This window comes from Rhinolophus ferrumequinum, chromosome 24, assembly GCF_004115265.2.
Source record: "Rhinolophus ferrumequinum isolate MPI-CBG mRhiFer1 chromosome 24, mRhiFer1_v1.p, whole genome shotgun sequence".
Taxonomy (NCBI): domain Eukaryota; kingdom Metazoa; phylum Chordata; class Mammalia; order Chiroptera; family Rhinolophidae; genus Rhinolophus; species Rhinolophus ferrumequinum.
Window position 1 is genome coordinate 21909821 of NC_046307.1, and position 144179 is coordinate 22053999.

Here is a 144179-nt window from a genome sequence, read left to right on the forward strand (position 1 = left end):
AGTTGCCTGTTTATTGAACCCACTTTTGGCTATAACTGAAGACAGAAATTTCATAATTGAATTCCAGGGGTGCCCAGAAAAGTCAGTGTGCAACGCCCTGTAGAAAACCTCCAAGCACATCCTCTGCAACTACAAGTTACGATGGAAAAAAAAAATAGATGTCAACTGAAAAGTGTGCAAAGGGATGCACCATTTTTCAAATTTCTTGTAAGGGACGTGTGAGCTGAGCTAAAGAGTGTGAAGACAAAAATCTAAACCAGCAGTGGCGAGCAACAAGAGAACCATCCACATTTCGCTTTTCTCAAGAAATTCTTACCGGTTAGATGCATTACGTCAACTGGTTTGTAGTGCCTATTTTGATGACAAAATAAAAAACTTACAGACCAAAAAAAAAGAAATTCTTACTGAATTTCCAGCCCCTCATCTTGGGAGAAATAAGAACCATTTCCTCTCTCTGCTTTCTGATCTAAACCCAATTCACAAGAGAACAATGGTAGAGTGCAGAAAGAGATCAGGCTTAAGAATGAAGAAATCACTGGGCACTAACTTGTTTTGTGGCCTCCATGTGGTCAGTTCCCCTTTTCTGGGCCTCAGTTTCCTCAACTACAAAGAGTACTGGATCATATTTTTAAAAATAAACCTTAAAAGGCACAATCTCGTCCTAAGGGTTTGTGATCTCGAATGTCCCTTTGATCAGTAACATTTGTAGACTCCGCTTTTTCAATGCTTGAACCTTGTTCTCTATCCCTCTCCCACTTATGCCCCTCCTGGAGAGAAATGAACACATATTAGCGTGAAATGTATGCTCAGTTTGAGACCCCGTGTCCTATAAATCCGTTTCTTTCTGATTGTAAGTCCCTCACCCCTACCCTCAAGATTGTCTTATCTTAGCTCTGAGCTGGTGTTGTCCGAGTCCATCAGTAAATAAATATTCACTAAGCATCTACTGCCCATGCCATTCCGCCAGCAGTAAGAACACAGACAGATATAAGAGTTCTAGCCCTTGAGATCTCAGTCTGGTGAGGGAGAAATGCGTGTCTGAGTAATTGCAGAAATACAATTGTAAATACAGTTAGGAAAGTGAAGGCACAGAGAAGGAAGTGACCTGCCTCTGGCTGTTCTGGTGGAGTTGGTGAAGCTTCCTAGAGATGTTTGAATTGAACAAGCAGGCAGATTGGAGGAGAAAGTGGAAGGCATTTCTAACACAGAGAAGTCTATGAAGGCGTGATGATGGTACAATGAGACCTTGGAACTGCAAGTGTATCTGGAGTGTATGGTGTTGGGATGGTGACTACGGCTGGGGACAAAGGCCGAGACATGTTGGATAGGCTGTACACAGGGGACAGATCATGCAGTTTGGTCATTACCCGGAAAGCAAAGCAGGGAGAGGGATGGCACCTTCAGGAAGAACGAAGCCGAGAATGGACTGGAGATGTTAAGACTCAAGGCAAGGACTTGATGAAAGGCTCCTGCAAGAGTTCAGAGATGATACAGGCTATAACCTAAGGCAGGACCAGCGAGGACAGTGAGACATGACAGAGGAGTCAAGGGTGGCTCCCGCGTGTCCTTCTTGGGCGTGCCCATTCATCAAGAGAATTATATAGGAGGAAGAGCAGGCTTAACGAGGCCAAATAGTAGGCTCATGTGTAGATTATAGTGAGGCACTTAGCCATTGCAACGCATGGATCTCGGCGCTCAGGTTGCACAAAAGCCAGAAGTAGGAGTTTATCACACAATGTATGTAGGGTACATGAAGGAAACAAAGCCAACAGGCCACCTTAAGTATAGGCTCTGGAGCCAGCTATGAAACAGATCCAAATAAGTTTCCAGGTCATCTTCCACGGTCTTTTGCAAAGCAGAAGGGGTGGCAGATTCTGAGCAATAGGTAAGCACAAGAAAACACTTCAGTTTTAAAGTCAGCCTGAAGGGTCAGCACGGTTTGAAGAGCAAGAATGAGTTGTGAGATTTAGGCCTGAAACACACTGACCTTTTGAAAAACGTACTTAAAATCCTTCTACCCCACTCCCACGCACACCCTGAGTCACATATTGATAAAATTGCTTTTACAGGTAGGGAGACAATTGCAATTCTATTTTCTAGGAGCTGAATCTGGAGAGCTTTTGCTGATCTCTTTTTGGGGGAGCACTGATTAATGGTGGAGCCATTTAAAAGCTTTGAATCTAAAATAAGCACATAGGATTTTTTTTTTTTTTGCTCGTAGGTCCAAGATGGATATGGCCTGGCAATAGACCTTGAAAAAGAGATAATACAGAGTTTTAACTGACCACAAATCCAATGCATCAGTAGTACACTGGTGCTGAAATAAAGCTAATACTATCCTGGTCTGTATTAATATTCAACAGTGGTTTTACCAGTCACCTTTTTGTACTAGACTATGAATACAAGGAAAAAGTTATAGCTTCTGCCCTAAAAGAAATTCCTCTTCTAGCAGGGGAGATAGTCTTTTCTTCCTAATTTCTACGCGAAAATGGAGCTATAGCCCCAGCAAAGGTCAAACAGCTGTTGGTCATTTATGGGAAAGTTGTGAGGCTAAATCCTCAGATAGCCAGATTATTTCTTGCTGTGTTTATACATTTCCTAGCAACAGGGATGGCATGGCTTGTTTTCCTGTGTGACAAGCCCTGACAGAGTGAGGAGTTTATGCCAGAGAGCCACTACGGTTTAGCTGCTCCGGGCTCTGCCTTCCTGCAGATCTTGCCTGGATACCCGAGAGTTCCAACAGCCAGAGAGGCAGGTCTCTGACACACCCAACTTTCTCTACAACAGAACTGGCGAACAATCAGTGACCAAGAAAATTAGAAATTCCTAAATGCTTGTCCTCCCCCCTACATTTTTAAGCTGCCTTTGCAGATAGATTTTGGGCCTGATTAGCATTGTGACCAATGGTCTGTGAAAAACTGTGACACGTCAGTCTTGCGGAGCCAACAGTATCTTTCTAAGCAGAAATACATTTTGCATAAAGCCACTATTCTAGTTTGTCTGTTCCAGCAATTAGCTAAATACCTAGACTAATGCAGCTTCCTCGACATCTCCCTATGTGGTACTGCTGACTTTCTAGATGCCCTGACTACTGCCCATTCTTCTTCAGCAATTCTTTCTTTATCCTTGTATGCCCCAGTTGTTTCAACCTTCTTCACACTTAGTCCTGGAGTTTCAGCTGCCGCCCGTGTACTGACAATTTCCCAGTCTACACCTCTTGCCTGGGGCACTTCTGACCCCAATGTCCTAAATTATTCAATGTAGGGCCTTCATGGATTCACTGATCCTGGCTTGCGTAGAAAATGAAGTCTTAAGATTTAGTATAAATCAGGCTTTTCTCCTAATTTTTTTTTTAAAGTTCGCAACTTAAAAGGATTCTAATAGTTAATCATTTAAAAAGTAATTTCAACTGAAGTTCTCAGTTACAAACCAGGACAAAGAAACCTGATGAGCTTTGTAATATGGACTAGGGGTGTGCTGATAACCCCACGGGGTGGGAGGAAAACCCTGGTTAAGCAGGGCTTTGCAACTTCCTACTGTGGCTAATTTTGAGTTAAAACCATGTCACCAGACGAGGAGTTGGGAAGAGATGCAGTTTTTCATGAACTAAGAGGATGCGTGCTTTCCATTATCTGGAGCAATTTTTTTGTTTACCTATGGGGTTTTTGAACATTCTGTATTCACAACCACCAGCAGGGTGACAACCTAGTGATTATTCCGTTTTATAGTTGAGGAAACTGAAACCATAGGTCTTACACTCAGGTCCCTTCCCAATTCTCTCTTGGCAGTGTTTCTCAAACTCTATTGTGCGTGAGAATCACTGGAGGGGTCTTCTTAAAACAGATTGCTGGGCTCCAGCCCGTTCTGGAGCAGCACATGAGAATTTCGGACAAGTCCCCAGCTGCAGCTGGTCCTGGAACTACACTTAGAAGAATCACTGCCTTGTGCCTAGTTCGCTGACAAAAGGGCTCCAGCTGGGTTCTAAGCCCTGCCACTAATCAGCTCTGTGACCTTGAACAGGGTATTATTTCAAAGGATGATCAGCTTCAAAATTCGATGATCTTTACTTTCCACGCATTCCAACTTGTTTATCCTTCTTAGCCTGTTATCACTCCATATATAGTATCTGGAGACAAAAGCAGCACAGGGTTGGGTATCTCCAGATTTTGCAAGCAGCAAAATCCCCTTAATCAGGTTCTTCTCCTGGTGACAGTGCACTTGGAGTAAAATTAATGCCCGGAATTTTCCTTCCTGATGTCCAGTTAAAACTATAGCACATTTCCCTCTAAAGGTAGAAATTGGAGACAAGTGGCACTAAAAGAGGTAATTAGAATATATTTAGCCCATAGGGGCAGATTATCAGCCTTAAAATCCTACAATGACTTGCTTCAGTAACTAAGCCCAAGGAATCCTCACCAGCGCTAATCTGAGGTTGGACTCGGTGTAAGGGGATGAGGAAGGTACCGTATTGTTGGCACTGCTGTCTGCTCTGAAAACCACCCCCCGCCCTCCCGAGGCATTTCCCAAGTTGTTTATGCTTGTTGCTTGGATTTTCTACCACTATCATTCTCTGCCCCTACCATTTACCTCATCATTCAAGTCTCGTATCTTACAGACCAATAAAACTGTCTTTGGATAGACATGGCTGGATGGGACTTCTCTAAATTTATGTATGACTTATATATTACTCAGGGCACTCTCATCTGATAGATGGGAAGCTCGAGCACTCACCACCTGTATCACTCATCTGGCTCTATGCAAAAAGAATGGATACTCGGCTGGATTCTATTACTCATGTGGCTGAGGACAGTCTTCTTTGCCTGGTAAACTTACTCATCTTTCAAGATGTAATTCCAAGATTATCTTCTCTGACCTTCATCTGCTCTAGTATTACATCCACCTCGGTAACATCCCTATTGCATATCCTCACATGAACGACCCCCTCTGAATTCCCAGGGAATAGCACGGTGCCTGGAACTTAAGAGACTCAGTAAATGCTTCAATTAGCAGCTAATCTATTTATAAAATTAATCCCCATTACTATTTGTGCAGAACTTGCACTTTTGTACATAGGCTAAAAAAATGCATCCATTATATAAAATCCAAGGTAAAGAGGCAGTAACACATCCCTCACCATTTCACAGGGGGTAGGCTGGTAAAAAATGTTAACAATTATCCAGTGTATTTATTATCATGTTTTTTGGTGGACACAAAACCTAGAGGCTAATTATTCATTTTTGTGTCTAAATCTAGACTAAAACATTCCTCCTAATGGAGCCGCATGTTAGCACAGTGCAAACCAGTTTTGCAATTAAAATATTTACTTAGCAACGGTTGAGAGCAGCTTCTAAAAATACCCACCTCCCCTTTCTTCCAATCCTAAATATCTAATGCAGCACTTAATCACCACTATTTGCGCCCCTGTCCACTGGCAGAGTACCAAGGGATGGCTGCCTGACATCCCAGAATTTGTTTCCAATGGTTGTTCAAACTACTTTACTTCTCTGGATAACTAACATTGCAGACTTAATAATGTTGAGAAAGAGTACGTTTTTCTACCTAGACATTCTACTCCATAAATGACATTACCAGGCTTGGATTTTAATTCCTAGGCTGCCATCTTATTTGATAAAAGTACTCTCAAGGGGAGGTGGGGGGGAGAGAAAACGCTTGCAGTGACTATACCAGTGTATTACAACCATCTATGTAATCCTGGTTACATGGAAATGCTCCGAAACTGTAAATGACATTCACAACCACAAGCAAAAACAATTTGATCAAATTTTTTTATCTAGCAGAATGCAAATTAATGCACCCTGCTTTTGAATATTAGGTATGGACAACATATTTTTAATCCAGCACTAACAATTTATTTTAATCAAGTTTTAAGCTGATTTAAAAAAAAAACCCTAATTTCAATTTTAATGACTTTTTAGTAGCAAAGCTGGCTGACTTTTTAAAAATCAACACAGATGAGGTGCTTGGTGGTAACTAGGTAAAAGGCTGGCTGACAAATGCAAAACATGAAAGAATTCCTCTGGCTTAAGGGCCAGTGCCACTAGGAAATTGTTTACTGTGATCAGCATTATCTGGCCGGGATTCCAGTCTCGGTTGTGGGAACTTGGAACACATCCATACATCTTTTTGGGCTTCCCTTTCACCAACTGATCTCCAAGAGACCAAAGAAAACAAGGTCTAGTCTTTGGTCCTAAATGTGGACTGTACTAACAGCCAATCAGTTGAGTGTGTACATCATATGTGAAAACCCTATCACACTATTTCGGATTTTAACTCCTAGGCTTCCATCTTACTTGATACTTAAGATACAGACATTATAAATTATTTTAAAAGAGGAAAAGTTCTCACTTGAGAAATCGAGAACTTAAGTACCTCCTCCAACCCTGTGCTTCTGTATCCTCTAATGTAAAACTGAGACAAGATTTACCTCTTGGGAAGCTCCTGGATAAGGCAAATAAACACACGTAAAGCATTGAGAAAAGTACCTGGCCATAACACTCAATAAGTGAGTTAATAGCAATTTCCGAGTTTAAAACGGTGATAAAAATTAAAAGGGATGGACACCGTGCTCGCTTCGGCAGCACATATACTAAAAGGGATGGACACCATGCTTTAACTGCATGAAAACTAAAAACTGAAAAAAAATAAAATCAGGCCTAGGTCCCAGCTTTAAAAAATTTACCAACCTCTCATACCTTTAGTCCCCTCACGCTTCTGTTATCTAATGGGAGTAACAGTAACTGTTTCATGTAATTATGGGGATTAAGAGATGTACATAATTTTGCAAACCTTCAAGTTCTATGTGGACTCAAATTCCTTAATTCTGCAAGACAGTCTATGAAACTTAGTATTGTAATCTTTAAAATGCGGACAGTCATACCTTTCTGAGAATGAGGATCAAAAATGTGTCTTTTTAAGTGTTCAGGCCAAGTATTTTTAAGAAAGTCCCCAGATTAGTAATGTGTAAAGACAACGTAAATGTTCTGCTCATCAAACTTGCACTGGCCACTTTTAGCAAAGTGATTTTCTAATACATGACTTTTACCTTTATTAGCTGATATCCTACTTTGGCACTTTCCCTTCTCACCATTTTTTGTATCAATGGAAATCAAGGATTCTCAGTGAGTGATGTTGTGAGCACCATTTTGGTAATATATGCTACAGACTTGACTGGTAAGAACCCTTCAAGTGGCTCCCTGTCCTGACATGTACCCATCATTTTTTGAGATTTCCTTTCTTCCTAGTAATGACAGAATGTCACAGATTTACCTTGTACTTTCTCTGCCCAGCCCTGAAGTCAGACATTTCTCCAAGGAGCATAGTTCCTTTCAGTATTTAGAAGTCAATATCTGGGTGCTAGGTGTACTCACTGCTATTGCAGTATTACGGTTGTGGGCCCTCAGTGAACACAGCTGGGAAATAAAACATTACACATACAATATTAAAGTCATGAAAGACTAAGGGTAAAGAACTGTTCCACATCAAAGGACACTACATAGACCCAACAACTAAACACAATAATGATCCTTGTGTTGGATCCTGGACAGTTTGAAAAAAATGTTATTTAAGACACTGGGGTAATTGATGAAACTGAAGACTGGACTACGTCTGTGACAACATTAACATATTGATTTTAATAACTGTACAATTGTACTATGGTTAAGAGTATGTCTTTGTGCTTAGAAAACCTGCACAAAAATTTTCAGATGTGATTCTAATCTACTCTCGAATGGTTAAAAAGTACATGTTTACAGAGCAAATGTGCAAACAGTAGAGTAAATGGGGCAAAACATTAACAATTATTCAATCTGTGTAGAGCTTAAGGGGAAATCATTGTACTATTCTTGCAATTTTTTTTTGTTTTAAATAGCAAAATAAAAGGTTACAAAAATAAAAAGCTTAAAAGCATCTTATAAACTGAAGACCTATATAAAACATGTTATTTCTAAGGGTACTGACTCGGGTCACTGAGATGACCTAGTATTAAGCTCTTGGTTGTCTTGTTCAAGTTGAACCATGATCATATTCATTATTCAACAGATAAATGGGCGATTTATTGTTTCATCAATGAAAAGACAAGTTTTTATCTTAACTCTAGGAATAAAGTTAAAACAATCTATATGAACAATTTAAATGGCATCAAAGAAATGTAGATAGAAACATCTAAATTTTGCTATAGTTTTTGAGGGTAACTGAAAGTAGTTTCATACAGCTGTTCAATTTCACTTTAATATGGACAGAATGATCTCTTACAACTTCCTCCAAATAAGATAATCAAAGCACAGTTCTCATCACCTTCAGTAAATAAGATGCTCCAGTATATTTCACGATTGACACAATATATGGCAAAATCTGCAGATTTCACCCCGTTCTGTTTACTACCACTGGGTGATCCTGTCCTCCCACAGCTTTGGCCTATATTCAAATGGGTTTCCCGTCTCCAATTTACTCCTTAATGCTTTATGATCCTTCCAAAGGGAACTTTCAAGTTTATCTGTCTTTTTAATGGCTCTGCAGCTATTTTCTACCTGCCATACTCAGTGCTATCCTTACTTCAAGATTTTTCATTTGCTGCTCCCTGTCTAATACATCTCCTCCAACATTTGTTTAGATTTCTAACCTGTTCTTCCCAAAAGCCTTAAACAACTTCAAGACCGAATTGGCCATCCCTGCTAAGTGCTCCCATAACACCCAAATGCTCCCTCTTTAGCAAAAGTTACAGCGTGGTATAAAATTGTTCTTCTACGACACTGTAAACTGTTGTCTTGGTCACTTTCAAATTCCCTCTAGCTGGCACAGCTCCAGACAGTCTAACATCAATTTGGAAGGTACACTGTGATGCCAAAACAGCTCAGTCCACTTCTTCAAACTCTTCTGCATGCCTGGAGTGATAAATGACTAGGTAAAATATAAAATCTTGAATTTAAATATCAGATAAATAACTATGATTTATACACTCTGGCTGCCCCACTATGAAGGACTTGGATGTACTGGTCTCTAAAAGACTTGCACCCCCTCTTGATTCTTCTCCTCATGCAGAAATCATCCAATGAGGCAGGTGTTTTGTCTCAGGTGTTGGGTAGTACTGACACCAATTAACTCAACAATGCTCCCAATACTTATTCACCCCACCAGGCTAAAAAAAAAAAACAGAGACCAAAAAGAGGTGTGAAATCCCCAGGTCTCTCAAACCTGCTGAGTGTGGTCTCACTACAGAACTGTAGCCACTGTGGGTCCACAGCCTCAGCAACAGACCCAACGCATTTGACCAACAACTTGAAACATGTCTTGAACAGCTAGTTACTCGAATATTGCTCAACATTTTCATCACACTTCTGCATCTATATTCAAAACTGGTCTAACAAGTCAATTCAGAAAACGAATCATTTTTCTTTTAACTCTATACTGGTTGATTAAATACAGAATGCATAGCCTAACTACATCTACTTGATTCACCACCATCTTTGGCTGTTTCAGAAGATGAGAAGTATACTCAAGTTTGTCATTATTAAATGTATACCAGAGGAGTGGAAAAGACTTTGGGGGGGGGAGGGGATTCCCCAAAATGTTGTGAGCAATAGTAACATGATTAAAGGAAGTATAGTCTCACAGTCTCATTTTAAAGGGGACAGCACATCTGAGATACATAAATTCTTCTGGTAACGCATCACAGAGACCTATACTCACATCTTCGTCAGTTGGTGTTTAAAAACAAAGAAAAACCTAAAATACTGCTACATATCAGTTTGGCTCAGCAAGTCACACACCTCAGACTACTGCTGAATTTGTAGAGCTGAGCTACAAATGTCTAGGCCACCCCTTCTTAGAATTCCCACGGTACCTTCTAGTCAACTTAAAAGAACCTAGTCTCGACAACTACTTCAGCAAATGTTAGGGAAAACGAGCTTGTTGGCTTGGGTTCTAAAAATCCTTGTTTGGTATTTTTATTATAATTAACTTTATAATTATTACAGTATACTCTGCTTGAAACATTTAATAGTACTGCAAGGACTAGTAGAAATAGGAAAGTCTCTTAATATTTGTTGATGAATAATAGTAAAAGCAAACCTCCAAAATTCCATTTATAGGCCATAGGAGCATGAGTACAACCATATGGGAGGAGATAACGAGTCTCTCCCTTCATAATATTCTTTTTTATTTTGTTATACCTTCCCAAAACAGAGACATTCAACAGTAGTTAGAATGGCCATCTCCCAACATTTAAAAAAACTGCACCCCCAAGTGGGTAAACAAAGTAAAGAGTAGTAACCTAGAGTTCAGCTGAATAAGCCACTGTGGAGCCTTAAGTGGTGAGGTCTTCCAATTTCAGAGTGATGTGTCTTCGACTTGTATCATCATTTTAGTGGAAAAACATAATTTAATTTTGGTGAAATGAGATTCATCTCCCGACAGGATTAGTAACAGCATTCACTGAATTTCACACTCTTCTTTTGTGAACTGTGAAGAAAATGAATGGTAGCTAGAAGATCAATGGGATTCCAGCTCCAGCTGCAGATGGAATGAAGATAGACCAGGACACAAACACCTATATTTTGATTTACAAAGCTAACAGCAGTTATAAACCTGCAACTTAATTACAGACCAACTACACCACAACCTTTTCAAATGGCAAAAATACAAAAAAGTTAAGTGTTACAAAAATATTTCAGAAAAAGTGCATAGTCTAAGTGCATAGTAAATAAAAGCACTGAAAAATATCTTGCTAGAGGGAGTTCAGCTCGGAAGTTATTACCAAAGCTAAACATTTTTATTTTACACAAACTATACTTAAAAATAGCTTTATGAGACTGATTTCTGGCTAAAAGTATCAAAGGGTTTATTAGTCAAGAAACAAATACCTTAACTGACATGGGTGGATAGAAAAGAAACAAAGCTGCCTACCCAAAGTTCATACTCATTAAGATTTCTGCAGTATGATGGTGCTAACATATCCTTTAATGGCAGAATGTGGCAATCATGGAATTAATTATTGCTAAAGTAGTTTTCAAATGAAAAAGAGAATTAAGCTTGACACAATCTGACCAAACGCGTGTCAATTTACCGTTTCATGGTTATTTTACAAAATACCTACATTTATACAATAGGCTCCTGGCAGCATTTTCAGACGAAAGTTCTTTTAATTTATCCTGACATGCTATGAATGAATAAATTATACTATTTTAAAAAGTACTGTCAATAAGTCTTTCCTTCTGTTGGGTCAGAAAGAAAAAAGTGGCAAATAAGACTGAGAATAGAGCAGGTAATCACAGAAATGGGTGGGTCAGAGAAGGTCAGCAATCCCAGGAACCTCACTGATGTGATGTTCTCCAAGGTTAAGAGTCAATCTGCTCCAAGCCAATGAACAAACACGGGATTTAAAAAAAAACTTCACCTTGTAGTTAAACCCTTTAACGCTTTCATTCTTATTCAAAATCAGTCCAGCTGTTAGTCTGAGGCTGCAGGAATTACAATACCAAGTCCTGGCAGTTGCAGCACTAGGTATTTGTGCCTGCAAGTCATAAAAAAAAAAAAAAAGAAAAAAGGAAACAATGCCTTTCCCCTTCAAACAAAAAAAACAAAAAAGTTTTTAATAAAAAATTTGAGGAAAAGTTAGAACACTAAACCTAAAATGATTTGCAAAGGAGTATTATGTAACAAATGGCTTGAAGTAGTCTATTAAAAAATTGGGGAGATTTGATTTCATAGTGAGTCAGCAAGGCATTTTTTGTTGTTTAAAAAAAATCTCATTTCCTTACAGAAACAGTTTTTAGTTTTTAATGAACTTGTAAACAAAAAAGCTCCCATTTCAAAATAAAAACGAAATCCCAGATCATATAGATGTTTACAGTGATTACATTTATCTAAGCAACATACATACATGTTCAGTTTTAAGATGTTAACTAAATTTCCGTGACAAATGTTTTTTTTTTTTTAATACCAAGAACATTATAGAGTTAATGCAGAGTCCTAAGGATAATCTAGTAGTCACTAAGTTTTTCTTAAGTCTTCACTTTAGATGCTGTTATTTCTAGCACAGGTAAGCAGGCAGTCTTTCATATGCTCAAACACTGGAATCTTTGGTTGCTACCATATCAGGTGGCTTGCAAACAAGAAGCCAACCATTTTAAGAATGTTTTAAGTGAACAACTTGCAAACCCCAGGATGGATAAACCCTAAGAACGCACAATTGTGAGCATTTACAACCATCACAACTGTGGCTGAAGACTGTTCATGCCGTTCTTCTGAAATGAGATCTCAAAGCAGTATAGTTCAAAATAAAAGATTTTAACAAAAAATTGGCATATGCACAATTTCTCCACCAATTTGTGTGTGTCAACCATTTAGTTAACTTCTCCACTTGAAAAAATGCAATAGAAAACTGGACACCATGTTTCACTATCTCAGTTAATATTCACAATTACAGCGGCTACAACTCGGGACACAGCATCAGCCATGCTGCCCAGAGCCAGTTTATACTGAAATTAAGTTCTTTACACCAAGTAAATGGTTGTCCAAAACCACTGGCTAGTGTACATATGAACTAAAATTTCTAGATTTGGGGAGAAACAAATGCTGCTCCGATCATCTGCACTGCTTCTTCTGTTCCTCGATTCATGCTTAGAAACCTGTTTTAAAAAAAATCAAAACAGAAAAAAAGGTTAAAATTCCAAGTTAAAAAAAAAATTTTTTTTAAAACTACACCCATTGCACGGACTCTTGTGATTTTCATCTACTTGAAAATCACTAGCTCAATTTTTTAAAACAGAAGAACAAGAAACTTTTCTGTTCTGGATACTTCTAGGTAGCAGTAGTACACAGTGAATCAAAGCCTCCCAATCAGCATACAATTCTCAAGCTAGAGAATTACTATTAATTCCAGTAAGCCTGTTTTGTTTACTTTTGCATTTCTAGTACCTAGAACATATATGTTCAATTATAAGTCAAATGAATGAAAACTGCACTGCTTTAACTAGAAAGTATAGTTTTAACCATACTAGGAGCAGGAACTTTTCTGTACATTGTTTCTGATACAAATAAGGAATAAGTTTTCATAAATGTATTCAAGGCATAATTATTTGAGCTATTCCACTGAACACAAAACTGGTATGTTTTTTATACAGAAACCTCAGACCTTAATTCTTTACCTCCAACAATTAAATTAAAAAGGTTAGGTTTTGTCACTCGTTTCAAAACATAAATGAGTTGCTTTTTGGCTTTCTTTACTTCTCAAGCCTCCCCACCCTGTAAACACTCCTGTCCTCGGACACAATTGGACTAGGGCTTCCTCAGAAAGGCTATCTATGGCTACAAGCAACCAAAGGAAATGTGCCTATCTATCCCCTACAAACTTAATCTGTGGCTACAAGGCAGAGAGGAAGTCTGTCTGTCTCTCAGGAATAACCTGAAAATCTCATCACGACCTTCTCCTTCCCTTTAAGGAATCAATGCCCCTTGGCCCACCCACTTTCAATTATAGCCAACCTAATTATAGCTTATTCTAGTCCACTCTTTTCTCTCTCTTCTTTAGCACAAACCATGGTCTTGTCAATCAAAAAGTGCCCCTTTTTGGGGGCGCGGGCAGGGATGGGTAGTTGGTTAGTGCGGTGCTAACAACACCAAGGTTGCGGGTTTGATCCCTGCAAGGGCCACTGTGAGCTATGCCCTCCTTAGAAAAAACAAACAACACTCTTTTTTTGGTACTTCTCTTTTTGTTGGATCATCTTCAATGGGTTTGGGGGGGGGGATAAAATACTTCCATAATTTATTTTCATGCATATATGCCTTTTTTCAAAGATAATACCAAACATTTACATATCATTTCTTGGTAAATATTCCTCCACTTGTTAACTAGGAGTTTTTTCCCTTGAGGGCAGGAATCATTTCCATTTATTTAATAAACACACTGTGCTAAGCCCTGAGGACTAGATGTAAGCGCAGTACTTCTTGTGACTCCACAGTGCCTCTCACCAGAGTAGGGACAGAATAGACCTTTGTTGCCTCTCCCAAGTGTTATGTTCGTAAAGCAAATGCCAAAAAATGAAAGATAATAAAACTTTTTGAAAGTGTACTTCACCCAAGGAATATTATCTATTTGATATATATTATTATATAGGACTATCAAGGCAATAATCAAAGAAAAAAATCAAACTGAATTTTTAAAATCTGACCATCTGCAATCTAGTCCCAATTTTAGGTTTTCTTTTACCATAGCTTGTTTATGCAATTACATTATATTGAATAATTACTATGTTGAATATCCAACAGCTTTAAAATGGAAACCACTGTCACTAACACACTGAAATGGAAATGTAAGTTACACTGGTATTCAAAATATTAGAAAATTGTCGTGTCTTTAATAGGGATAAGAATTATACCTAGGTAAGAATTTTATTTGTTCATCTTTTATCTGATATTTGAGAAATTGCTGGGTCAACTAATGATTGTAATTATTTAACAGATTGGTTAAAGGCTAGCCTAACAATATTCCTGGTAGAAAACACAGCAGTCAAATCCAGGTTTAACTCTTCAGATTGGCCAGTCGTAGGACACTCCACTCAGGGATCAATGCTTCTCCAGTGTATTGTCCTATGATGTTAGTAAAGTTTGTTTAGGAAAAAATCTCAATAGGAACATTCCGCAGGTATTCAACATTCAGTCTTCAAGTGCTAAACATGCTTTTTCCCAGTATGCATTAGTCCTCGGTTTTAATCTTGTAGTTTGGGTGGGGTCTCCTGGCTTCTAGAAGTCCAAAAAGTCATCTTCAATGCAACAGTAGTTAAAATAAAAAATGGATCCCTGTGTTCCTAAAAAAAGAGGGAAAAAAAAGTTAAAACGGGGTTGGAAGATTAATGTGAGATTCAGGAGTTGTTAGCTACATTTAACTTTCTTTTCAAATCTGCAAGAGAAAAAAATGTTTATTTTTATGTAACTAACCAGGAGATTCTGCCCCTGGATCTGAAAAGTTAATGTATCTGCTCCGATTTGTGAATTACCTTCAGATGACCCTGATTTTTTTTGATAGAACTACAAGCTAGTTCAAAAGGATATTTATATAATAATAGTAAGGTCTGAATGTTTCTGATGGGCTTTTGAAATGTAGAATCCTTTCATAGTATAAGACATAACTCTTAAATGTAAATATAGTATTTATATTTGTCACTATGCAATGCTATTTATATAAATTAATTTTTCCTATAACATGCTTATCTGTTTTTTTGGCTGCACAGAATCAGAATCAAGCTTAAGAGAATTTTGAATCAGACTGGCAGTACAAAAATGAAAGAAGAAAAATAACCAATACCTCTCTGCACAATAACTCTTCCTCCTCCACAATATCAAATTAGACAAAGGAAATAGATTTTATCACTACAAATAAGATAAATGACAACTTAAGTATAGCAGGTACACATCATCCCTAAACTGCATTAAAAGAAAAAGAAACCAGACAGAGGATCTGATTTCCTTCATCTCTCCTATTACAGAATTCATTCTGCTACAGAGTTGAAGTTGTTGAATTTTAAAATACCTGTTACAAGTGATTCCTTCCCCAACGGGTAGACAGTCTGCATTTTACACCAGAGTCACAGCGACACTGAACTCTTCTAGGTCTTCTGGACTGTCGTATCATCCAGACAATCTGACAAGTTAAAAAGTTTGCTAGGTCCAGCAAGCCTTGGAGATCTGGACTTCAGATCATCACAGATCAACTCTTGCACACTCATCTTCATTTCCTGTTGAGTTATTTAGTTCTTTTCTCTCCAGCTTTATTGTCTGTCCACAGTGAAAAAAGCTGACAAAAATTTCAGCAAGCAGGTGCAGCTCCCTGGCTCTTCTTTGAACTGTGTGTATTCAGAGTAGATCAGTCTCTCCAGGTACTTCAAGGTCTTCCCCTGTGATTTGGGTTACGTTGCTGAGTGACCAGCCACGTTCCTAGCAGCAATTGGTGAAGTCAGAAAAAGTTAAGCTACACATAAATGGTAGGTGAAGCCCAGTAAACACTGGAAGGTAATTCAAGGAAGACCATGGATATGGAAGAATAATGGGATGGAAAATTATTTCTCATCTCTTGAATGTCAACAGTTGGACATCCAGGTACCTATTATGATAATATGATGCTTAGTATTGATGACTGGAGCAGTGAACAAATGGGTTAAGATGATGAGAATAGTAGACCTATGTGAGGATCCACGTTTGGTTTCTCTACCTTCTGAAATTCTCCCCATCTCTGCCCTTAACTAAAGAAATGATGGACTTAATTGGATTGTGAAAGTCCTAAAAATGTTTTCTTTTCCTTTACTACTACTTATGTCTTGACAAGTACTTTTCTGATAATCCCCCATAGTTGAAGAAAAGGGAGTGAAATGTATTTGGAAGTGTATCAAACGTGAATCTATTTTTCTCTTTATCACGTATAAAAACAATTATAACCGTGTAACAGCGGAGCACTGAAAATTAGTACAGATCACGGTGGGCATTAAGAGAAACTCCCTGTTTCTTATTCTTAGTTTTTTGATGGGCTTTGGAATGAACATTTTAAAAGACCTTTTCTTTAGAAAAGTATTTATTAGGATAGAAGCCTACTACATATAATTAGCCCGTCTTAGCCGAATTAAGTCAGACTTTAAAGTTTTTGGACATTTTTAGTGAACTGCTAAAAACAACTTATAGCTGTCCATGAACATTCATTATAGATTTTTTTTTCAAAAATAAAAAAAATCATAAAATATACTAGTGAATGCCACCATTTGGGGGATTTTTCTAGAAACGGATATTCCTGCAATATAGATTTACTTGCTAAAGATTCATTAAAGAAACCAAATTCTGTGATGTGGAAACCTCTGAAAGTATAACTCTGTGAATAACAACTAATATCATGCATTTTAAAAGCACTTTTTAAAATTTTAATTAGGAAAGTGAAATATGGTGTTTTCACCATCACTGAAAGGATTTCTTAGAATCAAATCATTGAGCTGCTCTTCCTTGAATAAAAAACCGTAGTGGACCCTAAGATAGGATGCTTTTAAACACCCTTACTTCGAGGTTGACCCAGAAAATGGGGTTGGAGGTAGAGGTTAGGATAATTGGCTCCCCAGACCTATTTCATGCCACCTGCTCAAAACCTGCTAAAACTTCCATGGCTTTATATACTTGTATAGGGGGTTTTGTGTAAAATTTGTTTGGGGCACTAAGTTCTATATCCAAAATAAGTATGTTTTCAAGAAATCAAAGATCAAAAAGAATTTTGTTGTTTGTATTTTGTGGAGTGGCACATTTTAGTTGCAAGCAATATTTTGCTTGGAGTCAAATTACAGTGTCTGGATATGCATCTCTGAAAGTAGTCAATGAAATGTGATGTGTTTTATGAAAAGTCCAATTTTTCAAAACTTTACAAGTCCATGTTTATGTAATAATTTGTATAACCTCTGTGTCTAATAATGCTATAAGATTTTAAGTTGCTTTTATGAAAAATAGCTACAATACAAAGTAAGGATTAAACTTAAGTTTAATTACAATTCCCCCCCACCCCAAGGAAACATACTAACTCAGTGGGTCCAACTTCTCATCTTTAAGACCTGGATAAGGTAGGACAAAAATTCTGCTTGTTTTATCGAGTAAGAGATACACAGCCAACTAACAATGGAACTAGCTCAAAATAAGGTAGAATTCTTTCTGAAGGCTGCTGAATGCCTGAAGTGAAATGTTCTAGGTCAGCTGAGATTTCAATCTAATTTTAGTTCTAGAAACTGCAACTCATGATGATCCTATTATCCCAGCTAGCTTTAAGCAAAAATTGGTTTCGTTTTGTGAGAAAAAGCAAATATACTATAGGTGTCAGGTGTAACAAGTCCTCTGTTTAGAGATTCTACGTCATTTTACCTAAACAGTAAGACCATTTCTCCTACCTTGGCACTATGATTAGTTATACAATGATTAAAACACTCAAAAGGGGCAGTTAAGTCCCAACTGAGATGCACAGGCAGAGTACTGGGCAAGCATTAGTGTTTGCTACCCTGAGCTGAAATTTCATCATTTAAGGACCTTCATTAGATTAAATCTTCAACCGTGAATCCTTCCCAAATACAGAAACATGGAAGTATCTCAACTTCATTCCTAATAGATAAGCTGCTGGGATGAGGATGACATCAATTAATTATAGTTTGTGAAAAGTATCCTCAGATTAGAATCTATTTTTAAATTATAAAATAGTTTAAATACAACACTAAAGATATGGACCAAAGACCAAGTTCAGACTAGAGCAGTCATTCAGAAATTAAATAATTAGAAACCAAAACCAAACCTTACCTGCCCACCACTTCCAGAAAGTAGGCAGGTATCAGGAGTAAAGCCCCACAAAGGGGAAAAGAAAACAAACAAACAACATGAAACACAGGAGTCGAACTGTATGGCACCAGGGATAAGAAATGGAGCTGTGCTCTAACAGTTCTACTCCTCACAGCACCAAGAGTGCCAGAGAAAGGAAACAGACTAGCAGTTCAATGGCATTTGCCCCAATTTTTTTTAATTTGCAAGGCCTAACTGCAGAATTCAATTCCACGTCGGAGCCATAGACCCTGAATATTAGAAATATTTTAAAAAATAAAGACAATTAACAAAAGAATCATTTTGAAATTAAGAACATATGTAGTCAAATAGCAACTAAAAGAGAAATTTATTTTTTGGACTAGGAAAGATGTGTTGAGCTTTTCAGTTATTTGAGCATTTAAGAACTTAAAAACAAGGTGCTCTCTAACTGAGAAGATAAACACTTTGGGGGCAATGCCAGATTCACCTCTTGAAATTAGATCATGTTCACAAGTTTTCATTTTTAAACACTAAAGCATTACCATGCAGAAAAAATTCTTTAACACTGTTAGTCTGAAAGAAAGTCAAGACATCATGGCTAACCAAATTCATTATTAAAAATCAACAAGTGTTAGGTCTAGGATTTTGGATTGATTGATTATACCATATTCCCAACACCAAATATTTATTTTGGAAAGGGTTAATGAATGAGTAAAAAAGATGCAGTTGTTAAAAATGACCCAAAATCCCAAGAGAAATGATATAATATATACACACATATATGTATATACAAATACATATACATATATATGAACAAGGACATTTGGGTTTAAAGTTAGTAGTCAAATTTTCCAAGGACGTCTTTTTTTAAAAACATAGAGCCAAATTTTTATGTATTTTAAAACCACCTCCTTGATCTAACACTGTTAGAAATGAATGAATTACCCAATTTTGTGATCAATTTTTTTCCCTCTAACGTCACTTGGTTCTTGGCTACTAACCTTTCATGTTACTCTTGGTTTTGTCAGTTTGCTTGCCTGTGGGGGTTTGGGCCTGCTGACCCTGCCCACTTGAAGAGGCTGCCTGCTGTGCTGCTTTTTGCTTTAACATTGTCCAATCGAATGTGTAGTCATATTGGTGGTTCAGGGTCCTGGAAGATAGAAAATTATATGTTAATCCTTTGGTAAGACTAGTTTAATACACTACTGAACTTTCAAGACAGTGAGGGAACTTTTTAAGGAAATGATTATTTTCTCCAAGTGTGGTAGCTTTCCCTCCAGATGATTTCTAATTTTCACTATTCAGAGTTTTAATTAATTCTATTTTTTTACACGTCATTAGAGGAAAATGTCAGCACTTTGGTCTGCCGTATTCAGTTAAGAATAAATCCTCTCCCTTTTCAAAAAGAAGCTGCCTTTAAACTGTCTTAAAGGGGGAAGGAGGGTGGGAATGGAAGGCAGCAGGAACAAAACACTGTCAGTTATGTGTTGGGGGTAATACCATAGGAGGTACCTTCTAAAAACAAATCAGAGTAGGAATGGGACTACAGATTTGTGAGGTGGGTATTTATGCTGGTGGCTTGGGAAGACTGTTCTGGGGTTAGAGGATTACCTCCAATTCACATTCACTTCCCACTAGTTTTTGAACTATGTTGTACTCTCTTCCCCCCCATTTTCAAGACCAATTCTGGGCTGCATCTAGGGAAACCTAGAGCTTGGGACTGCCTCCACACTATCCAGGATTTCATGACTGCTTGATACATTGACTGCTTTTCATTTTGCTTCTGCACCAAAGTTGGAGAGTTCCCAGGGCCACTGACAATCACTTAGGTCTAATGTGAAATACAATTATGGTGGAAAAGTTCGATTTTTACTTTGAGTTTGATTCAACTGCTTCTCCAATCCAAACTAATTTCAAGCACATTTGCACTAATGGAAAAGAGCCAAAAACTCAGCTTTTTAAAATTTTATTCATATTGGCTAGACCCACTTTAATTTGCCACTTTTCAGAATAAATGTGTTGGGTGGATTTAACTAATTACCCTCACTGGAGTTGATAGTGTTAAAATACCTTAAAAACTGACCTGAAAAGAATGCGGAATAGCTGCCTCAGATACATATAGTCGGGAGCTTCCTCAAAGCGCAGCCCACGACAATAGTTTAAGTACATGGCAAATTCTGCAGGAAACCCCTACAAGTTCAAGAGTTAAAACACAAAGTAAAAAAAACCAAAAAAACTTATTTCAAGGTAGAAAAATAAATGTATTTACATACAAGCAAAAAACGTTATTTGAGGAGTGTTTACTACTTTATCGGAAGATCTGAGAATTAAAATAACTGACTTGGTTCCCTCATAAATTTAACAAAATTTTGTCTTGAGCACCTTATTATGTACAGTATTAATATTGGTAGGAAAAATACCTATCTTCTTACTATGGTATTATGTTCTTAATTTAAATACCCCACTTGTTAATTTATTATTTTATTAATGTCTAATAATTTGATGGCAACAATGATAAAATGGAGGCCAGTAATGTTCTTTCCTAGAACGGCAATGAATGAGCATTTTCTCCCCATTCTGCAATTACTTTCGTTTTTATCATAGTAGTACTCTACCTATATAAACAGAAAAGCAAAATCATCAAGAGTGCAATCATACAAAGCAACCACCGTTGTTACACAGATCAATTCATTGATTCATCTTATAAATACTTTAGGTTTGCCTTTTCCTTTCCCTGTAATTGTTATCATTATTGCATATATGTTATGTATTCTGTTTTCCCATTAACATTATATTGCAAGCACCCTTCTGTTATTTCCAACCTCTTCATAAACTTCTGAATGGCTGCATAATAGCTGACCTAATGAATACACCATAAGTAACCTGTTTTCTATAACTGGCTATCTAGGGATTCCAATTTTTCTCTATTATAAATACTAGTAAGTGTATCTATGGGCATAAACTTTTTAAATGTTCAGTTTCCTAGGAAAGATTCTCAAAGATGTATACAAACATTTTTAAGACTGCAGATATTAGTAACCAAAAGTATGTTGTCATCAAGAATGTAGATATGTAAAGTACTAAAACAACAGAAATCCTTACATCTCCTCTCCTTGAGGGTATGTGAGGGGAGGTAAGTTAAGAGGCAGTCTCTTGCCACAACCTTACGATTTTGAGGAATCTCTCATATCCAGAAGACCAAGGTAGGATAGAATGTGTACGTGTACACACACACACACACACACACACACACACACACACACATATACACATCTCCAACATTTACTTTAATGATTGCAGCACTGATATAAACATTTTAAATTTTTACAGAATACTTCTATGCTATTTTATTTTTCGGGTGGACATCTGAAACTAATGCCATGAATATAGTGTACATTTTTGTCTTTTTAAACACTTAATCAGACTTAAAATTTTTAATATACATTCATGGTCAGTGGTAACGGCAAGCGGCAATTACCAAATGAATTTGCTTTAACATATATTACAGATGGAGTTACAACAACCAAAAATGAAGGTCAAGTAGTATACTTCAAGTGTTGCCACCTTACGAAAACAAGCAAAACCCTTAACAGGAGACTACCTGTATAAGCATTACAGATGTGACATAAGTACAACCGGACCATGAGACTGAAAACAATCTAAGTACTTTATTATCTAATACTTTTGTGTTCACGGGTCCTGAATCACTTATATGTAGCTAATCCAAAAAGAGACATAGCCTACAAGCAGAGAATGTACTCAAGTCCTTTCTTTTCCTGTAAAAATGGCTGACTTTTCTGATAAGCCAAATGAATCTTTCCATTGCATGGAAACAGTAATATATAGAAAATATAATGTTTTGCTTCCTGAAGTACACAGATTTTAAAGTTATTTGGGTGGATTTTAACATACGAACATTTAATTCACTAACTTAAAATTTCATAACTTAAAACAAATCCTAGAGCCTCAGAAACGGCCACAATCTCCCACGCCGCCCTCTCCTTCACTATAGATATGTAGAAAAGGAGAAAGCAAATTTGTGGATGGGGAGACACACAACCACTTCCCACCTTCCACAGTGTACTATTTCAACTCATACTGATTTCTACTTTCTATCACCCAATGATGTACTTATATACTGTTTTCTAATTATTTCACGTATACAATTGTCTCAAAGATGACCATGTGGTCTTCTTTCTATGGAAGACCATGGTTACCCATCATGATATAAACATCTTTCCATTCTCAACTCACGTGCCTCTCTATGAAATTTCAGAGTTCAGAGAAATGAGCCTGATTCAAACTGTCAATTATTATTGTCAGATATGTGCTATTTTATATTGTTCCAATCCTCCTGCCTTTGTTTCCCCACTCTTGGATATACATATTGCTGACATCTTTTCTTTTCTGGCACCAGTTCAGGGATAATAAGAATGTTTTTAAATTTAATTTTTCTCATAAATTGCTGAGGTTCTATTAGGAAAGGTAACCTGACCTCTTATTTTTCCTCTAATTTTTAACAGATGGCAGAGCCCAAACAAACCAGAAACAATAAAACACTTATTTAAAATGTCGTAAAATGATGTTTTAAGTTCGAGGGGCGGCAAGTAAAATGTTCCTTTTTGTTCCTGGATTATTTAGATTAAAAAAAAAAAATTACTCATCACACACACTTACCTTACATAAAACTTCAACGGGAGTGGACATCTTCTTTTCACTAATCTTTTCATATTTTTGTTTCTTTGTTGCAGCCTATGGAAAATAAGAACCAAACGACACAGACATACTCAATACTACTGAGAAAAACCTTCTTAGTATAACACACTAGACATAAATGTAAACTTCAGATTCAAGAGAAATCATAACCTAGAAAAAGAAATCAAAGTAAAATACATCTACACTTTCCTCCCTTAAATTGTCAACTTTTTATATGAGTTTCTCCCTCAAGAACATTTTTAGCTATTAGGAAAAGGTGAGTCTAACAGGAACCTCAATATGTATAACTTAAGTAAAGGTAGGTAGAGTCAAATTTGAAATGAGTTTTCTTAACCCATATTCAACACAAGGGGCAAAGGTATAAGCAGATAAAAACAAAAGTGCCCATCATTCAGTGACATTAATACATGAATAACTGGTGTTAAGTCAAAACGTTTTCCAAATAAAAATATTCATATTAGAGAGAGCTACCCACATAAGCACTCAGCAACTTGTCTACCTCACAGATGCTCAAATAATACAGGGACCATTTTCCTTTAAAGGACCAATAAAATATCAAAACAGCCATTAAATTCTAGGTCATAGTGTGATATGTCATTAACACACAAACACTCAACAAAAATAATGGTGAAACTCCTAATTAACAGAAATAAAATTTTAGAATAATTACATAATATAGCTATTATTTCTGGATAAACCAGTTTATATACACTTAACATAAAGGCAACATATCAAAATGAGAAAGTCTCCACCTAATTTCTTATGCCCATGTCAACTCCCACCCAGATCAAGTTACTGGCTACCAATGGGCACCTGCTTACTGTCTCCCCAAAATATTGTTCCTCAGCTATGTCTCTGGGATTCTGTTAACTTAATGATCAGACTTTATCTTGCTAATACAAGGTAAAAAATTAAAGTTAATTTACTTTTAGAAAACCTCATATTTAAAAAGGACCTTAAAGATCATCTCCAATATATATTTTTATTCTTAAAACAAAACAAAATACTGGTAATGTGAGCCTAGTTTACCTTTAGTCCTTGCCATGGCAGGCTGGTTCTATTAAAATACATCAAAACATATCCTAATGATTCCATGTCATCTCGGCGACTAGAAAAGAAAATGTAAATTTATGAGCTGAAATTATTATGAAAAACGTAAAAAAAAAAAACAGTACACAAGAATACATTCTCAAGTGAGAGAGACAGAACAGTTTAGTGTCTTGTGAAACAGGGTACTTAGTTAAGGTAATAAAAAAGCTCATAATGGGTTACACTTCTAAATAAAACTTTCTCATAGAATCCAAAATTATAAAATCCAACACAGTCCTACAACTTAACTTTTAAAGAGCAAAAAGGATTTAGCTAAACAAATCTCCAAATAAGATTCATGAAGATGGAAGAACCACAGAGCAGGACACTTGTTAAGTTTTGCAGAAGCTCATAAAAAACTTTAGGGATGCTGAAATAAATTAACATTTTAAACCTAATTAAACACCTGTATGAATATATACATCTATACACATATACAGTTGACCCTTGAACAACACAGGTATGAACTAAGAGGGTCCACTTATATGCAGATTTTTTTCAATCGACCCAGAGCAGTTCAAACCTGAGTTGGGGATCCAAATATGTGGAGGTAGGTGCCTCTAATCCCCAAGTGGTTCAAGGATCAACTGTATATATATATATACACACACATACATATATATTCAGATAGATACATATATTTAAAGACTGCTAATACTTTGACATACAGAAAATAAGAAATTATAGTTTAACCCAGTGTATTCAGATATTCATGGATATTTTCAAAGCTCAAATCTTCTCATGAGGTTCCTTAACCTGCAAGCATATCATTTGTCATTTCTGTTTAAGGAGCAAAAAAATGATTAAAAAAGATGAAAGCAACGTGAAAAACTAATCATAGAGTAGAGATGAAGAAAATTTTTACTTCAAACCAGATCCTATTAATTTATGTAGGAATGGAAGAGTAGAACAGGAGACGTCCCACCAAAACCCCCTTTTGGTTCATTAGGACTCAGATAACATTTTCCTTGTAAAAACCAATACATTCTACCCCAAAACTCAACTTACACCACTAAAATATAAAAAGCCCAAGATCAGCATTAAGAAAATAAGCACTGTCTTCAGCTGCAAAAATAAACATCATGATAAAATTGCATTTATGCTTCTGATTTTTCATCATGCAGTATTTTTCTCCCCAAGAGCTAACCTTCAACAAAGAAAACAGAAGGCCTCATTTAATCGGTTTCTCGGCACTGGGTAACACAGCAGGTAAAAGGATTAATGAGCACCCTTCAAATCCTCAGCCAAGAGACATCTTTAGATATTGTAAGAAACTGAGATATTTCAAAAACCCACCAAAGGCTCCTGTCATGGACTTCATCAACATATTCAATTGTCAAACTCACCTCTGTTCAATCCCAAGATGTGCATTAATGCTAGCGTATCGGGCAGTGCCAGTGAGATTTTTATCTTCTCTGTATGGTATGTGTTGCCTTGTCCTGTTGTCTCTGTACTTTTTGGCCAAACCAAAATCAATAAGGAATAACTTGAAAAGAAAATAAAGAGACATTAGATTTCCAACCTTGTTCAATTAAACTACTACTTATTCATTAAATGGCATCTATTTTATTTGTTCAAATATATCAAGATAAAGTATCATAAGTAGAACAGATAATGAGTAAACATAACACTCCAATAAGCTTTTACTAGTCCTCATCAATAAATTAAGTTAAAAAAATACCGTTAAGTCAAATGGTTGATCCTGTCAACTGAATAATTTCACAGGCCCAGTTCATCACACCCAGGAGCCCATCTTTAGAAAAACAGTGGAGAAATGTATAAATGCTTGAAAGCAGAGTTGACAAGTGTGCTGTGTGCCATAATGAAACCTGATATCCTTTACTATTGGTAAATAACACAACTCTCAAAGTTTGATACTGACAAAACCAAGATTTTTCTTAACAAAAAATAAGCACTTTTAAAATAAGCATGCATTATATTCTACTTCCCACTGACATTTATGCATGTGACCAGACTAAACTTCTAAAGACTGTGTAACCAGTTGATCTAAAATCTTAGAATAGTACTTAGTATCAAGGCAGCTTACTTACAAGTAGCAGTTTAAATAAGCTAACTAAAAACCAAACTAGTACTTTAAAACAAAGTACTGTTTACTGCTGTCTCATATATATGGTACAGAGAATAAGATACTCATTTATAATGTAGTTAATTAATTCAGGTTTACGCTCTACGATTAAAACCTTTAAAAGAACAAACAAAACTATTGTGACCAAAAAAATAAAATTAAAAAAATTAAAAACCCCAAATACGTTCACATCTGCCTACCTTCTAAAGCAAAATAAACACTATTTACTTAAAAGTTTAGCCTCTATCATAAAATCATTTAAGATTATTAAGGAAAGTAAGTCTATGTACCCTTACCCTAACGTAGCCATAGACTATTGTTTTCTGGTTATGCCTAAATTCTATAGTTCTTCTTTTCATTGGGTCCCTTCTGCCACAGTTTATAATGTGATGTGCTGGGAAACCCGAACACCTAATCTGTTCGAGTTTGTGCCATAAATTAACCTAGTCTTAGGTATACATTGGATGAAAAAAGACACTGAGGTTTGCACTTCTGTAACCATGTTAACAATGTGATACTTGGTCTACTACTATAAAAGAATGAAAACTGAATTTTTAGCAAAAAGTAATTGGATAATGAAAACTTTCTAAGATGAAACTCACTTCCCAACTGAGTTACAGGAACATGAGAAAGTGTTATAAAACAGGAAGAGAAATAAAGCTCACACTTTCTCTTGGTATGAGTATCAGCTCAATACAAATATCAAAATGAGCAAAATATACTTGTTAAACAAAACAAAAATTATGACCTAAGTTCTGCATATTAATATTGAAAATAAGTCAAGGGAAAAATAAACACAACAGGACATCGAGCTTCAAGGTATTTCAAAAATACACCTACAAATTATGTGGGATTTGAATAAAAAGTGGTAAGGACATGGATCTCCTCTAAGGGATATTTTCTGGGATCGCTTCCTTTAGTATTTCAAAGTGGAGGAGAAAATAGGAACATCTGACTCGATTATGTCTGACATCTTCATTCATGCCTAAATCTACATTCAGTCTCTCCATTTGCAATTCAATAACCAGACACTTTCTCATAACTAAAAGACTGCTTTATAAAAACTCAGTGTTTATTAGAGCTCTTTCCTTCCACAACTCGAAAGGATGAAATGTAATTAACAAAACAAAAAAATATATACAAACACTATCTTCTTAAATATCTCAATCTTTATTATCAAAACAAAATACTATATAAAGCAAATAAATCAATTTAAAATTTTCTCTTCTAATAAAAACTTAAAGTCAGGAAAAGTAATGTCACTACCAACCAAAGATATACATCCTATTTTGAGCAAACAACTGAAAGGAAAACTACTTAAAATAAAAAATTTTTTAAATCTCTTGGTAATTCATTATCTTCTGGTACCTATCAAGACTCTTTAGTAACTCTCTATGTTTAGAATTTAAAAATGAATGTAAACATATAAAGGAAGTAGTTACACGAAACCATGCGATACCAAGGATATGATCAAACAGCCGCAAATATGTAAAAGAAGAACCAGCAAACGTGTAAAGGTAGAACCGAACGGGGAAGTCAGTAAGATAATGTATTTTTATAGGTTTGCATGGGTAGATTTTAATTACATGTTGTAAAGTAAAATTTGTGCCTGTTTTAAAGAATACAGACTATTCTTCAAAGGCATGTAGAAATGAGTTAATGTTGGATATACTAGGATAACTAAGTGCATTTTCTTCAGAAACACTACTGCCAATTTTAGCTTTTAGTATTTGCAGCATTTTTTTTCCTCCTAACCAGGGGCCACCTTCCTCCCCCCATCCTTCCAAGATCACTTTTCCTCACAGCCTAGCTAACCTGTGTGTAGGGAATATAAACATTTCAATCAATTTTACGGAGAGTATTAAATGATTATGCTACAAAACGTAAGTAAAATGTGTGAATGAATGGATAAGTAAAAAAGGGGCACCAGAACTGCCTTACAATGTGCCTAATTACCCACCTCCCCCCCCAACCAATATCTAGTCACCACAGTTGGTATTTCTTTGTGAATAAAAATAAACCTGTATCTCTGAACCTTTGTAACAGCAGGAGGTGGTCCCTGGAATTATGCTGAGCAGTGTGGACAAAGATTAAAGGATGACTCAGTGATCAATGTGGCGTTAATGAACTACAAAGTATGCTCACATAGCAAACACAACCTTTTTCTTTTTTTTCAATTACTCATGCCAATACTTCCTTCTCTAAATTGATAAAAATTCATTTGTTCTGGAGCTTCAAAGTTTGTGTACCTAAATTTTGATTAAAAAACCCCACTATTTTCCCTAGTTTGAAAAGTCATCCAGTTAAAAAAGCTATCCAATTTCTACAAAAGGTAAAGAACGTGAAGAGTTCTGCTTACAGTTAAAAAAATACTTAGAAAATTATTAGGGTGTTTATCTGGCCTGCTAAACACGAAATAATCAGGTTATGCATTTAATTTGTTACTAATGGTAATTGCTCGAAAAGTGCTTCAATTATGTTATTGTTATACTGTTAGAATGCAAATGTCTTCTAGTTCCAGAGCATATAATGCTTTTAAGTTCAGAGAACTCAGAGAAAGAGGTAAGTCAATTCTAGAAGCACTAGTCTGCCATCTGCTCTCCACTTACCGGACATTCATTAGGAAAGAGCAGGCAGAACATATTCACCATATAGCACCGGTGCAACTGAATTTCGATACAGTTCATGTACTGAGTTCTGCAACTCCAAATACAGTTAAAAAACCTGAACAGTCTACTCAAGTTTACCATTAGGTAAAGAATTTCAATACTGACTCACATATTTCCTCGTATGGATGTCAGAGACCTAAATATAATCCTATTTTCATTTCAGTTTTCTCTAAACTTGAGAGATTTAAGCAAAAGCCACAAAGAAACATCTTAGTAATGTTACATGTTTGCCAAGTATGTCTGAATAATGCCAACATAAGAGGTGCTTGAGCAAGATAAGATCTACATTCTCCAGAATTAAAACAAAACAAAACAAGAATAATCAAAATAAAACAATAAAAAAGGAAAAGCACATGAATTTGGGATTGAGGTTGGAATAGGAGACAGTTTCAGACCTGGTTTAATCCTGAGAAAGATGGGTCCTGAGAAGTACTAACAGTCATGCTTCTTTTCCTCTTCCCCACTGGAGATTCTAAACACTAAACAGACAATAGAGGGTGGCAGTGCATCAAACAGTATTGCTTACATTGCAACAATGGCCGGCGCAGACAGGCAACACCGAGGCATTAGAGAAAGAACAGGGTAGCCAAATGCCATCCTTCTTCCACCAAGCACTGTAGCTTCTCAGTTTTCCAAATAAGAATCACATGCTCAAGAACATTTGAATTCTGGAAAATACTCAGGTTTTTAATGCCACTATAATGTGTCACTGTCTGAAACAGGGATAGCAAATGGTGACATTTGGCTCTTTAATTTTTTTAATTAAACATGGGGAATTTGGATCTGCAGTCTTTGGTACCACAATCTGCCCTTCCCCCAAAAAAGATTGTACAGGGGAAAAAAAATCTTCAGTAAGGAAGAGGTAGAAGGCATTTAGTCACCTTAAAATTTATTTTCATAAGCATGCAGGGCTGATTACTGGAAGAGATGAGCAAATTCACTAAGATTGGAGTGGCCACTCCTAAATATCAAATTCAGAACAATTTTCAAAATAAGAAATTTGACTTTTTTTAACCTCAAAAGCCCCCCAAAATTCTGTTTTTCCCCACAAATAGAAAACCTTTGGAACAAGCTGACCAAAGAATCCAGTCTCATACAACTGGCATTTTTCAAACTACAATACAGAAAACACTAAAAACCAACTACATAAACAAAACACTAATCTAAAATGTTCAAGAACCAACATTTAGAATTTGAATCTTAGTTAAGTAAAACACTGCACTTCCACCCTAGGGACTCTCTGAATCTGTGTAACAGCAAGCAGCTCCACAATACTCTTTTTAGTATCTCTAGAGAGGACACACGATCATAAAGAGATTTCCATCACCCAGCAATTTGGACTTCCTGACACAACTATGTGATTAGCAAGCTATTTTTAAGGGGGGGAAAGGGAAGCAAAGAGTTATTATCTAGGCCATCATTTAATATTAAGGCAAAAACTGTGCTGCAATGTCAACATGTAGAATACGGATCACATGAGGATAATAGGTCTTTAGCAGGGGAAAAAACTGGGAAGGAGAGGGCTGGGAAATGGCCAAAAGATTAGGGTCAAACTGACAAAACTGCTCCCAAAATTAAAATCAGTAATACTTTTTTTCAAGTAAATTACCAGGTTTTGCGATAGCAATTAAGAACCCGGGTGCTTCACAGACAGAAGCTATATAATATTAAAAAAAAAAAAAAGATGCAATTTGGGAATGACAAGGTAAGTTATACGTATATTTAAACAGCTTTATTTTTTAAATATTAAAGCTCAGCTTTCAATAAAAAAAACTTTCATTTCCTAAAACTTGGTCAGACCAACATTAATGTCTCACGCATTAACAAGTAACACCAGCTCTAATGGTAATAGCTCCAAGTTGGCATTCATACAGGCAAACAAAGGTAAACATTTATAGCTAGACCTAAAAACACCAAACATTTCCTAATGGTTTATAAAAACAAATGGGAATCTTCCTTCCAAAAACAAAACAAAACAAAAGAACATAAAAAACAAAAAGCCCCCAAGTTGTCCTGAAGTTGAGAATTTCTATCAGATCATTAGATCATATGCTTAGCGCATTGCCAATGCTGCCTGTCTGCCCGAGCTCAACATTGAATTGATAAATAAAGCAATTCACTCAATAAAACTAATCATTGCAGGAAAAATTTCAACACAATTAGTTCCTAACTGTAATCATGCGTCACTAGCTAAAACCCAATCGCCCCATCAAGTTCAACCATTCTGAGACCCCAAGGAAAACTAATTTTGTTGTATGAATGCTCATTTCACTTGTTAATATTTTCCTTTAAAGGGGGAGGAAGGATGGAGAACCCACCCAACTTGGCACCCAAGTAAGAAACTGTCAAACTACTTTTGAAACAGGCCCAAAAGTTGTCCTTTTGAATACACAAATCCAAGGACTGAAGAATTCTCATTATCAACCATGCTCAGTCAGCAATTGTTAACACCATGGTGACAGATAGATCAGTGGTTCCCACATTGGCACAAGCACATATGAATGAAAAATAGATAAAACTGTTGAACAGTCAAATAATGTAGATGATTACATTTCATTATAAAGCCCCTGGAAATTTTTATTTCCATATAGATAACTAACCTTGTTGGGCAAATTGGAGAGAATTTTTTCCAGTTACTAAATTAATAGTTAGCGGATTATCCTGCTAGCACAATCTTTTAAAGCAATTATCAACAGCGAGTTAAATGTACTATGACTCTTTAAAGACTGAAAGTTTACCAAAGCAATCCTTGGAGTTTTTACTTTGTTCTCTCATGCAAAGAACATGTGACTAACCTTATTACAGTGACGCCCAATACCCATTAGGAAGTTATCTGGTTTAATGTCTCTGTGTATAAAATTCTTTGTATGCACATATTCAATTCTACTGATCATCTGGGGAAAGAAAAGGAGAGAGATAATTGAGTTAAGCAATTTGCATTAAGTGATAAAAGAAAGCAACACATTTCTCAATTATTTTAATATCTCACCTATTTTTTAAGATCACAGGTATATTTTAATAACTTTAGAGTTCAGTGTTAGACAAAATTAAATGGAAAGGGCAACCAGGCTCTCCATTTATCTCTAGACTGATAGATACCCAAGTATAAACCCCTAATGTCCTTTGACTTGTTCTTCCAATATTAACAATTATAAACAAGACATCATCTAACCTAACAGGAAGAATTAGTGTCTGCAATTTCTAAATTGCAAAACTAATAATTCAGATTGTTGTCATAAATTATATAAAGCAAAACTAATAATTCAGTTGTTGTCATAAATTATATAAAGTAAAAACTAAATAATCACTTTTCATTTCCAATCTTATTCCCCCTGAGGTAAGCTATGCTAAAATAGCCTGATATTATTACCCGGATGTATTTCCACACTCATATACAGACACACATAAACTCGGACACACATATACTTGGAAAAAGCAGTGTTGGCCAATTGACAGATATAGCTATAAGTGTTTTAAACTGAAATAGAAGCATTCTATTCATTTTATTCTTGTTTGCTTATTTGTTTTTAACTACACATATCTCAAACATTCGTGGAAGTTGGTAGCATACAAAATAACCATATAACTTGATATAAATGGGGATGTGTATATTCCTTTTTTGCATGTTTTTTGGACTCTCCCATGTTTTTTCTCCACACTTATATAATCACATCAAAAACTGAATAGTAAACATGTCATTCTAACAAGTTTTTCTGGGAAATTCTGCCAAGTCAAATGGTATAGGTCTTGGTATTCTTTTTAATGGCTACAAATATTCTATGGTATAGATACACATTTTCTCCAATCATCCCTAACCCCCAGTCCTCTCATTGTTTCCAATATATCCCCCCTGTAAGCAATAATGCTATTAATAAACTTAAATATATCCTACCTACTAGTTCTTCTATTTCTATGGGCTATAAATCCCATACAATTAGAGAGAGAGAGTTGCTGGGTTGAAGGGCATGTATAGTTTTCATGTTGATGGGCTATACCAATTCATTTTTCCTAGACTACTTGAGAGTAGTGTTTTTCCCACTAGCAAAATGATCTTAGTTCTTTCTAAATTTTGCCAATTTGACAGGTACTGACCTCACCTGTACTTCCCTAATAATACTTAGTTTGGAAATCTGCTCATTTTTACTGACTATTTGGATTTATTATTCTATGAAATGTCAATATATACTTTTTTGTCCATATCCTTTTGGCTTGTCCCTTTGTCAATTTTTCAAAATTATTTGTACACAAGAGACAGTCTTTTATCTGTCATTTGTTACATAAACAGATTTACATTAAAAAAATTTGTCTATTAATTATTTATGCTATCTCTTCCAAAATAGTTTTAATATTCAAATTACCAAATATGCCTGTTTTTTCTGTTAAGATACTTAGAAGGTGTACTTGAAACGTTTTCCATATTCAAAGACTGCCAACATTATTTTCCTACCCAAGTTCTTGCTCTTCTCAGTAGCATGTGTCAGGATTCAATTTTTTATTTGTCCCCATTCTCCCCAGAGCTTTCAGTACCGTGGATATACAAATTCCAAATCTTACTCCTTTATCTTGACAAATGTTTTTTGAAGTCAAATCTGTAATCTTTGGCTTAAAAACTATTTATACTCTCTAGAAAGTAGATGTATACAATATCCAAATACCACCTTGAGGTACAGCAGCAACTTGTACATGAAAGGAAGTGAAACAAACACTTGACTCACAATGTACACATTTTTATGCTAGCTAAGTAATACCCATCATTAAATTCACTGGAAAAACCTTGGGCAAAAGATAATTAATGGCACAAACTATAGACTTCAAGTGTGGTCTATCATCCACAGAGCAAAAGACTTAGGAGTTACCTCCTAAACAAATGCTTTCCTGCAATCCTGAATTCCATTCTTTCTCCTATGTGACCAATGTACCCAATGTAGACTTCTATCACAGAATAATGAATATCGTATTTTTCTATTTTTCTCTACTAAACTCTATGCTCTTAGAGGGAAGGAACTAGTTTTTACTCTTTGTATCCCAAAGTGCTGATTACAGTAGCAGGCCCTAAATAAATGTTCACTGCATGAATACCTATGTGTTACTCAGGCTACAGAATATAAACTTTTATTAGGATTCACTCACACGTTAAAACATATTAAAAGGTTTTTAACTTTTTAATGGTTGAGTCCATAATGTGCCACAAACAGAGCACTGTAATTTGCTGATATTTGCTTGAGCCACCCAGAGTTTTTATGTTCAGCTTAGGGAATAGCAGGTCCTGATTACAAAAAATGAGCACTACTTTCTAATCCTTTGAATGTATACTTCCTAAAATTCTACCTCAAATGCCAGTTCTGTTTACCACCTCATGTACTTTCTTTCTTTTTTTAAGATTTTATTGGGGAAGGGGAACAGGACTTTATTGGGGAACAGTGTGCACTTCCAGGACTCTTTTCCAAGTCAAGTTGTTGTCCTTTCAATCTTAGTTGTGGAGGGCGCAGCTCAGCCCACCATCCCTTGCAGGAGTTGAACCGGCAACCATGTGGTTGAGAGGATGCGCTCCAACCAACTGAGCCATCTGGGAGGTCAGCGGCAGCTCAGCTCAAGGTGCCGTGTTCAATCTTAGTTGCAGGGGGCAGAGCCCACCATCCCTTGCGGGACTCGAGGAGTTGAACAGGCAACCTTGTGGTTGAGAGCCCACTGGCCCATGTGGGAATCGAACCGGCAGCCTTCGGAGTTAGGAGCGCAGAGCTCCAACCGCCTGAGCCACCGGGCCAGCCCTCATGCACTTTCCTAATGATATCTAATCTAAATTTTCAAAATGTTATTCTCTTCCACAGTATTTTTATAAACACATTGAGTTTAACTTGAAGTGTTTCCAACACTTTGCAACATTAAAGGTATCTTGATCAAAATAAGCTACTTAACCCTCACCTACTATCTTTTTACTGTATTATCTGCTTTCTCAAGGCTTGTTCCTGTCCCCATTCCATCTTTAAATTCTTTAATAATTTTCTCAAGATCAAAAAAAATCTAAGCTCTGGCTTTAAAACAATTTAATCTAACCTCCAGCCAATGCATGAATTGAATTCATGACATCTCCAAAATTTCCCTGGTTTTGGTTAAATGTTACCAATGGCTGAGAATCCATTACTTCAAAAAACATCTACTTGGTCAAAAATTTTTCCTTATTTCAGTACCTTATTTTCCTCAAAAATACAGCTTTCCTAATCGTTCCACACATAATACATAGCATTCAACTTGCTTAATTTAACCAAAATTTCAATATGTATATGCATATTTACACTTATATACATACATATACATACATATACTTGGAACCCTTTCTTCACACAAAACCTTGTAAGGAAACCTGCTATATTCAACACTAAAACAAATACACTCCATCTCACAGAGCAGCTTGAAAACTTCTAGTTTATAGGTGAGTAATAAAGCAATATAATGTTTCTGTCCTATAACCATAGGAAAACATCTACAAGTCATATCAGAGTGGTTCACTTGAATGAGTGCACCCTACTATTTTATCTTTTTTTTTTGCTGATCCTAAGGTTAAACAGTGACGCAGAGGTTTATAAACATTTAAACTGCAGTAAATGGTGGTGAACAGTAGTATTCTCAGTTTTAATTCTCATCAAAATGTCACATACCTGGTCAGCTAACATAAGTACAGTTTTCATGGTGAACCTTCTTGAACAGAAATTGAAGAGGTCTTCGAGGCTGGGTCCAAGAAGGTCCATGACTAGCACATTGTAGTCTTTTTCCTGACCATACCACCTAACAAAATAAAAGGGGGAAAGGAAAAGGGAGGGCATTATGAAAAGCTGATAAACCTGAAGAAAAAGTTTTCCCTCTCTGGTTCAGATGATGAACCCACTGACTGATTACATTGCCCAACACAAAGCAATGGTAAGGAGACTTTTTTTTTTATTTTATGTCAAATGACCCCACTGTCCTATGAAGACAGGGCTTCCCTGGCAGCCTTAACATTCCTCTTATCAGGAAATGTGAATTTTATACCCATCTGCCACTGACTCATGTGACCTTAGGCAAGTTCCTTAATCTCACCCCGTCTTACTACCTAACTAAAGAAATGAGAAGACTGCATATCAGTCATTCCAAAACATTTCAGAAAGCAAAGATCCCTTTTACTATATCTCCTGTCCCATTTCTCACCGAGTTGTATTTAATCAACAATTACTTGTGCTTTTTTTTTTAAAAAGGCATCACATTTTTGCTTAGTTTCAGATTACAGAAAATAACCAGTATTGCCACACAACTGACCTTAGCTTTTGATAGGAATCCTGTTTTCCCTATCCCATGCTGTATTACTGCGGATATACACTCTGTCCTCAATAACTCAAGGACTATCTACTGCTCATTTCTGAGATTCCAAGGCCTGGGAATCACTGCAATTACTGATTTCAAGTTTCTATATGCGTAGAATTCTGGTAAGAACACTTTTCCTAAAAATAAACACCATTTTTACAACTTATCTAGATTATAAATTCTCCTTGAAAAGAGATCTGTGAATATTTAAACTTAGAAAACAACAACAAAGCAAAAGCAACTTATTTTAAAGCTAGACTGAAGTAATTTCCTCGTTAAGTACAGTGAGAACTGATACCAAGGTTTACCATATTTTTAAAGTTTGTGTTTTTAAAATATTCAACGGGGGGGAAAAGGCTTTTAAAAAATCTGTCAAAAGCATTAAGTATCAGTCTAGTGGGAAACAGTGCTATTTCTTTTTAAAAACTTTTCTCTAATATGTTGTTTTGCTGATATGTCAGTTTCTTAAGAGAAAAATCAAGATTAAAACTAGAATATGGTTATTTAATATTTTGATAATTCTATTATCTAGAAAATGCAAAGTCAACTACATAGGTGCGGGCCCCATATGCAGATATAATGAATATGCTCCCTAAAAACTTATCTTGAGAGTAAAAGATCCTAAAAGGACTAGGCTTAAAACGTTCATGTTCCTTTTCACACTTTTGCTTCTACTGTTCTTAAAAACTACTCTGCAAACATGATACATGAAAAACTGCCATCAAACTCACAAAAAGGAATTCGATTCACATCCTCTTTGAAGAGAAAGATAGCTTGATGGGGCAAGAGTTTCTGGTTAACCTTCCAGAGATCTTGCTCACGAGCCTAAGAAAAGCAACAGAGATGGGCCAATGGCAGAGCTGGTCCGTCCTTATTATACCTAAAACCGTGACTTAACACAGGTTCTTTGACTTTAAGTGAATTAAGCAAAACGACACATAATGAAACCAATTTTACCATAGGCTATAATAAACAAGATATAAACAAGAGTTACAACATCTAATCAGTGTTATAATGAAACAACATTGAACAAAATGTTATTCCAGGACCTGCTGCACAAGGATGCTATTAATATTCCCTCTTCCATCTTTTATTTTCCATATGGGAATTCAACATTCTTCACATTTATTTAAACATTTACTTGAAAGAAAAGCTCACAACGGAGAAATGGAAAAAGGTGGATAAAACATAAATAGTAAATAATATTAAAAGGTAAACGAACAAATTGATGAGTTATGCTTTCCTTTTCTTTATCCTATTTTCCTTCCCTATTTGCTCTTCTATTACTTAACTGCAGAGGCACACCTGTGCTAGGGAGCTGTCAGGAACTTCAAAATCAGTTCTTGCTGTTACAAATATCCAATACTAAGAGTTACAGCATCTTTTTAATATAAATCTAATTTATCTAAGCTTTAAAGAAAAAGGAATGATTGTATACAAGAACATCAAATCCAGAAAGAGCTAACGCAGTAAGAAAAAAGCACCAGGGAAAGCATAAATCAACTCTCCTAAGACCACATCTTATCTCTACACCAGCAGGTTTGCACCAATGGCTCTCTAACAAAACTACAATGAACAAGCAAATTTTACAACCACCCAACTAAGCTCAAATACAAACTTGAAATGTAAAAGGCACAAATTCATACTTCATTATTTTCACATAATTACATGATTTCATTAAGCATTTTTTGAAAAGTCATCTGCAAATTAAACCTTTAACACAATACTCCCATAATTAGAAACCTGAGAGAATTAGATGAATTTGAAAACACACTTTAAAAAATTTTTTTAATTGGGCATTAAAAAAAAAAAATTTTTTTTAAGTGTGTTTTTCTAGGACCCATCAGCTCCAAGTCAAGCAGCTGTCTCACTGCAGTTGTGGAGGGCACAGCCCACAGTGACCCATGCGGGGACCGAACCAGCGACCCTGTTAAAAGCACCATGCTCTAACCAACTGAGCTAACCGGCCGCCCCTTTTATTGGGCATTTTTCTCCTTCTTGCTTAATTGTATGGGTATAAGGCATATCCACTGTTCTTAAAATCAAGATAAATAGTCCATAAAAAACAGCTCAAATATAAATGTCTCAAAGGCATTTTCCTCCATGGAGCAACCATGCACTTCTAAAATAATTAGGACTTTCCGCTGTATAGAGATTATTAGTACTGTGACTCCTTAAACCTAAATGACAGGAGTTTCTTTCATATTTCCTTTTGGTTTCAAGGCACATATAGCTTTTTTTACTTAAAAGCTAACACATCATATCCTCCTCTCTGCTTTCCACCTGTCTAATTCATTCAGACATTATTACACACACATTAGGCGCCAGGAACAGTCTTCTACCTACCCAAATTTTACTTATTCAGTTTCTGCCTTCACCTCCATGTTTCCCACTTCTATTCCGAGAGCTTCTAACTCTCTATTTGCAATCCCAATTACCTAATACCCAGATGCCAAAGAAATTTCCCTTCAGTAGCCCATCCCACATTGGTCTCCCATTTCACAGAATTTCCACAGCCACTGACTATTGCTGGTATCCACAATCTAACCCCTTGACAATACAATATTCAGGTGCCGTTACTTTGGTGTCTCTGTAGCTTGGTAGGCTAGAGCTTACTGTTTGTATGTTTTAAATAGTCTTTACAAAACCTAGGCAACAAGATTCTGAGATAATTTAAGTTTGTAGACAATCTGAAACATACCAACATGAAAATCTCACTCCTATTCTCCACCTCCTAGATGCTTTCAGCCTAGAAACTCAGATCAATGCCTTTAGGCTTTGGGTATTGCCTGACCAATCAAGGAAGTAGACTGAAAAATAAGTTCATAATTTATAAAACCACCATTACCTTTTTAGAGCTTTCAAAAATATACCTTAAGGTCTGAAGAAGATAGTAAGGCAAGATGCATCTCTCTGTTCTCATCTCCTTTCCCCTAAACCCATATTCAAACTAAAACTAGTTAAAAAAAAAAATTAAGACACACATAAAATGCAAAAGTTTAAGATGACATATTCACAAGTCATCTTACAGAACAAACATTAACAGAATTCAGAAAAGCAAAAGATAAAGAGAACTAAATTTGTCCAAAGAAGCCTTATGAAAATGGTCTGCTACAGGCCAGATCCTGAAGGAGGGACAATATTTTAAAAGGGAAGGTAGAAAGGGGCACACTAGGCAGGGGCAAGGACAGATCTATAGACAGGAGAGTGCCAAGGTGGCTGATAGTTTCGGGCTACATTTTACTCTTAAATGGCAGGCTAAAGTGCTTTAAATTCTATAAAGAACTGGTGGGAACTATCAATAGAGTGTGACTGGAGTATAATCGAATCAACATTTTAAGGGACAGCCTTGGCATGAGTATGCAATATGGAAACTGGGAGTAGGGGAAGGAATGACAAGGACATGAGGACTAATTATAAGTGCTGTATCACAGTTAAAGATTTGAAGCTAGGGGTTTCCTTTTTCTGAAAAATCTCTATAAAAATGGAAGTATCTTAGAAATGACGAAATAAAACATTTTAAGTATCATTATGAAACCTAAGGATTTCCAAGAACAATAAATCACTGTAATTATCGTAAGTGTGCAGTTCAGATTAAAGCACCCCAATGTTCCACTGCTATGACTAGGGCAATAACAACAACAAAATTTATTTATTTTGGTTCTCCCATTCAGACTATTAACTTGATAGATTCGTGATGGTTAATTTTGTGTGTCAACCTGACTAGGCTAAGGGATTCTGGGTAGTCAGGTAAGCCATCATTTTGGGGTGTGTCTGTGAAGGTGGCCCTGGAGACTAGCATTTGTATCAAGATGATTAGCATTTGAATGACAGACTGAGTAAAGAAGATTACCTTCCCTAAAATGGAAGGCCTGAATAGAACAAAAAAGAGCAGGAAGGGAGAAATGACTCTTCAAGACCGCCAAGCTCTTGGTTCTCAGGCCTTTCGGCTTCTGTTTCTCTAGAACCTTAGTCCAACAGGGGCAGCCATTGTGCCTGCCCTGTTCACACCATATTCCCAGCATCCAGCACAATGCCTTACATGCAGGAGCTGCTTAGTAACATTTGCTGAATTAAAGAATGAAAAACCATGTAAGAGGCGGTAAAAGGCCAAGGAGTACTTAATCGGACAGATGACGAAAACAAAGGAATGCAAAAACCCTCCCTGCACTGCAAGTTTCAAGTTGGCAGCAAGCACATACCCACCACCTTCCATTCAAACAAGCCAAATAATTACAAGAGTTTAAAAGTAACAGTTTTTAATTGGCAAGTCTCTCATGCCATCTATCTTCCCATCTTTAGGTTATTAATGTCAATCCTCACTGAACAACAACTAAAAAGTATAAGCGCTGAATCAATACTATAGCATACCCATTTTGTGCTCACTTAGGCAGCACACAGACTAAAACTGGAACAATACAGAGATTAGCATGGCCCGCGTGCAAGGATGACATGCAAATTCGGGAAGCATTCTGTATTTTTTTGGAGTGATCACTCTGTGAGGTATATAAATGTCTAATCACTACGTTGTTTTGTACACCTGAAATTAATATAATACTGTATGTCAACGGTAATTGAAAAATACATTCTTAAAAGTTAAAAAAGAAAATGCCCACTTTGATAACATCTACATTTTCAAGAGACCTTCTCTTAGACTCTTGCCAAGACATCGTCATCTAACCTTTAGGTTCCTTTTTGAGGGTAGAAAACAAGGACCTACCTGGTCTAGTACAATCTTGCTCAACTGGAAAAACCAGCTCAAACCCCAGCCCGCTTTAGGTTGCTATGAACAGTTCCAGCCACCCTACCCATTTGTCTATATTCCTCTTCATGTTCCTATACATTAATATTTATGTGTGCCATTCTTAACGTGTAATTTTGCCATTAAGAGAAATATTCTTAAATTACGGACACCTCTTCTTCCCATTCTTAAACAGAGTCCAAATGACCATGAGCCAAAGAATGTACCTACAGGCAATTCTTGTTAACTTTTCTATACTACTTTTTCTACCTGTTTATTGTAAACATGCCACATTGGTTTCTTTTCCCTTTGTTTGTTTTTGGTGTGTGTGTGTTGGGAGAAGAAGAGTTACACAGCAATCTTGTTTACCAAGAATTAATAGAAAACCAGGAGGTAGCCCACATTTAGTCAGGTGTCTAGTTCTCTTTCAGAAGGGCTGACTGCATTTTGATTCATGCTAACTCTTTTCAGCCCTTCTCCTTAAGCTCCCCTTCCTTGCCTATACTTGCTCCTTAGATTTGTGGCTTCCCTTTTACTTTGAATACAAGGAACCTAGAATTCAATGATCTAACTTGATTTCTCCTGCCATCAAAAATTTAAGCAATCTATTTCCTCTTGCAATTTCACATTTAACATACAATTTAGATTTTAAAATGTCAGTAACACATAATTTTTCTCCATAATCCTTTGTTTGGATTTACAACTTGCAGAAATACCTTTGAAATCATTTGGGACCCAGAGCATTTTCACGAGAGAAAGACATTCAGTGCTATTTGGCTACTGCCGGGAACTGGAAAATCAGGTTTAATAAAGAAAACAGACACTGTAGAATACAAGCAACTAAAACCATAAATACAAATACAGATTAAGCTGATTTCTTCACAGTGACAACTGATTCAGACATGAAGTAACTGAAAAAGGCCACAGTTTTAGTTGTGGGTATGTTGATCAGAATAATAATTCTGACAATGTGATAGTTTCAAGAAATTTTAGACATTAATTCAATGTTTTACTTCACTGAACCCCTCCTAAAGCTGTTCAACCTTTTTTAACTGGGGAAGACATTATAATCTCACATCCCTGGGGAAGACATTAACCAGCGTGGAAGTAATTTAAAACTGAACAAGACTAGGAAGGGAAATAAATATTAGAAATCCCCTGAGAGACCAATGCTGCATCAGATATATTTAGCCACAATGACCAAGAACTTGTGTTGTTGGTGTGGGGATTAAAGTAACTCATTCTATTATACACCAAGAGTTCTAAACCTTTCTGATGCCATGGACCCCCCAACCCCGTTGCTAGTCTAATGAAGCCTACAGATCCCTTCTCAGGTTTTAAATGCATGAAATAAAATATACAGCATTATAAAGGAAACCAATTAAATGAAAATTCAGCTACCATAAAATTTTTAAAAATTAATTTTGACATAGTAATAGACATGCAGTTTATTAATGCATTAAATAAGATATAGAGGCAGGTCTAATTAGTACTCTAATTTTGAAATCGTAATGAATGTAAGTATTTTGAGATACCTGTGACAACAATGTAACATGAAAATACCTGTGATTTCTATTGGTGACAAAGCCATAGGTATTTGCTTAGTGAGGGTTTCTTGCCTATATTTATAATAGAAATAATAGACTCAAGTTACGTTTATGAAAAATGAAGATATTAGGCTGGTGCAAAAGTAACTGCAGTTTGAAAGGTTAAGAACGACTGCAAAAACCGCAATTACTTTTGCACCAACCTAATATAATTTTTTTTCCTATCCAAATTAACCGACCTCTTGGAAAGTAGGACTGGGGGATATCTCTGAACTATGTTAAGAACCCATGCTATACACTGAGATTTTTGAGGTAAATAGATGGCAGAGTAAGATTTAAAACTCGGGCATCACGTGTATGCTTTACATAGAATACTGTCAAGTAGGATGACTTATTTTTCTTCTTCATCCTAACTCTCCTCATTGTTACTACTAATACTTTGCTCAAAATATCATCCTTAAAATCCTTGAATTACGCTGTAACATTCTCTTATTTTTCAGTCTCCTTGTTGCTGGCCCTTTGCCTTGTAACTTGAAAAGTTATAAAAACACAAAACAAAACAATGTGCTTTGGTACGTTATCACCATCTACTACTAAAGCTACTATTCATTTATTCTTTTTATGGTGGCCACCAATATTTAGGGTGGCCAACAAGACAAAACCAAATAATTTGTTTTCATAGCTTACAGCTCACCATGTGTAAGCAAATGAACAACATCATGTGATGAAGGCGAGAATGGTGCTGAGAGGGTACAAATTATGGGGACCCAGTCTATCTTTTAGAAGGAGGCATTAGGGAAAGCTTCTTTGACGAAGAATGGTTGATTCTTGGAAGCATAAATGGGAGATGGCCAGGTGAGGGAGTGGGTGGGGGTTAGGAGGGAACCTGAAGCTTGGTATTCGTAAGAAACTGAAAGTGGCCGGCACGGCCAATACACAGTGAGACAAAATCAACTTGGTTTCTTCTTTACCAATTAACTTGTTAAAAACCTGGTTTGTATCTACCACCTCACTCTTTTTTTTGTTGGTTCCTAGTAAAATGGTTATTGTACTCATCATACTACCCCAAAATTGTATTTCAAAGACCACAAATGATCTGATTTGTGTCAGTCCATCACTGCTAGTGGTAGTGGTGGTACTGGAAGACAGCATGTGGAGAACTAGAAACTTCAGGGGGATATAGTATCAAAATAGGCTTTTCCACTAAGAAATGGAAAATATAGCTACAGTTTTCACAATACCAATTATAAAGGCATGATCAAATCTTTTCTGATAGGCAAATATATATAGACAGAAAGTAGATTAATGGTTGTATAGGGCAGGCAGGATATGGAGAGTGATTGCGAATGGGTTCAAGACTTCCTGTGGGGATGATGAAAATATTGTACAATCAGATTATGGTGATGGTTGCACAACTCTGCATATACTAAAAACCAATAAATTGTACACTTAAGTGGGCAAAGCTTTATGCATGTAAATTATCTCATCAAGGTGTTAAAAAATCTTTTTCCAAAATCTACTCCTCCAGTCTGATTCAACACTTACTAAGCACCTATTTATTATGTGTCTGATACTGCAGATAAGTGCTGTAGGCATCGTAAGATCTAGAAGAACAGATAAATGACAAGTGCAATATGAGAGCAACAATAAGGTAAATACAAAAATACAGAGGAGTAGTTTATTCAGAGAAAATAAAAGGGAAGGTTTCCTAGATAAGGTAGCATCTGAGCTAAATTTTGAAAGACGCCTGGATTATTGTAGCTTCCTAAATACTTCATCAGCTCCAGCATCCAGTGTACAGAGCAAGAAGGAGAGGATGACATTTAGTCTCTTGATATTTTTAAGAAACTAAAATCCTTGGACTTTGTGAATTGGCCCTCTATGGCTTCAGAGTGCCATTTTCTCTATGAAAACCAACGTCCCTCCCCCATCACGTACCAAAAAAGAGAAAAGTTTCATATATATGAGGAGCTCCAAAATCTGGCTTCTACCAAATTCTTCTTTAATTTTATATACTTGTTCCCTCACCAGACTGCCCTCAGCCTGTACCACTGAGTCAGCAGTTACTTACTAAGCATCAATATATACCGGGCTCCATTCCAGCCAAACCCAAACCTTTTAAAAACCTCATTTGTCTATCCCTTGGATGTACATTACGTCTTCCTACAAACTGACTTCTTTTAACTTCAACAGCCCATTATCCCAACTCTTCTCTTGCTTAATTCTGAATTTCCATCAAGGGGTTTAGTCCTCACTTCTCACTTTACTTTCTCCACTACCACTTCTATGCTGTTCTTGCTCAGATCTAACCCCAGCCCTAATTCCCTGGGCCTACGTTTAGTTCTGTATTTTCTGCTAATTTAACTACGTAAGAGCTAACTATGTAAGAGCTATGGGATACCCTGTCACTCTAAACTCAACATGTCCTTTCAACAAAAGCCACATTAAGGACAGAACAGTCTGAGAGGAACCAAAGTTTTGCCACCCCAAAATATTCCATTTGGAATGCTGACTTTAAGCTGATTATTAAGAAACAAAAGACTCAGAAAGAACCTTTCACCCTCCCCCTTACCTGTGTGAAGAAATGCAGATAGAAAAAGCGCTTAAAGGGAACAGCACCTTAGCATCATAACATAAATGCAGCAGACTGGGAGAAATCTAGCAAAGCCTGTTGAACTTTCTTCTATTCTTGGTACCATTGTTTCTGGGTGGCCCAGCAAGAATGTTTACGTTTGCTCTGTCTGCTCTGTCTGCCTACGTGCAAATTGCCTGCTTTCCCTTTGAAATCCCAGGCTCCTGCCCCCTTTTCTCCTTTGTCCAAAAGGGCACAGGAACCCCAACTGCCCAATGTGTCTTCCGGTTTCATATTTTTATGGCACCCCCCACATATAACCCATAATAAATTTTGGACATTTTCTGTTAGTCTCATGTTAATTTGATTATTAGCCCAGCTAGAACTTAGAAGGTAGGAGGAAAGTTATTTTTTTGACCCCATCTGGCAATATAGGGAAATGAACTTCTGATGTTGCTGAAATAGAACCAAAATAAATTCCCAAAGGCCAACACCACTGAGATGCTAATAGATACTTAAGCGGATGAATGCCCACAATAGCAAACGTTTACTGTGAAATTAATGGACATTAGCATTTAATGATATGGTAGTATCTTTACACCAGCATTCAAAGCTAAATGAACTAGTACAGCCACATTTCCATTTGTAAATTGGCTGCCAGCTAGTGAGTTCAGCTGAATGTTTAAGAAACAGTGAGTACTACAGAGATGATGAATATTCCTATTAGGAACTGAGAAACTATGCACGCATCAGGTACTCCTAAAATTCTATAAATGTGTATGAGCCACAACTTTCTACGGGGGTCCATTAAAAAAGCAAATGCACACAGATAAAATAAAAGCAGAATCTTTATTATGAATCATTAGTGCCTTCTTTTCACCCAGCTCTATGCTAAAGAAACATAAAAGATACTTTCATAACCAAGACATGGTTCTTTTGCTCAAGGAGTTTCTAGAATGCTTTCTTGTAGGAATGTATCTGAGAAGTGAGTAGGAAAATGATTTCAACATATTGGTTTTGGATAACTTTCAGAAATCAAAGCACTTGATTATATCAGATTACAATGCACTTTCCAGTACCATGTTTCCTGGTATAGGATTTCCTGAATTAACCTAATTCATAGGAGGGGGTAGGTAAATTAAGAAACCTGTTGTATCAAATTGTAGCTCTAGGAAAAGATGGGGGTCAGTGGCTATAGACAGGGAAGCACTACTATTAATCTCTAAACTATGGTACAGTACAGCGGTTCCTGAACTTTGCTACATATAAGAATCACCCCAGAGCTCGTGATGCCCAAGTCATACACCAAACTAATTATATCAAAGTAAGTGGCTCAGGTTAGTTAGGATCCCGCCATCAATTTTTTAAAGTTTTCCAATGTGCAGCAAAGTTTGGGAACCACGGTACAGCTGAAAGAGGCAGCAGAATCTATTCAAATAACATATTAGCTATGTGGCTTTAGGCAAATTAACCACAGGTTCACAATTTATATGAAACCCCAACTTCAGGACTGTTGTAATGATTAAACGAGACCTGGATAATGGTCGACTATTTTTTGGTACAATGCCTGGATAATGGTCGACTATTTTTTTATTCTTTGCATGTAGATGTAAAAAGGAATGTTTGGCCACATTGAATTCAACCAACTACCTACTTGTTTCAATAGTACATATTAACGTATGAATAAAAGGCAACTATACATTACAGTCAGAACAAACTAATACTGCATCAGAGAATGAAAGAGGCATCTTTTACACTACTGATCCTATCAATTTATATGATGCATTACAAAAAAAAACTTAAGACATAGTTGGTCTTACCAAATCACTTTTATAAATGAAAGCTGACATTATAAATTATAGAATTCGCTCCAGGTTCAAATCTATATGACATCTCAGACAGAATGGGAACTCCTGACACTCACTGTAACTTTTCCCACTTCCCTTTACATTGAGGATCAGAAAGTACTCTCTAGCTAAACCTTTTTGTAGAGCACTTCCAAAGTCCCCATTAAAACACACCCCACTGGTGACTTACAGATGAGCAAAAGGCAGCAGAAGAGGAAAATAAGGCAAAGAGCTCAATTGCCACTAGGTATTCACCACTCCCACCTGATTATTTTATTAGGTAAATCTTATAGTGACTTCATGGCAATAAACAGATTACTAACCTGTAGTGTTGCATACGGACAAACATCAAATCCAGAAAAAGCATGCATAACTTTGATCCAAAAGATGAGCAGTATTTACAAAAATCAAATATTCTTGATCTCAGTAGGGGGTACAGGTTACACCAGTGTATGCATTTGTCAAAACTGATTCAATGGCATTTTAAAATCTGTACATTTCACTCTATGTAAATTACATCTCATTTTTCAAAAACCCCAGTAAGACTTGCACTAGGTCCATGTTGTGATTACTGGTCATTCAAAATTTCAAGAACCATCTAAGATGGTACTGAAAACAAAAACAGTAACAAAAAGCATCATTTAAAGTAGGTACTATATTTTGCCGTGTATAATGCGCATTTTTTTCCCCAAATTTGTTAAGGGGAAAATAAGGATGCACTTTATACATGAGTAGTACTAATTCCATATCTATATGAATGTTTTTAATTCTTTTATTTATGCTTATGAGTTAAAAGTGTAACACTAAAAATCAATAACGATATCCGTATTCAAAATACCCTGGAATACGATAATCGGTTTTATTGAACTTATGACGAACGTGCAACAACAGAGTTCTTGGCCTTCTATGATACATAAATATCGTAAACTTGTTACCTGTACATAAAATGTCTTGCACCATAATATGCTAAAAAATAAATGCCAAAATTCCTTTGTAATACAAAAAAACAAGTACCCAAATGTAAACAAATAAAAATTTGAATTAAACAATTAAAATGAAAGATTTTTCCCCCTGAAAGTTTGGGCCAAAAACGTGGGTGCATATTGTGCATGGGAGTGCATTATACATGACAAAATACAGTAATCATTTATATTATGAAAGCTACCAAGGCACTCATTTAACCTCACGAACAGGGTAAGCTTAAAAGATTCAATTTATAACATCTGTTTTAAATTCTAGTTTTTTTAATAGATTTCTTGACATTAAAGTTCTTACTAAACATTGACAGATTAGAAAACCTTATTAACTAATACTTTAAGTGCAGCTTAAATATACTTTGAAACAAAATGATCTAGCTCTAAAAATAAACCAAGGTAGTAAAATCCATGTATTATATACTATGCATGGGTTCAAGTATTTATGCCAATTTAAAATACAAATAATGTCCAACGAAAGCTCTCCTCCTGCAATCTATGGATTCAAAAGGGAGAACAAGAATTATAAGGAAAACAAGAATTATAAGCACCTAGTTAAAGAATACAAATAGGTTACTTACATTCACAGAAGAGCTGTATGAGGCCAAATGCCATGAAGCAAAGTATGGCTCTGCAGCATCAAATGAAAAAGTATGGGGCATGTGAGCCAGCAGGATTTGACCTTGACATAAAGGTGAAAATGGCTCACAGGAAAATTCAGTTGGGAGACTCTAGTAACACCTCTGAGGTCAATAGTCTTTAATTTGTATTATGAGGTGTTGGGCTCTTTCAGGTTTCATCCAGCTCAAAAATGCTACCTCCCTAAGCATCATTACATCATTCCATAACTAGTAATCTATTGTAAGCCAATCTAAGCACCCTTAGTGTACTGTGGATTCAGTTACCCTGAGTTAAAATCACATTTTTTGTGCATCCAGTGGTCTCTCTAATAAAGGCATATCCACCCAGTGCAGATGTCCCCTTTATTCTCTGATAACAGCATTGGAACTTATTTACAGGATATATGTTCAGTGCCCAAAAGCTAAGATTAAAATTTAGGCTGCTTTTAACACTTAAGAGTAAGAATTAACTAGTACTTTATAACTATCTTCTATAGTAATTGACATTCAGAGGGCAAAAAAATAAAAAAATAAAAAAGTTAATAAACAAGGTAACAATTCTCCTATGCCGCCTCCCATCTTCTATATTCATGATTTCCTTATGAAAGTTTATTCCTTTAATTTACTTCCTTCTAAATAACCTATGGTTTTTACCCGATGCAGATGGCATTTTTAAGAATCTCGAGTGGTATCTCACTACTAAAATAATATTTAAAAATCCAGACACAATCTATCTGAAAAAAAGTCTTAAAATTTCAGAGCTGAAAGTTCAGAGATCAACTAGGCCAGTGACTTTTAAGTAGGGAAACTTGTTCAAACAAAACCCTACCCAAAAGCTCATATTCAAAATTCTTTTTCCAGCAGAAGAGTAGGAAAGGAAACCCTTAAACCTTTCTGTTTAGCACTCTCCTTTCCCACTCCAACAAAATAAGGAAATTATTACTAATAACTTGGTAAAATCTTTTTTAGACAGACCTTAGGGACCGACGGACCCCAGATCACTCAGTCAATACCACTTGGCAGACCTAGAGCTTGGTTATACCATAACTGCTTCTTTAGAGACTACATTAATTCAGTGGCACAAAGAAAGGGGGGGTTGTAACACAAATACAGTAATTTTAATTGAACTCCCAGAGGGCCAATTCACAAAGTCCAAGGATTTTAGTTTCTTAAAAATATCAAGAGACTGAATGTCATCCTCTCCTTCTTGCTCTGTACACTGGACGCTATGCCTCTATGTGACAACAGATTCCTCCGTAAGGCCTTTACATAGTAAGGACCTGATCAGGCAGGTCTGTTAAGCAGGCCAGGGGTTTTTCAGCCCTTGTTTTAGAATATGTCAAAGTATCTTCAAGAAAAGGGGGATGAGGGTGGGAAGGCGGGATGGGAGTTAGTGAAGCACAAAGGCAGCAAAATCTAAATTGTTAGTGTCAACACTTCTAAAACAATGGATAACACACAGATTGCCTTGTTTAATCTACCTAAACAGTCAATTTAATTAAACATTCACCAAGTAAGTATTTATTGAGTATATACACTATATAGGTAATGTGGAAATAGTGGGGAACAAACTGAGGGGACGGGAAGATGCTGCCACCCGAACAAAGAACGCTTATGGAAGTCATTCTTTCTGCTTCAGTGGAAAAAGTTCTCACACTTTAAAACCAATAAACCACTTTTGTGTGTGTGTACTGACTCTACCACTCCTAAAACAAATGTACTTGGTTCCCCACCCTCATCGAATTACTACGTCCTGCCTAAGAGACTACTCCCAGAGGCCAGCCACACACTATTCTTGCATGCCTGCCCCAACCAGTTCACCAAGCTTTTTTCCTTAGAGCCAGATCCTGAAATCCCATCTTCTCTCCCAGGAAGCCTTAACTTGAAAGCCAGGTTAATCTCCCCAGCTCCACTCGCAATTTATAACTACCACAACTCTCTGTGCACACATCTTATAACAGACGCCTATTATTTTGTCCACAAGTTAATTTCCTGTATTCATGTTCTTATTCAGTATATTAACTATTGTCTCTGTTGGTGTGTATCAGTGTTTTCCTTAAATAAAAACTACCAGATAAAAGGGCATGTATTTCATTTGGATTTAGCATGGAAAATGTCAGATGCTCGGTGCTTTTTGAAAATGATTTCAAATACATTAAATTCAACCTGATTTGTGAAATTAAAACCTCCCAAGATGGACAAATCTCAAAAGCATTATGCAAAGTGAGAGAAGCCAGACACAAATGACCTCATACTATAAGACTGCATTCACATGAAATTCTAGGAAAAAACTAGTGATGAAAAGCAAATCAGTGAGCACCAGGGGTGGAAACATGGGATTAAATGAAAAGGAAAGATGTTTTCAATGTTTAGGTTAATGCAGTTGACCATTTTTTATTTTGAGAAAAAGATAGATATTTCAATCAAAATTTTCGTTCTTTTAGGGATGGGAATCATTTAAAAATCTCAAATCTGAATCATCTCAACTATCTCAAAAAATAAACCTGAAACTGTCTTCCAAATAATTTATTACATGTTTTATCATTCAATTTCTCCATTAAAAATTCTATCAACACTGGAAATTTTAAAAGAATAGTTACTTAAAGAATAGTCTCCACATCAGAATTAATGTATGCAATCTAGTTCTTAATTCAAGATTTGAGCAATAGAAATTGGACTAGAAATAGAGGCTACAGTAAATACCATTTCACTTAATTCTCAACTATCTCTGGATTTTTTTGCAAATGTTATTTTTGAGTAATCGTTGGAAAATCACTGGGTTTTAAGCCATATTTTAGTTTCTATTGCAGGAAGAGACTCTTTAATCTCAAAAGTCAAACTACTCTAGGAGTGGCTTCTTAGCTCAGTTAGAGCACGGTGCTAGTAACACTAAGGTTGCCAGTTTGATCCCCACATGGGGCACTTTGAGCTGTGCCCTCCTTAAAAATATATATATATGTATACATACACACACACACATAAAAATATAAATATATATGTAAAAAAGTCAAACTATTCTAAAATCCTTTCAAGTTAACTATTTAAAAACCCAATGTCTTTACTTGGTTATCTTTTATTCTCGTTACTATGTGCCTTCACCAATATCCTGTCCTCCTGCCCAAAAGCCACCATTTCCCTGATATGATGAGTTATTGACCAAGTTAACTCAACAGGTTAAAGTTACTCGTCTAACTGTGGTTCCGTGTAAGCTTTCTTTTAATACAACTGATTTGAGGAAATTTCAACATAGTGCTGTGTTCAAACTGCCTTTGCCATCACCCATAAAAATTTGGTACAGACTGAAATGCAGCCAACACTGCCATTCATGAAAGGGTAATTAACACCTTTGAAGGACTCTGAAGGGTTTTGTATAGTATAATTTAATAATTTCACGTCGCATCCGCTGCAGAGATCACAAACAGGCTGTCATTATGCCATCTCCTTCCTTGAACCCCACCGTCGCCAGCAGCTTTATTCTTGGCTTTTCAAAGGTTTAATCCACTCAGGGCCACTAAAGGGGGAATCAAGGAGGCTTAACTTGTGAACCCAAGCAGAGAAAAGGTCAGGAAAATGCGGTTGAGTCACGTCGTTCCGCCATTTTCTAAGCGGAGGAGGAAGACATGTTGGAACAAAAACACAACAAAAGAGCAGCCATTTCCCAAGCCAGCTCCAATAGCAACGCGATCCGGCCGAGCCCGGTCACTTTGGCACCTTCAAATCCACTTCTCTGGACAAAGCTAAGGACATCAGAGGTGCAGACGTACAGAAAGCAGCCGCCAACCCTTCCGGGTAGCTATCAAAGATGACCTGCAGACTTAACTGCAAATGAAAGCCTCGGGAAGAATGACGGAAGCTCAACGGAGCAGAGTGTAACAAATTGAAATTCTCAACTAAGTTGGCAAACTTACATTTACTCAGTGATTGTGATGACTTATGGCTCAAAGGAAACCATAGGCTCACAGAAACCCAGGTAACTCACACCAAGACCTGGACGCAGCCGGTCCGGTTACCTGCCTCAGCCCGATTTCCCCATTTCCCCCGAGGCTCGCCTGTGTGCTTAGGGGTTCTTACCGTATGTGGGGGATGCCAACCCCACCCTGAAGAATCTTATAGAGTTTGCTCTCGTACAGCAACTGGGGATGCCTGGCCTTCTGAGATTCTAGCTTCACTGCCACTTCCTGCAGGGGGAAAGAGGGGATAATGGCATCAGCATCCTTGGGGATTCAATGTCACTTGGGAAAGCAAGGGGGGAAACGATAGCAAAGCTCCAACTCGCGACTAAAAGGTGAAAGTGAGAGGCTGGGAAGCGAAAGCTCTCTTTGTCATGATAAAACAAGGCAACCAGCCTCAAAGGCCTCTTCGGGGGTAGTGACGAAATCGGCACGTCCTCTAAAGTGCAGGAAAATGATTCATCCAGAAAACGTAGTGAGAGGTTATGGAGGAACCAGGCGATCGGAAACCGTCCTAATTGGAACAAGAAGCCCAGTAGAATTAAATATAGAGAAAAGCAAGGGATCACAGAAATAGGGTTTTACCGTTTTCACCTTAAGCGACGGTTAAAAAGTTCAATTACGGTACATTTTTGTATCGAGCTGGGAAACTTTCCAGTTCACCCAAGCTTTCTATCGGGTTCTTTCCCTTTTAGGGAAAGAGCGTGGGAGAGGTTCCTAAGCCAGGAAAACTGGCTCCCTCTGGGTTCCCCCCAGTGCGTACGTGCGGTGGGAAAAGGTCCGAGCAGCTTGGGGGTTGGGGAGGTGGGGGCGCAGCGTTGTCGTGAACCCCACCCCAGGTGATTACCTCGCCATTGGTGATGTTGATCGCCAGATAAATGTCTCCGAAGGAGCCAGACCCGATCTTCCGTACCAGTTTGTATTTCCCTCCGACAATGAATTCGGCCTTGGAGCCGCTGCTGCTCGCCATCCTGAGAGACGAAGACGGAGGCTGGGGCCAAGCCCCGACACCTCTGAGAGGAGGACGGAGGCCTCTGGGCTCGTCCCCGGAGCAAGGCTGAGGCTGAGGGCGACAGGACGCAGAAAACGTTGGCTCTTGGCGTTACGGGGTCCAGAATCCGCCAAGGGGAACCTGATCACCGCCGATCAGACAGGTTTCTTTTTGCCAGGCCGCAGTTTGTGAGGGGTTCTCGCGTTTACCGAGCTGGGCCACTTGTTTCTGAGCGGCCACCGCTGCCTCGCTTTCGCGGCGATGTCGCGGGCTGGAAAAGGGGCGCGGTGAGTTAGGGCAGCGATACGGCTGCCACCACTGCTGCCGGCTCCCGCCCGGAGGGACCCCTGTCACTCTGCCGACGCCGCCATCTTGTTACTTCGGCTCCAGCCAACGCAAAATGCCCCCAGTCCCCGGGAGCCGCTTCTTCACGGCGCTGAGCACTCTGGGAAAGGGATCTCGGGCGCTAGCCCCGGAGGGTCGGCAGCGAAAGGGAGGGCGGAACCGGATCCGCGAGAGTCGCGGCCCACGCGCCTAGCGTCACCTAGTCACCGCCCAACTGTTCATGCGTATTGCAACCCTGCTGACTGCGCGGGCGCGAAGTGGCCTCTCCTCACCCCCGTCCCGGGCTCACTTCCACTTCCGGTCGTTGACTGTTCCACTCTTGATACCTGTATGTTACCCACCTCCACAGGCGTGGTCTCTGGAAGGCCGCGTGGGCCCAGGCCTCGAGAGCAGTTAGAGAGGAGTCATCTTCATTTTTCATGGAAGATGGAAGCTTCAGGTCTCCTTGGAGTTGGGTATTGACCTTTGCTCTTTGTTTGAGTTGGTTTGATCTTTGATCTTTCCGCCACTCCCCCCTACCGGTCTGCTTCAGCCCAATTTCTGTTTTGAAAGAGGCTGGCGCCTCTGGTGGAGAGGGTGAGAAAAGCATCCTTGAACAGGCTGGATTTGTTCAGGGCTCCCGATTTTAACAGTGTAGCTGATTAGTGTTTAGAATTCTGCTCTCTGCTAAGTATTGGAGACCCTCTTTTCACAGGAGGAGAAAGAGGGAAAGCAGGAATCTTGCCCCCTGTGTCTTTGTGTTGCCCCACTGATACGTTTGATCCCCAAGAAAGGAACCTAATATCTGATTCATAGTTTTAGTGGCAGATACAGTTAACAAAATAAAATTTACAACTGTGAAAAAAACTGCACATATAAGTTGTTTTATCTACCCCCCAAAGAAAACCTGAAGAATCATAGCTTGATCGTGTTGAAAACTGCAGCATTTGACACCCCCAAAATAGGATGGAACTAGAAATAACTATTACAAGATAAAATTGATGATGTTTAAAACTTTACACAGTATATATATATACATATATATATATATATGTATATATATATACACAGAGGTGTCCAAACTGCAGCCCGCAGGCCAACTGCAGCCCACAATCCATTGTTAATTGGCCCGCAGCAAATTCCAAAAATATATTTAGTTTACTTAAATAAACCAGGTGAGGCAATACGTCCTTCACCTGGAGTGAGTGGCCCGGCTGTTTGTGTATTTTACCGCACATGGCCCTTGGTGAAAAACGCTGAAAAAAGTTTGGACACCCCTGATATATAGATACATATGTATATATATTTTTTTGCTTAAAATTGATCAAAAAATTAAATCTTGACTGCATTTTGGTTTACAAAATTTGACCTTCTGAAGTTGGGCTTGGTAGTAGTAGTGATCACAAAAGAAAATAACATGGTTAACTCTGTCATCTGTAATATCAGTCAAACACTGAGGAATGAATTCAACCGTGAGTGAATCAAACCTCAGTTGTAAAAATTTAAACAAAATCTATCCCAAATAATTTCATTAAAATGGAAATGGGGGAAAAATGTAGACTTCACTGCAACTTTGAAAAATGACCACATAATTATGATGGAGTTTATCCTGGAAGATACCCTAATTACAATTTCTCCATGTTACTCTAATTCTGACTTAAATGTGTGTGTCAGCGCTTTAGTCTAAATGTCTTGAATTGGAAAACGGGAAGAGACTTCTCCTAATGTTTAGTATAAAGTTTTGAGGCACTACCAAAACCCAGGCTGACTAGCTCCCAAATCAGCACTATTAGAAATTCTCCTTTGGTGACTCTAAAGCATGTTTGTTTGGCCTACTTGAAAATCTCTGCTGTTGAATTCTGGTTAAAAAATAAATAAATAAAAGCCAAGTGTAAGCCATCCAAAGTTTAATAGATTCCCCCGCTTTTGGAGTTCCCCATGGGGGGGGTGAGGTATACATTAAGGGAGTTTTTGGTGTGGTGAGGATACAAATGCTGGATTGAGGGTAGAGGTATGCATGGAGTGGACTAGATCAGTGATTCCCAAAGGTTTGTGTATAGACGGGCAAGTTTAACAAAGGTTTCCATATAGATATTAGAAAAATAAGAGTAGTATAATGCATTTTTTCTTTCATTTATGTAATTTCAAATTGTACTTCATTCTGAGATTTTTACCTTCCTACATATGTGTCATTAAAGGGCCCTAAAGTGCTGATGGTAGATAGCTGTTTTGTTAATATATTTATTTGGCAAAATCAAGGTTGACATTTTATGTCTGCCCTCTTTTTTTCTTTTTTTGAACTTTTATAAGCTTTTGAAATCCCACATTCTGGGACTCACTAGTATAAATGGTTTTAGAAGCCCTTCCAATCGAGATTCTATGATTTTGTGTATATATTTGATGTGCCTTCTCATTCATTTCCAGCCTGCTATAGTTACTATTCCAGCACTGACAATACCCAGCAAAATGTACTAAAATGCTATATGCGTGGTCATAGCCTTTTCAAATGTGATTTCAGTTGATCCCATCTTAAGGTTTAAATTTGTCAGATTTAAGGACAAAAGTTAAGACTTTTTTAATGTAGAAAAGGAAGTTTTTAGGTGTCGGCTGTGACTCAGCCTTTTCCTTAAAATCATGTGTCATTTATGGTAGCTTTCAGCCTCAGCAATTGAAGAATTACCTGTTTTAGGTGTTGCTGTTTTAAAGTTACAAGTCATTCTCTATTTATTGAATCAGCAACAGCTTTGGTGTAATGGGAGGAGTCTTCTAAAATGTGACAAAATTCAATTCCTAACTCCTGGATTAGATGAATTCACTAAAAATATAATAAAGTATAGGGTAAAAATTTTAGACTTTGAGGGAGATTTAGAGATCATCTAGTTCAACAATCATATTTTTAAATGCCTTGCAATTTACAGAGTGGTTTCACACATACCCCGTTTCCCCAAAAATATGACCTAGCTGGGCAATCAGCTCTAATGCGTCTTTTGAAGCAAAAATTAATATAAGACTCAGTCTTATTTTACTATACTATAAGACTGGGTCTTATAATATAATATAATATAATATAATATAATATAATATAATATAATATAATATAATATGATATAATACCGGGTCTTATATTAACTTTTGCTCCAAAAGACGCATTAGAGCTGATTGTCCGGCTAGGTCTTACTTGGGGGGAAACATGGTATCACTTGTGCCCTGCTAGGACAAAGTGGCTTGCCCAAGATCATACAGATCTTAGTGGCAAAGAAAAGACTAGAACCCCAACCTTTAACCAAAAGAAAAAGGAAAGGGTAGAATGCAAATTGGGGCAATCATGCACCAGTGATGACTTCTGTGTTCATAGAGAGGTCAAGATGCATTGAAAACTTTTTTTTTAAGCCAAGGTGTTTATCCAAGAAAAGGTCACTGGTAATCAGAGTATGTTTTCAGTAAAATGATAAGGACAAGCAGGAGAAGTATAGGTGGATGTTGTAAGGAAGGGAATAAAAACACCAGGGTGGCCTGCCAATCTCTAGAGTTGTTAGGTACAAATAAATAGAAAAAATGGAATGCCTTAGGATGTCAAACACTGTTTCAGGTGTTTCACTGTTCCAGAGCCCTGTGCATAAGCAGCATCAGATAAGTGAGTTAGTGGAGTAACTGAAGAGATGAGGACATCAGAAATGTCCCACTGGGTCAGAGTGACAATGACAGCAGTTCTGTGTCCCTTTCTTGTCTCAGTCCCTGTTCTTTTCCTCTGCATTTGTTGTTCACAAGGTTTTGTTACAGTGGACTGCTGCGTCTATGGTAGCAACTTCAAACACATTTGAGACATTCTGTAAACATTTTATGTAGTCATTAACCATACATTTATTTCAATTAATTTTATTCTTTGAACTTATTTATGCTTTTGACTCATAAGGCTTCGAGACTCTAAAGATTGGTAAATTCCATATGTATGCTACCAGTGACCTTTTAATAATCACATAGGCATATAAAGTGTTTCTTGTTTTTTTTTTTTTTTTGCTTTTTTATGTGACAAATACTCATTTGAAAAATCTGGAAAATTTAGATAAATCAGAAAAAAATCTTAGAGATAATCGCCACATATTAACATTTGCTGTATATAAATATCCAGTCTTTTTTCTGTGCATTGTGTATGTGTGTGTGTGTGTGTGTGTGTGTGTGTGTGTGTTGCTTGTATGTGTTATCTATCAGTGGATATGTGTGTATATGTTTCATTTTATTTCTTAAAATTCGCAACAAGTCATGATAGTGCACAGTTTTGAGACTTGTTTTTTTCATTTAATGATTTGTTGGAGACATGTTTCCATATAAGTAAATAATTTTCCAAAATATCACATTTAATGTCAATATATTAAATATGTATCATATTAACAGAACAACATTTAACCAATCCCAACTGAGTATTCTGGTTATTTCCAAACTTTTGCTCGTATAAACAATGCTTTAATGAATATTCCTGTAGCTAAATCTTTGCTCGCATCCAAAATTAATTGGTTAGCATATATTTCTAGAAATGCTACTGGTCTTAAAGCCCCTTGTATCATGACAACTTCTGATTCTGTTTTGGTACAGTTTGTGATGATTAAACCAATATTCATGGGCTATCCTATCTTCTTAGTCCTTAAGTTTTTCTTTTCAAATTTAAATCCTAATCCTTTCATTCTGTCCTTAAAAGAGATTGTTAGGTTTTCTTTTTTGACCAGCATTGTTGTGAAACCTACTAAACTTGGAAGAGTTCTTTTCTTTGCAACTCCCCTAGTCCCTTCCTCACACATTTCAAAATCTCAAGAATTCTCCAAGTCAGGTTTGTAAGCATGTGCTCATACAATTGAAAATGTCCCTTTTATGGACACAAACAAGACACATTTGTTGTCCATTAGTGAAATAATTGTGTTCTATAGATATTTAGAGTTAGTTGAAAGGGGGTGATTAGTAAGAGGTCAAAGGACTCTCAAAATCAAGAATATGGTTAATCAAGTATGAAAAACAGAATAATCTCATCTATGTTCAAATCTCTCATATTTTGCATGAGCTCAAGAATTTCCACAGAAATCAATATTTATTCTCACAGAAATAAATGTGCAAGTTTTTAGAGATGGGGAGAATCAATATGTCACTAACAAAACTGAGAATAAACAGACTTTACTACAGAAATCTTTTAAATGCTTGAGTTAGGCATTTCGGTGTACTTTGTTAAATGAGAAGGTGTCCTTTTCTGCCTTTTCTGTAAGTAAAATGTTGCCATCTACATTTAGAGTATTAAAGGACCTGGAAGTTTTCCTAACTTTAAGCAAGAGCCCAGGAAACAGTGCCAGAGTTGTGGAAATTTATTTTATTCTAAAAAGAATAGTTTGGAGTGGGAGAGAAGCCAAATTATCCCTTTATTTGGGTATTTAAGGGCTAGGTTAAATGGTGTAAGGAAATCTAAGTAGTCAAGAAATCTGAATTAGTTGCGACTCTACCTTAAATATTTTCCTAGGTTTTAATGTTGTAATTTTTTAAAAGGAGAAATCAGATTCTAAGGTTCTTTCTAGTTTAAAAATACTGTGCTATTTACTGAAGATGACTCCCATATTTTGATGTAGAAGGAAGAAATTAACATGCTCTTTTTACAGCTTCTTAAAATTCACATAATACATGAAACTGATGAGCAGATCCTCACCCATCCTCCTTAATACTTGATTGTAAGGAAAATCAGATTCTCTAACAGTGAAACATAACAATAGAAAGTTAGAAATTAGAAGAGCCTCCCAAATTAGAAAGATTGGGGAATACCTTCTTTTAAATATATTTAAGAAACGCAATACAGTCATCCTTTGGTATCTGCAGGGGAGGGAGAGTTGATTCCAGGATGCCTCAGGACACCCAAATCCAGGATGCTACGTCCCCTATAGGGAATGCTGTCGTATTTGCATATATCCTGTGTGCATCCTCCTGTATCTTGAAATCATCTCTAGATTACTTATAATACCTAATACAATGTAAATGCTATATAAATAGCATTTACTGTATTGTTTAGGGAATAATGTCAAGAAAAAAGTCTGTACATGTTCAATACAGACACAGCCATTGTGGGCCGAACATATGGTTGAATCCATGGATGTGGAACCTGGGGGTACAGAGCGCCAACTGTAATGGTATCTTAGTTTTAGGTAAAGGTAGCTCTCCTTGGAGGTGGGGGAGAGGCCTCACTTAAATGACCTCTGTAGGTCCCTTTTAGTCTAAAAAGAAAAAAAAAACTTGCTTGCTTCTCATAGAGGAAAATCATGAAATGATCTTACTCTTCAACAGTCTTGGCAAGGAATGAGAGTTAACAGTGAAACTCAAGCCAAGTTAGTTTCTTGTCCTTTTAGATGACTGTTTTCACTAGCCCCACCCCTCCCTCTCAGAGATGCGTTGAAGTAATGCCTGAGGCTTTAACTCGTGTCTGCAATGAACATTCTGCACTGTGATATTTAAATGGCAAAGATATGTCCTGACAGGGAGAAAATTCAAATCGTTGCTGTTCCTTGTACTCATTGAATACCTGACTAAGGCCAGGACTTGAAAAGTACTATGAAAGATGAATTGCCTGAGTTTCCGCTGAGTTCCCCCCTCCACCCCCATTATGTTATGCTGGTCAATCTGTCTGACCTGGCAATACTTAGATAATCAAATTATACTTTAAAATTTCTATTTTAATCAGATGAACCATTAATTCCGGGAAATACACTCTCATGAATGGCATTTTGGGGATGTTTGTGTTGGCTATTTTTTTTATTTGGAAGAGTCTTATTAGTGTTTTGGAGTTTCTGCAATTTCTGTGTCCCTTTCTTTCTCAGCCGCTGTTCTCTTCCTCTGCATTGTTCATTAGCGAGGGTATGAAACTGCTCCCTGTGACTCATTATTACTCACTATAGTAATCTACTTTTCTTTGTGAGACTAAATTTGGAAGATGCTTGAGTTGCCATTCCTGAGGAGAGCCAGTCCTAAGAGCACATCCTGTTAACTCTCACCTCTCCATGCGCCTGCATGGATCACAGAAAATGGAATAGCTGCTCCATTTGATCCTGGCGAAATCCAATACCACCCAAAAGACGCTGCAGTGAATAGAGCCAGAGGCTCGATTGGGCAAAAATGGAACTCTGAATCCTAGGGCCCTACTGCACAAAGCAAAGTCAAATCGTCTTTACGTAGCCCTCTACAGTTCATCAGGTATTTTGTGATGCACTAACTCCTGCTTTTCATGACCCGTATTAAAGGTAGATAAAGCAGCTGCCGTTCTATTTGTCTTGCACGCAAGGAAGTGGAATTTCTGGAAAGGTGTGGTGACTTACTCAACGCGCCCAGCTTGTGAGAACGCGCCCCGCTTCACTCCCCTGTTCTGTGAGGTATGCTTGTTCCTCTCACAGTTAGCCTGGCCCTGTCCAGACCCTGTGCCTGCTCGAGGCCTGGATAAGGAGCTAGTTAGCAGTTCCTACCTCAGTACACCCACATTTGATGTAGATCACCCCCTCCAACTGGCCGGCTCAGCCCATCTGCAGCTTAGTTGGTCTGTCCAGTGTCTCCATTTTGCAACTTGGTGCTCAGTCAGGGTCTAGGTTTTGACTTCCAGCTGTGCCTGAACTCCCACACTTTTGAGAGCTGATACCCATCTCCGTGGCTGAGTCTCAAACCCAGTATTCCCTGGCTTTCTAGCTCGTTCCTTGATCCTGGTTATCTAATCTCAGTTATGTACCTCAATCTTCCTGTCCCCACCAGCCATCCCTCCTACACTATGCTGCTTACACCTGCCTTGTCCAGTGTTAATTACTTGTCTTCTCCCCCTGCCAGATTCTGAAGCCAACTGACCTATTCAGTAATAATTGTAGCTATCTACTGGACTTTCCAGACCCTCCTTACTTCCTGTCAGACTCAACCTGATTTGAACTCCTAAGATAACTTACCTGTGTTCTCTAGGCTCTAAGCAAATGATAAACATAAAGCCCTTTATATTTATCTTATAGCCCCCTCTGACCTATGTGAAACGCTTATTTTTAAATATTTTGTTGCTTACATGTAAAATTTCAAATTCTGTTGACCTTCTTAGCCTATATTTTCTTGTCCCACACAATCATTGATTGCATAGCTTCTGCCCTAGTGAAATAGGATATGTAAAAGCACTTTGTTTAAACCATAAACCTCATACAAGTATACCCTGCTGCTGTTATTATTAGGCAATTCAATCCAAAGGTGACTTTTTACCCTTTCTGGTGGAGGGAGAGACTGTCAGCTGAAATAGGAACGTCACAATTATTGTCCAAAGCCCAAAATAAGAGAAGTATAACAACTATGACACTACCACAACTGATTGATTTATGTAGATTATTTCTTTTGACAAGATCACCACTATAGGCTTTTAAGATATGTCACAGGAAACATAACAAATATTCTAGTCTATTCTAAAGGCTTCAGAACCTTCTAATCAACTTAAAGATACTGAGTTTTCAGATGGCATTTACCCTGATTGATTTTCCCATGCTAATTACTTTTAATATGTATACGGTATTATTCTTACCTATATTATTTTATGTCAAAAAAGATTTTGTAGGAAAAGTATTTTCATTGTTTTAAATTTTTAGATAGGAGAGCTGAGGCCCAGAGACCTTTGTTAACTTGCCCAAGTGCACTAAATGAATCCAGTTTTGTACTTAAACTCAGATTTTTCTGATTCCCCGAGAAACTGCTTCTTCATTTCTTCAGTCCATGTATCTCAGAATTGTAAAACACCTTGGGAAGGAAATTGCTCATATATTTCAAGATTAAGTGTGGCTATAAAGACAGGCATCCACTCAGTAGATCGCAGAATATGCCACTGAGGGGTACAGTCAAGAACCTGTGCCACATCATGGTTTTCAATAATTATGTAATGCTGCCATCTTGTGGATATGCTCATTTGCTGTTACTATGTTAGCCTGCATCTATGGCGTAGCATCGTGCATGGCTAGAATTACCTAGTTGAATCTGAACAGTCAAATATTAAATGCCCAGGAAAGTGCTAGAGTCAGGGAACTTAGAATAGTATTTGAGGGGCTCCCCAACTTCCCTGCAGAATTGCCCACTCCCTCCTGCAGCAGACGCTCCTGGCTGCCTACGCAAGAGCGTTCCCCCTTGTCCTTTCCCAACAAACCTCCAGTTTTGTTAAGGCTGCATGATCTATGCTTCAGAGGAGGGCTGGCCCAATGTTGCCTTCATCCATCGTGCCAATCCGTCAGGCAGTGATTGGCTTAGGTGTGGACATGCTAGTCTAGTCAATGGGATAGCAGGAAGAGTCTGCTGGAGAGCTTTTGGAGGGCTTGCTCTCTTGAAGAGACATACAGGCAGAGATGTTCTTTTCGTCTTTGGTCTTTGGTCCTCTACTGGACATTATTGTTTCTGGAGGAGTTGGATTTCTAATACTAGGACCAAAGGAGTCCTGACTAAACAAAGAATATGGTAAAAGCAAAGAAATTCCCCAAAACTGGACTTAAAAAATCAGGATTGTAATGGTTTGTTGGGTTGCAACTTCTTCAGGAACTTCCCAGGTGTAATCTGAAACTTCCCAGCCCCCATGTGCAGAGGGCAAGGAGAAACCGAAGAAAAAGGCAGACCACTCCAGATTGGTAGATTACAGGTTTAATAAGCAATAGAACTTATGAGGCTAAGACAGGACGACCACAAAACGAGTAGTTTCCCGCACCCACCCTGCCAAATTTTAAAAGTTTATATAGAGCTCTTCACTGGGGTCCGTCATATATGGAGGCCTTAACAGAGTCCAGTCATGTACCGTCCAGAGAGTATCATCACCACATTACTATCTCAAGGCTGTGTCCTTGCGCAGCTTCTAGCTTGGGGACAAGTGGCATGCACAGAGAGAGTAGGGAGCCTCCAATTGCCCAGGTCCAGCTCCCGTGTCCAACTGGCAGTCATATGTCTTCTTGATGACCTGAAAGTTAGTTGCTAGAATAGAGGCATTTATTCAGTGATAGAGTTCTAGTAAAGTAGACTTGGAGGGAATCTCCTAAGCTTCAAAGCTAAAGTTCCACATATTTCTACAGATTGAGAACAGGACTGTTCCACAGATACTAAATGGTGTTTCTCAACACAAATTATAAAACTGGCCCAGAGGGTGTATGACGTGATGGAAAAAACCACAGGCTTTCAAATCCTACTGCTCGGATTGCAATCCCAGTTCTCTCACTTCCTAGCAGCCAGCCCCCCCGACAAGTTTGTAACTCTCTAAATCTTGGGTTTCTCATTTATAAAAAGAAGATGGTAATACTTACCTGTTAGGGCTGACTAGCAGAGTACATGGGTATATTTTGGGCTCAATAAAGCAGACATTCTTGTTATAAAAATTTTTATGCATTGCTAATGAGGATACCACAGTAGTCTGTTATCTAACAAAAGTTGAATTCTGCAAAAGACATGACAACCAATAAATCTTGACTTGTCTTTCTGACAATACTTCTGAAAATAGAAATAATTCGCAAAACTTATATTTGGACTTAGTAGAATTTTTAAAAATGGTGATGCTAATTTGGAGAAAGCAGCCACATGAGAGATAGTATATAGTAGTGGACTTGGCTATGACTTGTCACCTATGAGCCGTATAATCTTGGACAGCTTGCTTAATCCCTGTGAGCTTCTGTTTCCTCAACTATAAAGTGCAACTAATATATCATATAAGGTAATTGTCAGAATTAGAAATAATCCATAAATATTTTCTGACATGTATTAGGTACCCAGTAAGTAGCATCTATTTTTATTATTACTGTAGAAATTAGTGGTAGATTTCACAAAGTTGAATGAAAACATAGATATGATCCCAAGACTGAGACTCTAAAAGAGTAGGCAGTTTTTCTTTTAATTTATCAGAAAAGTAGATTGGATTTATTAGGCTCATGACACTGCTCCCCTACTGTGCTGCTAAGTAAGCATTTGGCACAATTCACCTTTTGTCAACCTTTCTTTGCTCAACACTGCAATTGCAAGTGATTCCAACAAGAAAGAAAAGGAGAGGTTTGGGAAGAAAATACTGGTGCTCTAAAGAAGTCCTTTAAATTAAAAGGTTGAGTAATAAGTATGACAGGCACTTCTTCTGGTTGTGAGAGTTCAGCTCAGGTGCTGTATTAAGCACTTTATACAGATTATACTTTTTAATTATTCAAATTATTAGAAGATGACTGCATAATGGACATTTGTCATATTTCTGGTTGCCCAGTCTCCAAACTGCTTTTATAAGTTTGGGGAACAGGACTTTGTGTGAGGCAGGCCCTGCATCTCCTTCAAGCAAGACAAAATTCTGTGGTATCAGTTTTTCCTGACCCCTGACTGCTTGGAAGCCAAGCAGGACTGGTCAGCTAATCCCTCCCGGACTGTGATTCTGAAGACAGGAGTCAAGAGAAGCAGGCAATGTATAAAATTTATTCTGGTAGTGGTGACACTCAGTATCTGGTGGCAATGATGGCAGGTGAGTCAGCTATGGCACCAAGTCCCCAGGACATGGCCAGTATCCAGCAGCAGTGGCATGGTTTCCTCTGGGTGTCTGGCTACCCAGGTTCCCTAGGTGCCCATCTGTATTCCTAAGTCTGGTTCTCCAGCCTTTTCATTGATCTTTGAGCTCCCCCCCACTACTCTTTCAATAAATTCCTTTTCTGCTTTTGTTGCTTGCAACCAAAAGACTTTGGCTAGTACATAGTCTTTAGGAAATATTCAACCCAAAAGAGTCTGCTGCTGATGGTACAGACCTCTGGATAAAGTCATGGTCAAGTTTGCAATTGGTCTGTAAGTTCTGTTTGGTTTCCTTTAAACCCATGCACCTCAGGCAAAATGTCTGCTGCCCCACCCTAACCCATCTGTTTGTCTCCTACAACTTTTTTTTTTTTTTATTCCTAGATACTTTATTTTTTTATCAGTATTATAAGTGATTATTTTCCCCTGGTATATTTTTTTTTAAGAGGCGATTGGTGGCGTTTTGAAGTTCTCGAGGTTTTTATTTATTTTTATTTTTTTTTATTTTTTATTTTTTTTTATTTATTTATTTTTTAATTTATTGGGGTGACAATTGTTAGTAGAATTACATAGATTTCAGTTGTGCAATTCTGTATCACATCATCCATAAATCACACTGTGTGTTCACCACCCAGAGTCAGCTCCCCTTCCATCACCGTACATTTGATCCCCCTCACCCTCATCCCCCACCCCCCAACCCCCTTATGCTCTGGTAACCACCAAATCCTACAACTTCTTAATTCACATTTACTCATCCACTCAGTCAATAAACACTTATTCAGCACCTACTATATACAAGGCAATAAGCCAGGTACTGAGAAAACTCCAAGATCAATAAGCTGTAGCCCTGACAGTATACTTTTGAATTTTGAACCAGGTAAATATATTTTGTTTTCAAAAATAAATATAAAAATTGATCACTCTGTTGAGGGTAGAAATAAATGAAAGGGAACACTTTTTGTCTTTGAGTTAGTGTAACGGGGGACAAACCCATATCTATTTCTTTGTAAATGTTCTAGAAATCAATTCCGAAAGGCAAATGGATTCCTTTGTTAGAGGTTTCCAGTAGAAAAAAACAAATAGCTCTCTAGAGCACTGAGAAAAGAATGCTTCTTGTGAAGATGCAATGGATTACTGCTCATCAAAATATTTGTGACAAGGTTGAGATTGCATTAGAAATTTAACTTGAGATAATCCAGAGTCCTAAAGTAAGAATCAAAGAAACATCAGTCTTAGATGAAAAAGCTATCCAGCTTGTCTCCTTTTCCTGTAATTACCAAATACATCTCTAGGGGAGTGGGGACCCTGCTACTTCTGGGACCCCTATAATACAACAATTGCCATGGGGGGGGAGAAGTGGGGGGTTGACACTTGTATCTGAAAACAACACTCAACACAAGCAAGGAAAAGACCAGACACACACACACGCACACACACTTTACAGGAGCTTAAACTGAGGGCCTGAGCCCTCACAAGACCCTCACCTACAAACAAGAAGTCTGATCAAGAAGTTAGACTTGGTTTTGAGGTCAGGTCTTTACTCCCTGGGTGACTTTGGACAAGTCACTTAGCTACTCTAGGACTCAATTTCCCTTCAGACTTCCTTCAGAATTGGAACAAAACTTAGAGATCACGTCAACCAGTCTTGAACTTCTACATGACTTGTCTTGAAAGCGTCCCCAGTAAGCCTCTCTGTTTGAATGCTGACTTTCAGTGACAGGTTGTTCACTCTCTCCAGGTGACTGATGTCAGTTTTGAAATGCTCTGGTTATTAGAGAAGTTCCTCCTTACATGTTTGCAGTGTGTCTCCCTATAGCTTTCCCTGTGCTACCGTAGTGACCTCTAAGGTCATATGGTTAAGTCCAATCCATGGACAGCTCTTGAAGAAAGCTCTCCCTTCCTTTGCTTTTCTCCTCTACAGGTTAAAACCATCTCCTCCTCTTCCATAGTTCTCATCCTTCGCATTCAAGATACACCACCACTCGGTCTCCGTATTTTTATGGATGTAGAGTAGTGGTTAAGCACCCCTGAGGCCTCAGATAGTCTGAATTTGAATTCTGGTCCTGTTATTGAGCTGTGTAGGCAAGTTACTTTCATTTCTCCAGCCTGTTTTTCTCTCTAAAATGAGGATAATAACAACAGCAGTAGCAGCTTTCCTATTTCTTAGAGACGTTGTGAATGAGATAAATAAGAAAATACAAGTAAAATGTTTAGTATAGTGCCTGGCACTTAGTAAGCAGTATTAGTACCACTTTATCGCTAATAATAAATCATAAGCTCTAATTATGAGACTAAGAATAAATGTTAGAACTGGGAGGATTTAGAAAAAACCTAGTCCGTGATTCCACAAAGAAGGTTTGGTGGCCCTGATATGAAACTTTCCATACTTTTCATAGTAATTATCACTTTCAATTGTGTATTTGATGTCTGACCCACCCAGGAACTTGTCTGTCGGGTGGACTGCTGAATCCTTAGTGCCTAGAACAGTGACCCACTCACAGTAGTGAGAGAAGGGACATACTCCTCCACATAGAAAAGGAAACGGGTATAGGGAGACTGGCAGATTTGTCTAAGATTGGGCAGAGGGCACCCAGGGAAACTGGGACAAGAACCCAGGGGCCTGGGGTAGCCCACACGCAGAATTAAATCAATGTCCAGCCCTAAAGTTTATTGATTTGGGCAGGAGCACAGATATCCAATGATCAGACGTCAACAGTCCCCCCCTTCCCCCATGGCTTAGATTCTGGACTGTTTTCTGGGTGAGGAGCCCAAACCAGAAAGCTGCTTAACGAGAAGCCAAGGGTGGGTGTGTCCCTGGGTACGGCGCTAACACCCACTAGGCAATCTCACCTGGCTGCGGGCCAGTCAGGGCCTTGCTGTTACTGCGCTGCGAGTGGAAAACAACCTGGCTCCAGATAGACAATTAACAAAGGCCGAAAACCTCGCAGCCCCTTCCTGACGCACGCACACAGCGTGGGCAGAGCCGCGCCTACCCACGCCCTCCGTGGGGACCGCTGAGCAGAGGCCGGGCGTGGTGCGGGTCCCGGGAGCCCGGCGCCCCTCCTGCCCTGGCTGGGCAGTCGCGGGGCAGCCGAGCTCTGAGCTAGAGCACTGCGCACCTAGCAAGAGCGGTGAGTCCGCCCGGCAGGACACAGGGCGGGGGAGGGGTGCGGGGTAGGGGGGTGGGAAACAGCTGCTGTCAGATCCGAAAAGACAAGTGGGGGCGTGCGGGAGCGATGACGCCACGTCCCGTGCTGTTTGGTAGCCAGCTTTGTGCCTTGAGCCTTAGGGAATGAAAGCGACCTGATCCATGTGACCCAACGGAGTCGGTTTACAGGTGGCAAACTGAGGCCCAGGGAGGTAAGCTGGTCTAGTAAAAACTAGTTATTCCTTGTGTCTGTTTAAACCTGCCTGCGTCACTATAGGACTTGGGGAGAATTCCAGTAAGAATCCATATGTTAAAACAGTGGAATAATCGAACAATGCTAAAGAATCCTTGCCAAGGACAGTATAATTATAGACAGTCAAGGCCAGGGGAGAAGAGAACAGAAATCTGTGGTTCATAAGGTGAGCTGCCTTGGCCGAGGGTCCTCAGAAAATTAGTGCCAAGGCTAAGAGTGGAAGCCAGAACGTCAGGCTTTGCTACAATGCTCCCTACCCAGCCAGCGCCTGCACCTTAGGGGGGAATGGAAAAGCTGACAGCCTGCCCTGGCACTGGTTCTTAACCTTGCTGGGATCACTGACCCCTTAGAAATCTGGGTCCCCTCCCCACAGAGGGGTTCACACATAACCTTGCACACAGTTTCAGGTTTGACACGAAGCATTCCTGCTATCCGGAATGACGGAAGTCTGGCACTCAGGCTGCGCCATTTCAGAGCACTTTATTTGCTCTTTTAAAAGGAAGAAGCTGGTGAAAGAGTGAGTACAGACAGCGTCCTGGTGCCACCAGCTGTGTGACCGTGGACACATAGATTACTCTCTCCAAGGCCCAGTTTTCTTTGTAAAATGGAGATAAGATTGCCTGCTTCATCCGTCAGGCTATTTTCAGACTTAAGAGTATGTATCCTGGCACAAAGTAAGAGCTCAGTAAAAGTGCTTGTAACCCAGTGTCCCATAGCTGTGCCAGTTGGAAAGGGTGGTGACCTGGAGGAAACTGGGCTGTACCTGAAATAAAACAAAATTTAAAAAGTTATAAACCTGTAAATATAAAGTCAACCCTAGAATGACTTACTTTGGTGATAGTAATCTAAATTAGAGTGCCCTTATTTAGAATAATGTACTACATTCAATATTTGATCAACTGCTGAAAGTAGAAACTACCAGACATTCAAGAAACAAACAAAAAAACACAACAACAAAACAAAACTATCAGGCCTTCTAACAAGGACTGTTTATTGGGCCTCACTTGCCTCTTTTGAGAGCAGCCAGCACCTGTATGGTTTGTTTTTAAATGAGAGGAAAGGAAGACGTACTGTACATGGGGACCTGGGCAACACCCAGTCGTACCCAGTGATGAAGGCTAAGCTGAGTTTCTGCCAGGGTACAGGAGTTGCTGGCAGTTGGCTCCCGGCCCTCTTGGATCAGCAGCTTACTGCGGTAAACAGTGCTTTGGTTGATTCTGCTCTAGATCAAATAAATGGCTTTTTATTTAACTGATGAAGGGGGATGTCTTTGGGTGCTGCAATTGAGGGAAAATGGCATTTGTTGACCTTGATTTTCCAAAGCCTATTGCTTGTTTATGGACAAGCTTAAGAAATTAAAACTTTATGGGCCCCAAATCGTTGGGACAGGGTCTGGACAGATCTACTTATCTATAAAAAGGACTGCTCTTACAAAATGCTGTGTTTTCTCTACCATTTTAGGCCTTGCAAATAGAGCCAAGGAAATATGCCTTAGGGCAAATAGCTGCTATTTAATGTGGGTTAAGACACATACTACCTGTCTGCGGGTTACAGTCCTCTCCAGGTGTTTATAAGGAGAGTTTTTCCTTGGGGGGGGGGTGAGGATGGGGGTGTGAGAGAGAGAGAATGAGTGAATGTATGTGTGTGTCTGGGATTTCTCTTGTCCTCTCTCTACCTGACTCCCAATCGGGCATTTTCAACCCAAAGAAGTTCTTTTTTTCTGCAAGCCCGGGGACTTTGGCAAGTCAAAGTCCCTTCCTGGATCTGTGGCCTGATTTTGTTTCACAGTAGCTCTCAGAAAGTGTTTTCTGATCTGACTTGTAGGTTCCAAACTTTGGAAGCTTCATGGTACAACATAGCAAATGAGCTCAGGCACTCAGGCATAAGCTCTTCCTTATTTGAAGGCGGTCCGTTCCCTCCTGCGTATGTTTCCCCTCCAGATGCCCCGCCGTAATTCCTTCAACCATTCTTATGTAGGACAAGTTTAAGAGCAGAATTTCTCAAGAAATGATCTACGGACTGCTTGCATCAGAATCACGGAGGGGCGGGACATCCCAGTTTCGGGTACCCCCTCTTGCAAGAGAGCTGTACTTCTGCTTTAATAAAAATCTTTGCTCTTCTAAAAAAAAGAAAAGAAAAAAAGAATCACCTAGGGGCTTGTTAAAAACGCACCATCTCTGACCTACTGAATCAGAGTCTCTCAGAGTGGGGGCTAAAATGCGCATGCCTTAATAAGTGCTCCTGGTGATTCTTATGTACCTTTGGTAGCTTATGTATGTGTTGGGGATTGGTAATGGGGGCTCTTCATTTTGTATGAATTTCTGTATGGTTCGTCTAGTAATGTACTGAGCAAGAACCGCTTGTAATTTCAACAAACAAACAAACAAACAAATGATCTGTGATGTCCAACAAGGGTCGCAAATAAGTACTTGAAAAGATGCTCAACATCATTAATCAGTGGGGAAATACACCTTAAAACCACAAGGAGGTATCGCTTCATACCTATTAGGATGGCTAAAATTAGAAAGACTGAACACACCAAGTGTTGATGAGGTTGTAGAGGAACTAGAACTCTTACACACTGCATATAAAATGCATATAAAATGGGCATATAAAATGGCTCAACCACTTTTAAAAAGTTTGACATTTTCTTTTTTTTTTTTTTAAGTTTTTATTTATTTAAGTGTGTTTTTCCAGGACCCGTCAGCTCCAAGTCAAGTAGTTGTCTCAGTCTAGTTGTGGAGGGCGCTGCTCACACTGGCCCATGTGGGGATCGAACCGACAACCTTGTTGTTAAGAGCACACGCTCTAACCAACTGAGTTAATCAGTCACCCCTTGACATTTTCTTAAAAAGGTAAATATACACCTATCATGTGATCCAGACACTTAATTCCTAGGTCCCACTTTATTGTAACAGAGAAATTTAGCCAGTGTATGGCTAAACAAACTGGTATATCCACATGATAAAATACTGCTCAACAATAAAAAGTAATGAATTATCGATACGTACTACAACACGGAGGGATCTCAAAATAATTTTTCTGGAAGAAAGCAGACACAAACAAAGAATACATGCTGTATAATTCCATTTATATAAAATTGAAGAGGAGTTGCTATCTCTTACCTGACCTCAAACCTTTTGGTGGCTTCCTAGAGTTGTATATGATCGTGTTAATCTAACTGCACTTGTAATAGTGTCACTGGCTGTTTGATCATTATTCTGCCAGTGTTCATCCATGTCATTCATTCATTCATTCATTCATTCTAGTAACTGAGCGCCTACTATGTGTTAGATCTAGAGTAGACACTAGGTAATGTGTTGATGAATAAGAGAGACATGATTCTTGCTCTTGTGGAACTTATACTCTTGAATGAACCAGTAACACAAATAGAAGAAGAAAAATAACAATTGGGGGAAAAGGAGTAGTTCTTTGGAAGGGGGATGGGAGTGGACCAGGGAAGTAAAGCAGTCAGTTTCATGTTTGTGAATGACCACTCCATTTGGGGCTGTGCATCCGAAAGTCAGGAGGCTGTTGTACTGGTCTAGGAGAAAGGTGGTAGGGGTTTACGCTCAGGTGGCCTTAGAAATGGAAAGCACTGAAAGAACTGATGAATATCCTTAATAAGACTGAGCAGATCCCAGAGGTTGACACTCATCCACGCTCTTTGGATTAGGTAGCTGTATCCGTTTTTGGTCCATATTACTGTCCTACTGACTCCCACCACCGCCATATCTTATTCCTTATTTGTAAGGATGTCACGAGAGTAATGTCAACCCATTGCTCGTTTAGTTACACTAGCCTACAGCATTCCCTTGATCTACTGATCTCGTTAACTTTAAGTAAGGGAATGAAGATAGTCTGGCATGTCCTGTTTTTTTGTTGTTGTTAACCTATGCTGGCTCCATGTGATCTCTGTTTCCCTTTCCAAAGGCTGACCGTCTGTTTTAATCAGGTGGCAGAAACCCAACTCAGGGTGGCTTAAGTCAGTGTCAAAGCAGGGTGGGGAATGAAAATGTATTAGCTCCTGTAAAAAAATCCAAAGGGAATCAGATTCCGTCATGACTGGATTGAGTAATGCCATCAGGGCTCAGTCTCATGGTCTCGCCATCTCTCAGCTCCATTTCTTTGGTGTTAGCTGCAGTCTCAGTCAGGCTCTGGTGGATAGTTCTTACATTGTTACCATCATGATTACCTGTTCTCGCCGTTTGCTGGAGTATGACCAGCCACGTGTCCTTAGACAACTTCTTCATCTGATTCGTGGTAATGTTGCTGTTTCCAGTTTAAAAATAATAGTGACAAAAACAACAGCTACTAATTATTGAGAGCTTACAGTGCACCAGGCAGTGTTAGACATTTTACATGGATTATTTTATCTTAAGGAAGGGTATATAATTACCCCCAGGAAAGCCAGCCAATTGATCGCAGAATCAGAATTGGAAATCACGTTTTCTGGCTCCAGGATCTGGACTCCGAAACTTGACAGTACCTCCTGCAGTCACTTTTTAGGGCTAAGAGGAAACAAAGCCATTAAATAGGGTACCTATTTATTGCTTTTTCTGAACATGAATCCTAAAATATAGTTGGCGGTCATAGTAGGGGCAGAGCTTGGAGGTTCTTACAATTTTGTTCATCGCAGATTCTTCTGTGTTTGAGAGGTCTGGAAGTTCTTCATATAGGACCCTGCCCTCTGACTAGTGTACCTTTATAAGCCAGGCTCATTAGCTAGGATCCCTCTGTGGCACTCTTGCTTCTATAGGTGTTTCCTTTCTTTATTCTTCTACAGGGTCTTTTGCTGTCACCGTGCTTGAACTTCACCTTTGACAGCCTTCCCTAATCTCTACAGTCTCAGACCAGAGGTTTTACTTTTTACTGCCTTTTTTCCCCCTTAAATGTTTAAACTGACTCTCCTCTAAAACTTGAGGTGGGAGGATGATGGACGTTCAACTTTCTCTTCCATGACAGTTCTGAAAGAACCTTCTAAAAGAACTTTAAGATGATGCTTTCAGTTTCCCCCCACTGATCTGCTTATTTCCATTTCTCCAGTTCTTCCGATTGGTCAGAAGTAGATTTGGATTATCATTTCCCCTTGGTACTTCTTCTGTCTTGAAAGGGACGGAATAATCAGGATGTCTATCTATAACATTTACTTAGATCTTCTGCTTTTAGAGGAATGAAACTTAGAAGCAAATAACCAGATATTTTAAATGCCCAATCCTTTTTTCTTGATCATTGTATCCTCCAAATCCAGGAAAATGCTTGGCATTAAGTTGCTGCTCCAAATATTTGTTGAGTGAATGTGTAAATGCCCAGATTCCCTTGTGTCAGTGTGGACAGAGGAGAAGAGAGGGAAGACAATTAATTGTTTTATCCCAACCTAGAATCAGAAGCAATTGCTGCAGAATATTCAATAGGCATTTTTTTTTCTTTTCTTTTTAAGCACGGACTATATACTAGACTGATTTTAGTTCTTAATTGCCTGTCACGGGGCATCAAAGAGATCTCAGGACTGAGCATGGACTGGATTATAAGGAAAGCCACGTATCCTGCAGTGTATTCTCCAAGACGAAGCCTCCTTATCACACAAGACCAGGAAATGGAATAAGGGCACCCAGCGTGCTCTTCCAGGCTGTTAAGCTGCATTTGCCCTGAGAGCGTTGCAAAGATAGTGGATCACGTATGCTAGCTACTATGTTGTTTGTTTTTAACTTTTTATTTTGAAATCATTATAGATCAACATAAAGTTGCAAGGATAGTACAGATAGGTTCTGTGTACCTTTCACTAGCTTCCTTCAATGGTTACATCTTATTTAAATATAGCACAATATCGAAACCAGGGAATTGGCATTGGTATAATTTAGGTGTTTGATTGTTCTATGCCATTTTGTTACATGTGTAGATTTGTGTAACCACCACCTCAATTGAGATAATAGATCTATTCATTCTATCACCACAAAGTTCTCCGGTGCTATTCTTTTATAGTGACATGCTACCTGCCCTTCGCCCTCATCCCTAACGAGGTGGCCACTGCTCTGTTCTCTGTCTCTGTAATTTTGTATGTTATATAAATGGAATCACACAGTATGGAACCTTAGATTGGTTTGTTTCAGGCAGTGTGATACCCTCAAGAACCATCCACAGTATTGCAGTGTATCAATAGTTCATTCCTTTTTAATTCTGAGTATTCAGTGATACTGGATGTACCACAGCTTTGTTTCGTTTTGTTTTTTTAACTATTCACATACTAAAGTCACCTATGAAAACAACATTTTGGCTGTTGACAGTTTTTGGCTATTACAAATAGACCTTCTAGGAACGTTCATGAACAGGTGTTTGTATGGACATAAGTTTTCAGGAATAGAAGGCCTGGGGTGTGATTGCTGGTAAGTGTGTGTTTAGTTTTTAAAGAAACTGACAAACTGTTTTCTGGAGTGACTGTACCATTTTACATCCCCACCAGCAATGTATGAGAGATTCAGTTTCTCTGCATCCTTGCCAGCAGAGAAATAAAGCAGTAACAGCTTTAAGATTTAATTAAACTATAAGATTTAATTCACATCTTATAGTTCACCCATTTAAAGTGTACAAATTAATGGTTTTTAGCATAGTCACTGACTTGTGCAACCATCATCACCACAAATTTAGAACATTTTCATCATCCCCAAAAGAAACGCTGCACCCAGTAGCTACTATCTCTAAGCCGCTATCCCTTCAACCTAGAAACCACTACTATACTTTCTTTTCTATAGATTTGCCTGTTTTGGATATTTCATATAAGTGAAATCATAGGTGGCCCTTTGTGACTGATTGCTTTCACTTAGCATAATGATTTCAAGATTCATCCATGTTGTATCACATATCAGTATTTCCTTTTCATTGCCAAATAATATATAATATTTTTTAAGAAATAAAATGTGTTTCATTCCATTACATGGGCTGTACCCTAAGAGATAAGAAAATGCTGCTACAGAGAGGTTTTGCCGGGCTGCTTGGAGGTCTAGATTGCAATGAACCTGAGTACAAATTAGTGCTACTTTAACTAGTTAGCAGCTCCCTATAAAGTATTACTTGGGCTTTTTGCTTGTTTAGCAACAAGTGTGAGTAATGGGACCTGAGTAGTTCTCCTGAAATCCTATTGGGATCTTTCTAGAGAAGCTATGCACAGGGTAGTGAATGTCAGCAATTTAAGCCAGGGACAGGTCAGCAGACCACAGGCAGCGTTCAGGAGCTGGAATAGAGCTGTGCAATAGACAGATGCATTCTGGGATCTTGCTGGGCCCTTTGCCTTCTGGACAACCTCGCTGTCCCCAAACGCTCAGTTCACATATTGTCTGGTCCCTGAGTCAGTGCTATGGCCTAGGACAGACGCTTCTACTAATACATCCAAAAGGACCGTTAATGTGTACAATTATGTAGTCATCATCAGTATTGGGAGGCACAGAGGAGGATACGAGATGGATCGGTGCTCATCTTGCCTCTGAGAGCTTAGTGTCTAGCAAGGAAGATGAGGCATAGCAATACATAACCTGAGTGTAAGATTGAATGGGATGCAATGCACTATAAATGCTAGGGAATATTTTAACCATCCAGAAAAGAACAATAAAAAATACAGCAAATTCCCATGACCTTACCACCTAGCTTTGTTTAGTTCGAACTTTTTTTTTTTAGCCATATTTGCTTCAGTATCTTTTTAAGCAAATAAAACATCTCAGATGTTTAGCAATAAAAAGGAAGCAATGATTGATGCGTGCCAACAGCTTAACGTGAAATCTCCAAGGAAGTATGCTGATTCAATAAAGTCAGTCCCCAAAGGCTCCATCCGTGCTGTATGGTTATATATACATACGTATGATTTACATAATTCTTGAATGGACGAGATTACAGAAATGGAGAGCAGATTCCTGGTTATCCTGGTTGTGATATTGTGCTGTAGTTTTGCATGATGGAAAAATTGGGGAAAGTGCGCATGGGACCTCTGTATTATTTTTTACCATTGCAGATGTCTATAATTTTCGTAAAAGTAAAAGTAAACAAAAAAAATGCCTCAGATACCGTTAAGTCTCCTTTGATACCTCCCCAATTCCATTCCTCTACCACCTTTTCCAGAGGTCACTATTATCCTGAATTTATTGCTAATCACTTCCACAAAAGTTTTAATACCTGTGTTACCTATGGATGTATCCCGAAACAATATCTAGCATTGTTTTACATATTTTAAGCTTTAAAAAATGGTATCATACCCTATGTACCCTTCTGAGACTTGGTTTTTGTTTTGTTTTTTTCCCCTTTACAATGTTTGTGAGGATATCCATGTTGATACATCAATATATAATTTATTAATTTTCACTATTATTCAGGATTCTGTTACATGGCTATGCCACAAGTTATTTACCCACTCTCCTTGGGGCATTTAGGTTGTTTCTAATTATTATCAAAAGTGCAATAGTGAACATTCTTGTCTACATTCCTTGCGTATATGTGGAGAAGTTTCTTGAAGGCAGGACACATCTAGGACTAGAACTCCTTGGTCTACCAGTGGTGTGCATTTTTAACTTTTCTAGGGCTTGCCAAATTACCCTTTAGAGTGTCTGCAGCATTATCATATCTGTATATGAGACTTCCCATTCACCTACAATCTCATCCACACTTGTACTTTGAATACTTAGAGATACAGAAGAAAAGGGCCTCTGGCTGGGAGGATCAGGAAAGGCCTTAGAGAGGATGAATGTTGGAGGATAGAGACTTGGGAGGGGGCAGAGCAGGTGCAAAAATACAGAGGCAGGAAGTGACCATGCAGGTATGGAGACAAGCACATGACTCTCTTATTACTGGAGTGTGTCTGGGAAGGGGAAAATGGAGGTTGGAGCTGGACCACAAAGCCACAGGGGGCATCTCACAGTAGAGATTCCCATAGTCACAAGCTTTCTTTCAGGAAGTTTAAACTGGAAGCATGTCCAGGATGAATGGGGGTGCGTGGCAGCCGGGAGGAGAGGGGTTTGGATTTGGGAAGATGATCCTGTAGGCTGTGGCAATAGCTCAGGGGACAGGTAGTATGGTCTGAATAGGGTATTTGCGGGGAGAGGAGGGAACCCACTGGGAGGGAGGGAAAGAGGGAGGGAGAGACTGACTCAACTGAACCAGATAAAGAAATCTGGGTCAAGAAGAAAAGCCAGGCAAGCACATTGTCTGAATCCTGGGAAATGAATTTAAAATGTCAACAATTTTCTGATCCGTGTTCTGCCTTTTAAGGTTGTTCAGATACTGCCCACAAAGGCTAATACACAGTTCATCTTGACACTGTATGCATTAAAGATGTTTTTAGGCCGCTTAATGAATAGTTGTCTTTGGATTAGAGACAGCATGTCCCACCCAGTAGAGCTTCTGGAAATGAGTCAGGATGTTTGCCTTCCTCAGAACCTACTGACATGGCCAGTCGTGGGGCTGATGAGCCCAGGACAGGGAGTCCAGACGGAGAAAGTCGGGTCTCTGAGGACAAATGGACGCTCCATCAGAGGCTGGCTGTCCAGGAGCTGATCCACAGCGAGGTCTCGTACGTGAACACACTCCAGCTCTGTGCCTTGGCCATCAGGAGCCGCCTGCAGCAGGTATCCAGGTGGAGCCACACACAGCCTTCTTTCTAGGGGCCAGTGTGGTGCCAGGTTCCAAGACCTGACATCTGTTTTGGGGGCAGGCTTGATGGAGGGGAAGGGGTGGTGGAAGTGAAGTTGCCGGGAGGTAAGCCCCGTACATCCATTTATTGGCCATAATAACCTTCAGCAAGGCCTTGGAGTCTTAGTGTATTCACCTGCTAAATGGGGAGAGGAATAGTCACCTCACAGAATTTAATGAGCTAATGGATCAGATAGCCCTCTATCAAGTTTAGAACAGATTGGATAAACTGACCTACATTCTAATTGTCTCATTTCAGGGTGGGGTTGACATGGAGAGTTATCACTATGATGGGTTTCTATTTTAGTGTTCATTTTTATACCTTTTTTCCCCTGATTTCAGAAGTTATACAGGCGCTCTCTATAAAATTTCAAGCACCCTCTAGCATGTAGGCTCCATAAGGAGAAAGACTATTTTATTCCATATACCCCACTTCTTGACACATAAATAATGGACTTCAATTAGTGTTTCTTGAATGAATGAAATACTAAAGTAGATAATATGGAAGGTAAAAGTCCTCTCATATTTTGCTCTCCAGAAATTAGGATTTTTCTCTGTAGGCATTAAACAAATATAGATGGTTACATATTTTAACAAAAAATAAGAACATATCCTATATGTAGAAAGATGCACATAAAAAATGTCCTGTTAAAAAACAGTGGCATAGCCTAGTCAAATAGGGGCTGGAGTTCAGAATACACCTCAAGGTCATGGTGGTAGGGGCCAACTATGTTACAGCTGGAAAGAAATCTAACTTACCTCCCTTATATGACAGATGGGGAAACTGAGAGAAGAAAAATGATAGCAGACCTAGGATTAAACCCCAGCTCAGCCTTCCTTCCATGCTGAGTGCCCCATTTCTTCCTCTTCTCCTTGTAGAGGAAGGGAAATACCTAAATTGTAAAATTTCCAAGTCCTTGCAAACATCCAGCTGGGGCAGTCTTCCAAAGACTGATGGGCCCCTGAGGGTATAAGTGTTCTGGATTGTCCTCCAAAGCCTGCAAATCAAGTCCCTCTCCTGACCTCCCAGTTACCTGCCATGACTTCTTTGTTCCCTCCAGCTACCACAGGGAGATTTGGATGTCCTGTTCTCAAACATCGATGACATCATCAAGGTGAACAGCAAATTACTTCAGGACTTACAGGAGACAGACTCCAAGGAAGAGGAACAAGTCCAGCTAATTGGTAAGCAAAAGATGAGGCAGCAGTCGGCCTTAGGTCCCCATGGAGTTAGTTGCCCTCGGCATGTGGTTGTTGCCAAACTGTCTCCAGAGTTCCAGAGAAATGCAGCTCAATGGGAGTGTGTGTTTGGGATCCCTGAAACATAGCATGTCAGCACTGGCAGGACCCTAAAATAATATCTAGTCCTACCCCATCGCTTTACAAGATGGAGAGTACAAGTACTTAACTTGTGGTAGCCATTTTCATTCTCACAACACCATTACTTATTATTATTGTCCCCATTTTACTAAAGAAAAACCTGAGGTTCAGAGAGGTTAAGTAATTTTCGCAGGGTCACACAGCTTGACAAGTCAGAGTCAGGGTTTGAACCCACTTCTTTCAGACTCTAGCGTCCTAGCTCTTGACCATCCTGCCTCCCTTTGTCTTCTTTCTGACTAATCCCAGCTAAAGGTAGAGTGCACATTAGATACTGGGAGTAGCTTCTTTGCTTCTGTGACTTCTTTACAGTCTGTGACTGGAGACGGATAAGAAGAAAGGAAATAAGTCTTTACTTTGGTATACGAGGCATTCCTGCCTCTTTTGACAGCTCTGCTCTCTGGGAGTTTGCTTTTGTCTGCCCTTCAGTTATTGACAAGCCCCTGCCCCTGGCCGTACTGATGTCCGACACCTTTCTTTGGCATCAGTCACATTTTTGTGGAAATACCCAAGTTGAGGAGAATGTGGGAACTGCCCTAGGTTTCAAGGCTACGCCCAAGTTATCTCTTAGCAGAGATCATCTCTGCAGTTGGCTGCTCTCCCTATCATGTTGATTCTTCCTACTGGCAGTTTTGTGTGACCTGGTCACATTCCTCTTAGTTCTGGGGGCTTCTCCTGAGGGAGTTCTCTCTGAGGATTGGCTGGACCAGCATTGGGGAAGGGGTTTGGTCCTGGGCTGGTAATCTTGCTGTGGGAGTCGATGCTGAGAACTGGACCACGCTGGTCTAGGCACCGTCTGATGTGTCCCAAGGGGGGCCTTGTCCAGGTCAGTAGTCCAGCCCACAGGGTCAGCAGGCAGGAGGGCCAGTTGGGCTTCTTGTGGCCCATGGCTGCCCACCTGCCCTTTTGTGGTTAATACATTTCTCTTCACCCTCACCGCTTCCTTCCAGATGGACAACCGAATACTCTTGCCTGAGTATTTGTAGCATCCTTGAACGGCTATTCCCATTACCACTTTTGACCCCTGGTTTGGTCTCAACATAGTGGAGATCTAATAGACTTTATTTTTCAGAGCACTTTTAGGTTTACAGAAAAATTAAGTAGAAAGTACAGAGAGCTCGCATGTACTCCCTCCCCACCCCCAGAGTTTCCCATTATTAATATCTTGCATTAGTATAGTATGTTCATTATAATCGATGAATGAATATTGGTATATTATTAATTAAAGTCTGTAGTATTCTCTGGGTTCACTCTTTGTGTGGGCAGTTATGTAGGTTTAGACTGTTGCATAAGGTCATGTATCCTCTGTTACAGCATCATATGTGCAGTTTCCCTGCTCTAAAAAGTCTCTGTGCTCTGCCTATTCATCCCTCCCCACCCCCAACCCCTGGAGACCATTGATCTTTTTACTGTCTCCATAGTTTTGCTTTTTCCAGGATGTCATGTTGCTGGAATCCTACAGTACGTAGCCTTTACAGTGACTTTTTTTATCAGGCGATATGCATTTAAGGTTCCTCCATGTATTTTCCTGTCTTGAAATCTCATTTTTGTTGTTGTTGTTGTTGTTAAACAACAGAAATTCACTTTCTCACCATTGTGGAGTGTGGAAGTCCAAGAGCAAGATGTTGACAGGCTCGGTTTCTCTTGAGACCTCTCTCCTTGGCGGGTGAATGCTGCCTTCTCCTCCTGTGTCCTCACATGGTCTTTTCTCTGTCTCTCATTTCTTTTTTAAAATCACTGACTGATACTCCATTGTATGAATATAATACAGTGTATTTATCCATTTACCAGCTTGGACGTTTCCAAGTTTTGGCAATTATGAATAAAGCTGGTATAACCTAGTAGGCAGGGTTTTTAAAAATCCTTTCTTAAACTTTTTTGTTGCGGTGGTAAAATATACATAACTTATAAAATTCACCATTGTAACCATGTTTAAGTGTGCAATTCAGTGGCATTAAGTACATTCACATTGTGGTGCCACCATCACCACCATCCATCTCCCAAACTTTATCATCCTAAACTGAAACTTTGTATCCGGTAAAGAATGACCAGTCACTGGTCTACTTCCTGTCTCTGTGAATCTGACTCCTCTAGGGACCTCAGATAAGTGGAATCCTACAGTATTTGTCCTTTTGTATCTGGTTTATTTCACTTAGCATAATGTCTTCAAGGTTCTTTTTACACTTTTTATCTTGAAATAATTTTAGATTTACAGAAAAGTTGCAAAAATAATATAGAGAGCTCCTATATACCGTTCATCCACCTTCCCTTAATTTTAACATCTTACATATCCATGGTGCACGTATTGGAAAAAGGAAATTAACACTCTTTAACTCTAAGACCTTACTGAAATGTTGCCAGTTACTCTTCTTCAGTCTGTGACAGTTCTTCAGTCTCTGTCTGTAGTGACCTTAACGCTTCTGAAGAGTTCAAGTTTATAGACTATCCTTCAATTTGAGGTTTTCAATTATTAAAATTAAAATTACTTTATAAAAGTTTATATAAGAATCTACACTTTATAAATTTGTATTATAATAATTTTTATATTTTGTATGATTTATCGTATTAAAATTATTTTCATTATTAAATTAAGGTTTCACATTTTTGGCAAGAACATCAAAGCCTATGTCATGTCCCCAGTGCATCATATTAGGAGCACGTGATGTCACCATATCTTATTAGAATAACGTTAACTTGGATTCCATTGCTGACAGAAGGTGGTTTTAGAAGGTTTTCCGCTAAAAAGTTATTTCTCCTTTCGTAATGAATAAATATCTTGTGAAGAGAAACGCTGATATTATGCAAATTTTCTGTTTCTTCTCAAACTTTTATCCATTAATTTTAGCATCCATCAATGGTTCTTGCCTACAATTATTGTTATCAGTATTCTGATGGTAGTTTTCTATTTCCCTTATTCCTTCTACATTTATGAATTGTAAGTGTTCTAGAAGAAAGAACTGTCCTTTCTCTCCCATTCATTTCTTTGTTCAATTATTTATTTATATCAGTACAGCCTCATGGATTTTACTTGATTCTATGAGGCAGAAATCAGTACTACCAAGATTGGTTTTCTTGCTTAAATTGTACCAGCTCTGGCCATGAGGAGCTGCTTCAGGTTGGCACCAGGGTCCTTTAATTATGCCTCTGATAACTTCTGTGCACTTTCTTCCTTTCTGACACCACAAGATGTTCCAGGCTCATCTTGTAATTTCCCAGCCTCGTCCTTGGTATCAGCCATTTCTCCTAGGAGCCCTGGTTCCTATCTCTGAAGAATGGTATTTAGACAACCAAGTTCTAGACTAGAGGTGCGTTCATTTCTCCTGGGGTGTCATTGTTCCTAGGCCCTCTCAGCTAACAGCTGGGAAATACATGTTCCTATACTCATACATACATATGCACATATCTATACTTCCTTACATATCTATCCATCTATATTTACATATGTGTATTTAAGCCCATGAGTTCATGCTGATTTCCAATTCCACCAGCAAGATTCATGGGAACCTTCTCCTTTTTCTTATTTGTAACATCTTTCTCTGACAGGGAGAAATGGCTGTCATTATCTACAATATATTTACTTATTTGCTCAAAGTTAGTAGACACCTAAGTAGTTTCAGAGTTACTAACCTGTAAAAATAGTTACATTAGTTTCTTCCTACACCATTCAGTGTGGTTATGGTGAATAACATAAACATTTGTTACAGATTTAGTTTCATTCCTATTGTTTGTATTCTATTTGGGATTCCCCCTCCACATCCTGCTTCATTTTAATTTTATATATATATTATTTTTTAATTTTGTTTTGAGGGGGAAGTATGTTAAATACTACCATGGTTCCAAGAGTCAGTGCTATACCAAAAGGTATATTTAGCAAAGCATTGCTCCCCTGTCATTCCTACTACCCCATCCCATTCCATTATCCTTTCCACCCTGTTCCATCTTCCCCTACAAATACCCCATCTCATAAGTTTCCGATTTAAAAATATGGGACACTTCACAAATTTGCATGTCCTACTTGTGCAAGGACCATGCTAATCTTCTCTGTGTTGTTCTAACGTTAGTGTATGTGCTGCTGAAATTGAGCACTGGAGTGATCCTTTTGAAACAGGAATCAGATCATGTCATCTCTGCTCGGAACCCTCTAGCGGCTTCCTGCTACCATTAGAATACAATTCAAACTCCTTACCGCACCTTACCTCCTCCCTCTGAGGCCCTCCATGATCTGGCTTCAGTTTCCTATTTATTCGCTCTGCTTTGTGCCCTTGCTTACTGTGCTCCAGCCACACCTGCCTTCTTGCTGCTGCCCACAGGTCAGGTGCTCACATGCCTTCGGGCCTTTGTAGTTGTCCTTCCCTAGGTCTGGAATGCCGCTCTCCCCCTAGGAAACATTCTGCATAGAGGTCTTTCCTAAATAGATGTCCTGCCACCCTCTACCTCTTTTTCTGGCTTTGTCTTCATTCCTGGCACTCATCATTACCTGGCGTATGTATTATATTTATTTACTGACTGTCTCTCCCACTAGAAGGTAAGCCCTACAAGGCAAGGGCTCTGTGCTGTTCACAGAGCTTACAAGAGTGCCTGGCACATAGTCAATGAGCAGTTGGTAAATATTTGGTGAATGAAATTTGTGTCAAATGCTTTACGTGAATTATTTCATTTAATCCTCCCCGCAAAATAGGTGGGTACGATTTTTATTCCCGTCTATTGATGGGAAAAGGGAGGTCCGAGGGGTCACCTGCTTGGCCCAGGTTACATGACTGGGAAAGGGTTGGCTGGAGACTTGGTGCTAGTTCTCTCTGAGCCCATGCTTCTAACTTCCGGTGCTGCGCTCTAGTGTGTGTTTGTAAACTGAGGGTTAGTGGTTGCACTTGCCACACACAGTAATTGTAAAGATAGAACATGAATGTATTTTGTAAACTGTAAAGCACTGTCCCAGTCTGAGCATAATCAATAGTATCGCTGTAATTATAGCTACCATTTATTCAGCACTCACAGTGCGCCATCGTTCTGTCACCTAATCCTTACAGCAACCTCCTGAAAGTAAAATGAAACAAATGGAAACTCAGGAAGAGGAGGTAACTTGCCCAAGGTGACAAAGCTGGTTAAGCCTGACAGTCTCACTCTAAAGCTGGAGTACTCTGTTGTCTCACTCACCACTTCCCTGTCCCAAGCGAGGGGACATAGCAGCATGCCTTTGTGAATTCCTTGTTGCTGTCTCACTATCAGGTAACCTATTCTTGGAATCCCAAGAGGAGTTGGAGCGAGTCTATAAGGTGTACTGTGTCACCTACGACCACGCCTTGCAGCTGGTGGAGTCGTACCGGAAGGACCCAGAGCTGCAGCGGGAGATCCAGGACATCATTGCGTCAGTGGTGTGAGTCCAGTGACCAGTGAGCTCCCTGTCCTGCTGCGTTGACATCCAGGTCACGGGCCGTTAAGGTCTCACCTCCATTTGGTGCTGCTCGCACTGCTTCAGGAGTGTCTCAGTCAGAATAGGCTAGACTCTGCTGCAGAAAAACACAGCTCCCAGCTCTCAGTGGCTGTAAACCACAAAGGTTTCTACCTTCCTTTTGCTCCATTGTGGGTCTCTGTGGGGCTCTTTTCATCATCCTCACTCTGGGACTCACTCTGGGACAGCAGCCACCATCTGGAATATTACTAGTAATTGTGGCAAAGGGAAAAAGAGCTGGGGGGTGAGGGTGGGGGGTGGGGATAGGGTGGGGGAGGGTCAGGTCTAATGCTGGTAATCGAATGTTCCAGCCCAGAAATGAGATCTATTGCTTCCCAAAATTCATGGGCCAGAACTAATCCCATAGCTTCATCCAATGACTAGGAGGCCATAGAGTGCTGTCTGCCATGTGTCCAGAGGTGGAACAGCAGAACAAGTTGGTGAACAGCTCTAGTGACTACCATAGGAAGGGCAGTGAGATGGAGGGGAACCATGTGCTGTAAGCGGTAGTGTCAGGAAGCAGGTGTATCACATGGGGAGGCCTCTCTACAGATGGCTGAGGCCCTGCCTCCTGGAAAAGGATCAGGACTGCCTTGGGTGGCATCACAGCCAAAGCTGGCCCCATTGCATTGGGTGCAAGCTTCAGGTAGAGATATGCAGAGAATATTTTTTTTTAATTAAAATTTTGAATGGGTGACATAGTTACATGGTTCAAAAGCTTTAAAAGATCCCAAATTATACAGCAAAAATAAAAATCTTCCCAACCCTGTCCCTTCATCCACCCAATTACTACTCCCACCCCCAAAGTTAAGGTGAGCACTTTTAAATTTTTTATGGATCTTTGCAGAGTTCCTTTATGCATAGACAAACAAGTTCAAATATATACTCTTTAATAGCTTCACAGAGTTCCTTTCCAGGGTAGGTTTATGGTTTATTTAACCATTGCCCCTCTTGGTAGATACTTGGATTGTTCTCAATTTTTCACTGTTCATAAATACAGTTGCTGAATAACTTCTACCTTGCTCGCTGGAGTTGATATTTCTGTGGGTAGTTTTCTAGAGCAGGCTTGATGGAACAAAGGGTTTGTATATTTCACATACTGCCAAACTGCTCTCCCACGAGATCTCACCAATTGATACTCTCGCCAGGAGAATGCAAGAGGGCTTATTTCCTCACACTCACCTAGCGTTGGGTATTATCTTGCAATTGTTTTGCCTGTGTGAAAGGCAGCATACAAATTTTTATCCAAATTACCTTAGAAAGGTTGTACATGTACGAGGCTGCCATCATTCCATAGTGACGCCTTGAGGATTGTGGAACTGTGATGTGATCACTTTGAAGACCCCTGCCCTCGGATTTGTGAGGTGACAGTTGTCCCCAAGAGGCGGTTAGCCCTTTCCCATGGAAAGTAAGCCCAGAGGACAGAGTTTAGCAAATGTCTGGCAATTGTTTCCATCTCCCTTGCCCATGGTCAGCCAAGCGCTAGGAAACCCTTGGTGAGAGCAGATGGTCAGCGTAGGTGTGTCCTGATGGTTGATCCTAGCCCTACCTCCCCACTCCCTGCAGGTGATGAGGGGGCTCCCACCTGCTCTGCCTATTTTTAGCCTCATGGCTCACCTTTCCTGGCCATTTGGTCTGGAGATTTTTTCCTCAGGAAAAAGAGCAAGAGGCTAGGGTATCATGGAGAAGGGGCCAGAGAATGTTCGTGAGCAGCGTTTGTGAGTCTTCTTGGAGGAAGTATGTATGGACATTGAGGTTTGAAACCCTCAGTGGTTTCTTAAAAGGCAGGGCTGAGGGCTACTGGTCACGATCAAGGTAGGACTGTCGGGGATGTCCCACATGCCGTGACTTGGACACTCTTTCTGCAAATTCCAGCCGTCATCAAGAAGGGGATTAGAGAAATAGTTATTCATTCATGCAATAGTGCAACTGGAAGGGACCTTGACACTCCTAAGTCCTGTGTTTTGTTTTTGTTTTTCACCTTTTTTAATGGAAAATTTCAAACCTATAGAAAAATAGAAGAATGTAATGAATAGTTGCATACTCACGACCTGAAATGAACCAGTGTTAATCTTTTGCTGTTTGCTTCATCTGCTTTATGCTAAACTACTTCAAGGAAGATACCAATATTATGACTTTTTCCTCTTAAATAGTTTAAATGCATCTCTAAGCATTAAGTTCCTGTAGTTTTAAAGCTTTTCTTTTTTAAAGCAGCAGAACCATTTTATGAAATGAAATATCCTGCGGATGCCCAATATAGAGAGTGGTGCTTGGGCCATATCCAAGTAGAGATATCAGATAGGCTGTGTGAGTCTGAAGCTGCGGGCAGAAGTTGTAAGTGGAGATTTGGGTTTGGGATGTGTAAGACTAAATGAGGTCGGTAAGAGAGTAGAGGAGAGGAGGGCTTGAGCGCTCCAGCACTGAAGAAAGGACAGCAGAGTTGGCCATGAGAGTGGCGTGTGGAGTACGAGAAGTAGGACAAAGGGTGTCTCTGGGGCCAAAAGAAGAAAATGTTTCGAAAAAGAGGGCATGGTCAGCTGTGTCTGCTGAGTGAGCAAGTAAGCTGAGGGCAGAGCACTGACCATTGGGTTTGGTACAGATGGGGAACCAAGGCCCAGAAAGGGGGTAAGAGAAGGAACAGCGTCTGCCTAACCCTCTAGACCTCACAAATAACAGATGAGGAAACTGAGAACCACAGAAGGAGGTGACTTGCCTGAGATCACTCAATGAGTTCAACAGCAGAGCTGGAACTAGCGCCCAGGCCCCCTGGTGCCCCAAAGGGTGAATTTTATCTGCCTAACACCAGCCTTCTCCCTCAGGCCACAAGCTGGACCCTCAGGCCTCAGTTTCTTACTGATAGTCCCTATACAGAGGATTTCCAAGTACCCACTGCTGCTGCAGAAAATTCTGGAGAACACACTGCCTGATGCCAGTGCCTACCCTGTCCTTCAGAGGGCTACCTCTGCCCTCCAGGACGTGAACAACAACATTAATGAGTACAAGAGGCGCAAGGAAGTGGGTAAGGACTTGGAGAATTTAGAGGATACACCAGTGAGCATACTTCCAGTTATTAAAAAAGCTCATCTCAAATTGGCTTCACCAATAAAGGGGATGCAGTAGCTCATGTCACCACAAGTCCAGAGGTAAGTGGTCTTTAGGTAGGGTTTGATCAAGGTGCTGGCTCAGTTCCCTGTGTTAAGGTCCGGAATTGTCCCCCTCAGACAGACAGAGAACCCGCACAATAATGCAAGTCACACAGCGAGGTTTATTACCAGCCGGCTGGGGTCCCAGTCTCTGCCCGACGCAGCGGGTTTTTAACAAGGACCCCAAACACTTAAAGCCAAGGGGTTATATAGCATTTTCAAGGCCTTCCATAGCTTCTGAGAGTACAAGATAAACTTACAGGACTTACATAGTTTCAAAGAGTATAAGATTTACTACAGGACAAGGAGACCAGGAGTATAAGATAAGCTACAGGACTTCTAGTCTCCATGCTGCAACTGCCCACATCCTGGAATTTTATAATTATGTTGTTTCAGGCTAGGGGCTGTTAACCCTGACCTGAAGATAGCAGTTCACATGCTAACAGTCTCTTACACCTGTAATTCTCAGCTGCTCTTTAGTGTGTGTCAGCTTCATCTTCAGGCTGCCCTCCCTCATAGTAGTAAATGTCTGTTGCTGTTTCAAGACTCACATCTGCATACCACACCCTCCAAGATAAGACAGAGCCTTTCTCCCTTTAGCCATGAAAATTAAATTGGAGTTTCACTCTGATATCACCTGCTTGGGTCATATGCTCACCCTGAACCAATCACCATGGTTAGGGAAATACCATAAGCTGATTGGCCTAGGCTTGGGTTATATATACTTTTCTTTGAACCAATCCCTGTGGCCAGAGGATGGGATTATATGGATTGGTTTATACCATTCAGCACCCACCCCTTGAACTATAAAATGAGATCAATCCCATCCTAACCACATGGCTGGTGTACTGTGAAGGAGAAATGAATACTGGGGAGGCAACGGGCTGTGTGTATACCTTGGCGGGGCGGGGGGGCGGAGGGTGGTAAGTAGAGATCCTGCCTTAGGTTGATAAAACAGAAAGGTTTGGAAAATTTGAAGCAGCGTGCAAAGTAGAGAGAAGCTCATTTGCACACCTGAGGAAGTATAATAGTGATCATTTAGCTCATGGTTATTAAGGGCTGTGACACATTTTTCATTCATTGTTTGATCCTTACAGTAGTCCTCTGAGGTTGGCACTGTCAGCCTCATTTCACAGTCGAGGAAAATGAAAGCTTCAGTCATTTGCTCCAGATCACAGAGCTGGTAAGGGACAGAGCCAGGTTTCAAACTCAGGCCTGGGTAGGCAATCAGTAGAAAGCTCTGAGCCAGGAATGGGAAAGTATGGTCCCAGCCTGGCCAGGCTAACAGCGACTGAGGGACCTCAGGCAAATCACCTCTTGCTTGGGTTCTTGTTTACAAAGTATATTCAGGGTCATCTTATGTAATCCTCCCAGCAGTCCTTCGAGCTGGCCTGCCTCGTTCACAGAGGAAGAACCGGAGGCCCAAGAAGTGGTAACTTATCAAGTCAAGCAGGCAGGAAGCTCTTCAGCCAGGGCTCATACCTCAGAGTGAGGGCCCGGCCCTGTGCTTGTCCTTGGTGACTCGCCCTTCTAATGGGTGTGACCCTGATGTTTGAAAAGAGGGCCCAAGAGGGTGCCTAGCCAGGTGTCAGGGACGCCAACATTTCTGGGTCAGCTTCCATCCCCATGCCCTCCCTCTCTGTTGGTGCAGCCTCCAAGTACAGCAAGGTGGAGCAGCTGACCCTCCGGGAGCGACTGGCCCGCATCAACACACACACCCTATCCAAGAAGACCACTCGGCTGGGCCAGCTGCTGAAACAGGAGGCAGGGCTCGTGCCCCGGGTGAGCCTGAGTGGGAAGAAGGGTCACATCCCAACCATCCCAAGGGGCAAGCAAGACTATGCCATGGGTGCTTCCAGAGATAAGGAAACTGAGGCTAAAGGAGCAAAGTGACGTTTCAGCATTAATAGCCAGGAAGAGGCAGAGTTGGCACCTCACTTGATTCTGAGGAGCCAGAATAGGGCTTTCTCCACTGTACCTTATGCTACTCTCTCTCTGAGGCCTCTTTGCCCAGATAGGAGAAGTAATCGCTGGGTCTGGGCATGGAACCAGCTTTGAATAGTTACCAGTAGCAGCTCAGGTCGATCAAGTACTTACTGTGAACCAGGCATTACTTGATCCACACAATGAAGTAACTGTTTTGTTGGTTTTTTATGAACATTTTTATTTCATTCTTTTTTTTTTTTTAAGGAGGGCGCAGCTCACAGTGGCCCATGCGGGGATCGAACCGGCAACCTTGGTGTTATTAGCACCACGCTCTAACCCACTGAGCTAACCGGCCACCCCTAGGTGGTTTCATTGCTCCTGTTTTGAAGATGAGAGGCTTAGAGTGGGTAGAACACTTGCCCAAGGTCACTCAGCTAGGTAGCAAGTGACCCAGGACTCATATGCTCACGTGGACTCATATGTTCATGTGTCTAATTCTATGGTCGGACTATAAAACCACTAAGCTGCAGTCATTCCTTTAACTGTCCCACTCACCTTTGGGGCTGAAGGAACTGGCTCTGGTGGGCGGGTCTGTGGAAAGGTGGTCCCCCAGTGAAGACTTGGGACTTAGGTACGGGGTGTACACTGCCCCATGTGGATATTCTCAGCCCTCACAAGCATTACTTTACTCTCAGACGGAAGATAAGGAATTTGATGATTTAGAAGAGAGGTTCCAGTGGGTCTCGCTGTGTGTGTCAGAGCTGAAAAACAACGTGGCTGCTTACCTGGATAATCTGGAGGTGAGGATCCTGCAGTTTATAATGGGCAGGGCTGAGCTGGGTTCCCTGGGCAGGGGGTAAGTATTCAGGGCCCGTCGGACAATCTGACAAAGGCACCAGCTGCAGGAACCACCTGGAAAAGGTCATCCAGTGGCTGGCTGCAGGCCAGAAAAGCGCCCATCGGGAAGCTTTCCTTAGCCCATCGGCCATCAGACTGGGGCAGCTTCTGAGCCCATTGAGCTCTCATGGGGTGGGGTTCCCACTGGGCAGGGGCAAAAGTCCCTGGGGGGAGATCCCTCAGACCAGCACCCGGAGCAGGGATGGCATGTCAACTCGGGCCTCAAGGGGCAGGCAGGAAATATTACTGAGTGAAGTGTGCAGGTGGACAAAGCCTAACGTCTATTTATGAGACTTTTTGGTAGTTAAATAAGTCCTAATACCGGGGATTTGAATGACTGAATAAACGAATGAATGAGTAAAATCTAAAGGGGCAGTTATTTCTTGACTCGAAAGTTGTTGCTGTGTGGGTATGTGGGCCCAGTGCAGCCAGTTCTGATTTTAAGGAAAACTAGGAATTCAGACCTTTTGGTGAAATCTCATGTATCCATGTGAAGAACTAATGAAACAAACATTTAAATGTTGTGCAGGCCCAAGAAAATCCATTTCTACACATTGAATGCAGCCCACAGGAATAGCAGGTTGCATTCCCATCGAGCATGTCACTTTTCTTGTGCCAAAATCCCTCTCTCATTCTTGTCATCGATGCTGACTCATTCTATCCACTGTCCCTTTTACGTGGTTTTATTCTTGGTCGTGTCCATTTGCGCAAACCATCTCAGTCAGATGAAATGGGCTGTTTGGATCACTGGACTTGGGGTGGCGTTATCGGAAGTATGTACAAGGAGGGAGGTGGCAGTTTCATATTTCTCTGCGTTGGCACATCTCCCTGCTTGTTCCTGCTCCACCCTCGGAAGGATCTGAGCAATACAAGGAGCTGGAAGGGGAAAACACTCAGAGCCATGTCAGGAACAAGAATGGAGGGGCCTTGGCAGAGAGAACCCGGAGGCACATGAGAGACACTAGCTTTTCAGGAGAGGAAGCATATTTGGAAGCTTGCAGGCTGCGTTTCCCTAGACGCAGGACTTACAGGAGATACAGTGTTGACATGGAATCCCATAGCAAGAAAGTGACTACCTCTGTTAATCCTCTGAGTCCAGGAAAAGCCTCTTTTGCTGGCATGGCTTTAACACAGGCAGAGCCAGTCTTGGGCTGGCAGCCTTCAGCAGGCAATAACACCCAGACAGGACTTAACAACTTTGTATTTATAGCAATCATTCTTACATGCCTATTTATGGCAATTCTTACTGGTTTTCCCTTTATGGTAGTGTCAGAAGGTTGTTTTTGGTTTGTTTGTTTGTTTTAATGCATTGATTTAAATAGGAATGCTTAGTTGATACAAAGAAAAGTATTAATAAAACATGCGGACTATGGATATGGCAAAAAAAAAATCACAAAGGTATGCAAATGTGTGAAGACTGGGTAGTGCTGGAATAGGGAGCAAGATACTGATGTAGTCTAATGAAGAACTTTCGAATCAGCCAAGTTGTCCAAGGATAGAATAGGCTATCCTTGCACAGCAGGTGGGCATATGGTGGAGGGAGATTCAGGTGTGAGATGACCATGACAGGTTGACTGTCTCTCATTTGCCCGGGTCCAGGCTTTCTTCCGCTTCCAGCCACAGGAATGGGATCTGGACATCCCCGGGGGGGCTGTGGTGCAGTACCGCGACCTGGCAAGAGACCTTCAGCTCCACACCTTCCCTGAGTTTGTGAGTGGGACTTCTCCTTGCCTCTTTCTGGGTTGGGCAGGCGACAGAGCCTGTGAGAGTAATATTTAGATGTCAAGCCCTTCGCATGATTGTCACATCCGTATAACCGCCCTGGGTAGTCAACAGGGCAGAAATTATTATTAGTGCATTTTACTGATAAAAATAGCCCCCGCTAATGTTTACTGAGCCTCACTGTCTGCCAGGCACTGGGCTAAGCCCTTTACATTCTTCACCACATTTAATCCGCACGGCATGGCTTACGGAGCAGATACTATTAATAGCCCCATTCCGCAGATGAGAGCTGAGGCTCAGAGAGAGTGACTGCCCAGGTTATTTAGATGGTCAATGGCAAGCTGGGATCTGAGTCCCAAAGGCTATGCTTTTGACCACCCACTCTATACAGAATCTTTTTCAAGGTCTGTGCATAGTAACGATATTAAGAAGTGGCGTATTGAACACCTATTCTGTGCCAGGCACTCTGCTAACCTCATTACTTGCATTGCCCCCATTTTTCAGATGGGTACACTGAGGCCCAGAAAGGTTAGATAACATGTTGGAGGTCGTAGCTAGTCAGTGGGGGTAGGACCGGAGCCCAGGCCTGCCGACCTGGCTACCTAAAGCCCTTTCCCCATTGCCCACCCTCTGCCACCTCTTTCCCGGACTCCCAAGCCTACCTCTCCTCACAGAAGCAGCGGCTGGAAGGCCTGGTATGGCAGCCACTGTGCAGCCTGGCCAAAGCCTTGGCCGGCCCTCAGAACCTGATCAAGAAGCGTCTGGACAAACTACTGGACTTTGAGCGGCTGGAAGAAAAGCTGTTGGAGGTGGGCAGTGTGACCTGCGAGGAGAATGAGGCCCGGCACACGTACCAGGCACTCAACTCCCTGCTAGTGGCTGAGCTCCCGCAGTTTAACCAGCTGGCCATGCAGTGGCTGGGCCAGATCCTGCGTACGTTCATGGCTCTCCAGAGGGACCTTGCAGAGCAAGTGCTGCAGAAGGCAAAGGGCAGCTTGGCCCAGGTAAGGCCTCTGGGACTCAGGCGCCTCTGGGGTATAGCCAGACAAGGCCTCCAAGCCCCTTCCGCTGGGATGAGGTGGAGGTTGGGTTTTCCAGACGGGTCATCGCGTACTTAGGAGGAGGTTGTGGGGACCTTCTGGATATCCTCTTGCCTGTTCTCCCTCCGATAATGGAATCAGACCATGAAAGCAACGATAGAACTGGGACTCCAGGTCATTGCCTGGCTCTGGAACCCAGAAGCAGAGGAGGCTTGGCTGGGAAACTAGCAGACCTTGAAGGGCCGTTCCCTGGAGTGCATTAGAAGTTGGTGGCAGAGACTAGGTAGGTCCCTTGTATGCAGTCAGAGGTAAATGTTCCTGCTCCTATCACTATTTCTAGCAGCCGCCTCCTCGTGGACACTTACTATGTACCTGTTTGGAGCTCCTTCTGTGCATTATCTATCTCACTCCTCAAACAACCTAAGTCTTATTATTATCCTTATTCAAAAGGCCGCTGAGGCACAGAGAGATTAAGCAGTTTTCCCAAGGCCACACAGCTAATAGTGAGATGTGAACCCTGACAATTCAGCTCCAGAGCCTGGGCTCCGGACTGAATGCTCAACAGCCTGTAAGAGGAGCTTGCAAAGAGGGTTACACAAACCTCCAAGTGCAAACTTTGATTTTGCAATTTGGAAAACTGGGATCAATATATGAAAGAATCCTTAGGTGCTTTCATATCCCTCTCTGATGTCAACATCAGAGTTGAGTGGCCTGTGGGTCCAACCTTGAGAGCTGTTTCAGTACTCCTCGTACCACATGGTGCCTTCTGTGCTTCATGTTCCCAGTGCAGCTTTCCCCGTCCAGTTCTTTGCATGAAAACTCCTCTGACGTGTGCCCCCTCCACTGCCTTTCTGGGGCGTAGTCCCACTTTCTGCCTGTAGCCCCATTTCCAACATACCACATTGGTTCCTGAGCATAGACTCCTTCTTGGGTCTGGATGCCCCTCCCCAGGCCTTTCACAGCGTATGTCATGTGATAGGAAGTCCCCAAATGTGTGACAGGCAAACGAGTCTCTCCATGAAGCTTTCAGAATTCCCCTCTCCCAGATGGGAGATTCCATCTCCCCATCCGCTATACTGCAGCAACCGTAGGATGTGCTTCAGCTAAGCCCTTCTGAGAGCCTGCCTTTTGCTGGGGTGATGGATGAAGCTGTTTCTCCTCATTGAAGGGGGTTGGGACTACTGGCGTTTCTCCTTTTTTGCCCTCCCAGCAATTAGTACAGAATTCTGTCTCAGACACTCTTTTTGAATTGAATTAGGCCTGAACCATCTGCAATAAGAAACATTTCTCTTTCCTGAAAGCAGAGGGTAAATCCGATTAGATGATCTTTTCGTTCTCCCGTTCTCCAGTTTTCTCTCCAGGGCTGCCAGACCCCCTTGTATTTAGGCTGGAGCGTGCAGGGCTGGGTAGTGTTACAGGATGCCAGGGGGGAGATCGACTTTATGAAAGCTCAGAAAGAGGGCCTTTCTTGGGTGGTCCTGTAATGTGTAATGTTAGGGCCTTTAGTGATTGATGCCACTTTCCTTGTTGGTAGCCCATGGCCCGTTCACCTGGACCTGTCCTGTGGAGCCTGGGAAAGGCCTGCAGGGAGAACCTCAGTCTGTCTGCATTGGGGGGTGCGGGACAGGCTTTAAATCAGAACCAAGAGCAGGAGAGCAATGGATTTGGTGACAAGCAGACAGGACCCATCTCTGTTCGCTGTGGGGTCTCACTCCCTCCTAGGCTGTCTGATGAGAGTGCAGGAGATGCCTGAGCCTCCGGACGGAGGGTTACTCAGAACGCTTGGGGTTCCAAACCAGCTGAGGTACAAAGAAGAATGTCTGGACATGCATAACTGGGAGGCCACGAGGGGATCAAGCCTGAGGCCCAGCTGCGTACAGTACAGACTATGTCAGGGCTCTGACTTTCACTCCATCCCTAGTTCTGTTTCTCTCCCTGGGATGGCTTTCTTCTCAGGCCGGCCTTTTTGTGCACAGTGGGAAAGATGGCTCCCAATAGCTCCAAGTACTCATCTTTAATCTCAGCACCCTGTCTGCTTGTCACCAAAGGAAGAGTGACCTCTAGTTCCCAGATGTCACGTGCTGCATCTGACGGGAGGTTCCCATTGGTCTTGCTCAGGCCCCCTGTCCAATCCTTGGACCGATCACAGTGGATAGAAGGGACACCACGACTGCCAGCTCTGTGTCCAGAGCCCCATGATGGGCGATTCTGTAGACCATCAGCAAAGGACACTTTCTCACAGGAAAGGGGGGCAGTAGGGAGACAAAAAGGCCAGCTGACCAAGACAAAAAGGCCCATCTTAGCACACCTGGGGCTAGCGTGTGGGCTGCCAGGGGCTCCCTGGTCCCTGTCCCTCGAAGAAGGCTCTGATGACACTGTCTGTCCCCACCCAGCTGCCCCACTGCCAGCTCTCTGAGCCAGCCTTCAGGAAGCTGCTGGAGGATGCACTAGGCCAGGCTGGTCACCAGCTTCGCTCCTTTCAAGAGAACTTCGAGAAAGTGCTGCCACCTCCCACCATACAAGTGAGTGACCCCTTTGCCCCGCAAAGACTGTCCAGTCCATCACCTGCCAGTGGGGCAAGGCTCAATCTCCTATTTCCTCTCCCTTTTCTTTTCCCAGTGTTTCCTGTTACCCACAGAAACACTCTCCTTTTCCCTCTCTTCTTTCTTTCTGTGAGCTGGGAGCTAGGGGTCTGGTGGGATTCACACACCCATACACACATCCTCTTCATGACCACTAAGCATAAGAGCCACACAGAACATACGGGTCGAGAATAAGAAAACTCAAACATTTTCATAGTAAGCGAAATTAGGCACAATAATGGGCAAGTGACATTAACTCCGAAAACCTAGAACTTCTTCCAATTTTTCACCAACATTTACCGTTTCCTCGCCACCTTCTCACTGAACCTGCTTCCAATACCAGCCAGCGTTCAGGATGAATAAAATGTTTGAATAAGAAGTCATTTAAATGTTCTTTGCACTATGGAATTGTGCTTTAATTAAAGTACAGTTGACATACTATATTATGTTAGTGTCAGGGGTAGTCAACATTTGTATACCTTACGATACAATCACCATGATAAGAACATCTGTCACGGCACAAACTTATTATAATATTATTGAGTATATTCCCTGTACTGTACATTGTATTCCCGTGACTTATTTATTTTATAACTAGAAGTCTGTATGCCAAGGAATTTTTAATGGCAAAGGACAGGATTTCAGCCACGATATGGTTTACAAAACTTTGGCTGGCCAAATGCCTTTTTTGGTAAAGTATTTTTATCTAAAATATAAGGAAGAGGTGGGTACCCAGGTAGTGTATGTTTTAAAAGTAACTGAAGTAGCCGAAGGGCAAAGGGGCTCCTCGAATATGACAAACCTGGATTTGAGAAAACTGAAACTGTATTCAATCACATGTGAGATGTGAAGTTAAGGGTCAGGAGACAGCCCCAAGTTTCCCCAGAAGGGAGAAGGGGGCCCAGAGACACACAGAGACAAGTACAGGAGCCCAGCATTGATGGGCAGATACAGGTAGGCTTCACACCTGGCCAGAGTGCAGAGGACGTCCAAGACCATGAGAGAGACATGTCTGTTCCTGGGGCCATAGCTGTCCCCACCACCTCCCCCCACTTAGGCCGCCCCAGCAGAGGTCGCAGTGGGGGAACGGGATGTGTTTGACATAGGCCCTTCAACTTGGGGAGAGGAAGGATGCAGAAAATGAACAGAACTGTTCCTCAAATGAGTCATGGGAACCTCCTCTGTACTTAAAATAACAGTTTTCTTATTGGAAAAGCAATCCATGCTGAGTGTAGAAAAAAGACTGGGGAAAAACAAACCGAAGAAACAAATGGGAACATAACAATCCCAGTGTATGTTGCAAATTGGTAGGAAGAGAAGAGACCCCTTCTCCCCTCTCACCGCCCCGTGCACCCATGATGCACGCGCACACAGCCTCCTCTCCTCTAAATTCCTGACTACTTTGTCTAAGGGTACAGAACCCTCAGAAGTGAGGTGGCCTCCAGGACAGGAGCAATCCTAGTGATATCTTCACACACCGCCCCCGGTCTCCCCCTGGTCCCCCTTCACATGCCTCCCCCACCCCCCGGTCCGTCCAGGGAGTGCCGGTGTTCTCTGCACAGGGAGGGGCTGCCAGACTTGGGGAAGAAGGCATGTGTTTGCTACACCACTGGCTTTTATGCTCAGGTAAATACCTCTGGGCTGGAACAAAAGCTGGCCTGTCTCCACATTTCCATTTAAGGGCCTGTTTGAAACATCAGGTTTTCCTGGTTCTTGATCCTGCCCAGTGAATCCACTGGAGTACGGGTAACAGCACAGTCTGTGCCCACATGTCCCCGAAGGGCACCTCTGTCTACCTCCGTAAACCCAACACCTCCCCACCCAGAAACAACTAACAGTGTAGAACATGGGGAATATATACACATCTATATATGTAATAAGAAAAAGAGACTATATAGTAAATCTATATTCAACATTTTTAGTTTCTTCTTTGTTTTTCAAAAAGGGGACAGTCAACCCTCAGTCCCTTCTCGTTGATTCTTTTGCTGGAAGCAGTGAATGAAGAAACAAAGGTCCTGTCAGGAGATTTTTTTCGATGAGCTTGAAAGCACTGCTGGGAGAATCTTTCTTCCCAACTAGATGGCAGTTTCCATCAGGGCAAAGCTCTCTCCTATGTTTCTGCCACACCATTCACAAGGCTTACCATGCCTTGCAAACAGTAGGTGCTCAATAAATATTTGTGGACTGAAAACAGCATTTCCTTCCTTCACCTGTGTGGGAGGGTCTACCTGTGTCTGTCGTGTGCTGGCTGGCTGAGAGGCCGGATGAGGAAGTCTGGTGCCTGCATGAAGCTCACAGTCTAATGGTGTTGAAAGACCTATGCAAGGCGTTTTCCTGGGGGATAACTTAGCTTGGTCGTATGGGCAGAATTTAGGGCCCTGTCCTGGAGTCCTGTAACTGAGCAATTTTAGAACCCGAATTAGAATTGTAGAAAACCCCAGTAGTTTAGACCTGGAAGGGATTTTAGAGGTTAAAATACAGGTTTCTTCTGAGATGCTTTTGGATACTGAGCATGTGTTTCTCACCCAGTCCAGATACCTGTTGGTGAGGGACTACTGCCCCCATCGGGACGGGCCCATCAGGGATGGGTAGGATGGTGTCTGCCCAGGACTCCTGGCGCTCAGCATGAGGGCAAATACTGGCCCCAGTTTGGACACGCTAACTCAAGCACCTGTATTTCTCTGTCTCTCCTCTTCCCAGCCACTCCTTCCGGGGGCTGAGCGCCAAGTGCAGGCTCTCCTGAGCAAGTATGGCCCAGGAAAGCTGTACCAGGTGACAAGCAACATCAGCGGGGCAGGGACCCTGGACCTGACGCTGCTGCGGGGTCAAATCGTGGCCCTCCTTCAAAACAAGGACACCAAAGGGAACAGCACCCGCTGGCTGGTGGACACCGGGGGTACGTGGGACTTCCTGGACTTGTCCCCTTCGTCTGGGAAAGCCACTAGTGGGGCGACATGGGCACCCTCAGGCGCTCTGGCAGTGCAAATCCAGGATGGGAATGAGCACGGGAAAATGCAGGGCTAAGGGCACAGCCAGCTTAGTGTGGGGCATGAAATGCCAGAAAGAGGAGTTGATTCTTTCATTGCAACATCCGTTATGAAGCACCTACTGTGTGCTGGGCGCTGTGCAAGGAAGACAAGGGCCCTACCTCGAGAACCTCATAGGCCATTGGGGCTGACAGGACTCAGCAACACCCTGAAACATGGTTGACAGAGAAGGGTTGCTTGGATCCCGGCTACGTGGACAGACATCGCAATTCTGGTGTTATCTTGTTCCCTCTGCACGGGTTACACCCTAGGGGTGTGCTGCGCAGGTTTGGGTGCCCCAGTGTAACTGGGCAGGAGGCAAGTGGCAGCACGAATCTAGGAGGAGATCGCCCAGCGCAGTGTGTTCCACACATGGCATGTGAGCCACAGGATGAGGGTTACACAAGATTGTCGGGAGGGGATCTACTGACAGTTTCCCCTCCTTCGGACAGTTTATCATTATGATTGTTTCTTAAGGATTTTAATGTGTATTGGAAAAAATATAAGTGGTACATAAACTCATGATTTTATTCATATTGTAAAGTACAAGAAAAGTTTTAAAAAGTGAGTCTATTAAAAAATTAAGAAGGCAGTACTTAATCCAGCAGAAATCATGATTCACGTTGAAAAACAGCTGAATGGGGGTTCACGCAAGGCCCCCCTGGGGTCAAAGGGACTGGGTGTGGATCCCAACTCTGCCACTTTTCCAATCGCATGATCTGGGAGGTTACGGAGCCTCTCAGAGCTGGGCTGGCTCTCCAGCAAAATGGAAATGACAATACTGACCAGAGGTGATGTGAAGACCAGCTAATCACTGCCAGTTCTGGCACCTAGTGCACTCGCGGGAAGCGGAAGCCATTCATAGCGAGAGCAACCAGAACAGCCCTGGAGTAGTTGTGCCGTGAGAAGGATCTGGGGCCATTGAAGAACAAGGCAATTTTCGCCTCCTGGGAAAGGCTGTCCTGGTGTGAGGCAGCAGCCTGGACCAGGGCTGCCACTAGAGGGGAAGGGGGACGGGTCCCCCTTCCCCTCTAGTGGCAGGAAAGCAGTTTCATCCCAGTCAACGGAAGAACTTTTTCTCTCTGTCAGAGGTGTTCAAAATGGAGTGGGCTGCCTCCACAGGGAATGAGCTCCCTGTCACCGGGGCTGTGCAAGCAGAAGGCAGAGATGGTGCAGGGTTGGGGGTGGGTTTGGGAGGTTCCTAGATGTCCTTTTTGGGCCCTCTGGAGTGCCAACAAGCTGCCTTTGGGACATTGACATTCATAAATGGTGTAGACTTACTCTATCACTGATAGGGATGGAGAACAGGGCCTATAGCCAGATAACGGTCTGCATGTCCTGTAGGACATCGAGGGTACGTGCCAGCTGGGAAACTGGAGCTGTACCATGTCGTCCCTGGTGAGGAGAAGCTCAGAGGGCAGGTGGGGCCTCCAGAGGACGCCCGACACCTAACACCAGAGCCCACCCCAGCCCCCTTCCCCACTGTCTCAACTGGGACCCAGGTGAGTCTGGGGGGAGGGGGAGGCTTGCCTTCTAATGGATACCTAGAATGGGGCTTTGGTTTTCCTCCTGTCCAGAGAGGCCAAACCCTGGGAGGCCAGGGCCTTGCTCAGTGGCCATACCAGTGTCCTGGCCGTGGGTGGGACCTGGAGAAAGGAAGTGCTGATACATGCTGCCACGTGTAGTTAGACACAGAAGGCTGCGGATGGTATGAGTCTATGATATGAAATGTCCATAATCGGTAAATGCGTAGAGACAGAAAGTAAATCAGTGGTTGGCAGGGGCTGGGGGGTGGGGGAATAGGATGTGACTGGTAACTGGTGTGGGTTTTTTGTGGGGGCTGATGAACGTGTTCTGGAATTAGACAGTAGTGATAGTTGTACAGCCTTGTGAACACATTAGAAAAACTACCTGTGTGATTTTGGCTAAGTTCCTTGACTTCTCAGTCTCAATCTCCTAATCCAAAAAATGGGGCCAGTAGAGTTATAGAATTGTGAAAATCAAAACCAGGCAAGGTGCTAGAACAGAGACTGTCACGTAGTAGGTTTTAGTGATGGAAGCAGCAGAAGTAGCCGTTGTTTTCCGCACAAAGGATGCACGTGGGAGGCGACGACTGGCCGGCAATGGGACTGAGTTGGCCGGGAGGCGTCATGATAAATAGCTTCTCCACGTTGGGTCTGTCTGTCTGCCACCCTCACCATTTCTGTGTCACTCCTCGTGTGTTTCAGGTGGTGGCAGTGTACCCCTTTGTGGCCAGAAGCAGCCATGAAGTGAGTCTGCAGGCAGGCCAGCCCGTGACTGTCCTGGAGGCTCAGGACAAGAAGGGGAACCCAGAATGGAGCCTTGTGGAAGTGAACGGACAGAGGGGCTATGTGCCTTCCGGCTTCCTGGCCAGGGCCCCCAGCCCAGCTCCTTGGGGCTGGAGTCTGCCCTCCTAGGGCACCTGCCTTAGCGCCCTGTGGCCAAAGGATGGGGTGGCTTAGAGGCTGTGACCCAAGGAGGGAAGACAAGCTGGGGTGGAAGGAGAGATCAGGCCATGGGGGGGGACGGGCACCCAGAAGGCAGCCAGAAGAGATGGGCGGGACTTGCAGAGTGCCTGGCACGCGTGGGCACGAAAGGCTCTAGCTGGGACCCGTTATGCTATCTTTATAAAGACTTCGTTCCAACCTGAAGTCACCATTCTAGATGGCAGGCCAGGTTGGTAAGGACTTGCCATAGCTAATGGCCAGTCTTATCTGGGCCTGCTTGTGGAGTGGGTCACCCAGGTGAATGTTACCGGTGTGCTGTGTGGTTGCAGTGAGGGGCGCTAGAGAGTCCTGGAACTGCCTGGCCTGACAGTTCACTTTCTACAGTACATGTGGTATCAGGAGGCGCCAGTCATCTTTTACCTCTCCATACTGGGAGCTGAGTTCTCTTGGGCAGTGAACTCCAGAAGCCCTCTCTAGCAGGGGAGCGACGGCTTGTCGGGGCAGTGGAGAGGTTCCCAGGAGACTCTTGCCTGGGCCTGGGAGTGGGTACGACCGAGTCAGAGTTCTGGAATGTGTGTAGGAACATTCAGAGCCTGTTCCAGGGGAGAAGGGATGTTGAGGATGATTAGTTGGGGTGTATGAGGCTGTTGGCAGCAGTTGTACTCTGCTGCTGTGTTCTCGGGATTAGGGGACAAAGGAGCGTGCAAATCACAGCGATGATAGCAGGTGATGACAGGCCTGGTGGGTGGGGGAGATTAGATAATGGCTTAGTTTCCTGTTTCTGGAAGAAGGGGAGCCAGGAGAACCCCCAGTAGTTTCAGGAGGCCGCCGAGGGCCTGGAGGCAACAATGGTCGTGATGTCAGTTGGCTGTGGGACCTTAGACATAGGACACGACTCAGTTCTCCCACCCATAAAGACCTAGCTCACAGGGCTGTGGTGAGAATGGCAGGAAGCTCCTTGCAAATTGTGGAATGTATATACATGTAAATTACCCTCGGTGGCAGGATGTTTGGGACGTGGCCTCAGCATTTGCATCCGTGCTCCACTGCCCATTCCGTACCCATGGCAGACGTCGTTCCTCAACGTGGTGTCCATTCCCACCAGACCAGGCTCTGCTGCAGCAGCCTTCTCAGTACTGTCGTCTAGGGAGCCAAACTCTTGAATTTGGTGAGATCAAACCTATTATCATCCCTTTCTAGAACCTGGAAATGGAAGCCCTTCAAAACAGCGCCTGTTCAAGAAAGACTGACCCATTGGGGCAATTTTGGGTGCAGCTGCTATTGAATGATCATCACTAGGTTGTCACTTTGGGCTAAGATAAATCGCAAGATTCACAGAAGAGCAAAGAGATCCAGTGTGATCTTTAATACAAATGACAAATTTTGGAACCAACCCAAGTTAGAGTGTGTGTAAAAGTAGGTGACAGTTAAGACTTACCTCCAAGACATCTCTGTGTTCTTGTAACTGTAAGTTTTGATGTTTAGAGGGCTTTTAAGAAATATAGACATGTCTGCGTCAGACAGCCTGTAACTCACCTCCTCTGGGCTTGTGAAAGCATGAAGACTGTATAATGCTAGAGAAACTCAGTCCCCATAACCCTTTTCCCAGCCCCAAATTCACTTTACAGATGCTTTTGACTCATTTTCCTTTCCTGCTCAGATTTCTGATACAAATAGGAAGCAGATATTAAAATAAGAAATCCATTTGTGGTTCCACAATACTTACCAAGAGCCTGCGGTGTGCTAGATCCCTACCTAGCTCAGAGTTTCTCAGCGTGGCTCTTTACTGCAGTCACCTGGGCCGCTCTCAAGTATGACTGATGCCAGGACCCCACCTGGAGATTCTGATGTAATTTGGGATGTGGCCTGAGCCTCAGGAGCTCAGAAAGCTCTCCAGAGGCTTAGTGTGTGGCCAGGGTTGGGGACCTCTGCCCATACATGCAGTGGTGGACGAGAGAATTGGGGAATCAGAAATGGCCGCAAGCTATAAGCAGGACATGCCCCATCGCAGCTTTGTGCTAGCTCATGTTTCGAACAGGCAGCTTTAGAGGTGGTTTGAAATGGGACAGCCTATTCTGTCAGGTCCCAGAATGTATATTTATTAAGTGCCATTAAAAGGGACCTGAACAAAATTGGATGTTCCTGTAGGCAGAAGGGAGAAAACTGAAATACACTTGAAACCAAATCTATCTCGTGAAGGAAAGATAAAAATGTATTCAGTAGCACATGGGTTACGGTTTCTTGTGGACCAGGGGATGAGATTAAAAGTCTCTGAAGGGTGAGAAAATGCATATCGAGAAGATGGAGAATGGCCTGAATTTTCTCCAGGGGACTCTGTATAACGTGCCTTTCCCCCCCAAAATGTCTAGAACCATTGTACTGTCTTGTTTATTTCACCGTTAGGCTGTCACATATCGAACCTGCTAAGGTATTTGTCTAGGAACCAAACTTTCAGGAGTTGAAGACTTTCATAGGGGTGCTCCTTGCTTCCGGCAGTGGAATGAGACCTCTTTAAAATTTTGGGCCCAATTTTGGACATGAGGACAAGATTACAATATCAAAGGAAAGATGAGTGAATTTTTAGTTAATATAATGGGCTCCAGCTTGGTGAATAACTGAGGTGAACTACTTGGTGAATAACTGATGTGAATAAAGGACTTCAAAGAAGAAAGCGTCTCTGGAATCTGTGTCACTCTAACCACTGGATAGTCAGATACCCCAGTGTGACATTTGTTCACCGAACACCTGCTACACATAAAAATGGCCCCTCCTTCATCGATGTGTTCATTTAAAGAGTGTCTGCAGCACACCCTTGGTGTCTCTAGGAGTTGGTCTTCACTGCTGCGGATACACAAGGAATCACAGATGGGGGCCCTGTCCTCTTAAAGCCCACCGTCTGGTAAAGGAGACAAGTGAACAGTCAGAGGCAGTGTAAGTGTCAGGAGGGGGCAAGAACAGGTGCCACTGGAGGGTAGGCAAAGGGCCAGCTAAGGAAGATTTCCTGAAAGAAGTGACGTCCAAGCTGAGACCTGATGGGTAACGAGCGTTAGGTGAAGTTGAAAGGGAGGGCATGTGCAAAGGCCCAGTGGTAAGGGCAAGTACTCATAGGATTTGTCGGGGAACAGAAAGGCTGAACAGCTAGAACACAGGGTATCGTGTAGGGGTGGTGGGTGCTGTGAGAGACGGTTTAGAGAGGTCAGCACGGTAAGGAGCTTTGGGTTGTATTCTGAAGGGGGATGGGTAGGGCACTAAAAGGTTTGAAGCAGGGGAGTAACTTGCCCAGAGATTCTATCTTAGGCTGCAAGCTCTGGTTCATCCTGAAATCTCCCTAAGCATCTGTCATGTGCCCCAAGTAATAGATGTTCTATACATATTGCTCAGATAAACATCCCAGGGGATGGGAACATGGAAGCCCTGGCCCTGAGGAATCTCCCAGCTAGCTGGAGAGGCAAGACATACAATCTTCAGGCAGGATACAAGAAGGATATTTGGGGGGTGGGGGGAGGACTGAGGTGGTTAAGGAGCTTTCCTGGAGGAGGAGGGGCAGGTGCTGGCCCACGTTAGGGTTAGGGAAAGCAAAGGGGGAGAGAGGCCTTTACAGGCCTGGGGAGGCAGGGTGGTGGTGTGAAAAGCGGCCGGCACTTGGCTTTGGAAAACCTGAGTTCAAGACCGATTTGACACATAGGCAAGTAGCAAATGCTCTTACCGTGACTTCTGCATGTGAAAGAGTTTGATGAGGGTCCCCCGCCTCCCCTGTCCTCCCCACTCAGCCCCCAAAGTACTCATTGTAGTAGAGTTCTGACTTATCTCAAGGAGTCACTGGCTCCCTCCACCAGGACCTAACTTCTAGTGTAAAGAGTCATGTTAGGGCCTGCGGTGGCAGGGAAGAGACTAATATACCCCGGACTGGGTGGGGTTAAGGAAAGAGCCAGTTTCCACTCCTGGTAACATCGCTAGGAGCTAGGATCTTGAACAATCCATTCACTTAACCTTGCTCATCTGTTTTCTTTTTCTTTCTTTTTTTTTTCTTTGCATTTGAAAAAGATTTTTATTAAAAATATAGTTAGCATACAATATTAGTTTCAGATGTACACTGTAGTTATTCAACATTTATATACCTAAAGAAGTGATCACTATGATAAGTCCAGCAACCATCTGACACCGTACCATGCTGTCACAGTATTATTGACTCTATTCCCCATGCTGTACATTACATCCATGACTTAGTTGTTCTATACCTGGAAAATTGGACCACTTAATTGCCCTTCACCTCCCCCGCTTTTTAATTTTTCAGTTACAGTTGACATTCAATTTCAGGTGTGCAGCATGTGGTTAGAAATTTATATAATTTAAGAAGTGATCCCCCTAACGAGTCTAATACCCACCTGGCACTACACATAATTATTACCATAGTATTGACTATATTTCCTGTGCTTTACTTTACATCCCTATGATTATTTTGTAACTACCAGTTTGTACTTTTTAATCCGTTCACCTTTTTCAGCCTTCCCAACCCCCTCCCATCTATCACACCAACAAGTCGAGTACACATCTGGCACCACACATAGTCATTACAATATTATTGACTAAAATCCTTATTATATGACTATAACCCTACATCCCCATGACTACTTTGTAACAACCAACCAATTTGTACTGTTTAATCCTTTCCCCTTTGTCACCTGCCACCCCAACCCCCCTCCCATCTGCAACCATCAGAATGTTCTCTATGAATGTGTTCTGTTTCGTTTGTTTATTTTGTTCTTTAGATTCCACATATAAGTGTAATCACTTTGCATCTGTCTTTCACTGTCTGACACACTCCACTCAGCACAATACCGTCCAGATCCATCCATGCTGCCGCAGATCGTAAGAACCCATTCCCTTCCCTAGCCAAGCAATATTCCATTGTATATACGAGGTGTGATCAAAAACTACGGTGAATGTTTACATTTTAAAAAATTATTACTAGAAGACACATTGCCATTAATCCCCCTCGTAATACTTCCCCTTACTTCAAACACACTTATCCATTGTTTGCCACTCTCTCAAGCAGTTCTGGAAGTCCTCTTTCATGAGTGTCTTTAGTTATGCTGTCATGGTTGCCTCAACGTCCTGAATCGATTCAAAATGTTTACCTTTCATGGCCATATGTATCACCTCCTCTTTGTCTATTCATCCATTGACGGGCACCCAGGCTGCCTCGACATTTTGGCCACTGTACACAATGCTGCAATGAACATATGTATGCACCTGGCCCCTCAAAGCAGCATTTTGAGTTTCTTTGGAAAAATACCCTGAAGTGGGATTACTGGGTCCTTCTTTGTCTTTTGGTATAGCATTTGTTTTAAGTCTATTTTGTCTGGTATAAGTATTGCTACCCCAGATTTTTTTTTTTTTCATTTCCATATTCATGAAATAACTTTTTCCATCCCTTTACTTTCAGTCTGTGTGTCTTTCAATTTGAAGTGAGTATTTCATAGGTAGCCTATGTCAGAGTTTTGTTTTTTATCCATTTAGCCACCATATTTTTTTGATTGGAGCATTTAACCCAGTTACATTGAACATAATTGTTGATAGTTAGTTATTGCCTTTCTAATTTTTAGCAGTTTTATTGTATTTGGCTTTTTTTTAAATTGGGGAATATTGAGGAAGAGTGTGCTTCTCCAGGGCCCATCAGCTCCAAGTCAAGTCATTGTCCTTCAATATAGTTGTAGAAGGTGCAGCTCAGCTCCAAGTCCAGTCACCGTTTTCAATTTTAGTTGCAGGGGGCGCAGCCCACCATCCCATCTGGGAATTGAACTGACAAGCTTGCTGTTAAGAGCTTGCGCTCTAACCAACTGAGCCATCCGGCCGCCCCAGTTATTGCCATTTTATTATTCATATTTTTTATCTTTTTTTTTTTTTCCATCTTAAAGAAGTCCCTCTAACATTCCTTGTAATACTGGTTTGGTTGTGATGAATTCCTTTAGCTTTTTCTTGTCTGAGAAGCTCTTTTTTGTCCTTCAATTTTAAATGATAGCCTTCCTGGGTAGAGTACTTTTGATCATAGGTCCTTGTTTTTCATCACTTTGAATATTTTGTGTCAATCCCCTCTAGCCTGCAAAGTTGCTGTTGATAAATCAGCTGACAGTCTTATGGGAGTGCCCTTGTAGATAACTAACTGCTTTTCTCTTGGTGCTTTTAGGATTTTCTCTTCATCTTTAATCTTTGCGATTTTAATTATAATGTGTCTTGGTGTAGGCCTGTTTGGGTTCATCTTTTGGGGGACTCTCTGTGTTTCCTGGGCTTGTATATCTATTTCCTTTGCCAGGTTAGGAAAGTTTACAGTCATTATTTCTTCAAATAGGTTCCCAATCCCTTGCTTTCTCTCTTCTCCTTCTGGTACCCCCTATTGATGTGAATGTTGTTATGCTTGATGTTCCCAGAAGTCTCTTAAACTCTCCTCATTTTTTTGGATTCTTTTTTCTTTTCACTCTTCTGACTGGGTGTTTTCTGCTACCTTGTTTTCCAAATCGCTGATTCAATCCTCTGTTTCATCTAGTCTGCTAATGATTCCTTTTAGTGCATTCCTCATGTCAGTTATTGTATTCCTCACTTCTGACTGGTTCTTTTTTACAGTTTCTATATCCTTCTTTATGCTTGCTCTCTCTTTGTTGAAGTTCTCACTAAGTTTCTTGAGCATCCTTATAAACATTATTTTGAACTCTGTATCTGGTAGATTACTTGCCTCCATTTTGTTTAGTTCTTTTCCTGGAATTTTCTCCTGTTCTTTCATTTGGGACGTATTTCTTTGTTTCCTCATTTTGGCTGCCTCTCTGTGTTTGTTTCTATGTAGTAGGTAGGGCTGCTATGTCTCCCAGGCTTGCCAGGTGGCCTTATGTAGTAGGAGTCCCTGATCACCTTGGCAGGGTGCTCTATGAGTGTCCCTTGTGTGGGTTGTGTGTGCCCTCCTGTTCTGGTTGAGCCTTAATAGCTATTGGCATTTCAGTGGGTTGTATTGACCCTCAGGCTGACTGACTGTGGTGTTTGGCCACAACCACAGCTTATGGGCTGCTGTGGGGGGGTGCTTGCCCCAGGAAGCGGGATTCACCCTAGCAGGCTCTGGTGCCTGTTGAGACTTCCCTTCATGTGTTCTCTTGTGGGGTCAATTGGGTGGTGCTCTGCTGTGGTCTGAAGCCAGCCTCCAAGTATATTGGTTCTGGGGCCTCTTGGGAGGGGTTTCGGTGCAGGCCCAGGTCAGCCACTGCACATGACTGGCTGGGAAGTAAGTACCTAGTAGGAGCTGCAAAGCAATCCATAGTTGGTCGCTGCCTGTGCTGTACCTAGAGGCGCATGGGAGAATCCACGCTGTGAACTGAGGACTGCTGCCACCAGTACAAGGTCTGGGGTAGCTCTGTAAAAAGCAAGGACACTCTGAGGCCTACTGCCACCTGCTGGCTCCCGTAAAGTTCAGCCGCTGATAAAGCCTCCATCGATACACAGGTTGGGTGAGGCAGGATCTCAGTGAGTCAGCAGGATGGAGCAGTGGAGCTCATCAGGCCAATCAGATTCAGGCTTGGCCTGTGGGGGCGGGTTCAACCCAGGAAAGATGGCGCCTGTCTGCTGGCTGCACAGAAGGAAGATCCCACACAGGGAAAAATGGGGACTATTCCTCCAGTCTTCGCCCTGAAGTAATACAACTCATTCTCTCCCCATATGTCTCCGATGCCCCCAGAGTCACTGTCCCTACGCCAAAGCCCAAGGTGAGTGTTTGCGCGGGCCCTTTAAGAGGATATCTGGGTTTCCTGCAGCCTTCTGCCCCTCCCAGATGGTCAGAATCCCTCATTTTTCACAGCCAAATGTTGTGGGGTCTCCTCTTTTCGGCACTAGTACTCCAGGCTGGGGAAGCTGGTGTGAGTCTGGGTCCCTTGCTCCTCTGTTGGGAACCTCTATGACAGATATCCCTCCCAATATTCATGCACCACACGGAGATTTGGGGCCAGCTTGTTTTGTGTCTCCGCCTCTCCTACCAGTCTTGATGGGGCTTTTTCTTATATCCTTAGTTGTAAAACTTCTGTTCAGCTAGACTTCAGATGGTTCTCCAGGTTGATTGCTCTATAATTTAGTTGTAATTTTGATGTGTTCATAGGATGAGGCAAGCATGTTTATCTACTCCGCCATCTTGGAGCTCCTGATCAAAACATTTCTCTCGTTCATCTGTTTCCTTATCAGTAATTTCTGAACTTGCCTTTTCTGTTTTGTCATCTGTAAAATGAGTACAATTCCTGTTCTCACTGGGTGGATGAAAGGAATAAATGAAACAATCAGCATGAATGGCCGCGTCAGGAGAATCACTACCATACAGTGAGGGAATATATGAACTATGACCACCAGGTGGCAGCAGGGCCCCACCATTCCGCTGAGGGAGAGCTGGGGCTGGGGTGCCCTGGAGTCAAACTGAAATGCCCACTGGTGCTGGGCAGGTGGTGCAAATGAGAGGAAGGGCCAGGTGAAAGACATTAGGGAGTGGTGGGGACTGTGTTGGACCCAAGCACATATACTCAGTCTAAAGGAGGAGCTTCTTCACTCCAATCTATGTTGCCACATCAGAATGAAGACCCAGTGGAGCCAGACATTCTGACTTTTTCAGAAGTCAGAAACGAGGGCTTTGTTTGTTTTAATCTTTTGAAGTGAAGTTTTCTGTGTGAAGATTTGTATGGGCTACAACAGCCCACTCTTTGCATCTGTCTGAGTGTGGGGTGACTTTCCTGGGTGGAGAGTCTCCTCTGAAGAGTTAGTTTCACATCTTTTTTTAATATATTTTTAATTTGTATTGGGGAATAGTGTGTTTTTCCAGGATCCATCAGCTCCAAGTCAAGCTGTTTTTGTTTTTTTTTTTCAATCTAGTTGTGGAGTCATTGTTTTCAATCTAGTTCTGGAGGGCGCAGCTCAGTTCCAAGTCAAGTCATTGTTTTCAATCTAGTTGTGGAGGGCGCAACTCACTGGCCCATGTGGGAATCGAACCAGCGACCTGGGTGTTATGAGCACTGCGCTCTAACCAACTGAGCCAACTGGCCACCCCTAGTTCCACATTTTATATTTCCTGTGAAATCCCTTCCTGTGTCTCCACTTTACTCACTCCTTCATCAGACATTAATTTTCTTTCCTTACCTCTCAGGGGAGCACTGTTTCCTTTTATGCTATTGTTACTGCTGTTTTGTATCAAGCGTTTATTAGATTGTGGGCCATATTTTCTGACTCACCCATCAGGATCTCCATAGTGCCTCTTACAAGGGTCTTTTGAGGATTAAATGGGATACTGATATAAAATCACTTAGCCTGGCATTTGACTCATTAGTGATCAACAGACACAGTTATCATTATTATGGGGACGTTAGAAGAGATGGCATGACATTTGGAGGAGGTTTTCAGGGCCTATCTTTCTCTGGGGTGGTGGTGACAGGGCAGGGCCTGGCCACTGCCCTGTGTAGATGAAGCCCCCTGATCCTGGCTCCTGAGGGCCTGGCTGGGGTTGGCTGTTACACCCCAAAGGCGTTCCAGGGAGATTCCCTCCTCTGCCATCCCTGGTACTGCCAGCTGGTCAGGGTGGGTATGTTTCCCATCCAGACAATGCTCATGGGCACAAGCGCCCCAAGTTCTCCTGCCTGTCTCCAGCCATAGGGCTTTCTACTGCCCACTGCACCCAGACATGTTGGACAGGTAATCAGGTAATAATCAGGCATAGTGATACTACTGGAACAGCAACTCTTTGCAGCCAGGAACATCTTCTCGGGGTGTTCCTAAGAGACCCAGCAGCTTTGGGGCCCCAGGTTTCTTGCTAGGGAGCAAAGAAAGGGGGGACCAGGTTTGTCCTGGCCTCTGATTTAATGCCTGGGCTCGTGAGCACCAGCTGCTGCTATTCAGTTAATACTGAGGTCTCAGGCAGCCCCCCCATGTTTCTAGGACATCTCAGGGGCATTCTGGGTTCCCCACCTCAGGCCCATCTGCCTGTCATCAGGCATCTGGACATCCTAGGGCACTGTGAGTGGAAAGAGCTCTAAACAGTGCTGCAGGTTTGTGATAGCCCTGAGCCCCAGAAAGTTTGGACCAGAGTGGACGTAGGAGTTGCCGCCACCACTTCTGAGCAACTCACATTTCCAGAGGTTGGTTATTTGCTTGCTTGCTCTCACAGTCATTCCCGCCCTGCTCTGCTCTGTACTTTAGGGAACTGTATTTCCCAGGCTCCTTTGCCCTCTGGTTCCCTGGTGGGTTTGGCCAATGGGAAGCACTGGCAGGAAGGAGGTGGGGAGAATCCAAGGTATGGCTCCCTCTCAGCTTCAGGCAGCCTCTACGCCTGTGGCTGGTCTTCTCTGTGGCCCCTCCTTCATGGTCTCAGGTCCTGTTGGACAGGCCCAGCTATGCGTCCCATTTCTGTCAGGTGGCACCAGATACTGGACACTAATAACACTGTCTCTTCCCTATGACCCTCCGGCCTAAAGATTGGAGTGTCTTTTTGCTGTTGTTAATCTCTGGGGTGCTTCTCAGCTCTTCATTCCCCTGTGTAACCTGCTCCCTCTATTAAATTTCTTCTGTTCAGATAGAGTGGTTCTCTTTCTGACTGGACAATGACTGATGTGCTGCTCAGCAGCTACGGGTGCAGGGAGGGACTGGGTTGTAGAACTACAGGGTTCCCAGGTACCTCTGCCCCTCAGGCTGCCCAGCCCTCAGGGAAGATTGGGACCATCACCGGTTCTGCGGCACATTCCCTCGGTCAGGGGACTCTCCAGCTCTCCCAATGTGGAACTCTTGGAAGTGTCTTCAGCTGCAGATAGTAGCCGAATGGGTCACACTCCAGGGTCAGTGGCTGTGAGAGTCCGCTGAGCCATCCCTCGTCTTGACCAGCTGAGGCTGTTCCTGCAGGGCCCAGAGCAGACAGACACAGAGGAGGTCCCAGGGCCATTGTGTGAGAGCAGAGTCAGGCTGTGGGCAAGGAGTGAGGGCCACCTCCTTACAGCTATGGTGCCTCAGCAGCATGCATCTGGCCCTGGCTCAGGGGCAGTGAGCCCCAGGTCAGGGAGATGGGAAGTGAGGGTGGGGCTTCTAGGGAAGAAGCAGCTTGTCTTGATTCTGGGGTCTTAGGGTTTCTGGGCACATTAGCAGGGCCTCTGGCCTGGGGGAAAGACCAGAGCGTTAATAGCAACCACCATAGCTTCTATTCACTACTCACAGGGCTGTTGGAGAGGATGAGGGAATCCACTTTGCATGATTAATTCAGCACCTGGCACATAGGACGCTCTCAAGAGCTATCAGCTAAAAAAAAAAACAAAACACAAATCTCACCAGCAGCCAGCCACCATGGACCTCTTTCAGTAGGCATTTCACCAGACAAGCTGGTGTCGCAGTTGGGATTGAAGTCCTGGCCTCTCCCATGGGGCAGAGCTGGGGCTGGGGACACAGATTCAGCTGCCCGTCCTAGAAGAGGGTCAAGTCAGGGGAAGGAGTTTTGAGTCTGGGAGGCACCGTGATCGCAGACACTCCCCAGGTATGTGGGGGGAGTCAGTGGGTGCCTAGTAGGCAATCAGAGCCCCAAGGGGGCAGTTTAGGACAGGTATCTCCTAGCATCTGGGCAGGAGAGAGATCAAGGCCAGCTCAAAGCGTGGGCAGTAGGGTCCAAGCCTTTGGGTTGAGGTTCAAGTATCAGGTCGTGGGGACTCCAGGATGAGGTCTACTAAAGATACAGAGATCACGGCAGGGGGCAGGATTGAGACATGGGCATCTGTTTAGGGTCCGCTTTTAATGCAAGCAACTTGATATTGAGCTCTGAGGACGGCCTGAAACCGTCCCATCTGAGTCCAGGATTGGAGCTCGGGAGCAAGGGTGGACTGGACCTGGGAGAGGGTCTGGGATAGAGGCAGGGTGAAGTCAGGAGCGCAGAGTCACATTGCAAAGTGCCTGAGTGCAAATCCTGACTCCGCACTTATCAGCTGTGTGCCCTTGTTTGAAAAAGTCACTTTATCTCTCTAAAACCTCACTTTCCTCTTTTGTGGGTAAACTCAGGAAATAACCCTACCTCAAGGGTTGCTGGGAGGTTGAAACAGGACAAGTCCTGGAAGCATTTGGTACTGTATCTGGGACATACGAGTGCTTAAAAAATCATTGATCCTTGGTCACACCAGCCAGTACTGCTCCCTCCCACCCCCTCCACGTATCCTTCCAAGCTCTGCAGGCAGTGACCCCGCACCCGAGTTTTCTCTTCTCTGGGCTAACACTCACCCTTTCCTCTAATGTCTGTGTTCCTGACCCTTCACCACCTCAGACTCTGAAAAATAGCCCCTCACTGCGTGATCACTTTCAAAACTGAAAACAAGTGTGTGTCATAAGAGGCCAAAGGTTGTTCCCCTGAGAATGTAACTGTGACCACGTCCTCAGATACCCTCTGCTGATTGGAGTCGGCCATCTTGAATGACTTCATTCTCTCCAGAAGCTTTCTCATCAGCCACAGAGTATTTGTAGATAGCCTTGCTGATAAGGCCTGTGTTTGTGGGTCTCCCTCCCTCCTGCTCTTTCCCCCAACATTTCCAAATGTTTTTATTACGAATTCTTTGTCATCACCCATCCCCCGCCACACACACACACACACACACACACACACACACACACCACACACACACACACAAAGGCCATAGGTCAGAATAGCAACCATAAAATAAAAAAACAAACACAATGACGCACACACAAACTATTGAAAAAATTTCAACACCCATCCTCTTCCCCTTCACACCACCCCCCCAGCCACCTCCCAGCCACCTCCCAGGACAGAGAGTCCAAGGTGTGGCCCTCCCTTTAGGAGTCATGTGTCCCTTCACCCCACCTGGAGAATCAGAGCTGCCAGCCAAAACCACTTGCTCCATATTTACTTTCTGTAGTTTGCATTGTGACAGTAATGTGCTCTTTGTTTTTCTTAAGGTATTACAATACCGTGTTTCCCCGAAAATAAGACCTAGCCAGACTATCAGCTCTAATGCATCTTTTGGAGCAAAAATTGATATAAGACCCGGTCTTGACTATAATATAAGACCGAATCTTAGATAATATAGTATAATGTAACGTAACATAACATAACATAACATAATATTGGGTCTTATATTAATTTTTGCTCCAAAACACGCATTAGAGCTGATGGTCCGGCTAGATCTTCTTTTCGGGGAAACACGGTATGCATATAATACATTATTTTTAATAAAGTTAAATGTGGAATTTGAATTATATCCCTTCCTCCCCCAAAAGTCTGTCACACTTCTTTGCCTTCTGGAAGGTATAGCGCCAACAAATACCGAACCTGCAACCGCAACCCCAAAGCCATTCTTCTCAGTCTTCCCCTCTCAGTAAATGGTGCCATCACCCACTGTTGTTTGTGCCCCAAACCTGGGATTCACAGCAGTTCCTCTCTTCCTCTCGCCCCTTCACATTCAATCCTTCAGCGAGGCCTCCACCGCCTTTCCCAAATTGACCCACTGCTCCCATCTCCACAACCTCCTCTCCAGGCTGAACCGCCTCATGTCCTACCTGGACTCCTGCAGGAGCCTCCTGGTGGTCTCTAGGTTCCCACCCCTGTCCTTCACCCTCAGCCTACTCTCCACAGAGCAGATGAGTGATTCTTGGAAAGTAAATTAAAGGATGTCACGCCTCTGCTTAAAACTGAACAAAACCCACGCTCCTTACTCTGACCGTAAAAGCCCTTCGCGATGGGCCCGTCTCCCTCTCACCACACCCTCTGCCTTGACCACTGTACTATGTCTTTCTCACTGGGCTTGCTTGCTTGCTTTCTATTCCTCAGTGACTTGAAGCTCGTTCCTGAATCAGAGCCTTTGCACTGGCCCTTTGCTTCCCTGGGACGCTCTTCCCCCGGATCTACCCAAGGCTGGCTTCTTCCACACGGGCCAGCTCTCCCGTGATGGCTTCGCTGGCCACTCCATCTGGGAAGCCTCTGAACCTCTCCACCCTGACCTCCATCACTCACCGGGGCAGCACCCTGTCTTACTGTCATTGTAGACTGTGTTATTCCCTCTTACTTTATTTATTTGTTTGTCTGATTTCCCCATTAGAAAGTAAGCTCCTTAGGGTAGGGATTTTATCCATCTGACTCAATACTAAATTCAATCTTTAGTATGGCCCAAATGGAACATGCTTATACTGAAAGGTTACTGATGGTTTATCTGAAATTCAGATGTAACCCTGTTGCCCCGTGTTTTAGCCGGTAATCCTACTTGAGGCCCATGGTCCCACCCTCTTCGCTCACCCCCTTCTCCACCCACCCACACACATCAAATCCGTTCACCTCTCAGCCTTGCAGACCTCTCAGCTGCTGCAGTCTCTTGCAGAATAAAAGGGATCCAACTCATTGTTTGAATGCTGTGGGGTTTGAACAGAAAAACAAAACACTGCTCCTTCAACAAGAAGAGTGTCAGGATAGAGGCCTTTCTTGCTGGTGAAAGGAGGAGGGAACGCACGTCAGGGCCTCAGCCCAGTTTCAGGGCGGCCCCAGTTGGCCCTGGACTGACTAATAAAGTGTGAAATTGACTTCATCCTCCGGCACCGCTCCCCAGCCAGTGTGTCCCTCTGCTACAACTGATGCAAGCGCGACTGCCATCCCCTGTGTCACTGGCAGACAAGCAGCTCATCCATGCCCATGCAGTGCCAGGGTCCAGAGCTCCGCAGACCCCGTGAAGCCATTTGGTCTCAGGCCAGGATGGGCTTTCAAAGTCAGAAGCATCCTGTGTGGCAAGTCTGTTGCACCCTCTAAGTCAGCCACTAGCCCCTCCTGTCCCTATTTATTCCTCTGACACTGGCTTCTAAGGCAGGGGTGGGCGCTGGAAAGCAGACAGCATTAGGTGAGCTCTTTGCGTCTGCCCCCTGCCCCAACAACCTGCTCATGCACCAAACGCAGGGTTGGAAATCAGAGCGAAAGGGCTCTCAGAGAGCTCAGGGGAGATTTGGGGACCGTTGGGACTGCTTGGGGGAGATGGGAAGCCCCCAAACAGCTCCATTCAACTGCACAAGGCCACTGTGGGGATCTGTTTTGTTCACTTGCTCCTGCTGAAGATTTTCTAGAAAGCAAATGATTCCGTGGCTCTGAAACCAGTGTTCCATTCAGCAGTCTTTCCCAAACGTGTCTCTGCATCAGAATCCACTGAGTGACTTGGTAAGAAATACGGATTCTGAGCCCTGTGGTGCATTTGCCTGCTTAGCACCACTTCCTCTTCCGTGAGGACAGCCTCTGTGTTCTCTTACAGAACCCTCCCTGCCCCACACACAACCCATGTGGTTTGGGTAGAGAGACTGCTGGCTCGGTTTCTGGGGTTGAGAATATTCTTCAGGCTGGGCCAGTCAGGGACAGAATGATTAGCCCAGGGTCAAAGCTTGGCTGGAGCAGCAGCCCCGGGATCTTGGCAGCGCTATAGGGAAAGAGATGCTCTCTTTCAGAGGCCCTAGGCTGGTAGCTGTCAGCTTGGAACTGCTGGCTAAGAACGAAGCCAACTCAGAGGCAAACGATGACCAGGGTGTGTGTGTGTGTGTGTGTGTGTGTGTGTGTGTGTGTGTGAGAGAGAGAGAGAGAGAGAGAGAGAGAGCGAGAGCGAGAGAGGCAGACATACGTCATGACATGTTATGAACACCTGGACCCAGCTTTCTCTGAGGTTTATCCCCCTGGGCCATTCAGATACATGAGCCAATAAATTGCTTTTTTGTTTTTTGGCTTCAGCCAGTTTGAGCTGGGTTTTTCTGCCACCTGCAAATGAAAGAGTCCTGACTAATCCACAGACCCCGTCTCATATCTATTGAGTCATGGTCTCCATGGATGGAGTCCAGGAATCTGGACTTTTCAAAAGCCTTCTGAGAGAATTATGATAAAATGTCACTACTTTACATTGGGTGTGGTTGTGGGGTCCGCTAGGAATTTGGGGAGTGCAGGCCAGAGTACCTCCCTTGTAGTCATGTCGGCCTTGGTAGTGTTGGTCATCTTGTAGTTCTTGGAAAAGAACTGAATTTCCATTCCTCAGTGTCTGAAGTGGCTGGATGCAAACCTCCTGCACATCCTGCAGACCGGGGCACTGCAGTTTGGTGATGGTCTCCTCATGGGGACCTTCCCCTTCAACTCTTTCCCTCGGGCTGCATCTCTCAGGTAGGGACCTTCATCCTACTGGTTTGTCTGAGAATACAGGTCAACCCACAGAACAAAACAGATTTCCAAGGCATTGCCTCGGAGCGAGCCTTTGCTGACTTTCTTATTGCCGGCACCATCCTGCACCTTGCTGTCATGAACTTCGTTAGCTGAAGCACTCCCATTTGCTTAATTGAAGAGTGGGATACTAGAATGTTCACTTTTTGATTTCCCCTGGAAAAGAGCTCTTGAAATGGCAGCTCTTGTTGGACACATGGATTTTCTTCAGCTTTATACCTATTAACCGGCTCTGATGTGGTATGCTGGCAGAGAGCCAGAAATGTTCCCTTGCTTCTGCGTCAGAATAACTTTATAATGAGCATTTATTAGAACAACCTCGCCCTTCGATTAAGTGGAACATTTTTGCCATTCAAATTAAACTCCATGACACTCCTTTCTAAAAAAAAAGAAAAGAAAAGTTACTACTTTGTAAGTCATTGTTTAGACATTGAGATCCTGGTCCAATGATATATAGATAAACACTATCCTTCCATAAATGGTCATTATAATGTATGTCAGAACCTTATGTGTGGTCTCAGTCCTCACAAGTTGATAAAGTATAGGTTATTCTTCCATTTTACAGATGAAAACACTGAGGCCTAGAGAAGAGAATTAATGTATTCAAGGGCATGGATCTAGGAGTCTTGAGTCTCTGAAGCTGGTCCTCTTTCCATCACCTACACTTCCCAGAATGGCGATGCCACTTGCCTAGAGCCTCAATAGCTGGTGTTGAAAATGTCCTCTCTCTTCAATAAGCAAAGCCTACTTGAGTCACTTAGTGTGCCATGGCTACAATAAGAGAGGATGCCAATGCGATTGGCCTAAAGAGTAAGGGAAATTTATTATGCTACATTCTAAGAATTCCCAAAGTAAGATGGTTCTAGGGTTGATTAATCTAGTGGCTCAATGTCGTAAGCCAGGGCTTGGGTTCTTTCCATTTCTCTGCTCTGTCCTCTATGGGGGTCAACTGGCATACGTGGTGGCTCTCTTCTTGTTACAAGATAGACGCTGCACTTCCAGACAAGACAATGCCCAGCTTAGCGGTTGGTCTGCTTCTTCTTCTGTGTTTTTTTATCAGTGAAGGAAATGGTTCTGGAAAGCCCCCTGCATATCATTGGTCAGAATCACATCACATGTTCATACCTAGTCCAGTCATTGGCAAAAGGGGTGGGGGCATCATGACAGACTTGGACCAATCGTGATTCACCCTGAGGCTGGGCTGAGTGGACACCTGAATACAGTACAGAGCTCTTCCAGAAGGAAGGAAGGGATGACAGGTGTTGGGTAGTATCTGCACACAATTCCTCTCCTCTCCCCCTGGGTCTCCCTGCCTGATTCTGGGACTAGGTTCTGGAGGCATCTCTCTTTTCATTAGTCATGATCCTTGCAAGGAGGTCAACTTTCAAAGTTCAAAATCCTCCCCATGGCTCCCTTCCCCTTTCTTTCCCCTCTCCCAAGGGACTTTCCCTCCAGCACCCAGAGGTGCTCTTCCTGACTTTACTTCCTTTAGCAGCAGTTAGTTCACTGGGCTGCTGGGAGGACTGATATGGCATGTGTGGTGGTGGGCACGTGCTGCTGCCTGCCCGTCTCCTGTTTCTTCTGCTCCTAACTGCAGAATGCACATTGTCCTTTAGGGACTCACCCTCCCACTCGCAAGCCCTCTGGTGTAAGCAACACTGACCCTGAAGGTAACTCCAATTCTTAGAAGGTCTCTTCCTCTGCATCCTGGGGCATGTTGACTTAGGTCTGTTCAGTCACTGTATTCAATGGCTCTTGCCATAGGACTTGATTTCCAGGGTACAAATCTCTTGTTCTGTCACTAATTTTTTAACTTTGGGAAAGGTCAGTTAACCTATATGTGCCTCAATTTCTTCTTCTGTAAAAGGGAAATAACAGTTTTTCTCACAGACCCACCGTCTGTTCTATGGGAGTCAGTTCCTGGGCTTTGGGCTCAAACTCTTGGAGGAAAGAAATTCTAATTTCTGTTAAGGTTGTTGCGCTGCAAGCTTTGAGCCTGGAGCTTTCAGCAACCATTTTGCAAGTTCCAAGGGGAAAGCTGGTCTGAGGATGAAGCTAACACAGTGCTGAGAGACTGAGACAGAGAGCCTCTAAGCTGCTGGATCTAACTGGGCCTGACGCCAGACAACCTTACCCATCTCAGTCACATGACCCTATAAATTTCCTTTCTTGGTCAACTGGTCTGAGTTGGCATTCTGCCCTTTGCAATGACAAAACAACTAATACAGCACGCATTTTTGAAAAAGCTGAACTGTATTCTCCTTTGGCTGAGTCATATATGTGTAAAGGGGATAGTGGGAGATAAGGTTGGGAAATTAGGCTGCAGATACATGGCTAGGGGCCTTGAAGACGTTGAGATGGACCATCTAGTCTCTGAAACCAGTGGGGGATTCAGGATCTCCTGGAGCCAGGTGATCCCAGGAGTTACCAAACAGGCTAAACTTTGCCCCAGGGGATCAGGTTAATGTTTTTGTAGCTGCTGATAAAGTAGAATTCTTGACCTGCCGAAGTACTCATTCTCCAGGCATGCTTTCACCAGGGGAGAGTTGTGTGAGTACTGCATAATTGAGAAGGTTTAGAAGACAGGAGCTACTAACATTTATCAATTGTTTTTAATAGCCAGAAATAATGAGAGTGGGGAGAAACCCAGTGCAACTGATGAGAAGGTCTAGGCATACCACCAAATGGGTCGACATTCCTCTTGAATTGCCCAGAATAGGACATGCTTAGCCAGAGTAGAGAGAAAGATATCACCTCCTTCTTCCTACAAGCCCTACTTCTATTAATGCAGCCTGAGATTGTATTCACTTGGTGGCAGTATATTATGCTTTGTATTTAATAATGTCATACATGTGCTACTGTGTCATGTCTCCCCAGTCACCTCAAGTCTTCCATTCCCTCTCCCACCTTGGGAAAACTGATTCCACATTCAACTCCTTTTCAAGAGTCCATGAGTCAAAAATCTTCTGTTCGGGAGGTGGAGTGGTCAAGGAAGAGACAAGAACCAGTTCTTATTCTTTTTTATTCTTTAATAGGAGCAAAAAAAAAAAAAAGGCAAAACACGTAATATCTTTATACTGTAACTGAGCACACTTAGGTTACAGCTCCAAGCCATCATCTGTATACTTAGTGCTTTTGTTCCTGACAGAGCTTCTGGGAATCCAATTCTGTTCTTTCCCAGTGACTCCCCTCCCCCACCTGCACACCCTCGGTGCGTCCCACCGTCTTATAGTGGAGGTCTTCCTTCGAGTGTCCGACAAAAAAAATGTAGCCCAGGACAATCACAGGGACAAAGCCGCTATTCTTTCTGATTTTTGCTTCCAATTAAGTCTAAAACATGCGATACAGCTTAATTCTTCATTGACATGACCTCGTTTTTAAATTTACGTAATACTATGGGCAGACATTGGTCCTGGTGCTCTACAAATATTAACTAATTTAATCCTCAAAACAACCCATAATAACAATTGTTATTCCCATTTTACAGAAGAAGAAGTTGAGGCACATGTAGATTATGTGACCTTCCCAAAGTCACAAAATTAGGGACAGAGCAGAGATTTGAACGCGGGTGGTTTGCACTCTTAAACCTGTGCCAAGGAGAGGCAAAGTTTTTCTGTAAAGGCCAGTAGTATCTCAGACATTTGAGTGCCGCATAAGTAAAAACAGGTGGTAAGCCGGATTTGGTCTGCAGGCTGGAGATTGCTGACTGCTGCTCTGTGCTATGTTATTGTTGAACAAGATCCTTATAACTCACCTCTTATCATCTCCATTTTCCAGACAAAGAAATTGAGGTCAGAAGAGGTTCATGACTTGCCCAAGGTTACACAATGAGCAGGTGGGAGAGTCAGAATTTTCACCCAGGTTTGTCTTGAGTGCAGAGGGTGCGGCAGCAGGTCAGCTGGTAGAGGCTAGGAGTGGGCAGGAAGCAGGGCTGAGCTGGGGCCACCAGGACCGGCTACCTTGTTTTGAAGTCCTCAGTCACCAAGTGCTAGAGTCCCCTCCCCTTCCCTCTCTTTCCCCAGGAGCTGAGTGTGGCAGCCTGAGGCCTCTCTGCCTTGATCTGTCAGTGAGGTCCAGTTTTTCACACACTCCTGGGACTTGTGAGAGACTGAAATGCTCTGCCTTCTAAGCCTGGAGCCAGAGCCCCAGAAAAACCCAGAGGCTGTCTTGACTTGATCTGATCTTGCCAACCACAGAGGGCAGACCTGGTCTAAAAGGGCCCTGAGTAGCTGCTTGTGAGAACACCTCAGCTCTGGCCTGGATAGGAGTGGGAAAAGGTGAGGGAGGCATGTGGGAGGGAGAGAGACAGAGAGCAGAGGGAGGGACAAAAGAAGAGACAGAACGACAGAGCCAGAGAGAAACATGGAGTCAGAGAGAGATGGAGACACACATACTCACGCGCACGTGGAGAAGCATCCCTGAACAACTGTTTTTCTGAAACAGAACCCTATTTCGTAGTTCCTCAACTTTGCAGCCCCAGAAAAGCCAATATTGCAGCAGAAAATCTCCCCACGTTACTTACTGTTAATTCTTTATTTATTTTGCCTTGTCTAGGTTTTTACAAGCTTAACTTCATTCAAGCCATTGAGCAGGCCCTGAGGTGGGCAGAGCAGAGATTATTGCCTGAGGAGGAATGTAGGGAACAGAGAGCTCTAGTAACTTGCTCAAGATCACACAGCAAGCTAATGGCCAAGCTAGGACCAAGGATCAAGACTCCTGACTCGCATGTACACTCTCCCTAGAAGCAGCAGCTCCCAAGTGCTGGTTCTCCCTAGGCTCACTTGTGGGTAGCTCTTAGTTTCGGATTGTACAGCACCCATTGTCCTCCTAAAAGCACCCCAGTTTCATGAAGGGAAATTGCCTCTTCCCGACTGTCTTTGGGGAGGGGTCATTCTTGGCTCCTCCCACTGCTGGCCTCCTCTGGTTGAAGCCAAAAGGGTCAGCTCCCTCCTCTCCTCACCTGGGTGAATCAGTGGGGACACATGATCAAAAATGCTCTTTCCCAGGATGTTGACTCTGGCAAGGACAGGGGAATGGCTTCTGGCCATTCTCTTTGTGGCAATAGCAGTTGTGGGGTCACTGATAGCATCCCCCCTCTGTTCCTGTGGAAGGTAACGACTGCTTTTCCTGCTTCCTGCTTCTTGGCTCAGAGAGTTCCCTTAACTCCTGCTGCTCCAAGCCTGCTCCTCTAGCCCTTCATTGATTGTAGAGGGCTCCACTGGCCTTCCGACAAAATCCCTTCGCGTTAGTTTCCGGTGCTTGCCCAAAGAACCCTGTCTGATATGACCCCCAAGAATGGAAGCTCTCTCTCCCTCTCTCACTTCCAAGCCTTGCCCCAGTTCCTTCCTCAGGAGGATAATTTGGGTCCCTCAGAGCTAATGCCCACCTTGCATGATATAAATCTTTGTAGAAAAAGAAAATAAACACAAAAGGATATGCTCCCCAAATGTTGTCAGGGTCAGTGCAGGTGGTAAGAGTACTGGAGGGTTTTATGTTCCCCTTTCTGCTCATCTTTGTCTTCTGAAAAATTTTTCCAAGTCCATACCCTCCACTTGTGATTAAAAACAACAACGTGGATGTGTGCGTTTGTTCAATTGGAATTATAGAAACTGAGATACCAAGAAAAGGGCAATAAAGGCCTTTGTTATGCTGAAGGAGTGAGCGCCTGCCCCTGCCTGGGTGTCCTTGAGAAGGGGCCGCTCAGAGTTTTGGCACTGCACCACTGGCTGTTATCACCACCATGGTAGGGGTGTAGTTATTGACAGAGCCAAGGGCTGATGTCCCATTGACTTTGTTGTATGCATGACTCAGCCTTCCTTGCACCCCAGGTCTCCCCACTTAAACAAGGAGGGACAGGAATAAATGACCTCTAAGAGTTCTACTGCTCAATTCTGGGGCCTTTTTGAAGCTCATTGCCTGATGGAAGAAGCTGGAATCCAGGAAGAGAGAAGCTGGAATCCCACTGTCTGGGGAAGGCACTTAAATGTCCCCATGAGGTCAGCACTCTTTGTTGCACAGGACAAAAACCCACCTCAAACTGACTTAAGGGACTTATTGGCTTATATAACTGAACAATGTAGGTCTAGAGTCAGATTTGGCTGGGTCCAGGGGATAAAAGGACGTCATCAACACTTGGGCTCTCTTAGTCTCTTTTTCTGCTTTCCTTTGCCTGCTTCATCCTCAGGCAGGCTCTTCTCATGCAGACAGATGTTCAGCAGCTGCTCCAGGCTTAGGTCTTGCCAGCGTAGTGCCTCTTCCCAGGGGTTGCAGGGCCGACTCTCCCTGGACTCTGATGATTGACATGCCCAGTGCTGAGCCAATCACTCACTGGAGCCAGGGTATAGATTCTGTTGATTGGCCAGACATGGTCATGTTCCCACCTAGGCAGGGTGAGCATCACTTACACTTTATGACCTAAGAGGCACAGGAGGGGAGTTCACCAAAGGCAAGTCAGCTGCTATTATCAGAAGGGAAAGGATGGAAGGAAAAACCCACAGAGGCCTGCTCAGGTTCAGCTGCATCAGTAGTGATCAAAACGTGCTCCCCAGATTGCCACCATCAGCAGCATCCCATGGTAACTGGTTAGAAACAAGTTCATAGGCCCGCCCCAGACCTACGGAATGGAAGGAGCCCAGCCCTAGGCCACTTGGATGCCTGGTGAACTTTCAAGACCACTCAAGCAAACCAGTGGATCTTGCACCCGACTTCAATTAGAATCATTGGGGAGATTTTAAGCTGCCTGGACCCACTCACAACCAATTTGATCAGGATAAGGGAGGGGATGGGGCCCAGACCTCGGCATCTTGGAAACAGTCCCCTAAGTGAGTGATTCTAACGGCGGCCAAGGTTGAAACAAAGTCTAAGCTCTGAGGAACGGTTATTCTCAACTGTTTCTAATTTATGCAGTGGAGATAAATGAGGGTGGGGACAGTCCCTCTGCTGTGAATGACGGTTTATTAAAGGACTTGGGAGTTGGCAACTCAAGCCAGGCCAAATGAAGTAGCAAAGTGGGAGACGTGATCTACCCAAATGCATGGAGTCTGAGCCGGGAATTCCCTACACTATGATAAATTAATATTTACACCCCTGCGGCTGGTTCACCAAGAGGAGGGCAACGAGAGGGGAAAAAATAATAGGAAGAATTTACTGAGTGCTCACTGTATTTTAGGCAATGTATTTGGCTCATTTAAATCAGATATTAAACTATGAGGTAGTTAATATTAAATATGGCTATAATCCTGTGAAGAAGGTAGTATTAACTGTTGAGGAGGACATTGAGTGTCAAAGGGTAAAGTAACTAGACTTTGGTGGCTGTGGTGAGATTTGCATCCAGGGCTGGTTCTAAAACCAAGGCCCTCAAGCTTCACTCCATGCTGGTTCTGGGAGAGGTCATGGTCTCTAGTTAGGAGTGGAGGATCTCAGAGAGGAATTTAGAGGTGAATCCTGATTCCACACTTTTTGAGGAAAGAACATTGGCCTGGAATCAGAACCTGGGCTGCACTCATCAGTTTTACTCCAGATTCGCTGTGTGACCCACAGCAAGTCTCTTCCCTAGCTGGGGCCTCCGTCTCCTGATCTGTACAATGGGATGGCTTTAACAGGCCCCTAAGGTTTTTTCCAATTCTGTTTGAATGGTGGTATGAGGAAGTTTCCATCAGAAGAAACTGCTTCCCAAGGCTCCTAGGGTCTGTTTTGAAACACTCCCATGTTCTAGCCTGACCAGGTATTCTAGTCATTCTGCTGGTTACTAACTGAACCAGTCGAAGATTGTGGATTTCTTCAAGGCTTAGAAAGCAACACAAAGTTCTGTATGAACTGATGTATCGTGATCTCTAAGACATAGCACAAAGTGAGCAAATCAAGGTCTAGAACAATGTGCATACCATGCTCCCCTCATGTGAAAACAAGGGGAAAGAATGTTCGTGCACACTTGTTTTTTATGTGCCTAGACCAGGTGGGCAAACTGCAGCCCACGGGCCAAATCCAGCCTGCTGCCTGTCTTGGTACAGTCAGTAACCTAAGAACGGTGTTTAGATTTTTCTCACAGTTGAAAAACAATCAAAAGAAAAACATTTCATTACATGGGAAAACGATATGAAATTCAAATGTTCGTGCCCATAAGTGAAGTTATATTGGCACATTGGCACAGCCACGCTCATTCCTTTGTGTATTGTCTATGGCTGCTTTCTCACTACAATGGCAGAGTCCATTAGTTGTGACAGAGACCATAAACTCGCAAAGTCTAAAATGTTTATGATCTGCCCATTTACAGACAAGGTTTGCTGACTTCTGGCCTAACTTAACTGGAAGGAAACACTGGAAACTGGTAACCTTGGCTAACTGCTTGAGAGAGGGCATTGAGCAGCTGGGGGATGGGGCACGAGGTACCGTTTTGGACCTAGAGTAACAATGTCAACAAAACAAAAGCACTATAATTCTGATTGTGGACATATTAGGATGTACATAGATAGACCAATATTTCAGCAGCTGTACACCAAATGAATAACTGAGGTTCCTTTGAGAAAGAGGCTGGCTGGGGAGTCAGGAGTCAAGCAGCTTCAGTAGTAAACATGTTGAAACATTGACAAGGAGAATCACTTCATGTATAACTTGTGCAATTAAAAATAAAGAAGGCACACTTCCTAGAGCTGCGTGTTCTTTGAGGTTGTGGGCTACCCCTGGGGACTCACGGTAGCTCCAGGCATAGGGCTTGGCCCACTGGTGGCCTGAATCTAGTTATTGAATAATGAATACAAGGGCCCAAGAGATGAGCTGGGACTGAAGGGTGCACTCAGAGGAGGAATGCACGGTTCACAGGGTGCTGGGGTGGGTGGGATGGCCTGAGAAGAACGGAAGGGAAAGGGCAAGAGTGGCTAAGTGGGGCCATCATCCCTAAGGCCTCCCCAGCCCGAGGCTGCCAGCTCCCTGTCATCTATAGTTGCCTTGGGGGAAAAACCCTAGCCTTTCAGAGAGCTGGAGGCATGTTAGCCTCTCCGCACTCCCCACCCCCATCAGGTCCCCAATTTTTTGTCCTTTACAACCGCTCTTGAAGAACACTAGGACGATCCAACTAAGGGCTTGTACAAATCAGCTGTGCCTGCTGCTCCCTCAAATGGCCTTTTCAGTAAGCACCATCAGTGGTGTCATCTCTCTCTATGGGGAGAGACTCCTTCTACCTGCCCTCCAGTGCTGGGAGAATCCCCGGAACGAGGACCATGTCTGTGGTGGCTGCAGCAGAACTACCTGGATGTTCAGGTGCCCAGGTACTTGGCTCCAGGGACAGTGCACAGCAAGAGCATCTCTTACATGGACAAACTGTCTCATGTTGTACTTGCCCTCATTCCTTCTTCCAGAAACAGGACCCCTGTCTTATTCAGGGACTGCTTTACGCTCAGTCCATGTAGTGTGGGTGGGGCTGAGCCAACCCTGGACATCAGATTGGGCACGCGGTACAGGCATGGCCAATCAGAACATTCTACTTCTCCGGTCACAGTGATTGGTTCAGAGATGGGCATGTGACCTAAACCAAGCCAATGACTGTCAGCCTCAGGAATTTTGCTGGAGTTATCTCAGGACAGGTACTATCTGTTTTCAAGGGGTTGCTACCTGCAGAACTATACTTAGAGCTGCTGGTTGACTTCAGCCTCTACAAAGAGCAAGCCTACATGAAGACAAAGCTAAGTGAGAAGGAGGTAGAGCTGAGAACTGGAGATTGGTTTCTGATGACACTGTTTAAACTGGAGTCAGCTACCCCTGGCATTTTTAGTTAAATAAACCAAACATCCCTTTATTATTGATTAGATTGGTTTATAGTGGTAAGAATCATGATTGTTACCCAGAGTTGGCAGAGCCAAGTTTCCTATCAGATTCTCTGAACATTTCATGGAGGTTTTATTTCCACCCCTTTTGCTGTGCACTTGGGACCTGCTGTTACCCTTCCCAGCTGCCCCAGAGCAGTCTGCTTGTCTGTCCTGCTGGCTCTCACCGACCCTCCTCTCTGGGTAACGTGTCTGATGCTGCTTCGCCTCCCCTCGCCAGCCTACGCCTCTGAGTGTGTTTACTCCTAGATTCTAACCCCTGGTTATCCAGGCCTGCTGCCCTTAACTCCTGTGCCCATTTATGACTGAAATGGGACCTAAGACATGACCATTTTCATTCTTTATTGAGCCTTTCTGTACACCGGACTCTGTGCCAAGTACAGTGTAGGCATAATTTCATTTATTCCTCCCAATAATCCAATCAGGTACGTTTTATGATTTTGATGCTCAATTTCAAGAAGAGGAGGTGGTGGCTCAGAGAAACGAAGTACTTGGCCGAAGGTCACACAGGTGAGCCACACGCAGGTTGAGGCAGGGCTGGGACTGGACAGGGAAGGGAAAGACCCACGAGCCTATGCTCTTGACCCTGGCACCCGTGCTTCTAACCTGAGTGACAGCAGGATCACCTGGGGCACCGGTGCCCATTCCAGGACCACCCTGCCCTGAGGACTGAGCAGGCTGAGGATGGGATCTGGGCAGCTACCTCTTTAACAAACGCCCCAGAGGACGCTGATGCACAAGGGACCCAGGACCTCACCCTGAGAGTAGCCATTGTCTCCTCTTCAAGGACTTGGGTCCTAGAAAGGAGTTTGGCATTCCCCGACCTATTCTTGCAGGAGCTGAATCTCTGCCTTGGCTTAGGAATGATTACAATGCAAGAAAAACTTCTTCGCTGACAGAAGAAAAAGAGAGATCAAGGGCATGTGGGATGAACAACTCATGCCTGGGACAAAAACAGAAAATTAAAGAATAACATCATGCCACTCTTGGAGGGGGTGGTGGCTGTGAGGGAAGGGACTCGAAGAGGAAGAGGTATAAGCCAGGCCTGGAGGAAATTCAAATTCATAGGCTTTCTTTATTTTTCCCTGAAAAGAAATAGCTCTTACTGCTCCCAAAGATGAAGTTCAAAGTTCTGAACAAACCTTAAGGCCCAGCCTGAGCTCTCTTAGCACCTGGCTTTTAGACACGCTGTTCCCTCTGCCTAGAAGGCTGTCTCCTCCCTTCCCCTCTTTTGCTTAAGGAACTACTCATCCTTCAGGCCCCAGCATTGGTAACAGTTCCTCTGGGGAGTCTTTATTGACTACAGAATCGGGCTTACGTGCCCTCTGTGTTCTCTTAGCTCCCTGTAACAAGTTGCCATCCTACCCTTGTATTGTGTATTATGTGTCTGATCCTCCCACTAGCGTATGAGGTTCCTAAAAGAAAGACCATGTCTATAGTGTTCTCTGGTATAGTCTCAGCATCAGGACCACACAATAACAATCCATTGAATAAATAAATAAATGTGTGAAGGTGTGATGAATTGAAATCAAACAAGCAAGCCAGAGGCAGTTACATGCAGTGATCATTTTGACCACTAGATGGCATGCCACCATGACAGCCCGATCAGGATGGGCCGGGAGTGGGGGTAAAATTGAAAAATGTTCAAGATTTGCTGCTGTTGGATGTCACTCCTCTTTCCCTTGGCATTGAAACTGCTGGTGGAGTCATGACTGTCCTCATCAAGCGCAATACTACCATTCCTACCAAGCAGACACAGACCTTCACTACCTATTCTGACAACCAGCCTGGTGTGCTCATTCAGGTTTATGAAGGTGAGAGGGCCATGACCAAGGATAACAACTTGCTTGGCAAGTTTGAACTCACAGGCATACCTCCTGCACCTCGTGGTGTTCCTCAGATTGAAGTCACTTTTGATATTGATGCCAATGGCATCCTCAATGTCTCTGCTGTGGATAAAAGTACAGGAAAAGAGAACAAGATTACCATCACTAATGACAAGGGTCGCCTGAGCAAGGAAGACATCGAGCGCATGGTCCAGGAAGCTGAGAAGTACAAAGCTGAAGATGAGAAGCAGAGGGACAAGGTATCTTCCAAGAATTCACTTGAATCCTATGCATTTAACATGAAAGCAACTGTTGAAGATGAAAAACTCCAGGGCAAGATCAATGATGAAGACAAACAGAAGATTCTTGACAAGTGCAACGAAATCATCAACTGGCTTGATAAGAATCAGACTGCAGAGAAGGAAGAATTTGAACATCAGCAGAAAGAGCTGGAAAAAGTCTGCAATCCCATCATTACCAAGCTATACCAGAGTGCAGGAGGCATGCCAGGGGGGATGCCTGGAGGCTTCCCTGGTGGTGGAGCCCCTCCTTCTGGTGGTGCCTCTTCTGGACCCACCATTGAAGAGGTTGATTAAGCCAACCTTGAGCATAAATTTAGCATTGTTCCACATAAAATATGGAAGGACCCAAATTTGTAGCAAATTCACAGCAGTTTTAAAGTTGAGCTGTTATAGTAAGAAAAACTGGGCATTCTTAATACTTGAATATGGAATATGTGCACAGGGAAAGGAAATAACGATGTACTTTATATGCACTGTATTGTAAAGTGGAAAATGCAATGTCTTAAATAAAACTATTTAAAATTGAAAAAAAAAAAAAAAAAAAGAAAAATGGTCAGGTTGATGGGGTGAGGCAAGGATTCCCTGCCGGCTTTTAATCTTCCCCAGACTAGTAGCTTGAGACCTTTGTGGACCCTTAATTTGTATGTATGGAAGTCTCTGCTCGGGTAATTGCCTCACTCCAGAACCCCACTTCCATTCAGGGGTCACGTCTTTCTGCCACACATCAAATGCCTTTTCAACTACTCTAAAGTTTCTTCACCTGTTTACCAAAGGTGTTTTTTGTTACTATTGCTGCTGTTGACTGCTAAAAATGTTTTTATGAATTGCTTTTTCAAAAATTACTGTTCAGAGAAGGTGAACTTTGTCACTTGTAGGATCTGAGCCCCGGCGGAGCCCAAGCTTCCACTACGCAGTTCTGGAACTTCCTTTTTCTGGCTTAAAGACGAACATAAATTTACACTTCTCTTACTCTTTTCTTCCATCACCAAGACAAGTTAGCTTGTTTTGCAAGGAACCATATCTTACAGAAAGTCAATTTTTTTTCCTTTCTATTCCTTCTTGAGAATTCTAGGTATATGACAAGTGACACCAATGAAGCAATGTTGAAATGTAGCCACTGGGCAGCAGGCTGGGCTCACTTACTGGCTGTTACTATTTCCAGTATACCAGTCCCCTAGTACTGCAGAATGGCACATCAGCCCATGCCACGAGCACTGTGGTTCACTCACAAATAATTAAAACTGAATACTGTCGAGAATCCAGAGTTACAAACGGATGGCTGGCTGGTCTGCCTCTAAGCTCCCAATAGTCCTACACTGTTATTATAATGGTGGCATCATTTGGAGCATTTTTCTTCTCTGGAAGGTAATAAAAACCTCAGTTTGGCAGAAATTCAGTAACTTGGAGCCTTTAAGAAGTCAGGAATTAGATATTGGCCTCTAATGGGGTTAATTCTTGACTACGCTATTGACGTGCATGGGACTTGTTAACCTCTCTGTGTCTTTGCTTCTTATCTTTCCAGTGGAGGCAGCAAGACGGCCAGGCCTGGCCCATGGCGGGGTGGGTTCCAGCCTCCTCTTTGTACATATATTTGACTTGGAGCTGGTTCCAGACCAGTATAGCTGCAGTAAGCAGATACAAAGGCCTCAATCTTGCTTTGCCTGGCTCCCTGGCCGATGCCGGTCTCTGCTCATTACAACCTTCATATCTGAACAGTTTGGGAATTATTTAGAAACGGCCTTATTTGTACTTCCTACAATCTAGCCAGTGTGACAGCCATAAAGATTGCTTTGTGGTTCCTTGAGCTTGATTGAAGGGTGTGGGAAACAAAAGCTGGTCAAGGGCTTTGCCCCAAGGTTGCCCAAAGTGGCACGTTGATAGTGGGGGCCAGGCTAGAGCCCAGGGCTCCTGGCAGCCCAGACAGTGCCTTTACCCTCCCCTGGGTTGTTTCCAAGTGGTGTGTGTGTGTGTGTGTGTGTGTGTGTGTGTTTGGAGGGGGTCGATATAAGTCATTCAGTCACAATCCTCTCTCATTGAGAATGTCGTGGGCTACTACAAAAATGGATTCAGTGCTGAGCTCCCTGAATTGGGGCGAGGGGAGGCATGGAACAAGAAAAATTAGCCCCAATCCCGGTCACAAAGACTCTATAGTCTAGTCAGGGATGCAGAGTGTTAATAAATAGAAAAGATAATAATACAAAGCAAAGCTCCTCATAACTGCAATGTTAACTGATGTCATATGTCCTTTGAGATGAAATGAAATTGGTTAGAACTGTATTTCTCCTCTGTGGGAAGACCTGATACCCTCCCAAGGTTTCCTCAGTTCCCAGGAGCCTCTGTCCTCCCTGTGTCCCTGGGCCCTGGATTCCTGCTCCCTCTGACGCTGTTTGATTCCAGGGCAACAGGACCTACCTTTCCTTGTTTGCCCCCTAAACCCTCCAGGGACGTGAGTGTAGCCAACTGTACCGGTGGCTTGGTGTGGCCAATAAAACACTCAATGGTGACCTAAACACTGGCCATCCCTGGGTCTAGAGGACCTTAGGCCACCCCGCCCTGAGACCTCCTACCTGGCCACCCCCTGCACAGACCCTAGAACCTTGTTTGGATGGTTAGTCCTTTGCCGTTAGAGTCCACTTTTACACCCCTGGTGGCTCCCCCAAGAGTGCAGTTTCCCTTTCTGTCTCATTCAGGGCAATGGATCCTCTACACCCCCCGGAACATTCAAAGATTCATTAATGTGGTGTGCAAAGGAAAGGCCATCTGCTTTTTGAATTTTGTGCCATGTGCAAACTACCATTTATTTCCAAAAACCCAAGGAATTTTTTGAAAGAGGCCGTTTTCTTAGGATCTCACTTTTACTGCAAAACAAACAAACAAACACACCAAAGCCTGTTGTCTCTCCTTTCCACCAGCCTCTGCAAGGAAGTAAATAGAGATTGATTTTTTTCCACTGGAATCATAAATTCCAAAATTTATAATTTCCAGACTTATGCCTTCGATCTTAGAAAGCAGAGATCATGACAGTGAGTTTGAGTTTTAAACGACATAGTTTTTTCCTCACTGTGTTCCATTTACAATACGTCCCATTCATTCATTCAACAAATAACCATACCACTGGAGATCTACGGGCAGGTGCATTCTGTGTGGGCTAAAGCAATCAGAGGTGGCTTCACGGAAGAGGCGGGAATTGACCTGGAGCATCAAGGCTGGGAGAGGTGGAATGTAGTTAGATGTAGACCAAGGTGGGACAGGTAGAAAGTGGCTGTGGGGATTGATAACCCTCCATTCGATCAAGTATTTCTGTGGCTCCACAGCTCTGGCCCTTGTCCTCGGCACTGTTCTCGAGTGGCAAACAGACACTCGCCCATTTCTCACACTCAGGTGATTTCAACAGACTGTGAGAAATGGGAGAGGCCCAGGGGCATCAAAGGGAAGGGGTCTGCCTCAAGGGAGTGCAGCAGAGGCTGCCAGGAGAGAGTGACATTTCAGCGTAGACAGGAAGGATGTGTGGGTGATGGCGTGAAGCAGTGTTTCAAGCAGAGGGAACATTGTTTATGAAATTTCCCAAGTAAGGGAGAGCTTGGTAAGGAAATCAAGAAGTTTGACACAGTATGATCCTAGAGCTGGAGGCGGGAGACCGGGAGAAATGAGGCTGGGAGATGTGTGGGCAGGCAAGGGAGGCAAGAAGGTCGCGATCCTGAGAGCAGCAGGAGACGCGCAGGGGTTTAGCAGTGAGGCAGCAGGATCCGATCCGGGCTTTAGAAAGGTACCTACCTAGTCTGGGTGTGGAGGAGTGAAGGGTTGGAATGGGAAGTAGAGGGGATTGCAGCAAGAAGCAGAGCTCTGATACCTGGCTAAGGCAGAGAGGGGGTTAGAGGAGACCTTGTGCTAGGACAGGAGTGGGCAGGGATGGAGCCTGGCACCTCATAGCGGGAAGGCAGAGACAAAAGGACGGGCAAAGGATGGCCTCTGAGACAGGGTGGCGTGGCGGTTGGGGTGATGCTTGGGGAAAGCAACTTGGGAGTTGCCAAGGGTGAATCCTCTCCTTTCCAAGAAGGGGTGCTGCACTACAGGTTTTCCCAAGGGCGAGGCTAGGGCTCCTGGTGTGCATGTCCCAGGTAGGCATGGCATAGCGTTTACTCACGCAGAAGAAAGTTGACCTTTCCTCAGTTGTCCTTCAGCCGTTCGGGGAGAAAGCCTCAGTGGGGTGCCAGTCTGTCTTTCATACCTCTGACACTGCTATTCTCCCTTTGTTACAGCAGGAGCAGGCCTCAGGCTCAGAGCCTGCAGCAGGCCGCAGTGCTTAGCCGGGACTGGTAACATTTGGTTGCAGTTTAATTCTATAGCTGCCTTCCATTTATAGTAAGTGAAACCAGATTTCCAATTAGGGCAATGATATCAAGCTTTGTTTTTAAACAAAGGCCGTTAAGCTAAGGGGAGAAAATGGACTACCTTTAAAAATTATTAAGTAAATAGTGGTACAGGGTGTATGGAGACACGGCAGAAGTCAGAGGGAGGACGTGGATGCAGAAGGTTGGGAACACTGTGATGGCGAAGAGAGCACTGAGTTTGGGGTCACACACTTGTGTGTCAGTACCACTCAGCAAATGACCTGTTCTGCTTCTGAAAGTATGGGTGAGGCCCTCCGGCCTTTTCTGAGTTGTCGCGAAGGCTGGGTGACATCATAGACAGAAAAAGAACTTCAGGACTCGGAGATGCAGGCCAGTGAGGGACGGCTCTTGGGACAGTCCTTGTGTCAGGCTCACAAAAGGAGGTGACTTCCACCCTGATCCTCCCACTGGCTTTAAAGGTAGGAATTAGATATTACTGCCATTTTATTCTGGAGGCCTTTTTGGCTCCTCAAAGAAAAGAAATTAAGCCTGCAAAACACATCTCCCCCCAAATAAAATATTTAAGATAAGTTGTCCAAACACTACCAGGTAGACTTTGCTCTCCCGAAGTGATATCTCAAATCAAACCATAGGGAGGTTTTGAACATAAATCTGTCACTAATGTCAACTCAGTACAGTTCCCAGGGCACCGAGGGCAGGGTGACCCACATATGGGTCAACGGGGGAAGCAGCTTCTATGTGAGCTGGGGAATTGCCGTTGTTGCAAGACTGAGAACTCTGTGCCCCCTGGCGTGGGGGCTTCCTCTTCAAAATTTCCAGTCCTGATGGTGGTGGGTGTGCTTCTGCCCACTCCCCAGGCCCTTGACTGGGCACTGGCATTGCCTGACCGAAAAACAGGGGATTTCCTTCAGACCAAGAACTCAGTCACATTAACTTAATGCGTCTCTTTGTTTCCTTGTTTATTGTCAGCTGTCATCCCCTAGAACGTAAGCCGAGTGAGGGGACACAGTCTCGTTCTCCCTGAGATTTCAGCACCTTTCACTGGGTCTAGCCCTCCATTACTAAGTGTTGAACCAACGAGTGAATAGGAAGGGCCAGAAATGCCATCTTATTCTTCTGCTTCCTCACAAGCTTCCAGACAAATTAGTTAGGGCGTACCTGAGAAATGTGGAGTTGGGAGGGAACTGGAAATGGGCTTTTTCTTGCCCCTGTGACCCCATCATCTAAAAAGGGGATTAAAGAAAGAAACCTTTTAAAATGGTAGTTTAAAGAGTTTAAAATTGCTCTGAGTTCAAAAATATAAAGCAATATTTTAGGCGTATTGGTGTGCTTTCGTCAGCCACTTAAGTCACAAAAGTGTTCCCGTCGTGGCAGGATCTGGGAAGAAGGTTCACATGGTTTAATGGGATGGTGAGGCCGGAGGCGGGGGGTTTGCCCTAGTACACTGTTAGGATGTAACTTGACTAAATGAGGAGGGGGTAACTGGAATCTAGTTTTCATACCAAACCTTCCACCACTTTGCTCTCAATCAGGGTTCAAATCCTGGTTCTGCCTCTTGGTAACGGTGGGACCTCAGGCAAGTCACTTCACTTTCTTGACCTTCAGTTTTCTCATCTGTAAAATGGGGATAATAAAACTACCTAGTCATGGGGCTGTTAGAAGGATTAAATGAATGGATACATGGAAAGTCCTTGGAACACTGGTTACCACATAGCAGACGTCAGCTTTATTTTAGATTCCGAGAATCTAGAAGCACTGTAAATTATTCTGAGGGGGAAAAAATGCGATTTACAGTCATTAGAAAATAAAATGTACACTTACACTGGTAAGTTCCAAGAGACAATTATTGTCATCAGTGAGCTGGCGTTTTTCTTCCTACATGGTTTTGGAAGCTTTCTTAAAGATGTGTGGTCTCTCTTTATAAACCGTAAGCTCCACACATCAGAGGTTCTATGGAAGTCAAGGGTGGGTGACATCTGTTGCTTCTTCTCAACAGGCAAACTACAGAGATTCCCTAAAATTTAACAGCTATAGTGCCATTTCTTTTTAATTCAATAAATTAAAAGTCAACCACAGATTTATAATTATTGCCTGACAACAAGGATTATACTTTAAAATGTAATATGCTGATTGTGATAATTTGCAGCACAATCAACTTATACATAATACATTTTACGTGCCTAAATTAATAAAATGATTTTTGACCTAAAAATGGATTGCACGTATTTTAATTTTCTCTTACATTTTCATCTACCCCATCCCATCTCTTCCAAATGCAGCAGAGTCTTTTCCCCCCATGGCTTTAATATTAGAGAAATTTTAATTTCTCCTCTGGAACCCTTCCCACTTCCTCTGGGTTTTGCTTCTCATGACTACACGCACACAGACCCATCTTCTCTCTAAAACTTAGCTTCTAGCTGGAGAAACCAAAGTCTCAGAGCGTGAGTGAGGGGCATATAGGATTACCCCTCACAGACCATGCCTTCAAAAGGGTTTGGCTTTGTTTTGTTCCGAGCATCTCCTCTGTACCTGGCCCCGTGTTGGGCACTTGATGACACAATGGCCAGTAAGACCCATCTACGTGTTTCTGGAGCATGAGGGTCTTCATCTGTATAATGGGAATAATAATCATGCAATAATGACTTAGCTCTTTTCAAGGGGCTGCGCGGGCATTAGATGAGCTAATGGACATGTAAGTGCTCTATAAAATATGAATGCACGCTATAAATATGAAGAATGATCAGGTAGAGCATGAAAGACGATGTTAAAAAAATAAGGCTTGGTTTTCTGCACCATTTAATACTAATAAAACCACCACCACCATTTATTCAGCACCTACTATGTGCCAGCCATTTTACACGCACTCTTGCTAGTCCTCACCACAACCCCACAAAAAAGCTTTGAAATCCCTTGCAGGGGGCAGGGCGTTTTGCCCTGGGTCACACGGCTAGTATGTGGTGGAGCCAGGATTGGAGCCAGCTCGGCCAGATGGTTTCCCTTTTCCCAGACTCTCCTGAGGGCTGTGAGGCAGGGTACCCTGGAGAGAAGGGTCAAGGGACGGCTGAAGGGAGAATTGAAGAGGAAGAAGGGGCAGGTGCATTTTCCTCTGGATCACAGAGGCAAAGATGAGGCCCGGGGCTCCAGGGAACTTCTCAGAAAAGAGACAGGAACTAGCAACCAAGAACAATGACTTAAGCGTTTTGTAAGTTTCTAAAGCCCTATCACTTCCCCCTTGCCGGCAGGGAGAAGCAGTGAAAGCTGTCCTTCTGTCTATACACGTTTAAGTGCCTCCTTTGGGGCCAGGGATGGGCCTGGGACACGCTTCAGAGGCAGGAGGAAGGGGGTGTGGAGGAGTCTGTTCCGCGCCCACTGTGGATGCGTACGAGAACCCCAAAGGACCAGCAGCACAGCAGTGGCGAGAAAGAGGAATGGAAAACCTATGGTCTCTAAGGCCTTCAGGGACAAAGAAAAGGGGAACACGGGGACATGAGGCCAACCTGGTCTGAGCTGGGGTGGGCCAGCAAGGCGGAGGACTTGGTCTTGTCCCTGCAGCAGGCTGTCATAGGGCTGGGCGGTGTCCTCCCTGGCCCTTCAGGCCCTCAAGTTCTGCTTCCTCCCCTTTCCTCCCCCCTCTGCTGTACAGGGGCCCACCCGCATTCTTGGGGAATCATAGGCTAAAAATAGACAGTTGCCACCAGACTCTGGGCCCGGGGAAATCAGTTCAACAGGAATCCTGTGGACAGTGGGTTGGGCTGGACCAGGGGATGGAAGTATGACAACTAAAGGTCCCAGGACCCCCAACTGGTGATGCAGATAGTCCCCCCACCCACCCTGTCCCTTTGAGAGTCAGGCCTTCTAGCCTTCGTCTCCATGACCTTCTATGGCTGGGGCTATTTGGATCCCAAGCAGTGTCCCTGTGCCTGCCCAAGAGATAGAGCATGTGGCAAAAAATAGCTTCTCCCCCTTGCAGTATTCCTACCCATAACTGGACACAGAGAGTCTTTATCAGTCCAAAGGCATGCTCCCACTGGAGCAAAGGTGCTTTTCTGGGAAGGCAGAACCCGTGACTCCTCAGCCCAGAGAGGACTTCACGGGGCTCTCATTACCGACAGCATCGCCGGAATCTTTCGGACCAAAATCCAGCCTTCAGGGCGGGAGGTGGGGGTGGTGGGGGGCTGGTGTCAACCATCAGCACCCATCTGTCAACTAAGGAAACTTCCTGGGTCTTCGCTGTCCTCTACTCTCCCGCCTGTATCACTGACGAATGCGGGTCGACAACCAAAACATACTTGATGGATTCAAAGACTATCATCCTTGCAGAGTCACTGCTTGGACTTTTGTCTACAGCAATCCAGAGGCTGGAAGACCCTCCCTGGCTCTGTGTTAACTCCGTAGTTGACTAGATAGAGACTGCACCTGCAGGGTCAGACACCCTCGTGCTTCTAATAAGATTAATAACAACAACACGAGCTATCATGCAGTGAGCTCTGCTGAAGTACAAAACATCGTGATCACGACTTTACATGGCTGGATGTGGTCTATCTCAGTAAGTCTCACGTGTTATAGTGTCACACCTGTTTTACAGGTGGGATAAATGAGGCATGGAAAGATTAAGTTTTTGCCCATTTGCACACACATATCGTGTTTCCCTGAAAATAAGACTTAGCCGGACAATCAGCTCTAATGTGTCTTTTGGAGCGAACATTAATATAAGAACTGGTCTTATTTTACTATAAGACCTGGTCTTATAGAGTATAATATCATATAATATGATATTATACTCTATAAGACCAGGTCTTATATTAATTTTTGCTCCAAAAGACGCATTAGAGCTGATTGATCAGCTAGGTCTTATTTTCGGGGAAACACGATAGTAAGTGATGGAGCCCAGATCTGACGGGTTTCTATCAGACTCCAGATCGCATACCCAGAACCCCCACAGGGAGCATTCTGTTTCAGATGCAGGACTCTAAGGGAAAGGGCAAGGGAGGCCACCAAGACAGTGGCAAAAGTCCCCAAAACATTTCCCTGGAGAGCTGTCACCGTGCCCTGTGCCAGTCTCCACGATACACGTGAGCCACCCTGGCCTCTGGGGCCTTTGCGTGTGTGGTTCTCTCCACCTCGGATGCCTTTTCTTCTACTCTGAGCCAGGACAGCTCCTGCTGATCCTGCCAGTCTCAGCTTAGTGGTCCTTTCCTCAGGGAGGCCTGTCCAGACCAGCTTTGTTCTCGCCATACCACGTACCTCCATTTTCTAGGCTTTAGCCCAGTTGTTATTGAAATACACATTAGAATCATTTTGGTTAGTCGCTGTCTTCTCTGCCTCGAATGGAAGCTCCAGGAAGGCAGGAACTGTGTGGGTCTCGTTCACCAAGGCATCCCTGTGCCTTAGCCCAGTGCCTGGCACATAGTAGATGCTCAGTAAGTATTTCTGAATGAAGAAAGAAAGGAACAGATGAATGAATGATTTGTTGACCCGTGACTGATCCAAACAGTGATTGCAAATGGAGATGGCTGAGTGGGAAGTGGCAGCCGGGCACAGAGGGGGAGGACGGGTGTGGGGAAGAGTCTGCCATGAGATACAGAGCCTTGCTGGGGGGTGACAGAGAGGTGCAGGAAGGGACTGGATGACCTTTAGTGCACTACATCACCCTAAGACTCCGTCCAGCTGTGAAACGCTTTGACATGATGTGAGAATGGGCTGGCATCCAGGATGTTAACCTTTTGAGGTCGTCTCCCCAGGGTCTTCCATGTTTCCCCAAGCAATCAGAGTAAATCCCACCATATGGGTTCTGAACTTTGTGAAGAAACAACTGTATAAAATTGCTTTGAAACGGTTTGGGTGGAAGCTTCTCCCAGCGGTGAATTCTGAGGGGAGGGATTCCTGAGGGCTTTTGCTTTCTCTCTTAAAACATTTCTGTAATGATTGAGTTCTCCCTCCCTCCTTCCATCCTTTCCAAACTCCCTCCCTTCCTCTTTCCCTCCGTCTCTTTCCAACAAAAATGTATTATTACCTTTGTATGCACAGTAACGAAGCCTAGTTATTAAGGATGTCTTCAAATATTTAGGGGGTAGAAGTGCTTCTTCTTTAAGAAGTTTCTGGTTGCAGAGAAGGAGGAAAAATTAACATGCAGTAAAATTGGCTTTTTTGTAGACACTTCTAGGGATTTTGAGATATGTGTAGATTTATGTAGCCACCACCACAGTCAAGATGCAAATTAGTTCCATCAGCTCCAAAACCACTTGGAGTTGCCCCTCTGTAGTTACACCCTTTCGCCAACCCTACACCTTGGCAATCACCAATCTGTTCTCCATTGTTCTAGCTTTGTCTTTCCAAGAATGTCATATAAATGGGATCATGTAGATGTAACATTTTGAGACTGGCTTCTTTCCTATTCATTCAGGTGTTCTGTATATCAGTAGTTTGTACTATTTTTTTTTTTTTTTTGGATAAGTCTCTAGTAGTACAGACTCAACAACAGTTTATCTGTTCACCCCTTGAAGGACATGTGGGTCGCTTCTACTTTTGGACAATTATGAATAGAGATGCTATAAATGTTTGTGTACAGGGTTTTGTGTATATATGCGTTTTCATTTCCCTTGGGCAATCACCTAGGGATGGGATTGCTGAGTCATGTGTTGAGTGCAAGTTTGGCTTTGTAAGAAATTGCTGAAGTGTTCCCCCAGAGTGGCTGTACGACCCTGCACTCCCACCAGTAATGTATGAGGGCTGCAGTTTCTCTGTATCTTGTCAGCACTTGGTGTTGTCAGAGTTTTGCTTTGTTTTGTTTTTAAGCCATTCTAATAGGTGTGTAGTGCTTCTCATCATGGCTTTATTTTGTATTTCCCTAATGGCTAATGCTGCTGAATATCTTTGCATGTGCTTTTTTGCCGTCATCTACCCTCTTTGGTCAAGCATTGGGTCAAGTGTTAGGTCCATTTCTTAATTGAGTTGTTTGTTTCCTTACTGTTGAATTTTGAGAGTTCTTTTTATGTTCTGAATACCAGCCTCTCATCAGAAGTGTGATTTTCAAATATTTTCTTCCAGACTGTGACTTGTTTGTTCATCCTCTGAACATTTTCTTTCACAGAGTAAACGTTTCTAATTTTGATGAAGAAACATTTTTATCAGTTTTTTTCTTTTATAGATCATCCTTTTGACTTTTTGTCTAAGAACCTTTTACATAACATTATCATTTTTTGGATCACTCTTTTTGTGCCAGCCTGAGCAGCCCACATAACTCGTTTCATCTTCACTGTGATCCTATGAGGTTGGTACTATTTTTACATACCCTCGTATTACAGATGAGGAGACTGAGGCACAGGAACTTAAATAATTTTCCCAAGGCTCCCCTGGCTTTCAGTGGCAGACCTGGGGTTTGAAGGCACGTCTCCAGGACTTCAGAGTCCTCCCTCTTAACCACTAGGATCAGGTTGAAACTCCGCCCATGGAATCTCTCATCGGAAAGTCATCAGAGCAAGGAAACAGGTAACACTTGCTCCTTCTCGTCATTCAGTTCTGAGCTTAAATGTCCCCACCTGAAGGAGATCTTCCCTGGCCACTCCATCTAAAATAGGTCCCTTCTTCCCTTCCCTTTCCCTTTCCACCTCTCCCCCTGCCTCCCTCCCTTAACTGAGAAGGAGTTTCTCCAATGCACATCATCTGAAATCTAATTTTCTCCTATTATTTGTTTTCTTTTACGTAATTTGATTCTTCCCCCACTATAAGGTCAGCTGGGTGAGAGCAAGGACCTTATCTTTTCACCTCTCCATCTCCAACTGCTAGCCTAGGGCCCGGCCCAGACTGAGTGCTAACCAAATACTTGTTAGTGAATATGAGTGAATGGATGGATGGACAGATGGACTGATGGACCATGAATGGATGGGGAACGGCATCAGTCAGGGAAATTCAGCTTCTCAAGCAGGGGAGAACTGCAACCTTGAAACTAATCAGGTTTTGACTAGAAGAAACCAAAGCCATCTTCCACGTGCACATTTGTTTGTGTGTATGGACACTGTATACAGCGTTTATGTTTAAAAAATATATACATGTATATGCTAGTATATGCCTAGAATATCTGAAAGGACAAATAAAAAAGCTGGGTAGAGCTGGGTGCTGGGATACTAAGGAGAGAATGAGACTCGCCTTTCACTCTTCACTCTTTCATTTGTTTTAAGTGTTCCATCATGTGCCTGTGTTGCACAGGCAGAACATACATTCCTTTTTAGAAGAATAGTAATAGCAGGTGTCTTCCCCCTGGAAGGCTGGGCAGCAGAGCAAGGCAAGAGGTTAATGAGAGCAAGTTGTTTAGAAGACAATTAACACCTCTACACCCAGCAGCTTATTTGTAGAAACTGAAACAAGGTAAGTAAGTGTTAAAGCAGAAAAGGTTTTACAGGAATGGACAGGCAGGCAAGGTTTATTAAGTCATTATTAATGAGCAGGGCTTATTCATTAATTTTTAAATAATGTACACGCTTTTTGGGAACAATTCAAACTTTAAGATGTATCTGAGGCAAAACTAACATCCTCCAGTCCAACTCCTTTGACATACTGTAATTAGGAATTTGATTGCCCTACAATTTTCTTTGCTTAAACAAGCGTTCAGGGTGATTTGGTTATGTTTATTTTGTTTTCTATGAAAATGGAATCAAACCATAGACAGTATTCTTTGACATCCTTGTCCTTCCTTTTTTTTTTTTTTTTTTTTAGTTCATATGTTTTAGAGATCATTTTAAGTTGGCACACATAAATCTATCTCATTCGTTTTAATGGCTATGTAATATGCAACTGTGAAGATGCAATCACGGTGTTCCTAGATTCTGATTAATATTACAAAAACGTTGCAATGGCTACTCCATCTATCTATCTATCTATATCACTATTATTGCTTTCATTTCTGAAAGCTGTCACACATTTTTTTTGGTCATAATATTTTGGAAAAATTTTCCTAAAAGACAGTAATTAATTTTTTTTGAATAGCCCAACCATATGTATGGAAGTGTGGGGTTTATTATGCCTTTATCAGCCATGAAAGTTATCAATATTTTTTATTTTTGCCAATATTAGGAGATATATGGAAGCTCATTATTTAATTTTCATTTCCCTATTTATACATATGTTTGTTGCCCATTTTCACTTCCTCTTCCATACACTGTTCACATTTTTTGCCCAATTTTCCGTTGGGTCATTTGTATTTTTCCAGTTCATTTGCAGGAGCATGTCCATTCAGAAATAGTAAGCCTTTGTTATATGAAGTTTTTTTAAGTATTTTCTCCCACATTCTCATTTATCTTTTGACCTCGTTTATGATGTCTTTTGTTATATAGAAGTTTAAAATTTTTATGTAATCAGAACTTTCTATTTTTTTCTTCATAGCTATTAATAACCACAGATGTTTGTGTAACCCAGTGGTTTTCATACTCTGTTCCTAACTTTCGGGTTTCATGGGGATGAATGAATGTCGGGGGTTGGGGTGAATAGGGCTGTTGGCTGTTAGGAACCCAGCACTGCCACTTCCTCTGTGTTTATTGAGCTTTCATATGTTACCACCAATACTGTAGTGGATGAGGGCCTAGGATCTGGAGCCAGGGTTACGTGGCAAAATATTTAACCTCCCTGGGCCTTGTTTTCTTAATTTCTCCATCCATC

General features: G+C 42.1%; 3 protein-coding genes, 3 non-coding genes and 1 pseudogene across 18 annotated transcripts; 4 read left to right on the forward strand and 3 right to left on the reverse strand.

Annotated features, from left to right (window-relative positions):
- Nucleotides 1-10122: 10122 nt before the first annotated feature.
- Nucleotides 10123-53935, reverse strand: CSNK1A1 (casein kinase 1 alpha 1). 4 transcript variants are annotated; one of them, XM_033095623.1, is made up of 11 exons: nucleotides 53315-53935; nucleotides 52589-52695; nucleotides 35538-35664; nucleotides 31677-31775; nucleotides 29277-29360; nucleotides 25473-25612; nucleotides 24067-24145; nucleotides 22999-23073; nucleotides 20405-20511; nucleotides 19359-19471; nucleotides 10123-12644 (listed from the first exon to the last, which is right to left on the reverse strand). In XM_033095623.1, exons 1-11 carry the CDS (start codon nucleotides 53435-53437, stop codon nucleotides 12637-12639), a joined length of 1062 nt encoding a protein of 353 aa, XP_032951514.1. In that variant the 5' UTR covers nucleotides 53438-53935; the 3' UTR covers nucleotides 10123-12636. The 4 variants fall into 4 exon arrangements, with proteins under 4 accessions (XP_032951514.1, XP_032951513.1, XP_032951516.1 ...); XM_033095622.1 differs by having other exon boundaries at nucleotides 19323-19471; nucleotides 53315-53934; XM_033095625.1 differs by lacking the exon at nucleotides 29277-29360 and having other exon boundaries at nucleotides 53315-53927.
- On the forward strand, nucleotides 40595-40698 carry LOC117017149 (U6 spliceosomal RNA). The gene has a single exon (XR_004422023.1). It is a non-coding gene; the product is annotated as a U6 spliceosomal RNA (small nuclear RNA).
- A 129-nt stretch (nucleotides 53936-54064) lies between the features above and the next one.
- On the forward strand, nucleotides 54065-104677 carry ARHGEF37 (Rho guanine nucleotide exchange factor 37). Of its 10 annotated transcripts, none has more exons than XM_033095618.1 (14): nucleotides 68206-68442; nucleotides 74153-74389; nucleotides 78127-78325; nucleotides 79443-79566; nucleotides 84985-85132; nucleotides 88027-88226; nucleotides 90002-90132; nucleotides 90972-91076; nucleotides 92773-92883; nucleotides 93570-93899; nucleotides 96329-96457; nucleotides 99218-99413; nucleotides 100888-101045; nucleotides 101772-104677. In XM_033095618.1, the coding sequence occupies exons 3-14, from the start codon at nucleotides 78209-78211 to the stop codon at nucleotides 101979-101981; spliced, it is 1959 nt and encodes a 652-aa protein (XP_032951509.1). In that variant the 5' UTR covers nucleotides 68206-68442; nucleotides 74153-74389; nucleotides 78127-78208; the 3' UTR covers nucleotides 101982-104677. The 10 variants fall into 10 exon arrangements, with proteins under 10 accessions (XP_032951510.1, XP_032951505.1, XP_032951509.1 ...); XM_033095612.1 differs by having other exon boundaries at nucleotides 78127-78317; XM_033095613.1 differs by lacking the exon at nucleotides 68206-68442 and adding an exon at nucleotides 68555-68671 and having other exon boundaries at nucleotides 78127-78317.
- On the reverse strand, nucleotides 83737-83844 carry LOC117017143 (U6 spliceosomal RNA). The gene has a single exon (XR_004422020.1). It is a non-coding gene; the product is annotated as a U6 spliceosomal RNA (small nuclear RNA).
- Nucleotides 90558-90631, reverse strand: TRNAI-AAU (transfer RNA isoleucine (anticodon AAU)). Its single transcript has one exon. It is a non-coding gene; the product is annotated as a tRNA-Ile (tRNA).
- Nucleotides 104678-117985: 13308 nt separating the features above from the next.
- LOC117017070 (dolichyl-diphosphooligosaccharide--protein glycosyltransferase subunit DAD1-like) lies at nucleotides 117986-118345 on the forward strand (annotated as a pseudogene).
- A 9100-nt stretch (nucleotides 118346-127445) lies between these two features.
- Nucleotides 127446-130700, forward strand: LOC117016611 (heat shock cognate 71 kDa protein-like). Its single transcript, XM_033096044.1, has 2 exons — nucleotides 127446-127493; nucleotides 129649-130700. Exons 1-2 carry the CDS (start codon nucleotides 127446-127448, stop codon nucleotides 130468-130470), a joined length of 870 nt encoding a protein of 289 aa, XP_032951935.1. The 3' UTR covers nucleotides 130471-130700.
- The last annotated feature ends 13479 nt before the right edge of the window (nucleotides 130701-144179 follow it).

What these genes read in the sequence shown, in the direction of transcription:
- CSNK1A1 (XM_033095622.1), bottom strand. Translation starts at nt 53,437, where the DNA reads ATGGCGAGCAGCAGCGGCTCCAAGGCCGAATTCATTGTCGGAGGGAAA. An exon ending in TACTTATGTTAGCTGACCAG is followed by an intron (nt 31,776 to 35,537) that starts GTATGTGACATT and finishes TTCTTTCCCCAG; the next exon opens with ATGATCAGTAGAATTGAATA. An exon ending in TTGGGCGTCACTGTAATAAG is followed by an intron (nt 29,361 to 31,676) that starts GTTAGTCACATG and finishes TTGTCTGTTTAG; the next exon opens with TGTTTAGAATCTCCAGTGGG.
- ARHGEF37 (XM_033095614.1), top strand. Translation starts at nt 78,138, where the DNA reads ATGGCCAGTCGTGGGGCTGATGAGCCCAGGACAGGGAGTCCAGACGGA. An exon ending in CTTACCTGGATAATCTGGAG is followed by an intron (nt 91,077 to 92,772) that starts GTGAGGATCCTG and finishes GCCCGGGTCCAG; the next exon opens with GCTTTCTTCCGCTTCCAGCC. An exon ending in CAAAGGGCAGCTTGGCCCAG is followed by an intron (nt 93,900 to 96,328) that starts GTAAGGCCTCTG and finishes GTCCCCACCCAG; the next exon opens with CTGCCCCACTGCCAGCTCTC.
- LOC117016611 (XM_033096044.1), top strand. Translation starts at nt 127,446, where the DNA reads ATGTCTGTGGTGGCTGCAGCAGAACTACCTGGATGTTCAGGTGCCCAG. An exon ending in CTGGATGTTCAGGTGCCCAG is followed by an intron (nt 127,494 to 129,648) that starts GTACTTGGCTCC and finishes CCACCATGACAG; the next exon opens with CCCGATCAGGATGGGCCGGG.